Here is a 144179-nt window from a genome sequence, read left to right on the forward strand (position 1 = left end):
ATTAAAAGGTTTGTGGAAAAGACTCAGGAAAAATGGGCTAATATGGGCAAAATGAGGACTATAATGGAACTGGCTGTGAGCTCGGTTTGAATCTGGGGGCTGGCTAAAGTCTACACCCACCTCTGAATAAAGGATGCCCAATATTCCCACTATGCCTCACATCTTCTTTCATGACAGACCCTTGATCCTTGAAACCTTCATCAATCTTCACATGACAGGTTCTTTACAAGCCAGGAAGGGAACACTTATGGTAATCTAATATGCTAGAACCTTGACCTTAAACTTTACAGATTCCAGAATTGTGAGAAATAAATTAGTATTTTTTCAAACCACTCAATTCATGTCATTTTTTGCCATGGCAACTTGATAAGACACATTTATCCTCCCTATCTACAGTTTCAAAAATTTTTGCTCCCATGTTGTCACTTAATATTTCTGAAGGCTTCTAGATTCCTTCAAAAAAGACAAAGCCCTCTATGTACCTTTTCACAGAAGTATAAAATTGATGTGTGCAAAGAATCTCCATGCATCATCTGAACACAAAGGATATTGATATGAAAAAGTAGCCACTCAACTAAATGGATAAAAGCATGATGTAGGGCACACATCTATAGTCCTAGGTGTTAAGGAGACTAGAATAGGGATATCACTGATGCTCAGGAGTCTGATGCCAGGCTGGGAAGTCATGACAAAAATCTGTTTCAGAATTTTGTGGGTGAGCCAAGTGCAATGACACACACTTGTAATGCCAGTGGCTTAGGAGGATGATGCAGGAGAATTATGTGTTCAAACCAAGCCTCAGCAACATAGTGAGGCACTAAAAAACTCAGTGGGACCCTGTTTTTAAATAAAATAAAGAACTTGGGATGTGGCTCAGTGGTTTAGTGTCCCTGGTTTCAATCCCCAGTACCATAAAGGAAAGTAAAACGCATGTATGAAATATCTAGAAAAGGTAAAAATGAATGAAGACCTGCGACAAAATAACAAGGAAGAAATAGCAAATCCAGTGAGAAAATGAGACGATGCCACCACAGGACACATGAATGGCTCATTAAAAACTCAAGGCAGTAATGCACAAGGTACCCCGGAGAAGGAGTAAAAGATAAAAGAAAACTCACTCAGCCCTGTTAGTAGAGAACCACTGGAAGAATGACAGAATATGTGAATGAATTCATGAGGTTATCAGAATTTGAGAACCAAATAAATTGTATGTGGGTGTATTATGGGAAAGGCCAATAACAGGAAAAATCAGCAAAAGTACAAGACATTTAAATTATAAAAGCCTTAGTATGAAATAAAAATAAATTTACTAAAAGCTTCCAGTTGCAGGTACAAATTACTACAAAATGATGTTATTATTGCAAACTATTAATTCCTTAAACAAAAAGAGAAATTTCCTTAAGCTACATGTGGTACTAGATATAGATCCCAGATGGAGCCCAGTTTTGTATTTAGGGAACTGAAGTGGAACATAACCAACTCAGTGTCTCCAATAACCAATGAAATACACCTTAGGGCCCTTGAGTGCAAAAGACTGGGTTTTATTCAATAATAGTTGAAAAACACATGGCTCATGAAAAAGGTGGATGGATCAGTGTGTGGGTCCATGGGTGACAGGCTACTTAAGATTTCCTCTGGTATGTATCTGCCATGCTAAGATTAAGAGGCATTTCTATACAAATGAGGCAATGTGGCAAGAAAACTGGAAAATCCCTCAGCAATATGCTAGCCATGTACACACATAATCCCTTTATAAATATGTAAGTTGATGTTTAAACTCCATCTAGTGTACATCAGTCAGAAAACATAATCAGCATGCAATCATATGAAAATAACAGTGAACATGTAAAGTTCCTGAAACACCTCTTTTCTTACAGAAACCATTCTCCTTTTCAAGAAATGAAATAAAAATTGAAATACCCTGGTATTAAAAGAAAGAAGCCAGTTTTGGCAAAGGATAATTCAAAATCCAGATCCCTTATTCCTATAAAATCAAGTGAAACAGGTAGATGGTTGGGCACACTTGCTCCCTACTGTAACTAGCAGATGTGCTTGATGGCTCACATTGTGCTCATCCACAGATGCCTCAAAACTACTAAATTTTGGATTAGGGGTGGAAATGTAGTTGAATGGTATAGAACTTGTGAACATATGTGAGGCCCTGGGTTCAAATCCCAGCACTCCAATTTTTTTTTTTTTTTTATTTTTTGGATGAGCAAAGTGTAGAAGATATTAGTAGATTAACAAGTGATCTGAGAAAGTCAAACACAGCCCTGTATAGATTTCAAAAAATTTTGAACTGTAAGGAATGATTATGAGTTGTATAAGTATCAAATACCTTTTGGAGCCAGAAAGAAAAGTCATGTGCAAAGGTAAGAAAGGGAGATGGACACAACTGGAATAGGCAAATTCAGAGCCCAACAATACTCAAGGAGGTAAACATGAATATAAAAATGCTCCTGCTCCTAGGTGACAGAGAAAATTGACGGGCACGTGTGGTTAAGGAAATAATTCTATTAATTGGGCCCATTGTGTTGACACCCACCTTCATTTAAAAAGTAATTTACCTTCAGTCCTGCCTGGCTTTAGCCATTAGGATATCTTACATTCTCAACAAACAACCTATTATCTGCAGTAGAAATGCAGGCCCAAAATGCTCATAAGAATATATGTTACCTTGAAAGGGGGGATTTTTGACCCTTAAACAGATTAGAATCCAGAACTCAGGGAAATAGGATAATACCCTTAACCACAATATCTGTAAAAACAAGTTCCAGTTAGGACTGGTCAGCATGGGGCTAAAGTTACCCTGGAGTTGCTTTGGACATTTAGCATGCACAGACAGAATTTCAAAGTCTGATGTCACTTTGCTTACAATCAATTCAACAGGTTGCCTCAGATGGACCTCTAAAAATATCTGTGAGATTCCCAATAAAATGAGAGTAGAGGAGGGGTACACTACCCTTCTCCTTTCTAAGGACTGTCTCCATTGAGAGTGTCCTCTTTCCCTATTTTCTATCCATTTTGGTAAACTTTTCCATTATTTTAGTAAGTGCATTGTCTTGCCTGTAGTCCTCTCAAGCAAGAACAAAGGAATTGGGGATGGTGACCTCCATATCTACCTTGCCTAAGTCTGCCACAGTCAGCTTTCCAAAACAGCCACTCCTGACTCTGACCTTTCACTGTAGTGAGGAAAACACTAGTTGAGGATGGTTTCAGGGCCAATTAATGAGAGGTCAAATCAGACAGTTTCTGAACAATTGTCCAACATCCTGTCACATGCCAAGTCTTCTCTGGCAAGAGTTAAAACAAATGTTAACAGACATTATCCCCACCCATCCACCAGCACTGCAAATATGAATCTAATATTTACTGTAATTTCTCGAGCCCTAGAAATTCCTTATGTGTAACTTTCTTCTATTTGCTGTTGCTCTCATTTACCCTTTGCTAAACTTTTTCCTTCATGTAGGCCAAGATCTTATCAGTTACAACATCCATAGTCATACAAGTAGGAAATTCTCCCACCTTAAAGCACTTACATTATTTCTCCTAAAAGGTGGTAACAAGGAGGCTCCACAACCCCTAGGTTGTAAGACAAAAATGAAAGATTAAGCATGGAACAGTCACTTCAAAAATTACTTGGCACAGCCTTTGCAGGAGGGTAGAAAACAACAATGGAAAGGATATCCCCTCAATTCTGCCACCCATTTAGATGACCCTTAATCCACTAAATCCTGATGTTCCCTACTTCAATTAGGCAATGTGACTGACACTAAGTATGTGCAGAATTAGTGCATCTAAGAAAACTGCAGTAGCAAACCTGGTCCCACAGGGACACCACGTACTTTATTCAGCAATGCCAGAATCTTGGTGTACGCTCCTATAGCGGGGAGGAAAAATCAATGTACCCTTTATTCGAATAAGTAGCTGTAGAACTCAGATCTCACATTCCTTTTACCTCGGGACTGTGTTGAATGTGGGATCCAGGGGACTGGACTTGAGGAAGGATGAAATAGGGATTGGAATCAGTAGAATCTGTGCCACTTCTTGACAACTCAGGGAGAGCTGGCAGATGTGGTGGCCTACAGACTACATTTAGGGGAATGGAATCTTACTTCTTAACTGTCCACAACTCATTGCATTAACATTCTACCACCAATAATCCATGCTCCAGCACCAGTTGCTCCCTCACCTCAAATTCCCTAGCCAGTTACCTATAAGATGGTGACAGGGAAGCCTTGAAAGAAATGGGGATCCAAGGAGACATTGGGCTGTGTAGGAATGTGTTCTACCTCCATCCACCCTGACCCTTTACATATTTCTTTCCATTAGAGTGGCTTCCACATTGCCCTAGGGAGCACTTTCCAAGCATCTACAGCTGCATGCTTGCACAAGACACCAACTTCTGTTTTTACTATCCTTCACTTTGCAGAAATCTCTCCAGCTTCTCAAACATTCTCAATAGAACTTCTCCTGGATACTCAGCTAGAATTCAATGTTAATGATGGAATCTTCCCTGCAGATGCCCTTTCTACCTTGCTAGACCCTGAGCTCTGCCATCACCCCGAACTTTATTAAGCAGTTTATGGTGCACTGGGGCTCAAAAACTGGTGCTTGAAAACGTTTTCACCACTTGTCCAATTAAGCTGTCACATTTCTCAACTCCCTGAAAATATCCTCAGTACATTACATAAACATGGTAATTCTCAGAATTGAATTGCTTGGAGAACAAGTGAGAGGTGGCTTCTAATGTAGTGGATCTGGAGTGTATTCTGGGATTCTACATTTCTAAAATTTGCCCAGATGAGGTACTTTTACCACTACATGAGTTATCCACATGTAAACAATTGGTTCTCAGTCTTTAGCACATAACTGATGGTTCTTGAGGGCTTCATTAAGACACACTGAGTGGACCCCATTACCAATGATTCGCAGGCTGAAATTCAGAGTGAAGGTCCAGAAGTGATACTGATGCTGCCCCACTGGCTTATGAACCACACTTTTGGGCCACTGCTGAAACAATAAGAGAACATGAATAAACAAATAAAATCAGAAATCGAATAATTAAAATACTCCTAAGACTTTTATCTGACAGCTAGTTTACCAACCAAGTGATAATTTGATAGCTGCTTTAGAAACACTTGAGGGCCATAAATAACTGGAATATGTCTGGATGAGATAGGAAATTTGGAAGAGAAAGGAAAAAAATGATTCTTAAAATAGAAAGCCAATAAATCATGGGAACACAGGAATATCCATGAAGTATGCAATTGAAAACAAGCAACTCCAATATCCCAGCATTACTCTTAGACCACCCTTCTTGCCCACAAAATAGTATAACAGAACAAAATGAGCAAACTAAGAAAAACTGGGGTCAAATCATGTAATTCTGCTATGAAGCTACCTTTAATCCACTCCAATCAAATGTCTCTCTCTATATATAGCAACACCACAGACCAAGAATTTGCTGACTTCTAGATCTGGAGATATTCCACATTCTTCCTTGAATGTGTATCTGCATTGTTACATAGACCTGTCCAAATCTCTGGAATGATAAATGATAAAAATCTTTTCTACAATGCACACCACTTTTTCTGAGTTGATGTTTTTATTTCTCCCTAGATTCTCTTCCCATAACATAACCTTACATACCAACAGTTAGACTTTAGCATTGGAATTGTGCTTTTTATATTTTGAGTTCTAGTATCACATTAATCAACAGGGAAAGTAGCCACCAAAAATGAGTATTTTAAAATACTGCACACACACAAAAAATTGGTTTGGTGGCACATGCCTCTATTGGGAGCGGGAGTTCATTCAAGGGAAGCACAAGTTTGAGGCCAGTTTGGCATCTAAGCAAGACACTGTTTAAAATTTAAAAATAAATAATAAAAAATAAAAAGGGACTAGTATTGTTGCTGGTTGTGGCCCCAGGAATTGGATGGCTGCATTGCATTTCTTGGCTCTTTTATTCTTGCAGAAGCGAATTTCAGATAAGACATAAAATTCAGTTAAAAGATGACAAAATTTATTAGTACAGAAAACACTAGAAGAGGAAGAGAAAATGCAATATCTCTAAGAGAGGGACCTCATATCCCCTTTGCTCTCCAGTTGTTTTTTTTTGGGGCGGCATTTGGGGTACAAACTGAGGTTCTTTTATATGCTAAACACATGCTCTTACACTGAGCTACATCCTCAGTCTTAGAGGATAGTATTTTGTTAAAAACACATTGCTTAATGTGTGCATCAATGCTAAGGCTTTCCTATTATCAAATTGATTGCACATACGCATGTAGAAAAAAAAAAATAGTGGTCTGAATTTCCTGACTGCTCATCTAGTTCCTAACTCCCTGCACTTTGTTTTGATGCTTCAGGGTAATACAGGACACATTTAATTTTAACTGCTGTGACATCTGACAAAACAATTTGACAATACAAAAGCAAACTTCCTGCAGGTCCCTTCATGTAACTGAGAAAGTACCTGAGGCAGAGGGGGAAAGCACCATGCACTCAAAACCTCTGTACCTCAGTCTACTGAGGTATCACAACTCACACTCTGTACCTCAGACTACTGAGATATGACATTTATGGGGAAGCTCAGAAGCACACAAATTGATCTGAAATTAATTTTATTTATGTTCATATCACCATTGTTTCAAATAGACCATGCAAAAATGACAGCTCTTTTTGGAAAAATTGTAGCACCGATGTCATCATCAGCAAAGATACCCCAGCACTAACACAATTCGCTGCACCAACAGATAGTTCACAATGCATACAAGTAATACATAGTCCAGGCAAGTTCTACAAGCAGTTCAAAGCAGAGGAATCCATTAATATGTCCATTTCCTCCCAAAGTAAATCAACTCCTTGATTGAGCATTACTTGTTGAGTTATTATTCATTGATGCATCAGTTTATACAGTTTACTGTGATAGAAAAAATCATAATATAAACATTGGATGGAATACCACACAGTACCCCTTGACACACAACCATGATTCCTTCCTTCTTTAAATTTACATTTAATTTATATACCATAACAGTCATCATTTGAAATACACAATTCTGAGCTAGGAAGGTGTTATATTCCTGTAGTCATGAGTATTCATAAGTTGAGAATGGAGGAATACAAGTTGAAGGTCAGCCTCAGAAATTTTGCAAGATACCACTTCAAAAATAAAAGCAAACATAAATCAGTGATACAGTGCTTGCAAATCGTGAACCAGATCAATTCTGAGAGAGAGAGAGAGAGAGAGAGAGAGAGAGAGAGAGAGAGAGAGAGAGAGAGAGAGAGAAGGGGAGGGGAGGGGAGGGGAGGGGAGGGGAGGGATTGAGATTTAACTACAGGGCACTCTAACACAGAATTTCATCTCTATCATTTTTAAAATTATATTATCCATATAAGTCACTCAGGTTGGCCTTGAACTTGAGATGCTCCTGCCTCAGTCTCCTGAGTCACTGGGCATACGCTGCTATGTCTGGTACTCTCCTTTCAGCCATTTCTCTCTTTAAACCGTATTAAGCATAATAAATGGCATTAAGTGCATTCACATAACTGCATATCCATACTAACGAAGTTAAACTTTTTAGTCACCCCAAGTAGAAACCCAATGAGCTCTAAACACTCTCAATCTTTCTCTTCAACCAGTTTCTGATAACCATCACTCTATTTTCAATGAATAAAATTGGTATTCCATATATCTCATTTAATTTGAATGGAGAGTATTTGACTTTTCCCTGACTTATGTCACATAGCAAAATGTCTTCAAGAATCAGCCCCATTTTAGCCAGAATTCCAGGCTCAAATCTGGGAATATGGAGGTAAAAAACACAAAGTGAAAACAGCTGGAAATACTGTTTCATTTATTTATATACTAAGGTTGCACAATTGGCCTGTGGAGTTATACACCAAAGTCTATGAATGTTATCAGAGAGATGTTATGACAGTAGGTCTTGGATACTTTCTTCCTAAAGTATGCAAGGCAAGAAGTAATCTTGATGTATCTGTGAATTTTATTTTGAAAAGGGCTCATTGTTTCAGGTGCCCAAAGGCAGATGATGCCATGCTCCCTCATTATTTCTGAATGGGAAGAAAAATTTTATTGCCTGGTAGGAAGATGTTTCTTATTTTCCACAATGAATAAGCCCTGACTCCTCATGTCATGCTAGTCTTGTATCTCATTGTGTAGCCAGAGATTCATAGTTCTATGAGCTTACCTGATTATTTTGGTTACCAAACTCAGTGGATTCACTTCTTGGGGGGAATTGAATTGGAATAGTTGCCACTAGGCGGAGGGTGTAGTTCAGAAATGGACCACTGGCCTAGCATGTGTGATGTCCTGAATTTCAACCCCATAAGAAAAACAAAGTAATATAAAACCAAAAACCTCCAAAACCAGAAAGAAAAATAATGTTCATATACAGCAAAGCTTATTTGTAGCAAATACGGACACAAGTAATCTTTTTCAAAGAAATGACACCCTAGTTTGAGGAGAGCATGTACATTTTTTATGGTATGATGAATTTTTTAGGAAAGAAAGTAAATGTAAACGTTGAAATTCAAGATTCTGATATATGGGCCTTAACTTTCATGATGATACACCCTGTCCATTTCTCTATGATTAGAAACTAAAAGTATAAAAATCTGGTTTATGCAAATTATATCCTTCCAATGTTAAGGTATAATTAAAGTGTTGAAAATAATTAAAGGAGAGATTACAACACTATGTATCAAATAGTATGTATGTTATCTAGAGCCTTTAATAAAAGGGAATAGAGTAATATCTGTGACATAAATGTGACTCAATACATGACAATGTTAGTCTATTAAAAACCATTGACCTTTATAAACAACTCACATACAAAATATGAATATGTATTAGGGAAGAATACTGTTACCGTAGATTAGGTAGAGGGAAGTGAAGAGACAGGAAGGATAGGGATGTGGGGTTAGGAAAGATAGTAGAATGAAACTGACATTATTAGTATATGTATATATGTGACTACATGACCAACATAATTCTACAGCATGTAGAGACAAATGACAAATTGTATCCATCTATATATGATATATGAAATGCATTCTATTGTCATTTGTAACTAATTAAAACAAAAAAAAATATTAAAAAAAAACAGGAAAATAATAAGAAAAATTGATAATGTTGGGCACCTTAATTCTATAACACTTCACCATCATACATGATAGAGTTTATTGTAGAGGTTCTTAATGACATTCATGAAAGACTCAGTTTATAGAGACTCTAATTAGTAGCATGTGTTGAATTTTATCTATTGTATCTGATATTCACAAAAAGGATCATAAATCCTTTAATTTGCATTGGGATCTACTATCTTAATAGTTTTTTCTACTCTACAGTCCCATGGTCAATCCTATTTGGTTATACATAATTCTATTTCTAATATACTACTAGATTTAATAATTGACATTTTAAGAAATAAACTTATTCAATTTGTTAGTGTTAAAAAAATTGTGAATATATGAAAATGCATTCTAAGGTGGATGTGGTGGCCCACATCCCTGCAATCCTAGTGAATTGGGAAGAGTTTCAGAAATTCAAAGGCAGCCTCAGCAACATAGTGACACCCTAAATTTAAAAAGAAAAAGCAGGTAATGTAGCTCAGTAGTTAAGTGCCCCTGAGTTCAGAGTACAAAAAATAAAAATTTAGGCAAAAAAAAAAAAAAAGAAAAAAGAAAAGAAATTCTGATATAATCAATTATGTGAGTAGTTTTCTGTCATTTTCAAAAGTGGGTATTAAGTAATCATTGTTGAAGTATAAGACATTGATATCCTTTCAGAGATTAGCTATGTGCACTATACTAAAATATTTTTAAAAATTTCATTACTTCTACCATATCAGCTAATGATGTTTAATAAATTGCAATCAAATTGAAGAAATAACCCATTTTATATATTAAAATAATTTTCTTTCTTAAAAATTCTCACATACATCAAGATATGAAGTAAAGATAGAGATTTATTATGCTGTTAAAATATTTGCTAAGTTTTTAAAATTTCTTGTAAATATTTGATTCATATCTAAGGCATATATATAAGTTGAATAAATGTTGCTCCACCTTCACTATTGGGTTTCAAATGCTGAAGAAAGTTGGATATTTGAATGAAGACTTGGACACATTTAAATTTTTGCACTATGAGTTTCCTAGTCTTCCGTAATGTATGAGCAATAGCTATGAACTTATAAGAGTTTCTCCATTTATACCTTTTCAGTTGCTGAGTAAGTTGCCAAAAACTAATATAGACTGTTACTTTTTTTATATTTTATTAACTTTTCTCTGCTGATTCCTCTGCTTGGCACATGTTCTCATTAATAGGGCTTCTCTACAGTACAAATACTTAAATATTCATAAAGCTTAAATATTTGATTAAAAGATTTCCCACATTCTTCACATTAGTTGTTCTTATCGACAATATGTATACTGTGGTAATGAACAAAGTCTGATGTTTTAAAAAGAATTTTGCCACATTGTGCACATTTGTATGGCTTCTATCAATTGTGAACTCTCTGGTGGCAAATAATGTGTGACCTTTGATAAAAAGACTTACCAAATTTTTCACATTTATAGGTCTTTTCTCTAGTGTGAATTCTCTGGTGGCGAATAAAGTTTGATCTCCGATGAAAAGCTTTGCTACATTCTTCACATTTGTAGGGCTTCTCCCCAGTATGAATTCTCTGGTGTTCAATAAGGTGTGGCTTTTGATAAAAAGCTTTTCCACATTCTTCACATTTGTAGGGCTTTTCTCTGGTATGAATTCTCTGATGGCGAATAAGGTGTGATCTTTGATTAAAAGCTTTGCCACATTCTTCACATTTATAGGGCTTCTCTCCAGTATGAATTCTCTGGTGGCGAAAAAGTTCTGATCTATGGGAAAAAGTTTTCATACATTCTTCACATTTGTAGGGCTTCTCTCCAGTATGAATAATCCAGTGGTGGATAAGTTGGGATCTTTTACAAAAAGCTTTGCCACATTCTTCACATTTGTATGACTTCTCTCTAGCATGAATTCTCTGGTGTTGAGTAAGTAATTTTCTTACATAAAAGGCTTTGTTGCATTCTTCAGATGTGTAGGGCTTCTCTTTCATATGAATCATCTGGTGGTGGATAAGGTGTGATTTTTGACGGAAAGCTTGGCTACATACTTCACATTTGAAGGGCTTCTCTCTGGTATGAATTCTCTGGTGGCGAATAAGGTGTGATTTCTGATAAAAAGTTTTCCCACATTCTTCACATTTGTAGGGCTTTTCTCCAGTATGATTTCTCTGGTGGAGAGAAAGTTCTGATCTGCGGGAAAAAGTCTCGATACATCCTTCACATTTGTTGGGCTTCTTTCTAGTATGAGTTCTCTCATGTCGGATAAGGTGTGATTTTTGATAAAAAGCTTTGCCACATTCTTCACATTTGCAGGGTATCTCTCTAGCATGAATTCTCTGGTGTTGTGTTAGTACTTTTCTTACATAAAAAGCTTTGTTGCATTCTTCACATTTGTAGGGCTTCTCTCTGGTATGGATTCTCTGGTGGCGAATAAGGTGCGATTTTCGACAAAAAGTTTTCCCACATTCTTTACATTTGTGGGGCTTTTCTCCAGTATGACTTCTCTGGTGGCGAGAAAGTTCTGATCTGCAGGAAAAAGTTTTGATACATTCTTCACATTTGTAGGGCTTGTCTCTGGTATGAATTGTCTCATGGCGAATAAGGTGAGATTTTCGATAAAAAGTTTTGCCACATTCTTCACATTTGTAGGGCTTCTCTCCAGTATGACTTCTCTGGTGGCTAGAAAGTTCTGATCTGCAGGAAAAAGTTTTGATACATTGTTCACATTTGTAGGGCTTCACTCTGGTATGAATTGTCTCGTGGCGAATAAGGTGAAATTTTCGATAAAAAGTTTTGCCACATTCTTCACATTTGTAGGGTTTCTCTCCAGTATGACTTTTCTGGTGGCAAGAAAGTTCTGATCTGCAGGAAAAAGTTTTGATACATTCTTCACATTTGTAAGGCTTCTCTCTGGTATGAATTGTCTCATGGCGAATAAGGTGAGATTTTCGATAAAAAGTTTTGCCACATTCTTCACATTTGTAGGGCTTCTCTCCAGTATGACTTCTCTGGTGGCGAGAAAGTTCTGATCTGAAGGAAAAAGTTTTGATACATTCTTCACATTTGTAGGGCTTCTCTCTGGTATGAATTGTCTCATGGCGAATAAGGTGAGATTTTCGATAAAAAGTTTTGCCACATTCTTCACATTTGTAGGGCTTCTCTCTGGTATGAATTGTCTCATGGCGAATAAGGTGAGATTTTCGATAAAAAGTTTTGCCACATTCTTCACATTTGTAGGGCTTCTCTCCAGTATGACTTCTCTGGTGGCTAGAAAGTTCTGATCTGCGGGAAAAAGTTTCCATACATTCTTCACATTTGTAGGGCTTCTCTCTGGCATGAATTTTCTCATGGCGAATAAGATGTGATTTTCGATAAAAAGCTTTGCCACATTCTTCACATATGTAAGGCTTCTCTCCAGTATGACTTCTCTGGTGGCGAAAAAGTTCTGATCTGTGGGAAAAAGTTTCCATACATTCTTCACATTTGTAGAGTTTCTCTCTGGTATGAATTCTCTCATGGCGAATAAGGTGTGATTTCCGATAAAAAGCTTTGCCACACTTTTCACATTTGTAGGACTTCTCTCTACCATGAACTCTCTGGTGTTGAATAAGTAATTTTCTTACATAAAAAACTTTGTTGCATTCTTCACATTTGTAGGGCTTCTTTTTAGTATGAATTCTCTGGTGGCGAATAAGGTGTGATTTTTGATAGAAAGCTTTGCCACATTCTTCACATTTGTAGGATTTCTCTCCAGCATGAATTTTTGGGTGTTGAATAAGTAATTTTCTTACATGAAAAGCTTTGTCACAGTCTTTACAATTGTACGGGTTCCCTCCAGTATGAATTCTCTGGTGGCAACCAAGGTGTAATTTTTGATAAAAAGCTTTGCCACATTCTTCCCATTTATAGAGCTTCTCTCTGGTATGATTTCTCAGGTGAAATGTAAGTGAGATTCTTTCATAAAAAGCCTTTCCACATTCTTTACATTTGTATGCTTTCTCTCTGGTATGAATCCTCTGGTGAAGAATAAAGTGTGATTTTTGATAAAAAGCTTTGCCACATTCTTCCCATTTGTAAGGCTTCTCTCCAATATGAAGATTTTGAAATTCAGAAAGTTTTACATAATTATTTAAGGATTTGTCATACTCTCTAAAATTGCAGAATCTCTCTTTGATATGAATTTTTTGCTGTTCAGTATAAAATGAACTTTGAACAAAAGCTTTGTCACATTCTTTATATTTGTAGGTATTGTGACTACTATGCCATCTCAGGTGTTTAGAAAGAAATAATGAGTAAGTGTGGACTTTCTCACAATTGTTAAAATTGCATGTTTTGGCATACGCAGAGATTATTTCTTTATTGCAGAAAAATGGATATTTAGTAGAGAGATTCTCAAAATGATCTCCTTTAGAAATTTGTCCTTCAGTACTAAATTTCTTGTCTATTGAAATGTTTGACTGGAAGTTTAAATCAGTGTTATCTTTGAAATTAGTGAAGTTAAAAGTTGAAACGTGAACTAGATTTCTTTTCACATTTTCCACATTTTCATTAAGAAAATATATATGCTCCAAAAATTGCTGGGCACTTATTTGTAAAGATACATATAACTCCTGAAAAGTGACTGGCCTATGTTGAATTATTTTCTGAGATATTAAATGTCCTTGATGTCCCCCGACAGTGTAATTTTCATTACAAACCTTCACAGCTAATTCATTTTGTCCCGTATTATAAAATTTCTGACTTTCATTCTCACATTCAGTTTTCCATATTTTCCTTATTTGTAAACAGTTAATGTTATGTTCTTCATTCCTTATATCCTCTTCTGTTGAAAATTCATGGGAATTATGAGAAGTCATGGCTGAAATATAAAAAAAATGGTAATTACTTTACCTACTAATCAGGAATAAATGTTTTGTATTATCACATATGAAATCATATCAATGTCTTGACACCAGGAGGGTAGCAGAATACAAAATCCAAACACATTATTATTCCTAATACATTTAAACTAAATAAAAATGTACAGACTAATTACCTTGTAGGAACTGCCCAAACCATCTCAGAGATCACAATATCCAAGATGAGAACATTACTAAGAGAAATATATTAGAGGAAAAGAAACGTGTATTTTTATCAACCACACTATATCCATGTCTATAGCATAGCATTGAGAAGGTATACAAAAAAATTACCATCTCCATTTTCTGAGCAGAAAAAAGAAAATATATTAAAAATGCAAACATTTGTGGTTTTCTTGGGATTGTTTGAAAGCTGGTTTCTTCTACTATTACACAGAGATCTGGAGATAACATGAAAACCAAGTTGAGAGGCATTAAATACCTGGCAGACTATACCCATATTTCCTAAATGAAGCTAACAGATGGCAATCAAGATAAATGAGTAGCATTCAACAAATTGTGCTGGGAAAACTGGAAATCCATATGGAACAAAATGATATCGAATCCCTATTTCTCACCATGCACAAAAGTTAACTCAAAATGGATCAAGGATCTAGGAATCAAACCAGAGACTGTGTCTAATGGAAGAAAAAGTAGGCCCTAATCTCTATCACGTGGGGTTAGGCCCCAAGTTTTTAATAAGACATCTATAGCACAAGAATTAAAACTGAGAATCAACAAGTGGAATGAATTCAAACTAAAAACTTTCTTCTCAGCAAGAGAAAGCACTATGGAGATTCCTTGGAAAGCTGGGAATTGGAACCACCATTTGACCCAGCTATTCCTCTTCTTGGACTATTCTCAAAAGACCTAAAAATGGCATACTACAGGGACACAGCCACATCAATGTTTATAGCAGCACAATTCCCAATAGCTAGACTGTGGAGCCAACCTAGATGCCTTTCAATGGGTGAATGGATAAAAAGAATGTGGCCTTTATACACAATGGAATATTACTCAGCACTAACAAAGAATAAGATCATAGCATTTGCAGGGGAATGGATGGCATTAGAGAAGATTATGCCAAGTGAAGTTAGCCAATCTCCAAAAAACAAATGTCAAATGTTTTCCCTGATATAAGGAGGTTGACTCATAGTTGGGTAGGGAGGGGGAACATGGAAGGATTAGATAAATTCTAGATAGGGAAGAGGGTGCGAGGGAAAAGGAGAGGGTAGGGGATTAGCAAGGGCAGTGGAATGTGATGGAAATCAATATCCAAATAACATGTATTAAGACTTGAATTGGATGTCAACATACTTTATATAAGGGAGATGACTTAAAATGGGGTAGGGAGAAAGAGCATATGAAGAAATTACCTCTAGATAGGAAAGAGAGGTGGGAGGGAAAGGGAGGGAGAATGTGAATTGCATGGGGAGGGAAGGAGACCCCTTCCTTACACAGAATACCTGTATGATGATGTAAGGGGCAAAAAAAGAAGTGGGTCACATTACATTGGGTAGAGAGAATTGATGGAAGGGGAGGGGAGTGGAAGGGGGGAATGGAAAGACAACAGAATAAAATAGACATTATTATTGCTGTGGGTATATATGGGACTGCATGACCAATGTAATTCTGCAACTTGTACATTCAGAAAAATGAGAAATTATATCCCTTCTGATTCAAATGTATGATATGTCAAGATCATTGCACTATGATGTATAACTAATTAAAACAAACAAAAACCAATATATTAGGAATTGAACATTATGATAGTGAGAGACAAAATTGACCAAACAAAAAATAACCATTAGAAAGAAGTTTAATGAGCTAAATGCAGAGAAATACTGTCAATAGAAATAAATAAAAATAGTATTTGTGAAAAATTTCTTAAGGAACAGTGCTTGAGAGAGTCAGGGGTGGTTATGCATAGCTGACTTGAGACAAACAGTTTATAAGTGGAAGGCAGTCTCAGAAACTTAGTGATATCTTGTAAAAAAATATTTGAAAACAGCTAAGGATAGAAAGTAGTAGTAAATCAACTTTACGTTCCACCTGCTGTACCAACATATAGGTGTGGCAAGTTTTAACTAAGAGAAATAAAACAGAAACTACAGTCCAAAATTTCAATAATCTACAAGTGTGAAATACAGACAAACTCAAACCACATTCTAATCAAAGTTTGAAAATTTACAAAAAGGGAATCTTGAGAACACCACTAGAAAAAACAACATAATACCTAGGAAGAAAGTCCTATGTAATCAATCATGAATTCTTTTAAAATACAGAATTTATTTAGGAATATTATCAAAGAAGTGAAAGAATGAGATTACAAACTGCCACAGTCTGGCTGGGCACAAATCACGAACCACTTAAGCAGGAACAAACTTTATTTCTGAACTCCACCAGCACACTCCACACACACTCCCCAGGAATCCTCACGAATGCCACGCGGCTCCTCCAGGAACCAACAACCGGAAAATCCCTCTTCCGGAAATCCCTTCTCCCACACATCCCCAACCAATGGGAACTCTCTGGGAATCCCCACTAGAACTCTAAAGTAGCACGAGAACAACAAAGTAGCAGGCCGAGGTGGAGAGTAAAGGTCTAATATATAACCAAATCAATCCATCATCATTTTAATGGCTTGCCTCTCAACCAATACTATTGGCAAAATGCCAGGGGCCATTCCGACTCAGCTGTGGCTCTCAGTGTCTCCCCGCTACTGTATAATTAAACAACAACCAATGTGGCGTAGGACTGTGCCTGTTAGGTTGTCCAATACACATATGGTCCTTACCCGTCATCGGATGAGCTGACCGCAAGACGTTAGCCTCCTGTCTTAGGTTGGTACCACTGCAATTGGATCTTTACCTGTCACTGACTACCGGTCCAGCACACAGCTATACTTGTGGATAGGCCTTTGCACCAGTGTGGGGTGAGGTTCTTTGCCTCACCTCTGTAGGCCCCCAAATTTACCCTTGGTGCCAGTGGGGGGGTGAGGTTCTTTGCCTCACCTCTGTTGGCCCCCAAATTTTAGAACATCACTAGCAGAAGGGAGGAGGATGCAAAATGCCATGACACCAAGCCAAATGACAGCTCTTTTTGGAAAAATTGTAGCACCGATGTCATCATCAGCAAAGATACCCCAGCACTAACACAATTCGCTGCACCAACAGATAGTTCACAATGCATACAAGTAATACATAGTCCAGGCAAGTTCTACAAGCAGTTCAAAGCAGAGGAATCCATTAATATGTCCATTTCCTCCCAAAGTAAATCAACTCCTTGATTGAGCATTACTTGTTGAGTTATTATTCATTGATGCATCAGTTTATACAGTTTACTGTGATAGCTATCAAAACATTGGTTTTATCTTTGTCTTCACTGGCACTAGGATGAAGATAGGAATTCTGGCAATGATGGGTAAAAAAAAAATATGTAACATTCCAACAGGTACTAAGATAACAATTTTCTGAGCAATTTACATTATCCTGAACAGAATTATTAAATATAATGAAAAGGAAAGGTGAAAGTAAACAAACAGATCTTGTTAACCTCCTTATTTGTTCACATATTAAAACAATCTTCAACAGCTGTTTACCCAATTTAAATTAAAAATTTTAAATCACGTGAATAAAAAAAATAAGGATGCATTTTTTTCATGAGCGCTCCTCAAATATGATATATGGAAATACATACATACATACAACACAAAACACAAGTGTGCACACAAACATACAACACATAAGAAAATAGTAAAGGCCTTGTAGCTTTACACAGGTGAAATCTCCATTGCAATGTTTAAAAACTCCACAGTCAAAAAATAGAGCTCATCAGAAAAACATTAACCTAGGTCTGTATGAGCTCAAAATATAAAATAGAACTTTATGATGTGGGAAAGGGCAATAATAAAATAGATACTGAAAAAAAGCATCCTGGTTACTACCTAGGTTTGACTCTTCTTTTGATATCCCATCCTTTTTTTCTGTAACTTGCATATGGGACTGAAGGTATTCCCACAAGAAAGCCCCAAGGTTTTTTACATTTGAAATAGGCCTTAATGATGTTCATCATTCATTAGCCTCCAGGTGTGGGAGAATCACTGTCGCAGATGTAAGAATAGCCAACCTGGAGCTCTGGATATCAGCTCTTATGGATTTGAGCCAAGTCATCTTCTTTTTGGTCTGTAGATATCGCTTTGGTTAGTCTCTCTGGAATCCAAATCGGCTGCTGTTCTCCCTGGGGAAACACACAAACAGAACCCCGACTCCAAACAATCATTGGGTCAGGACCTTTCCATTGTCCTGTTAGAATATCCTTCCAAAGTACCTAAGGCTTATGTACATTTTTTGGATACATATGCCTTTCTGCAGCACTAAGCCCTGATGAATCCAAATTTAAAAAGTTTAGAGTAAAAAGGGTTATTTTAAGTTTATCTTTGGGGGATATATACCCCTTTCCAATTCCCTCTTTTTGCTTTAATAAGTACATGTTAATAGTTTGATGAGCTCTTTCAACTATGCCTTGTCCCTGTGGATTGTATGAGATTCCTGTTATATGAGTAATGCCAAATGATGAGCAAAATTTTTTAAAAGAGGTAGAAGTATAACCAGGACCATTATCTGTTTTTAACTGTTTTGGAATGCCCACAGTGGCAAACTTTTGTAAGCAATGAGCTATAATATCTATAGTTTTTTTTCTCCGGCATGAAGGGAGCCCATCAAAAATCCAGAAGAAGTATCAACTGTAACATGCAAATATTGTAATTTTCCAAATTCTGGCAAGTGTGTGACGTCCATCTGCCAAATATGGTTAGGTATCAATCCTCTAGGATTGACTCCAAGATTAACTTGTGGTAAAAAGGTCACACAATTTTGACATTGTTTTATTATTTGTCTAGCTTGCTCCTTAGTTATTTTAAAACACTTTTGTAAGGTTTAGCATTGACATGGAAACTTTTATGAAAATTTGTAGCTTCTTCTAGTGTAGAGAAAATATGTTTGTCATGTGTAGTTTTATCTGCTAAATCATTGCCCAAACTAAGGGCTCCAGGCAATCCTGTATGTGCCCTGATATATCCTATAAACAATGGATCTTTTCTGTCCCAGATTAGACTTTGTATAGTGGAAAACAAAGAGAAAACAGTAGAGGAAGGGGAAATCATACCAACATCTTAAAGGGATACTATAGCATTAACTATATACTGACTATCAGAAAATAAATACAGAATCTTTAAACATCAGAAAAGCTTGTAATACTGCATTAAGCTCTACCTTTTGAGCTGATTGTTTAGGTACTAAAAATGTAAAAGTTTGATCAGGGGTAACTACTGCTGCTGTAACATTATTTGACCCATCAGTGAATATATTTGGAGAATTCATGATAGGTGTTTTTCTTGTCATTTTTGGAAAAACTACAGGATGCGAAGACCAAAAATACAATAAAGGATTAGATGGTAAGTGATTATCAAATGGAACATTAGATTTGCACATGATTATTGCCCAAGTATTTAACTCATTAGCTAACTCATCAATTTGATCCATAGTATACGGAGTAATAATTTTATTGGGAGAAATTCCAAACACTCCCTTTGCTGCTTTTATTCCTTTGAGTATTAAGTGTCCTACAGTCTCAGGATACCTAGTAAGAATAGTGTTAGGAGAATAAGATAAATGTATCCACAATAATGGACCTTCTTGCCAAAATACGCCTGTAGGAATATTTTTTGTTGGTAGTACAATAAATAATAAAGGCAAACTTATATCAGTTCTATCCAAATGCATATTTTCCTTATATGTTTCAATGATTTTTAATGTCTTTCATGCATCAGGCATTAACATGCAGGGTGAATTTGGATCTGATAAACCTTTTAGGATATCAAATAAAGGTCCCAACTCTACTGTTGGTATGCCTAGATAAGGCCTTATCCAATTTATGTCTCCTAATAACTTTTGAAAGTCGTTAAGTGATTTGAGTTGATCCACTCGTATTTGAATTTTTGGTGGATGGACCATGGTCTAGGATAATAAAACTCCTAAATAATTAATTGGAAAATTTAATTGTACTTTATCTATTGCTCTCTCTAGATTATAATTTTTTAATAAGTTCCTAAGTGTGGCATAACATTCTAGCAATGTGTTTTTATCCTTGTGTGCTAATAGTACATCACCCATATAATGAAATATTTGTAGTTCAGGATTTTGATTTCTAAGTAGCTGGATTGCTTTGTTAACATAAATTTGACACATAGTTGGGCTGTTAGCCATCCCTTGAGGGAGTACTTTCCATTCATATCACTGATCGGGACCTTCATGATTCAGCACAGGGATAGTAAATGCAAAACGTGGACTATCCTCAGGATGAATTTGAATTGAAAAAAAAAAAAAAAAAACCAATCTTTAATATCTATAGCTAAAACATACCAGGTTTTTGGCAAAGCAGACAATTGGGGAATTCCCGATTGAGCAGGTCCCATAATAACCATCTCATTATTAATGGCTCTTAAATCTTGCTATAATCTCCATTTACCAGACTTCTTTTTAATGACAAAAAATGGGAGTATTATAGGGAGATATGGAAGGTTGTATATGTCCCTCCGCTAATTGTTGTTTGACAGGTCATGGGCTGCTTGTATCTTTTCTTTATTCAGGGGCCACTGAGGAACCCATACTGGTCTTTCTGATTTCCAATAATTTTTATTTTCTCAGTGACCCCTTCTGAAAACCCAATCCATGTCTATTGATTCCTTGATCTATTTGAATTGGTACTGCTATACCTTTTTCTTGTTCTCCTAATCTTTTCTCTTTCCTAAAACCTTGTCTAGCTCTAATAGTGGGTGCATCTGTATTGATGTTATTTGTTAATGTCAAACCTAATTGATCTAGGAATCTCGTCCCCATAAATTTATAGGAAGAAGATCCAATACATACGGCTGTATAGTTGCTTCACAGCCTTCAGGATCCTTCCAATCTAATACCATTGCCCTTCTATGGGGATTAGTTGCCACTCCTAGGCCTCAAAGCATTTGAGTGGCTTGTTGTAATGGCCAATGTTTTGGCCATTCTTGACGAGATATGATGCTAAGGTCTGCACCTGGATCCAGTAGTCCATTAAATTCATGTCATTGAATATTTAGTTTTAGCACGGGGCGATAATCTGAATTTAAAGACAGCATAGCTGAATCTACACCTGTGGAGCCTAATCCCCTGGACCCTCTTTCTATAGTATGACTGGAAAATTTATCATGTAGGCTGGGTATTATTAATAACTGTGCTATTCTCTCTCCTGGTGAAATTACTGATATACCATTTGGAGAACTAGCTATAATTTTTATTTCACCTTCAAAATCGAAATCAATTACCCCAGGACTTATCATAAGTCCTTTTAGAGTAGAAGAACTGCGTCCTAACAATAAGCCTACTGTTCCATGGGGAAGAGGTCCTTTTACTCCTGTGGGAATGATTTGAACTCCCATCTCTGGAGTTAGTACTGCTCTGGCGGAGGCACAGATGTCCAACCCTGCGCTCCCTGTGGTTCGTGTGATGAGAGATCTGATGGATAATGTATCCTGGGCACTACCCTGATGGTGTTGCTGGGTTCCTCCATGGTGTTTCTGGGTTCCTCCAGTGCCCCGTATATTTGTGGTCATGGGCCCCAGAGCATTGGGCCCCCCTGTCCGTTTTTTGGCAATGGAGCCCGATGCCTTTCTCCACGATATCGTGGGTAAACACCTGGTCCTTGTCCTTTTTTTGATAATGGAGTACCCTCTATGGTGGTTAGAGAATGGCATTCATTAGCCCAATGTCTCCCTCTATGGCATTGTGGGCAAATACACAGTATTCTACTCTTTGATACCTAGCTTTGTTAAACCCTCCTCCTATGGGGCAATTTTTTTAAAATGTCCTATTTGTTCACAATTGTAGCATGTTTTCGGCCTGGCATCTAAAGCCTGTTGTACTGCAGCTGCCAAGACTTGCCCTTGTTCATTAATGTCTCTACATAATTTATGTGTTTAAATCTACATGTTTCCATGGTCTAATGACCTCTCTGTACCAACGATTTGCTTGCTCATAAGCCAGTTGTTTTATTAATAGCATTGCTTGTTCTGTATCCCCCAAAACTCCGGTAGCTGTTTGAATAGGCCTATCTACAAATTCAGAGTAAGGTTCATTAGCTCCCTGTATTATCTTAGATAACTGACCTTGTAAATCTCCATGTCCTTGTAAAGTCTTCCATGCCCTAAGTGCATCTGCATCAATTTGTGAATATACAGCAGAATCATATTCAATTTGTTGCCATTGACCCTCATAAGGTCCTTTACCTAACAACATATCTAAATTTCTTTGAGGGTAACCGGTGCTGCATTTCGCCTAGCCGTCTCCATGCAAAATTCCTCATTGGCAACTTCCATAACAAATATTGTCCTCCATTTAGCACAGATTTACACATGCTAGCCCAATCTGCTGGCGTCATGTCCAAGTGGGTAATGGATTCGACCATGCTTACAGTGAAGGGTGCTTGAGGACCATAGGTTGTTACAGCCTCCTTTAACTGCTTCCCTGTTTTGAAATCTAAAGCACAATTAATTCCCTGGCCTCCTGCCTGCTCAAGTACAGGGCATGCTAATCTCTAAGGTCCTGTCTCAGGATCTCATCTATCAACTACAGGGGTTGAGGGCCACTCAGCCTATGTTGTCTCCATAGGTGGAGCTGTTGTTTGAATTACGCCCTCTGGTGATAGAACAGTGTTAGTAGCAGCCTCCTGTTGTAGCTTTTTCCCTAATAGCCCCTTTTCCTTTAAATTTTCTTCCTCTGTCTGACTAGCTCGAGAGACCTTCTCTTTTACTTGATCTAAAATGTCTTTCTCCATTGTCTGAACCAATTTACTTAACACTCTTTCAGTTTGTTTTTTACTAATTTCTAATCTAGTATAAAGATAAAGCAACCCAACAAGATAACACAAAACAAAACCGAAACAGAATGAAACAAAAACGGAACAAAAAATCGTTGTATCAATTTTCCTATTTTCTTGAAATGTGCATTTGTGGTCTATTTCTATCTCTTCCTCAGGGAAGGGGCGAACAACTTCAAACCTTGAGCCGACCATTTTTCCCAGTTTGCCTGAGAAAGTTCTAGGGATAGGCAGCTTGAAACAAAAACAAAACAAATCAAAACAAGAACACATTGTTTTTTGAAATGGTCACACATTCTCTCGCCTTCCCTTAAGGGCGAAAAATTTCACTTACCTCTGAGCTTCAGGCGTTCCCTGTACGGGCCGCCAAATGCCGCAGTCTGGCTGGGCACAAATCACGAGCCACTTAAGCAGGAACAAACTTTATTTCTGAACTCCACCAGCACACTCCACACATGCTCCCCGGGAATTCTCCCGAATGCCACGCGGCTCCTCCAGGAACCAACAACCGGAAAATCCCTCTTCTGGATATCCCTCTTCCCGCACTTCCCCAGCCAATGGGAACTCTCCGGGAATCCCCAAGAGAACTCGAAAGTAGAGTGAAAACTCCAAAGTAGCAGACCGAGGCAAACAGTAAAGGTCTAATATACAACCAAATCAATCCAGTATCATCTTAATGGCTTGCCTGTCAACCAATACTATTGGCAAAATGCCAGGGGCCATTCCGACTCAGCTGTGGCTCTCAGCAAAACCAAGAATATTATATCCAGAAATACTAACTTTCAAAAGTGAAAATAAAAATCAGATATATATGCCCCAATGTTTTTTACCTCTAGAAATGTCCTTTAAAAATACTAAATAAAATTCTTCAAACTGAAAAATAAATTGGCAAGTAATACAACATGAAAATTTTAAAGTTTTCTTGGAAAAGTCACGAAATAAATTCTAAATTATTATAATAGATCATGAAATAATTAATTTCTAATAGATTTTGAGAAAAAAAAAAAAACCATAATGCTTTATCTGAGGTGCATGTGGTAAAGATTTTCTCCCAATCTGTAGGCTCTGTCCTCACTTTATCGTTTCCTTTGAAGACAATAAGCTTTTTAATTTGAATTCATCCCATTTATTAATTCTTGATTTTACTTCTTAAGCTTTAGGAGTCTCATTAAGGAAGTCAGATCCTAGGCCAATGTGCTAAAGATTTGGGCCTATTTCTTCTATTAGGCACAAGGTCTCTATTCTAGTGTGTAAGTCTTTGATCCACTTTGAGTTGTTTTGTGCAGGGTGAGACATAGAGGTTTAATTCCATTTTGCCACATATGTATTTCCAGTCTTGCCAAACAATTAGCTGTATAGGCTATCTTTTCTCCAGTGAGTATTTTTTGCACTTTTGTATAGTATGTCATAACCATATTTATGTGGGTTTGTCTCTGTGTCCTCAAATCCATACCATTGATCTACAAGTTTATTTTGGTGCCAATATCATGCCATTTTTATTACTATTGCTCTGTAGTATAGTTTAAGGTCTGGTATTGTGATGCTTCCTGCTTCAATTTTCTTGCTTATGATTGCTTTAACTATTGTTAGTCTATTATTTTTCCAAATGAATTTCATGATTGCTTTTACTATTTCTATGAAGAATGTCATTGGGATTTTAATCGGAATTGCATTAAATCTGCATAACGCTTTTAGTAGTATGGCCATTTTGACAATGTTAATTCTGCTTATCCAGGAGCATAGAGATCTTTCCATCTCCTAAGGTTGTCTTCAATTTCCTTCTTTAGTGATCCGCAGTTTTCATTGTAGAATTGTAGAGGCCTTTCACCTCATTTGTTAGATTGTTTCCCAGGCATTTTATTTATTCATTTATTTATTTTTGAGGCTATTGTGAAGGGAGTTGTTTTCCTAATTTCTGTTTCAATGGATTCATCAATGATGTTCAGGAATGCATTTGATTTGTGGCTGTTAATTTTACATCCTGCTACTTTGCTGCTAAAAGTTTTCCAGTAGAATTTTTTTGATCTTCTATATATAGAATTATGACATCACCAAATAGTGATACTTCAAGTTCTTCTTTACCTAATTTTATCCCTTTCATTTCTTTCTTTTGTCTAATTGCTCTGGCTAGAGTTTCAAGAATGATGTTGAATAACAGTGGTCAAAGAGGACATCCTTGTCTTATTCCAATTTTTAGTGGAAATGCTTTCATTTTTTTCTCCATTTTGAATGATGCTGGCCTTGGTTTTAGCATATATAGCTTTTACAACGTTGAGTTATATTCCTAGTATCCCTAGTTTTCCTAGTGTTTTGAACATGAAGGTGTGCTGTATTTTGTCAAATCCTTTTTTTTGCATCAATTGAGATGATCATATGATTCTTGTCTATTAATATGATGTATTACGTTTATTGATTTGCATGTTTTGAACCAACCCTGCATGCTGGGGGTGAATCCCACTTGATCATAGTACATTACCTTCTTAATATGCTTTTCTATAAAATTTACCAGAATTTAATTGAAAATTTTTGCATCTATGTTCATCAAGGATATTGGTCTGAAGTTTTTTTCTTTGATGTATCTTTGTCTTATTTTGCTATCAGGGTGATATTAGGCTTAAGTTTGGGAGTATTCCCTCTTTTTCTATTATATGAAATACTTTAAGGAGTGTTGGTGTTAATTCTTATTTGAAAGTCTTGTAGAACTCGGCTGAGAATCCATCTCGTCCTGGGCTTTTCTTGGTTGGTAGGATTTCATTATTTGAAATCAATCTTTTTAAATCATGTATGACCTCCTCATTCAGTTTGGGATGAAATTTGTCGATGTTTTTGATATTTTATTTGAGTATAAATTTTCAAAATAGTTTCTAATTATATTCTGTATTTCAGATGTCTCCATTATGATATTTCTTTTTTCAACTTGTATTTTAGTAATTTGAGTTTTCTCTCTTTTGCTCTTAGAATGGCCAGGGGTTTATCTTTTTTCTTATTGTTTCAAAGAACCAACTTTTTGTTTTGTCAATTTCTCAATTGTTTCTTTTGTTTCAAGTTCATTAATTTCAGTTGTGATTTTAATTATTTCCTGTCTTCTACTGCTTTTGGTGTTGATTTGTTCTTCTTTTTCTAGGGCTTTGAGATGTAGTATTATGTCATTTATTTGTTGACTTTTTATTATTTTAATGAACGCACTCAATGCAATAAACCTTCCTCTTAGTACGGCCTTCATAGTGTCCCAGAGATTTTGATATGTTGTATCCATGTTCTAATACCAAAACCCCCACAAATAATGCAATCAATAAATGGGCTAAGGAACTGAACAGACATTTCACAGAAGAAACACAACTGATCAGCAAATATATGAAAAGGTGTTCAACATCTCTAGCAAATACAGAAATGCAAATCAAAATTACTCTAAGATTTTATCTCACTTCTGTCAAAATGGCAATCATCAAGAATACAGGCAACAATAAATGGTAGCAAGGATGTGATGAAAAATGTACACTCATACATTGCTGGTGGGATTACAAATTGGTGCAACCACTATAGAAAGCAGTATGGAGATTCATCAGAAAATCGGGAATGGAACTACCATTTGACCCAGCTATCCCACACCTTGCTTTAAGTCCTAAAGGACTTAAAATCAGCATACTATAGTGATGCAGCCACATCAATGTTTATAGCAGCTCAATTCAGAATAGCTATACTATGGAACCAATCTAGGTGTCCCTCAATAGATGAATGGATTAAGAAAATGTGGTACATATAAACAATGGACTATTACTTACAGTAATAGAAAAATTATGGCATTCTCCAGTAAACCTTTGGAGTTTGACAATATCATGCTCAGCATAATAAGCCAATCCCACAAAACCAAAGGCTGAATGTTTTCTCTGATATGCAGCTACTAATACACAATTAAGCAGGGGGCAATAGGGGAAAAAAAAGAATTACATTAGATTAAGTAGAGGGAAAGTGATGGGAGGCAAGGGGAGTTGTGGGGATAGGAAAGAGAGTAAGATGAAACAGACTTTATTACCATATTTATATATGTGCCTACAAGACTAACATGATTCTGCAACATGTACACTCAGAAAATGAGAAATTATATCCCATCTATGTATAATATATCAAAGTGCATAAATGCATTCAACTGTCATGTATAACTAATTAAAACAAATAAAATAGTTAATGGAAATTAGATATAAAAGTTATAAATCAATAGAATAATTTAAAAGAATATATAAAAATGCTAAATTTTATAATAAAATTTCAAATTAATATTTCCAGTTTAAAATAGTGCAAAGTTACAGTGGTCTTTATAAAAATCTCAATGTAAATGATAAAGTAAACACTCATAGAATATTATAAAAGCAAGTGGGAGAGGAATCAAAGCAGGTCACTATAAAAACAAATGAATAAGAAATTACAGCATTAAAAAAGTACAAAAACAATTATAAGAAATAATAACAACTTAAAAAGGAGGAGGACTAAATTCTTCACTTTTAAAAATTTATTGGATTAAAAATGAATATTTGACTTTAAATGCATTATTACAAAACAGCAATCAAAGCAAAACACTTGGCTATCACAATGGCATCTAACAAAATGAAATATGTAATCTGCAAGGGACTCTAAATCTAAGGCCACAGTAGGCTGAAAACAAAAAGATATAAGAATGTTACATGAAGTAAAACCAAAAAGATAGGCTGGCAAAATTACAGTATACAAAACACACATTACAACAAAAAGTTATAAGAGATATTGTTTTAAATTAAGAAATACTTCGAAAAGAGTCAAAGGAGAATATTATAAAATGATAAAAAGAAACTTTCAGAGGGTGGGGTTGTGGCTTGGCAGTGGAGTGCTTCCCTTGCACTTGTGAGGCACTGGATTTGATCGTCTGCACCACATCATCAAATATAAAAACTAAGGTTGAGAAAATTGAATAAGAAAATAGAAAGCAACACTATAATACCAGAAAACAAATACCCCCACTTACTCTAAAATAAAGTCAAACAAAATGATAAGTATAAAACAGAAGACTTTGAAAAATATTAGAAACAAATTAGACTTAGTAAATTATTATCTTAGACTTAGTAAATTATTATCTTAGTAAAGATAATAATATATAAAATAATGAAATTAATAAATAAAGATAAAATGGAGAGAAAATAATACACTCCTCAATAATACACTATTGAATGATGAATGGATAGTAGAAGAAATCAAGGATGAAATAAGAAAATTCTTAGATGTAAATGAGAACATTGATTCAACATATCAAAAACTCTGTGACAATATGAAGGCAGACTAAGAGGAAAGTTTATTGCACTGATCTCAATCATTATATGAAAAGTTAACAAGTAAATGATATAACATTATATCTCACAGACCTAGAAAAAGAAAAAGCAATGGATGCCATAAGCAGTAGAAGACAGGAAATAATTAAAATCAGAGCTGAAATCAATGAAATTGAAAAAAATAAAACAAATGAAAAACTGACAGAACAAAAAGTTGTTTCTTTTAAAAAGATAAATAAATTGGATAAACCCTTAGATATTCTAATGAAGAGAAAACTTAAATAACTAAAATATGTGATGAAAAAGGAAATATCAAAATGAACATTTCTGAAATACATGAGTATTTTGAAAATGTATACTTCAATAAAATAGAAAATTTTAAAGACATCAACAAATTTCTAGAGACATATGACCTACCCAAACTGAGTGAGGAGGTCATAAACTATATAAACAGATCAACTTCAAGTAATGAAATAGAAAATGTCATCAAATATCTACCAAGCAAGAAAAGTACAGGACCAGATGAATTCTCGGCTGAGTTTTATGTGATCTTCAAAAAAAGAATTAACACCTATACTCCACAAAGTATTCCATGAAATAGAAAAGGAGGTAAACTTTCTAAACTCATTCTATGAGGCTAATATCACCCTAATACCAAAACCAGTCAAAGTTGCATCATGGAAAGAAAACTTTAAGCCAATAACTCTGATGAATATGAATGCAAAAATACTCAATAAACTGGCAAGTTGCATATAAAAACATATATAAAAGATAGTGCACCTTGATCAAGTGGAGTTCATCCCAGGAATGCAGGGTTTGTTCAACATATGAAAATCAATAAAAATAATTCATCATATCAATAAACTGAAAAACAAGAATCATATAATGATATCAAGAGATGTAGAAAAAGCATGTGAAAAAATACAGTACCTCTGCATGGTCAAAACACAAGAAAAACTAGGGATACTAGGAACATACCTCAACATCATAAAAACTTTTTGCGCTAAACACAAGGGCAGTACAATTTTAAACAGAGAAAAATTGAAAGCTTTCCCTCTAAAAACTGGAAAAAGACAAGGATGCCTTCCTTTACCACTTTTACTCAACATCGTCCTTGAAACTCTAGCCAGAGCAATTAGACAGAAGACAGAAATTAAAAGGATACATACAGGTAAAGAAGATCTCCAACTATCACTATTTACTGATGACACAATTCTATATTTAGAAGATCCAATAAATTCCACCATAAAACTACTAGAACTAATAAGTGAATTCATCAAAGTAGCAGGATATAAAATTAATATCTGTACATAGGGCATGGTGGTGCAAGCCTGTAATCCCAGTGGCTTGAGGAGGCTGATCCAGGAGGATCACAAGTTCAAAGTCAGCCTCAGTAAAAGAGAGGTGCTAAGCAACTCAGTGAGACCCTGTCTCTAAAGAAAACACAAAATAGGGCTGGGGATGTGGCTCAGTGGTTGAGTGCCCTTGAGTTTAATCCAAGGTACACAACCATCCCCCTCCAAAAAAACAAAAAACAAAAAAAAACAAAAAACAAACAAAAAAACAAATTAACACCTGTGAATCAAATGTGTTTGTATACATCAGTGATGAATCCACTGAAAGATAAATTAGAAAAACTAACCCGTTCACAATAGCCTTAAAAATAAAAAGTACTTGGGAGTCAATCTAACAAACCAGGTAAAAGAGATTTACAATGAAGACTAAAGAATACTAAAGAAAGAAAGTGAAGTGGGACATAGATGATGGAAAGATCTCCCATGCTCCTGGATAGACAGAATTAATATTGCAAAAATAGCCTTATTACCCAAAGCATTACACAGATTTAATGCAACTCCAATTAAAATCCCAATGACATTCTTCCTAGATATAGAAAAAGCAATAATGAAATTAATTTGAAAAAATAAGAGACCCATAATAGCCAAAGCTATCCTTAGCAAGAAAAGTGAAGCAGGAGGCATCAAATACCAGAATATATAGTACAGAGTGATAGTAACAAAAACAGCATGGTTTTGACACCAAAACAGACACATAAACCAAAGACACAGAATAGAAGATATAGGAATAAAGCCACACAAATACAATCATCTCATACTAGACAAAGGTGCCAAAAAGTTTCACTGGAGAAAAGATAGCCTTTCCAACATATTGTGCTGGGAAAAATGGAAAGCCACATATAATGATATAAAATTAAAAATATCTCTCTCACACTGCACAAAACTCAACTTAACATGCATCAAAGACTTAGGCAGTACAAGAAAGAGACCCATTGCCTACTAGAAGAAAATGAAGGCCCAAATCTTCACCATGTTGGCCTAGGATCTGACTTTTTTTAACAAGACTCCTAAAGCATAAAGAAGTAATATCAAAAATCAATAAATGGTATTGTACTGAACAAAAATCTTTCTCAGCCAAAGAAACAATAATGTGAAGACAGAGCATTCAGATTGGAAGAAAATATTTACACATGCACCTCAGGTAATTAACTCTAGGATTTATAAAGATTTCAAAAAAAAAAATGAACACAAATAGATAGATAGATAGATAGATAGATAGATAGATAGATAGATAGATAAAACAGCCCAATTAATAAATGGACTAAAAAACTTAACCAACATTTCACGCAAGAAGTATAATCAATCAACAAATATGAAAAAATTCAATATCTCTAGCAATTAGAGAAATGCAAATGAAAACTAATATTTCAACCCACTCCAGTCAGAATGACAATCATCAAGAATACAGATAACAATAAATGTTGAAGAGGATATGGGGGAAAATGTACATTCATACATTGCTGGTGGGATTGCAAATTGGTGCAACTGTTATGAAAAGCAATATGGGTATTCCTCAGAAAACTTGGAGTGGAACCAGTATTTGACCCAGCTATCCCACTTCTAGGTTTCTATACACACACACACTAAAAAAAAAAAAAAAAAAAAACTTTAAAATCAGCATTCTACAGTGACGTGGCCATGTCAATGTTTACAGCAGCTCAATTTACATTAACTAAGCTATGGAACCAACTTAGGTGTCCTTTAATAGATGAATGGATAAAGAAAATGTGATATTTGATGGAATATTACTTAGCTTTAAAGAAGAATAAAATTATGGCATTTGCTAGTAAATGGATGGAGTTGGAGAATATTATGCTAAATGAAATAAGCCAATATAACAAAGACAAAGTCCAAACATTTTCTCTGATATGCAGATGCTAATTCACAATAAGGGGAAAGGGTGTGTTAGGGAAGAATAGAGTTACTTTAGATTAGGTAGAGGGGAGTGATGGGAAGGAGAGGGGATATAGGGATAGTAAGGATAGTAGAGTGAAACAGACATTATTATGTCATGTCCCTATATGACTGCATGAGCAATGTGCTCCTACAACATGTACAATCAGAAAAATAAGAAATTATAACTCATTTATGTAAAATGTATCAAAGTGCATAAATGCATTCTACTATCATGTATAACTAAAACAAGTTAAAAAAAGATTATATGTAAAAAATAATAAAATACCTCAAAATAATTTCTTCCTTGACAGAAAAAGAATGCAAAATATTCTGTGAAAGAAATCACTTATAAATATAGCAAAATGATTCTTCATGTACAAGCCTACATCCTTGTGGGAACTGCTATGGTTTTGATAGTCAGTGTCCACCAGAAGTTCATAATAGAATGTTTAAAAGATGCTTAGAAAATGTTTAGAAAAGAAATGATTGGGTTTTAAGAGTCTTAACCCAATCAATGCATTAATCCCTGATGTGATTAATTGAAGGCTGTAGGGTGTGTCTGAAGGAGATGGATCCCTGGGGGTGTGAATTTGAGGTGTATATTTTTTATCTGGAGAGTGGAGTCTTTTTGTTCTTTCATCATCATAAGAGCTATTTCACTCCACAATGATATTCTACCTCACTATGAGCCCCAAGGAATGGAGCTGGATGTCTATGGACTGAGATCTCTGATACTGTGAGCTCCTAAAAAAAACTTTACTTCCTCTACAAAAAAAAAAAAAAGTGTATGTGTATATGGTAATAATCCCTCACGTATATTGCAAAATAAGAAATATTTGCACACCAATATTTGTTACAATATTATTCAACAAGTCCATCATGTACATTCCAAACCAATATCCTTTGAAATGATTGGATAAGGCAATTTGGAACACTGAAACTAGAAAATTTTTTCCATGTCAAGAAGGAAGAAATTTTGCACAATATATAATAAGGATAAATCTAAAGTACATTATGTTAAATCAGTCACAAACAAAGAGATACATAGTACAGCATTCTGACTATAAAATATCAAAACTAAAAAAAATGATCATAAAAGAATTGAGGATGATAATTATTTTGGAGGAGACAAACATAAGCCCATGTTTCCATGGTAGTAGATTTTTTTTTTTTTTTGCCTTTTCAGGTGCAAACTTTTTTAGATATATTACATAATGATTTGAAATAAGATTACTGGAAGGTACACTTGAAATCCTGAAGATGGCATTTTATTTTATTTATTTTTTTGGTGGGGGGAAAGAGGAGAACTCAGGGGCAAATGACCACTGAGCTACATCCCCAGCCTTATTTTTTATTTTCTTTAGAGACAGTGTCTCACTGAGTTGCTTAGCACCTCTCTGAGGCTGGCTTTGAACTTGTGATCCTTCTGCCTCAGTCTTCCAAGCCACTGGGATTACAAGTGTGTTCCACCAAACCTGGATATTTTATGGTTTTGATCAATCACATTAAAATTTCAAAGAAAACATAAAAGAAACAGAATTGCAAATTTTTTAAAAGCTACATTTAAAGAGCTATGGTCTTTATTCTATAAATAAGTAGAAATTCATCAATGTATAGATGATACTTGCATGTAATCTAGGTTTTAGCAATTCTGAGGCAGGATGATTACAAATTCAAGGCTACTTTCAACAACACTGTGAGAACCATTCTTCCAATATAAATGCAAACATAGTTCATTATTAAACCATCCCTGTATTCAATCTATTACATTTACATATAAAAAATTTCCATGGATATGTACATTGGCAGGACAAAAAACCAATCTAGATGAAATATAAAAGTCATAAACAGTTGTAATATTTATACAAGCAAGTAAAAGCACAGGTAATTTTTGACAACAGAAACAAATATCATGCATATATTAATTTCAACTTATATCATCCTAACTTGTAAAGTCAAGGAAGTTGCCATTTAATCGATGTAAGGAAACATACTCTACAACATGAATCCTACTCTATAAAATGACATAAATAATTTAAAAAAAGAAAGAAATTTTATCCCATACAATTGCAAATATCCACGGATATATTATTTTAAAAACCATTTTATATAATGATGCCTATGACTATTGACCCCAAAACAGCAGCACTGTGAATGTTCACATTCATTATATGGCAGAAAATATTACAGGAATAGCATTAGAAGTATTCACTAAGAGCTTTGACCAATAAACATAAAAAATATCAAAGAAACTACTTTATGAATATTAATAAATTTCAAAGTTTTGACTTAGAGATCTCTAGAAATGTACATACATTTCTTAGAAACCAACAAATACTGGAAAAACCTGTTAGACCATGAAAACTATAATAATAAGCAAAGGAGAGTGTTTTTGTTGTTAATTTGAAAGTACTCAAAGGAAAAGGGAGAGGCTTTAAAGAATTTGAAAGCATGATAAACAAGGGGAGACATTCCATGATAACAAGAGAAACAAACCTAAAATTCTGAATATTTTATGTTTTCTGCTGGATAAATTCTCAATAAACATTTAACTTCCTCCTTGATGTTGGGATTCTCAACTGTGTCTTTGACTATGTGAGGGCCACAATATTTTACATCACTGAATTACTCTAAAGTACCACTTATCTAATATGGAGAATATATATCACACCAAGAAAGGAAAAAGAATAAAGGCTCAGGGAAATATAATTAACATTTTATTTTTTGTATCAAAACATGCCCAATCATTTTTTTTTTTAAAAGCAACAAACTGAATCCATTCATGCAGACCAGAAACTCCCAAGATATATTCTGTGAAGGAAGGAAATTAAATGTTGATAATTAATTGGAAAGTATGAAGATAGGCTTACCCAGGAAGACCAGGTTTCTGTAGTTCTCTAACATCACCTCTCTGTATAAATTATGCTGAGCAGGCTCAAGGCACTTCCATTCCTCCTCAGAGAAATAAATGGCCACATCACTAAATGTTAACCGAATCTGAAATGGAAACAGGCAAATAAATAGCACATTGAGCAAATGATCAGTCACACAGGTTTTAATTTGACTGAAGTTGAAATGAGATTTAATACAAATGGATTGCATGCAGGGAAGTGATTTTAATTATTCAATAACACATTTTTAAACACTGTCATAGTCTATTAGCTAACTCAGTGGAAAGAGAGCAGATTAAAGCCAAGAGTCTATATAATTTTCTTTGATGAAATATAATATAAAATTAAAGCATCAACAAAAGAGTATACATTTAATTGCTTTTTATGTTTTAAATTGTATGATTCTCCGAAGAAGAAATTATGGTGATCAAGGGCAATTCTCAATTTTTAATTGTAGAATGATAAATCAAAAATTTACTAAAATGCAGACTTTGATTCAATGGTTCAGTCATGGGCTTGGATTTATGAATAAGTATCAAGTTCAATAATAATTACAATAACACTGAGACAAGAGAAACTTTTGAATTACAATAAGGGAGATCACTAAGGAAACATTCATTGATACTTGAGTTCAAATATTTAATTGGATTTATGTAAATCATTAAAATAGCAAACAACAAGAAGAATCCACTTAGATCATTCAAATGTATACATATCATTCAAAGAGATTTTCACATTTTATTCTGTAAAACCCAAAATGATGTGACAACAATAATGGTTTCTGTATTTCTTCATAAAACATTTTCAGTAAATTGTAAACCTTGAATAATACCCAAGGTTTTCTTTTTCTTTTTTTTTAAAGAGAGAGATACAGAAGAGAGAATTTTTTAATATTTATTTTTCATTTTTCGGTGAATACACATCTTTATTTTATTTTTAAGAGGTGCTGAGGATTGAACCCAGCGCCCCGCGCATGCCAGGCGAGCATGTTACCACTTGATCCACATCCCCAGCCCACCCAAGGTTTTCTGATCTGTAATTCAGAAGAAAAGGAACATTAATTCATAGGAAACAGTGAATTTTAAAAGAATTTACTGAGCATTACAGTTAAACTGAAATTATTTTTATTTTATGTTCACATACATTAAATATCAATATACTATATAGTAAAACGACAAATTTTCATGTAAAAATAATAGATATATTTTTTGAAAATTTGTAATCATTTTCAGGTTGTGACTTTTTTTTCTTTTAAAGACACTATTTAGATAGACACATTTAAGGATAATAAATGACAATAAAGTAGGCACTACAATTTATGAATCTTGCATATTCTTTGATTTCTCCCTTATTCATGAGTTGTTATGAGCTATAGTTTATAATTTTGTACACTTAGAAAAATATGAGTGTTGTTTCTCTTACTGAACATGCAAGGAGCTTATGAGGTGTACATGTGTGAACAGAAGATACAATAAAATAAAATCCTGTAGGACTGTGGTCTGCTTCAGAACCAACACCTATGGTAAACAAAAGTGACAACCTCCATTCTTCAAAGCAAGGGAAAACAAAAATATGAAGAAAAAACACAGTTTCTGTATCAAATAGGGTTTTTTAAAGATAATTTAGGGAGATCATGCCAAGATTCTTATTTATCAAGACAAACCAACGACTGTTATAGGGAAAAGTCTGGCAGAGAATATCTAAATCAGAAAAAGTTAAATCAGCTATAATAGAGCAGACTAATATAAAATGCCAATTAACACAGAAGGACATATCATCACTTCTGTGATATGAGGAACCCAATTACACAAATTGAAAAAAATACACTAGTTTTATGTAATTTTATAATTGTATGTCTCCCATATCCATACTCAGTAACCTCTAATAGAGTGTTCCAATAGATGTTCTTTAGCATTGCAGAGAATTGAGATCTTCTAATCTTTCTGCTCTTTTAGGACTTACTAAGTTACTAGGAGCATGGATGTGGATTTTATTTACAGTTTATACTTATGAATGGTGGTATCTGAATAGAATATAAAATGCAAGGAAAGGAAAAGGAGACAGTAGCAAGGTGCAGAGTCAAACCAAGAGGTGTTCACGTGAGCCAGCTAGCTTTATTTATATCAGTAGGTTACTTTAGGTCATTGGCATCATTAGTACATATTGTTCATTGTATTACTAGGCAAGTTACAGACTTAGTATGTAACTGAGGAATAAGCTGCATAATGTTGCTAAGTTGCAATGTGCAATGTTAGGAGCTTTGAGAAGCTCTCAAGAAAGTCCATTGTATAAAGTTACCATTATGTGGACAGGTTTAGGAGCAGTAAAATATGTGGTTGTCTAAAAAGAGTTCCTTTATACCCAGTAGCTGAGGGTCTGAGATTAAGTTCAAGGCTGATAAGACTCTGGCACAGAGCTTCCTCATGAAGAACATTACCATAGCAGCAGCTAGGCACTGCATTTGTATTAGTTATCTTAATAGTTCCAAGAAGAAACTGCAGAATATTCCAAGTGTGGAAAACAGTGTTCCTGTAACCCCCTGGGAATTCGCTCGCCAGAGGAACATTACCTTGTACACTTCCAGAACCAGAATCCCTACAGTATACAAAGTATGGTTCTCTTCTTCAGCAATATCTTGTGACTCCAAAACATCCCCAGTGGAAATCAAGGATACCAAGAGTTTGGGATATTTACTTGTCAAAAAATTGTTTTCAATATTGCAGGTCATAAATTCATGACATAATTTAGATGAAAGTGTGAAAATAGAAGAAAGAATATAGGAGATCTGTTTGAAAATATGTTTTAAAGAACTAAAATAGACTATATTTTTTAATCATTTTTTCTTTTTAGTTATACATGATAGATTATATTCTGACATTATACACACAAGGATTATAACTTATTCTAATTAGAATACCATTCCAGTGGTTGTACATGATGTGGAATTTAACTGATCATATATTCATATATGAACAGGGAAGTTATATCTCATTCATTCTATTGTCTTCTCTATTCTCATCCACCCTTCCCTTTATTCCCCTTTGTCTAAACCAATGAACTCCTATTCTTTTCTCCCTATCTTTGTATTGTGTGTTAGCACAATAACATTTGGCCTTTGATTTTGGGGGACTGGCTTATTTCACTTAACATGATTTAGACAGTTCCATACATTCAGCAGAAAATGTCATAATGTGAAACTTTTTAATGGGTGAATAATATTCCACTGTGTATATATACTGCCCTAAAGTTGCATTGATTTAAATTCTCCAGACCAACTGGCATTCAATAAGAACCTTGAGCATAACTAAGCCTAAACCCTGCCTCCAGGAGTTCTATCTATGGGATAACCTCTCTCACTCTAACAATCCCTTGCTTTGTGTTGAATAAGCATCATGCCAGACCACCTCACCAAAAATTGCTGAGAAAGGAAGCTGATAATCTTTTAGTTCCAATGGAAATAGTTCTTATACTTTTCATCAAGATCTGTGTGTCTGTGTATGTTTCTATTTTGGACCCTAATAGTCCATGGGAATTCATACATATTTATGTATTCTATTCTCATATCTAGCATTTTTAAAATTTATATATATATATATATATATATATATATATATATATATATATATATATATATTTACTTTTGTAAGATATCTATGATTTCTTTAATTTTTTTGTATTTGTAGATGAACAGCATGCCTTTATTTTGTTTATTTTTATGTGGTGCTGAAGATCGAACCCAGTGCCCCACATATGCAAGGAAAGCACTCTAATGCTGAGCTACAGCCCCAGCCCAAGGTATCTAGCATTTTTTATGTGAGTTATTTTTAATTGATCAGTTTTTTTTTTTTTCAAAGACTTGCATGTTTGGTTAGTATATATTAGTTTTGTTTTATATTTTTATTTTATTACTTTTTATTTCTAATTTTTAAAATTTTTTTGAGAGAGGGAGGGAGGGAGGGAGGGGGAGAGGGAGAGAGAGAGAGAGAGAGAGAGAGAGAGAGAGAGAATTTTAATATTTACTTTTTAGTTTTTTCAGAGGACACAACATCATTGTTTGTATGTGGTGCTGAGGATCGAACCCAGGCTGCATGCATGCCAAGAGAGCATGCTACCGCTTGAGCCACATCCCCAGCCCTAATTTTTTAAAATTTTTAGTATGATATATATATATATATATATCTTATCAATTTTCCTTGATTCTCTTAATATCTTTTCTTTTGCTAACAGCCAATACTTATTGTTCTCTTTCAATCATCCATTGAATTTTTACTTCTATATTTTCTCCTTCTCCCTTGTAATCATCACATCCTTCATCTCTTTGGTTCTCTCCCTATCCACCAAATTCTAAACCCTTTTGCAAACGTATTGTTTTTAATGTAGAAAATTACTGAGCATACAATTTCTATTTACTGTCACAACACTTCAGCTATCACAGGAGAAACTATTTGTTTAAGTCTGAATATTCTTTGCATTGATTGTTGTAGTAATTTGTCTTCTCCTAAAAGGTGAGTAACTAGAAACATTCCGGGATATTATAAGTCTACAGAGGAGAAACTCTACTGCTTCAGAGCCATGTTAGATGAGTAGACACATAAACAACACGGAAAAGCAAGGGAACAAATTGCCAGAAATACACCAAGGTAATTCAATAACAGAAGCCATTGAAACCTCAGGGGAAGTAATGTCAGAGAATGAGTTTAAAATGTACATAGGTGACCTGATCTGCGAGGTAAAACACAATGTAACGAGTAAAAATCAGAAAGAAAGAAAGAAAAAAAGAACAAGAAGTAAAAGAACGCTTCCATAGAAAGAAATTCTGAAAAAAAAATCAAGCAGAAATCCTGAAAATAGAGAAATCAATAAACCAAATTATAAATTCAATAGAAAGTATCACCAAAAGACTAGACCACTTGCAACAGTTTCAGGCAATTGACACAAATATATACTCTATAAAAATAAAGTTGACCATGGAGAAAAGATATTAGTAGACCATGAACAGAACTTCCAAGAAACAAGGGAAAACATGAAAAGACCAAATTTAAAATTTATCATGATACACAAAGATGCAAATATACAAACCAAAGGAACTTACAAACTTTTCAAAGAAATAATATCAGAAAAGTTCCTCAACCTAAAGAATATAATGGGAAATCAAATATAATAAAATTTTGTTTATTTACAAAATTGTAAGTACACAAAATTACAACAGACCCACATTATTATAAAAATGCCTAATATACAGAACAAGGACATAATTTTGAAGGGTTCCAGAGAAAAACAATAGGGGACACTCAGAGGAAAACCAATTCAGATCTCACCTGATTCACATACACCTCAATGCTCTGAGGTGTAGGAATAATATGTGCCAAGATCTGAAAGAAAGTGGATGCAAACCACGAATACTATATCCAACAAATTATGTTTCAGTTTGATGATAAATTAAAAACTTTCCATGATAAACAAAAGTTAAAAGAATATACAACAAGAAAGTCTGCACTACACAATAAATAAAATATTTCATGAACAAGAAATAAAGAATAAAGCTGAAAACCAGGAAAGGAAGGAACTACACTAGAATAGTAAATCAAAGGGAAAAATATTCCAATAAAAAGTAAATCAAAATGACAGGGGAAAAAATCATTTCTCAACAATATTACTGAATGTAAATAGCCTAAACTCAGTGATCAAAAGATAGCCTAGCAGATGGGATTAAAAAACAAGAACAACAATATGCTATCTCCAAGAGAGTTAGCTCATTGGCAAAGACATGCACAGATGGAAGGTAAAAGGATGGAAACAAAACACATCATTCACAAAGAAGGACATTTCACACTTCTTAAGGGAATTATATATAGATCATGAAGACATAGTAATCATGAATATATATGCCCCAAACAATGGAACATCAATATACATCAAACAAATCCTTCTCAATTTCAAGAATCAAATAAACTACAACACAATAATACTAGGTGAGTTTAACACACCTCTCATCACTGGATAGACCCTCCAAATAAAAACCAAATAAAAAAGTCATAAACAAGACAGGGATGCCCTTTCTCACCACTTCTATTCAACATAGTTCTTGAAACACTGGCCAGAGCAATTAGGAAAAGAAGAACTTAAACTAGCACTATTTGCTGGTGACATGATTCTTTAACTAGAAAACCCAAAAAACTCTACCAAGAAACTTCTAGAACTAGTAAATTAATTCAGCAAGTGGCTGGATATAATATCAACACCCATAAATCAAAGGTATTTCTGTATATCAGTGACAAATACTCTGAAAAGGAAATGAGGAAAACTACCCCATTCACAATATCCTCAAAAATAAATAAGTAAATAAATAAAATACTTGGGAATCAACCTAACAAAAAGAGGTGAAAGATCTTTACAATGGAAACTATAGAACCCTAAAGAGAGAAATAGAAAAAGACCTTAGAAGATGGAAAGATCTACCTTGCTCATGGATAGGCAGAATTAATATTATTAAAATGACTGTACTACCAAAAGCACCATAGAGGTTCAATGCAATTCCGATCAAAATCCCAATGGCATTCCTCATAGAAATAGAAAAAGCAATCATGAAATTCATCTGGAAAAATAAAAGACGCAGAATAGCTAAAGCAATTTTAAGCAGGAAGAGTGAAACAGGTGGTATCGCTATACCAGACGTTAAACTATACCACAGAGCAACAGTTACAAAAACAGCATGGTACTGGCACCAAAACAAGCTAGTAGACCAATGGTACAGAATAGAGGACACAGAGCCTAACCCACAAAATTACAACTACCTTATATTAGACAAAGGTGCCAAAACTATGCACTGGAGAAAGGATAGCATCTTCAACAAATGGTGCTGGGAAAACTGGAAATCCATATGCAACAAAATGAAATTGAATCCCTATCTCTCACCATGCACAAAAGTTAACTCAAAATGGATCAAGGATCTAGGGATTAAACCAGAGACTCTGCATCTAACAGAAGAAAAAGTAGGCCTTAATCTCCAGCACATGGGGCTAGGCTGCAACTTCCTTAATAAGACGCCTATAGCACAAGAATTAAAACCAAGAATCAACACATGGGATGGATTCAAACTACAAAGTTTTTTCTCAGCAAAAGAAATAATATGTGAGATGAATAGGGAACTTACATCCTGGGAACAAATTTTTACCCCTCACATATCAGATAGAGCTCTAATCTCTAGAGTATATAAAGAGCTGAACAAGATAAGCACCAAAAAAATAAGAACCAAATAATCCAATCAATAAATGGGCCAAGGAGCTGAACTGACACTTCTCAGAAGAGGATATACAATCAATAAACAAATATACAAAAAAATGCTCATCATCGCTAGCAATCAGAGAAATGCAAATTAAAACTACTCTAAGATACCATCTCACTCCAGTCAGAATGGCAGCCAGTATGAAGACAAACAACAAGAAGTGCTGGTGAGGATTCGGGGAAAAGGTACACTCATACACTGCTGGTGGGACTGCAAATTGGTGCAGCCAATTTAGAAAGCACTATGGAGATTCCTTGGAAAACTGGGAATGGAACCACCATTTGACCCAGCTATTATTTCCTCTTCCCGGACCATACCCAAAGGACCTAAAAACAGCATATTACAGGGACACAACCACATCAATGTTTAGGCAGCACAATTCACAATAGCTAAACTGTGGAGCTAACCTAGATGTCCTTCAGTGGATGAATGGATAAAAAAAAAAAAAATGTGTTATTTATAAACAATGGAATCAGCACTAAAAAATAATAAGATCATGGCATTTGCAGAAATGGATGGCATTAGAGAAGATTATGCTAAGTGAAGGTAGCCAATCCCAAAAAAACAAATGCCGAATGTCTTCTCTGATATAAGGAGGGTGACTCAAAATGGGGTTCGGAGGGAGAACAAAGGAGGAAGATTACCTCTAGATAGGGAATAGGGGTGGGAGGGAGAAGGGGAATTTAAAAAAAGAACATGTATAAAGATTTAAATTGGGTGTCAACATACTTTCTATAGAAACAGAGATATGAAAATTTGCAGTATATATGTGTATTAAGAATTGTAATGCAAAAAAACCTACAAGGTACATTTATAAAAGCATAAATTTGGTGAACATACATCATATACAGAGATTTGAAAAATTGTACTCTATATGCGTAATAAGAATTGCAATACATTACACTGCTGTCGTGTATTTAAAATAAATAAAATCAATAAAAGATTTTTTTTTAAAATTTCAATTTTTGTGCTGGGGTTATGGCTCAGCGGTAGAGAGCTTGCCTCGAATGTGCAAGGCCCTGGGTTCGACCCTCAGCACCACATAAAAATAAATAAAAGTTACTGTGTACAACTACAAAAAAAAATTTTTAAAAAGAGGTTCTATAAAAAAATACAAGTTTTTAACATATACTCATAAAACACATATAGAATATTTCATCCGTCATGAAATAAATACACTGTCTTCTCAGCCACACATGGATTCTTCTCTAAAATATTCCTTATCTTAGGACACAAAAAAACTCTTAGCAAATACAAAAAAAAAAAAAAAAAAGTTTATATTGCATTCTATCAGACCATAATGGATTGAAATTAAAAATCAATTATAATATAAAGGCTACTTTATTTCCTGGAGACTAAGTTATATGCACTTTATAAAAATACGTTCTCATAAGTTATACATGATAATATAGTGCATTTTGACATGATATACATAAATGGAGTATAACTTCTCCTTTTTCTGGTTGTAAATGATGTATATGTACATAGGGTAATAATGTCCTATTCATTTTGTCCTTCCAAACCCACACTTTGCTCCCTCTGTGAAATCCAATATCCCTCTATTCTTCCCTAGCAGCCTTACTCTATTGCAAGTGAGCATCTGCAAATCAGAGAAAACATTTGACCTTTAGTTTTTTGGGACTGACTTGCTTCACTTAGCATGATATTCTCCAGCTCCATCCATTTACCAACAAATGTCATCATTTCATTCTTCTTTTAGGCTGAATAATATTCCATTATGTATACATTTTACATTTTCTATATCCACTCATCTGTGGAAGGGCACCTACATTAGTTCCACAGTTTATATATTGTGAGTTAAGCTGTTATAAACATTAACAGGACTGCATCAGTGTAGTATGCAGATTTTAAATTTAGCAGGTATAAAACAAGGAAGGAGATAACAAGGTCAATGGCTGTTGCATTCCAAGTTTTCTGAGGAATCTCCATACTGCTTTCTATATTGGTTGCACCAATTTGTAGTCCCATCATTAACGTATTAATGTACTGCCGCAGTCTGGCTGGGCACAAATGCTGCAGTCTGGCTGGGCACACAATCACGAGCCACCACACAGCTTGTAGATTCAAACAGCAACTCTTTATTCCCGAACTCACACCAGCCGTCTACAATCACGTTCTGGGGAAATCCACGTTCTCTTCCCAAATCCACCTCCACTGGGCTTCTATCTCCAAAATATATTGTCTGAATCCCGTGAGAACTCAAGGGGAACTCAGGCAGCAGGATACGCCCTATTCCCAGCAGGAATAATCTTAAACCTTAAACCTGGAACCTAAACCTGGAACGCCCTAAACACGATTATCTTAAAACCGGGAACACCCTAATCTGCCTTGGTCCTTGAGCAAGGTCACTTACATTCAATGTCACTGCAACATGTCAGCAACATGGGGTACGCTGGCAAGGAAACTGTCATACCTACTTGGCTAATGGCTCCCAGCAATGTACCATTTTCCTGAAATCCTCATATACATTTATTTTTGTTTGTATTATTGATAATTGCCATTCTGAATTCAGTGAGATGAAATCTCAATGTAATTTTAATTTGCATTTCCCTAATTCCTAGAGATGTTGAAAATTGTTTCATACATTTGTTCTTCTTACACAAAGTGACTGCTATGCTCCTTAGTTCATTTATTAATTGGGTTCTTTAACTTTTTGGTGTTAATTTTTTTGAGTTCTTATATATCCTGGAGATTAATGCTCTTAAATGACCAATGGATAGTAGCAACCAGGCTTGAAATTAAAAATATACTTAGAAATACATGAGGTGACAAGATTTCTCGTGTTTTAGGGTAGGTGGAATTAATATTGCCAAAATGCACATACTACCAAAAATGCTATACAGATTAACACAATTCCTATTAAGGTTCTGATGATGTTCTTCACAGAAATTAAAAAAAAAAAAAAAGCCATCATGACTTTCATTTGGAAAAATAAGAGGACAAAAATAACTAAAGCAAACCTCAGCAAGAAAAGGGAAGCAGGAGACTAGATGTTCAATTATATTACACAACTATAGTAAGAAAAAAAGTATGGTATTGGCACCAAAACAGGCACGAAGGCCAATGGTATGGAATAGAAGACACAGAGACAAACCCACAGAAATACAATTATCCCATGCTAGACAAAGGTGCCATGGACATACACTGGAGAAAAGATAGCCTCTTCAAAAAATATGGTGCTGGGCAAACTGGAAATCCATATGTAGCAAAATAAAACTAAACCCCTATCTCATCCTGCACAAAACCCAACTCAATGTGGATCATGGACTTAGGCATTAGACAAGAGATCCTGCACTTGCTAAAAGAAAATTAGGACCAACTCTCCATGATGTCAACTTAACAACTTTCTCAACAAGACTCATAAAGTACAAGAACTAAAATCAAGAGTCAATGAATGTGTGCACCTTAATATTTTACAAGTTACAGAGATAACATTGTTTAAACTTAGTAATTTAAATATATAAAAACTTTACCTCACTGGTTATGTTCTTTACTTCTTTGTACAACAATTAAGTTTTGTATTCACACATTTTAAATCCCATAATACGTCATTTCAATTTTTCCCTAAATAATCACAGGTTTTTCAAAGAAATTAAGAGAAAATTGTATTAATAAATGTATAAAATGATTCATATAAGTTGGTCAATGTAATTTTCTCATTTGGTTAACCCACAAGTTTTTTATTCATCAATGAATATTGTTAGACTAGCTATTATTTTGTTAACCTACTCATTACTTTCTACTTTGTATGATCTCAATATTTAGAATTTTTTCATAAGGAGGATTTGTCCCCACTTTGCTTTTTTTCTACTTTCATTATATATTTTCTCATTTTAGATAAATACTAGCTCAATGATATTTGCTTTTTGGGGTGGTAGTAAAACAATGCTATCATTATTTTACATTATTATTTAATTATCATTACATTATTACATTATTATGATGATTTACATTATTATCATTTTAAATTATTTTACATTATTATTATTTATATTATTATTATTTCAAATTATTTTACATTGGGCCACCGGGAGTATCTTTAGATTTACTTTTTTATATGTACCAAAATTTCAGTCTTCTTATTTTAAAAAGAACTATGGTATTTTCTAGCAAAAGTATTCTAGGCTTGTGTTGTTCATTGAATTTCCACAATTTTACACTAGAACAAAATGGAAAATATTTCACAAAAGGAAGGCTGATTCAAAATTCAACTATCAATAAAATTCATCACATTAACTAGTTACAAATAAAGTCATAGCTCATATCAACAGTTACAGAAAAGTACACAAGAAAAGAAAAAAGGAGAAAGAGGCAGTTAATGAGAAATAAAAGCCAAACTTTTTTTTCACTGATGACTTAATCATGTAGGTAGAATACCAAAAATAGAAAAAAAAAAAAAAAAAAAAAAAAAAAGCTGGACCATGATTATACCAAATGTGTAGAATAAAGATTAATATTCATGTCAGTTGTGTTTCTATAGGATCAGTAATGAGTTTGGATTTAAACTTGCATTTAAAATGCAAAACACAATACTACTTATATAGAACCAAGAAATAAAAGACAGAAAAATATGAATCTGACAAAAACCAGTATAACAACATATGCAAATTTCAGAAAAAATAAAGAACATACCATATTTATATTAAGAATGTAAATAAATGGTAAAGTAACCAATCTATGGTTATTAATAAGAAGCTCCCATACCATGAATATGTCAGTTATCTCCATTTACAAAACCATATTAAACACAATCATGATTATAATCCTAATAAGTAACTTCACAAATACAAAAACAAATCATTCTAAAGTTCTTCAAACTACATAAACCACTGAAATTCCCATATACTTGGATATTAAACATTTTATGAGATATATGCTTAGCAGATATTTTCTGCAATCCATTGTCTATTTTTATATTTCACTGATTGATTCCTTTGTTATATGAAAATATTTTTGCTTTATATATTCTCACTTGTTTTTTATTTATTTATTTTTTTTGTACATTGATTGGATGTCCTATCCAAAACCCCTGCCAACACCAATGTCAAAGGATTTTTTCCCATTTTCTTTCAGAAGTTTTATAATTTCAGGACATATCACAATAGTACATGATTACAACTGGTATTATCAAAATGATTGTAGGAAACCCACATACTGCAGAGAATGTGCAGAAAAGGAAATTCATGGACACTCTTGCAGGAATATAAACTGGTACAAACATCATAAAAGACACTATGGGAATTTCTCTAAAACTAGAAATAACATATGACCCAGATATTTTCCTCAGTACATATTTGCATAACTCATGATCCTTTAGAAAAACAGAATCATTTAAACATACAAATGTATATGTACAATAAAGGGAATTTAAGAGATTGATTCTCATGATGATGAGATGAATAGTCCCAAAATTGTTGCCTGCAGACTGGTAAAACCGGGAAACTGGTCACAGATCAGTTCAAGAAGCTGGAAGCCTCAAAATTTGAGGCGGTCAATAAAGCAGCTATAGTTTAAGACTGAGGGCTGAAAAGATCCCTGTAGAGGAAGAGGTGCAAGTTCACTTTAAAAGGCCAAGTAGCTAAAGTCAGATGTCTACAGATAACACCATCATAAAAAGTGCCCATTCAAAAAGCTCTGTGCATAAGCCATGGCAGCTTCTCTTTGTTCTTTCTTTCAAATTAAAACTATTGGATGGTACTCTATTTATTCAAATTAAAATTGTAATCCTCCTGTCTCAAGCTCCTGAGTCCATGGGCATACAGTTATGTAACACCACAACCTCTCATTGAACTTTGTAAAGAAAAATGTTGTAGATGGCAGTCATGGCAAAACTACAAGGCCAGCCTTAAGCAATTTATCAAGGTGTTGTCATAAAAGTGAAAAATAAAAATTTAAAAAGTTGGGAATATATTTCAATAGCAAAGCAACACTGGATTCAAGTCGTAATAAAATGATATTTTTCATTTGTTTTAACATAGATAAAGCAGGAGGACCTTATGTCAGTGGAATGATCTGGACACATAAATACATTGCATACTCTATGGGGTGGATTATGATTAAAAAAAAGTTGAATGTATAGAAACAGAAATGTGGTTGTTTTAGGATTATAATAGTTTGCATCATATGAGAAATTCCAAAGAAAGTACAATTGTAGATGTTCTGACTATAGATTCAAATAGGAGATGTTGGATTTTATTAACACATTCTGTAGCCCCAGCTCTTAACACATTCTGATTGTACATATTAATGACAGCTAGTATAATATTTTCATATATGCATCGCATACATTGATAATATCCAACCACCCCTCTTTAACCCCTAACATCCTAGTATGTTTTTCAGACTTATTAATTAAAATTTATTTTAGTTTTCATATATAAAAGATAATATATGAGCTACTATTATTTGTTCATCTGTCTTTTTTTCCTTAGCATTACATCACACACTTTCCTGTTTTGCTAAAACTTAGAGGATTTTTACTTTGGTTTATGCCTGAATAGTACTCCATTGTGAATACATAACATTTTCTCATGGATATGTTAAATCGCTTACCTACATCACTAATTTTTCTTCTTAGAATTATTGTTAAACATACTGTTTTACAAAATGAATTTAAATAACAAAGAAACAAAAATAATAAAAGTAAATTAGTAAACTATGCTCCTTGTACATGAAAAAATGCTCAACATCTCTAGCTGTCAGAGAAATGCAAATCAAAACCACCCTAAGATACCATCTCACTCCAGTAAGATTGGCAGCCATTATGAAGTCAAACAACAAGTGCTGGCGAGGATGTGGGGAAAAGGGTACACTTGTACATTGCTGGTGGGACTGCAAATTGGTGCAGCCAATTTGGAAAGCAGTATGGAGATTTCTTGGAAAGCTGGGAATGGAGCCACCATTTGACCCAGCTATTCCCCTTCTCGGTCTATTCCCTAAAGACCTAAAAAGAGCATGCTACAGGGACACTGCTACATCGATGTTCATAGCAGCACAGTTCACAATAGCAAGACTGTGGAACCAACCTAGATGCCCTTCAATAGATGAATGGATAAAAAAAATGTGGCATTTATACACAATGGAGTATTACTCTGCATTAAAAAATGACAAAATCATAGAATTTACAGGGAAATGGATGGCATTAGAGCAGATTATGCTAAGTGAAGCTAGCCAATCCCTAAAAAACAAATGCCAAATGTCTTCTTTGATATAAGGAGAGTAACTAAGATCAGAGTAGGGACGAAGAGCAGGAGAAGAAGATTAACATTTAACAGGGATGAGAGGTGGGAGGGAAAGGGAGAGAGAACGGAAATTGCATGGTAATGGAAGGAGACCCTCAGGGTTATACAGTGGAGGGGGTAGAGAGAGAGGAGGGGAGGGGAGGGGAGGGGAGAGGTGGGGAGGGGGGAGGGTGGAGGATGGGAAAGGCAGCGGAGCACAACAGACACTAGTATGGCAATATGTAAATCAATGGATGTGTAACTGATGTGATTCTGCAATCTGTGTATGGGGTGAAGGTGGGAGTTCATAACCCACTTGAATCAAAGTGTGGAATATGATATGTCAAGAAATTTGTAATGTTTTGAACAACCCACAATACAAAATTAAAAAAAAAATTATATGAACATTAATATCTAGTAAGGAACAAAATATGTCCATGGAAAAATGATTTGGAGGGATTACTAAAACTTTGTAAGAGGATATATTTTAGCATGGTAAAATTATGATTTTTCTTGCTTATATGTTTCTGCATTTTCTATATTTCTGATAATGAGCATTTGTTACTTTTAAAATAAGAAAACTACAACACATGTTAATTTTTGTTAAATTCCTTTTTTATTTTGTCCAATAGCCACTGTCAGTATTTAGGGCAGGGGAAGTTAGCCCATTTAAAAAAAAAAAAAAAGTAAATTAGTAAACTATGCTCCTTGATCTGATTTGACCATATTGAAAACAAACAAAAAAAAAAAAAAAAAAAAAAATCATGTCTCTTTTACTTTAAATTCATTAATAATATGTTAATTCTCTTTGAATTGTTACTCAATAAAAAAAATTGGGGTGTCTTCAGTAGACTACTTAGAAAACTGCTCTCATGTAAATAATGAAATACAACTTTAGGGTTATAGGAGGCAAGTGATTCATAATATTTCAGCACATTTATAATTTCAGTGTTTCACTTATTTGGCCCAAAAGTCCCAAGTTTCTTAATCCATCAATTTATCTAAGAATGACATATTTAATTATTGTTGTTGGGGGGCAAAGAGTCAGAGACAAAGATGGTCCGATTTTTACCATTTCTTTGCTGGTTTCTGTCACAAGCTAGGCAAGGAGTTCTGCCTTGTTGATCCCCAGAGTACTACTGACACTGACATTTCTCTGTTTTTTATTTTTTTTAATTATTTTTTTAATTTGTTTTAATTAGTTACACATGACAGTACAATGACTTTGACATATCACACATTTAAATCAGATGGGATGTAATTTCTCATTTTTCTGAGTGTAGAGGTCGCAGAATCATATTGGTCATGCAGTCATATATATACACACAGTAATAATAATGTCTGTTTCATTCTACTATCCTTCCTATCCCCCCAACCCCTTCTCTCCCTTCCCATCATTTCTCTCTACCTAATCTAAGGTAATGCTATTCTTTTTTTTTTTTTTTCTCACATGTTCATACATGTGTTTTGTACAACGATGGGGGTCTCCTTCCACTATCCATGCAATGACATTTATCTTTAACAAAAGCGCATATTGAGGAATCACAGTTGATGTGTTATTGAGTGGCAGAATAAGCACAAGGTGAAAGTGCAATGGTGTTTTGGGGAATGTGGATGGGTTGTGTTAGTTATGAATTTTGACTAAGTCTTAGCCAAAATCTTTTTAAAAACATAGCCATTGCATTAAATACATTCTTATATCTTCCATGATCGTACAATTAAATCTCGGGGACTATATTTTTCATAACTAGGTAACTCAGCATTGATTTCTCAAACTCTTCTTCCTCACATTTGAAATACCTAATCTCCCCTCCTCAGTATCATTGTTCATGTTCCTCTCAAACAATTATTTATATATCTGAGGAAACTTTTAATATTGAATAATTGGCAGGTGAATCAGTACTTGGTTGTCACAAACCATCTACGGGCTGTGTTTGGCTTGTGTTGCACATTGCAGCCTCCTGAGGGGATAGGTATGGCACTGTGAATACCCTGTCAGGGATTGACTGCATGATGCAGGTGAACCTCCCACTCCAACTCTGCCTAAGATCCCACACAGCACCTGAGATGGGTATGAGCTGCCAAAATGTCAATCTGCTCACTACAAGACATCAGGAACCAAGACTCCATCCTTGAACCCTATACCTGCCTTTGATATCCCCATTATAAAATAAACCACATGTGGGTGCACTCTCTTTCGAGCATGGAAGGTTGACTCATAAGGTCAAAGAGCCATCTTCCCCTGCTTCATGGATACTACTTTCTGTGTTGTGTGATTTTTTTGCAACCGCCTTCTTAACTTCATGTGGCAGCCAGCCCATTTAAACCCAGTTTATCTCATCTGTGCAGGATGCAGTCAAGACTTGGTGGATATTCCTTCTCTCTGTGGCCTTTCTCTTGTAAACACAAAAATGAAGACACTAATACACATTTGCAAGTCTAGACCTCATCTTGAGGCGACCTGTAATAATATGAAAGTCAATAATGCAATATCTATCAGGGGTGGTATCACAAACATGTAATGCCAACTGCTTGGGAGGCTGAGTCTAGAGGATCAAAACTTTTGACTCTAGTCTCCGTAAATCAGCAAGATTCTGTCTTGAAATGAAATAAAAATGTTGATGATATAGCTCACCAGTAAAACAAGTATGTTCTACCCTCAGTACTATTGGAAAAATGCAATTTTTTTCCTCATTTCTCTGAAGTTAAAAATCCTCACAAACAAGGAGGAAGCATAGGGTGATGCTAGGCTCAAGATGCCACTGCACACTCACCATTTCATGGCTTTGAGGATCCAGGCCTGCTCTCAAAGGATCTTCAGAACCTTCTCAACATAACAACCTCTGACTCCTGAGCATAAGAGAAAAGTCTGGAGCCCCATCACAACAATGGCATGCTCTGAAGAAAATAACCTTGCTAGATTGCAGAACCCTGCCCTCTCCTCACTGGCTGTGCATGGGTTTGGACCATTCTCATCAAGTACTTTTGACTGGAGAGGACTTCAGAGCCTGCCCCAAATCTGAGCCCAATGAGCCTTCTTTATGAGTCACAGATGATTCCATTTCAGCAATAAATGAGGCCAAAATGACAAGTTCCTGTCTTTTTATTTTATGTCTGGAAATTGAAGCCCAGAACCTCAGGCTGCACCTATTTTACAGTAAATTTTTCTCACAGAAGGGGTAGTTGCCCAGCCATCAGGACATTTACAGTTAATCCTATATATGGGGTAATATCAATTTATGCGTTATTTATGCTTATTTATTATTTATAGATAAAAACATAATGACAAGGTAAAATTTTACTTAAAATTTTTGTTCTCCAAGCTTGTGATAGACAGTTTATACTGGGAAGCAACCACCTAAGTCAGTAATGTCTAATTAAAACAACAGACACGGCAAAAGGATAAATTAAAATTTTCTAATGTTCACATTAAAAAATTAAAAAAAATAAAATTGTTAAGACAATATAAGCAAATGTATCCAGAGTATTATCATTATGTGACCAATGTAATATTACTAATGAAATATATACATTTGGAATTACATCCTAAAAGTCACTATATTTAAAGCCTCAAGTGTGTCTCAATTCAGGGTAGCCGCATTCCAGAGTTGAGAGCTATGACTCCCCTGACCTAAAGGAGGTATAGAGCCTGATCCCACACTTTTTATGCTAGAGGTGTGGGATATAGTTTCTTTCTAAAATTTCTCCTCAGGCCCAAATAGCAGGAGAAGCAATGCCCTAAGTGACAACATGTACTTTTAACCACAAACTGTCCAAAACTAGATCAATCTTTCCCACTCGATGCTGGTCAAAGTCCATTCCCTTTGCAGCTATTAGATAGCAAACAATGGAATTTGGGATCCCAGATGTTGGGGAATATGTATCTTCAGATTTTTCCAGAGCATAGACTCTATTGTTGAAATATATGAAATAAAAACTCCTTATTTGGCAATTTGACCTTGGAACCAATGGGAAGGCTTATAATATCTGTTTCCACCTGTGATCAAAGCCCCACAACTAACAATCAGCTTGGCTAGAACTCAAAATAAACTGTCTCCTCCCAAATCCAAAACACCTCCACCAGCACACAAGACTAATGCAAAATTTATTATCATCATCAGACTTGGAATGTAACAATTATTAAAGAAAGCAGGAATTGTGATATATGTATATATAATACAGTACTATATATTACATATTTTAAAATGTGATCTTGGGACTCCAATTCCAGAATCCAGGGATCCGGGTTTAGCATACACCAAGAACAAACACCATCTAGAACCCCCAATTTATCAAAATGTAGGCTGATACTGAAAATTTAGTAAGTTTAATCAAAGTTTATCATTTATAAAGCAGGCTGCTCTAGAGGGATATAAAGGACCACAAAGGCCTAAGTTTTAAAAACACAGATGGGCATGCTTTATAAAGGCATGCAGTACAAAACTTCTTTATTAAGAGTATATGGTACATGGTAGTCAAGGAAGGACATACGATTATTAGCAGTACCAGCAATCATCAGAGAATTGGAATATGGAGGTCAGACAAGGAAGTTCTATATTTTATATTTAAGCATATGATTGACATGAGTGCCCATGATGACAAGATTATAAACTTTCTGAAAGAACATTAATGTCGGCATCAGATAATGGTTAACCAGTATATACAAAGTAAATTCAAGTTTGTTTGTGAGCTGTGAAGCCACAACATCTACTTGTCTCAATAGCCACCATGTAGCCATTATCCAACTGAGTCCTGTAAAAACCCCAATTATAAGGATGAGAAAATAAGGCTTCTAGATATCAAATGGCTTCTAAGGAGCTATGTCAGATCTGAGGTCTGCCCACACAACAGAACTGGATGAAATTCCTTCTAAGCTCCTGAAAGTATATTTTTTTCTTCTGATGTTCAAGACAAAGAAAAATAAGCTTAAGAGGAAGGAAAAACTGAGTCCCCTAAAGAAAACAGCTCCTTTCCTTCAAAAAACAATACCTGGGATCGTGATTCTGATCATCATGGTAGTCATAAATCACCACAATCTGGGAAGATGCTGGGCTGTTGGCACATCTATGCTCAGATAAGACTGTCTATAGAAGCTTAAGACACATTTCAGAGATAGGACTGAATTACCAGGGTCTCCAATGCTGACAGAGACCCTATTTGGCCAATAAGGACTGACCTGCCCCAAAGAAGGACTTATGCCTGCAGGCTGGAGAAATGCCATCAGAGTTTCCAGTCCACAACTGCTAGGTCCCACTATAGGCAATGCAGCCTGTTTCAAGCAGCTTCACCCCTCCAATCTCAAGGTGTCACTGCACACTCACCATTTTCTGGCTCTCAAGGTTCCCAGTATTCACCCTATACATCTACAGCAGGTGCTAAAAAAAGAGCAAACCATGCCTTCTGAATACAGGAGAGGAAGCCTAGAGATGAATACTAAGAATGGGAGGCTCCAGAGACAAAAGTCACACTGGACTATCAAAGCCTGCTCCTCCTCACTGGCTCTGTGGTAGAATGGACAGTGATTACATAAGGGCTCCTCACTGAACCCTCATTAAGTCATTACCAACTCAGACTGAGCCTAGCGAGTGTTCTGAGTGACAGATGACATCAAATGTAGGAACAAATGAGGTCAGAATAATAGGTCCTTAGTGGTAGCTTTTTCTTTTTCTGTCTTTTGAGGTGAGGGTAAATGAAATCCCAAGTCTAGACTGCAGCTAATATAAGGCAATTTTTTCTTGTAGTAGTGGGGTCCAGCCCAGTATGGTAAATATTAGCATTTAACATTGAATATAAGCTCACTTTAAATTCACATGGATGATAAATGTTCATATATTATTCATGAATGAAAATATTGTAATTACAATTACTATAAAATTTTATTTAACTTTTCTACTCTCTGTTCTTATAAGAAGACAGATTAAAGTTTGAATGGGGAAAAAATCCCCCAAAGCAGCACTGTCCAATGAAAATAGTATGTGAAACACATGGGTAATTTAAAATTTTCTAGTATTTCAATTAAAAATAAAAAAAAAAAACAGTTGAAATAGATTTTAATACCATAGCCCAATGTATCCAGAATATTACCACTATGTGAGTAATAAAATATTTCTACTGCAGTATATGTATTTTTGGAACTATACCCTCAAAACTCTCTATTTCAAGCCTTTAGCATATCTCAGCTTATAGAACTGCATCCTAAATTTGACAGCTCTCTCTCCCCTAACCTCAGGGAAATGAAGACCCTGACCCCTCCTTTTCATACTAGAAGTGAGGGATAAAATTCCTTGCCAATATTTCTCCTCAGGTCCAAAGAACAAGAGAGGCTCTCCTGTGAGAGCAAGAAACTCCAACCAGAAGTTTCCAGAATTAGACACTTTCTCACCTAATGCTGGCTATTGTCCATTCCATTCCAGATATCTGACAGAATCAAAGACGAAGTTCCAGGATATAGTACTCGACATCTTCAGATCTAGCCATAGCTTTTATTCTATTTTTTAAATGCATTAAAGGCAAACTTCTTAATTTACAGTTTGACCTTTGAACTAATGACCAGGCCATATTATTTTTTCTCCTTGACCAAAGCTGCACAATTAATAAGTAAATGGGCTGGGAATTAAGATTAACTGTTTCTCATTTGAAAGCCCAAACACCTCTACTAGACCATATGACATGCAGAACTTATTATTTTAAGATTTTGTGGGGCTGTGGTTGTGGCTCAGAGGCAGAGCGTTTGCCTACCATGCATGAGGCACTGGGTTTGATCCTCAGTACCACACAAAAATAAAGATATTGTATCCAACTATAACTAAAAAATAAATATTAAAAAAAAGATTTTGTTAAAATTATTTTCAAAATGAAAGATTTGTGTCTTTGTAATAAATATTTCATATTATAACACAAAGAAAATCTTTTTCATATATCTGAGTTGTCATGGAGCTCCCATTTCAGGATCCAGGGAGGTTCTTTTTCAGTTTATAACAAGAACAAAAAACAGTCAATAAGGATGTTAGAGAGAGAGAGAGAGAGAGAGAGAGAGAGAGAGAGAGAGAGAGAGAGAAGGAGAAGAGGAGATAAGGAGGAGGAGGAGGAGGAGGAGGAGGAGAAAGGAGAAAGGAGAAGAAGAAAAGTTGCTAATAGGACATGCAGAGAAATCTCTGCAAAGATATATATATTTTGACCCAAATTGGTTTTTAAATACAATAAAACATCATACACCCAATGATCATATAACCACCTCAAAAGAAAATCATACAATGAAAAATAAATTAGAAAATAAGCAAACACAAATACTTTTATCTACTATACCACATTATAGCATATATGATATATAACTTTACAAATGTTTCACAAATAATGTTATCAGCTATTATTTAAGTATGAAATAATTTCCAAGTTTTAAAATTAAAAGTAATATCGAATTTGGGCTGGTGTTGTGGCTCAGATGTAGAGTGCTTGCCTAGCATACACTGAGGCACTGGGTTTGATCCTCAGCACCACATGAAAACAAAATATAGTGTCTACCTATAACTAGAAAATTTTAAAAAAATGTTAACAAAAAAAAAAAAAAAAAAGAAGTAGTAACCTTAACCTTCATTTACAAATAAGAAAATGATCCAGATTTCTGCACAGTTTTACAAATATAGGTGGATATAATCTGTAGAAGCATGGAACATAGAATTTCTTTATTGGGGACACAGTAAAAGGAGAGAAATGAGAAGAATGTAATTATTTGCAGAACCTTGAATCATCAGAGAATTAGAATCTGAAATTCAAACAAGAATGACTCAGCCTTTTGAGTTTGGGCATGTAGATGACCTGAGTTCCTATGGTGAAAATGTACATAAGATTATAAAATTGATATGAGTGGGAGGTAATGGTTAAAAATTGTCCTCAAAGTGTCTTCCAGTTGTTTTGTTAACTGTAAAGCCACAGCACCTACTTGTCTTAATGATCATCATGAAGAGAGCATTATCCAACTGGGTTCTCTGAAATTATCTTCTTTGTAAGGATGAGAAAAAAAAAAAAAAGTTTGTGGATGTCACATGGCAACCCCACAATATGCAGAGAACTACCAAAGTTACAACTATATGAAATTCCTTCTAAGCTCCTGAAGAATAGTTTGCTCCTAATGTAGACACTGTCAGTCTAGAGAAATATTATTTCTTCACCATGATGAACACAGTGCCTGAAGAATACATCTGACAAGGAGCCTTTGACTTAAGCAGCATAAATATTTTTTCCTCCTTTCATGTTAAGGGGAGTTTTTTGAAATAGAACTCTGTCAACTCAGATTCTTTAGAGGGGCAAGTGCTTACAGAATACAAGGTGCACAAAAGCACATCACTAGGTGCAGCATCTGAGTATGACTCAGAGAAGGAAAAAAACTAAGTCACAGAGAAGAAATTGAAAAGAAAAATTATGCATAAGAAAAATTATGTAATTATTTCAGAAAATAAATATGTCATTTTGCTTTTATCTCCAGAACATATTACTCAGTAAGCAATAAGTCATATGTAACTATTTCTAAGATTTACTAAATTGTATTTTATATTATTAAGAACTCAATTCCCAAGTCCAGAAATAGGATGCATGATAAACTATAAAAATCTTAAAAGGAACAAATGTTTTAGTAAATATATTATTTACCAATATATTTGTCAAATAATTTTGAGAAAATATATCCATTTTTCTGAAGCCATAAAGAAAACAAGAACTTATTTATTTTTCTGTTAGAATTTTGGAGGATAAGTCCTAGAAGTCCATTTAAAATAGTCTTCAAAACTACCAAAAAAAAAAAAAAAAAAAATCTACAATACACTCAGGGACAAAAAAAAAAAAAGCAAATAAAATATTTTAATAATTAAATGTAAGACCATTTTTCCCCTGAAATATAACTCTTTCCTGCCTTTTTAATTTATTTGTTTGTTTTTTGAAGCCAGAAAGCACAAAACAAAAGCAGGCAAGAGACCTGAACTGTCAACTTATATGAGAGTTATCTAAGTGTTTAATAAATAAATAAATGAAAACCTTAAGAATATTAGAGAAATGAAAAGTAAAATTCTATCATTGACAAAATTAAATAGTATTTAGAAACGTATGAAACAATAGAATACTGATGAACTGAAAAAGGAGTTTGTTATTATCTATTTGTGGAAACTGTTTTCCTATTGTAGATATACAATATTCTCCCACCACAAACACAGACTTACAAAAATTGTAGCACATGCGACCAAAATAACATGCTAAAAATATAACAGTATTTATCCAAACACTTGAAACCCACGGGGATGATTTAAGAGGATGTACATTTTGAAAGACATAATAAAACGTAAATGGTGGGGGAAATGTTGCTAGGGGCCAGTCACATTTTTGGTTATATTATATCCAGTCTAAGAAATAGTATAAAACACCATGAAAGTACATACACACACACACACACACACATATATATATATATAAATAAACTGCTATAGATACACATATAAATTTCATATGTGTGTCAGTATATAACCATATATACATTTATGGGGTATTTCACATGTATACATGTCAATCACCACACAGTCTGGAAAGACCCTGCCTGGGTTGCCATCACACATCAGCCAGACAGGACTTGAGGCTGGATCTGAGGATGCCCTGAGGGGATAAGGATGGCTGCATAGAGTCTCTACTGATGGCATTCTCCCCATTTGGCTGGCCAGTGGGACAGAGGGGTTCACTGCCATAAGGCCAGCAGACTGCAGAGACTATGTGGTATTCCCATCAGTTTCTGTTCCTGCCACAGCCAGTCACCTTGGTTCCAAAAACCTCTCTCCTCAGGTTCAAGATGTCACTTCACAGAGATATTTTAGTAAATTTCCTACCACTGGGGAGCCAGGCCTGCTCCCTAAGTTTCTTTAGCACCTGCACAGCACAACAACCTGGGGTTCCTGATACTTCAAGAAAAGCCTAAAGCTGGATGAATTAAATGGAGGCCAAGGCAGAGAAGGCCAAGGCCAAATTGCAAAAGCCCACCCCCTTCCTCACTGACTATGCAGTGGATTGGAAAGTTTTCACCTTGTGTGTTAAAGCATATGAGTTATCAAAATATAAATTTACACAAAGCTGTTTTCATTGTTGTATTTTCTAAATATAAAGAAAAGTTTCTATTTGGTATTCACTTCCTTCTCACAATCAATACCAGGCATTTCTTGCCTTTCTATGTGGCAAAACTATGACAGTTCAGGAGAGAGAGAGAGACTATTTACATTACTTTCATCTAAAGAACCAATGAATAAAATACTGTCAGCCTCTTTAAACATAATGGTTTACCCAGAGATCAGGTTGATAACATCTCTGCTGACTCAGATTTGGAAATTTGAAAATGATTAAAATTTCATACTCAGATGTAATCCACTGGTCTTAGGATTTAAAGTTCTTGGGGGGAAAAAAGTAGAAGAATGTGAAAAAGTGAAAGATAAGGGTTTTTTGTTGTTGTTCTTATTCTTGTTTAGGATAAAAAATTTTAGTAAATGTCCATGCTGGCCTTTTATATGTTTTGAGTTCTTTTTCATGAAATAAGACATTATCACTAATATCTGGAAATTAGCCATGATCTTCCCCTTTTTTTAGTTAAGAGAAAAATTCATACTCACACATTGGATATTCACTTCATTTCTGCATAGTATTTAATTTTACTATTGTTACTAATTGAGAATTTTAAAGAGCAAATAGAATGATTTTAACAAAATATATAATTGTAACTTTAGGACATCTCTTAGATCAATAAGTGAGAATAACTTCTGGAGGTGGGAGTTCATAACCCACTTGAATCAAAGTGTGGAATATGATATGTCAAGAAATTTGTAATGTTTTGAACAACCAACAATAAAAAATTAAAAAAAAAAAAAAGAGAGAATAACTTCTGGAAACTTGGAAAAATTTGTTCTATTTGAGATATTTTAACTTCTCCCTGCTTCAAACTAGGAAAAAAAAAAAAAAAAGAAAGAAAAAGAAAAAGAAGTCTTCTTTCCAGAAAAATCTTTTTTTTTTTTTTTTTTTTTTTTTACAGATAATTTTGAAAGAATAAGGAGGAAAATTGTATCACTAGGATTCATTTGATGAATTCCTCTGAATTATTTAGGAATGCTGTCCAAAATATAAAGGTTTGGCACTTTTCCCTGGATTCAAAAATCAAAAGCATGGGTGGTAAGATAATTAGTATTTTGAAACCCAGAGAGGAAAAAGAGGAAATGGGAAATAAGATTTCACCTAAAGTGAGGGGAGTGGAACCTCAGACTCCCACTGGGAAAAAACTTATGCTTTGCTGAATGCTTTGTGGACAGACACTTCTTTTATTAGATTGAATACATACTATTTTGACCAAGTTAACTTGTCTTTTTAATGTGCACCAGGACACTAATTGCCTTTTGAGAATGACTGTAAAAATAAAAATTAATTTCAAGGCTTTCATTGTGTGTGTGTGATTTTGTCTTGGTATCAAACATGTTGAATACTATCTTCAAATATGTTCTCATAGTTAATGTTGTTTATAAACTGTGTAGGTTGTCTTTCTATATTGCATGTTTTCTCCACTTAAAGTCTTTTAGTAGACTTTCATTGTATTCTTCTGCTATGGCTGTAACTAAACCAGGTACTTCCAAAGCAACAAACTGAATTTTAAGTGGAGAGAAGATCTACACTGAGTACTGAGCAACTAGTTGTGTTCTGCATTTTGTGGTTTCTAAGAACAGTCCTATGCACTTATAGAGTCTAGATTTTCATTTATTTTTGATCATCCTTTTAAAGTTTTGTTTGGAGCATGTTTTAAATGAATAGTTAGGCAGGAATTGTGGTGTATCACTGTAATCTCAGTGCCACTGGAAGTATAGTCAGGAGAATAATAAATTTGGGGCTGACCTTGGCCAATTAGTGAGACCATGACTCAAAACAAAAAGTAGAATGGAGGGTGGGGAATGTGGCTCAGTGGTAAAGCACTGTGCAGCATGTGTTCGTCATGGGTTCAATCCCTGCCTCTACAAAAATATAAATTAAAAATAAAATAAAATGGAATCTGTGGTTGATTGCCCATGGGTGTGAGCACCAGTACTGTCAAATAATAATAGTAATAATAATAATAATAATAATAATAATAATAATAATAATAAAGTGGTGGTGGTTCATGTCTGTAATCCCAGCAACTCAAGAGGCTGAGGCAGAAGGATTACAAATTTAAAGCCAGACTGAGCAACTGAGTGTGGCCCTAAGCTACTTAATGAGACCCTATCTCAAAATAAACAAATAAAAAGCGATGGTGGTACAGCTTAGTGATTAAAAAATCCCTGAGTTCATTCCCTAGCACAATAAAATATAATAAAATAAAAATAACACATGCAATTCACTAGGGTAGTATATTTACACACACACAAACATATATATAAACATGTATATTAATATATATTAATATTCTCCTATATATATAATATGTCCTGTCATATATACTATATACTATATGTTATACTATATAATATAAATATATTGTATAGAATCTATTAGTACATTAGAGTATAGTGTACAATATATATATAGTATATACACTATATTGTGCTACATGTGTATATTATGGCCTTCTCTGCCTTGGCCTCCATTTAATTCATCCAGCTCTAGGCTTTTCTTGCAGGAATCCAAGGTTGCTGGGCTGTGCTTGTGCTGAAGATCCTTAGGGAGCAGGCCTGGCTCCCCAGTGCCAGGAAATAATGAGTGTGAAGTGATATCTTGAGCCTGAGGAGGGAGGTTTGTGGAACCAAGGTGACTGGCTGTGGCAGGAACAGAGTTTCTGTTCTGTAGAGACTGTGTGGGAATACCACACAGTCTCTACAGTCTGTTGGCTTCTTGGCAGTGAACCCCTCAGTCCCAAGGCCAGCCAAATTGGGAGAATGTCAGCAGTGGAGACCCTGTGCAGCCATCCTTATCCCCTCAGGGCATCCTCAGCTCCAGCCTCAAGTCCTGTCTGGCTGATGTGTGATGGCAGCCCAAGGGCATTGAAGACTGTGGTAATTGACAAGTAAGATAAAGCTTGAAATCACCTCTCCCTGGGCAGTTTTCCTTCAGAAGAGCTGTAGTATATGTATATATACAAATACATATATATGTGTGAGTATACACACACACACACACACACACACAACATATATATATAAAATAGTAGCATGTATATCTAAGTCACTTTATTTATTTATTTATTTACTTACTTACTTACTTATAGGCATGTTTAAACAATAAATTTCATGGATCTATGGGTGCAGTTAAATTCCCTGGAATTTTCAAGGCCCCGTGGTTTTGGTTTTCTTTTTTTTTAATTGTGATGGAATTCAGAAAGAAAGTTTAGAGATAAATGACACAATTTATTATTATTTCATGGTTTACAAGAGATAAACAATTATAATAAAGACACAATTCTTTCTAGTTAAGATTATGAAAACTGTACTAATGTACTACAAATACTTGATGAACTTACTCTCAATCACTTTTTGTAAAAACAAAAAAAAAATATAAAGGATTACTATTTTTCACTATATGCAATAGAAAGCATTATTTTAAAAATAAGAAAAATCTATTTGGATTCTTTTTATTATTTAAGCCCATTTCTTTCTAATACTATTAACCCCAAACTATCAGTTATAACCTATTGTATACTTACTGATCTTAGCACATATTATCACATTAAACATATTTATATGAACAGTAAGTGTGTAAAAGAATAATACCTACAAAGTGATTGGGAGAAGATAACAGAGATTTGAAAAATAAACTACAAAAGTCTGATCAATCTAGTTTCGACATGGTCTTCAGATTAATTTACTAGAGAAAAATTTTTTTTTTCTGTAAGTAACAATGAGATAATTGCATAGTCACATGGAAAAAAGTGTTATTACATTCTAAAAGAGATTATATACAATCATTAACTCAAAAGGAATTGCAGAATTGTACATAAAACATAAAAATTCAGAAGTAGAATTAAACCTTTGTAACTTTAGATTTTGCAGTAGTCTTAGATATGCTACAAGAGTATATGCAAGAAAAACATAAGCTTTACTTTTTATTAAATTAAAAACTGTGCAACAAATAACATTATGAGAAAATGGAACAAGCAATTTTAACAAAATTTTATTTATCTTTTAAGAACTTTCAAGCTGTGCATGGTGGCACATGCCAGTAATCCCAGTGCCTCCAGAGGCTGAGGCATCAGGATTGCAAGTTCAAAGCTAGCCTTAGAATTTAGCTAGGCCCTAAGCAACCTACATGATGCTATCTCAAAATAAAACATAAAAAAAGGACTGGGGATGTAGCTTAGTAGTTAAGTACCCCTGGGCTCAATCCCTGTACCAAAACAAAAAAGGAACTTTCATGATCCAGTATTTTAGTCCTAACTAGATACGCATCAGTTTCCCTGTTTGAGAAGTTAATAAGTCCACACCCCAGTGTCTTGTATTTTTAGGGTGTCACACTCCACTGCCACTATGTACCACCCAAAATTACCAGGAAAAGAGTACACACCACAGAGAAAAATGTATACAACCCCCATTTCCCTCCCAAATTATTCAAATTTTGAGTACAAGTTTAGTTGATCTCATACCATTTAACATGTATACATTACCCCCTGTAGCTATAATTTCTTTTTATCCTACCTCTGGGTAAACCACCCCCCAATATAGTTCTATATAGCAGTACTCTATTGTTCACAGTCATAAGCAACAAATAATTAGGGGTTTTATCTATCCAAATGTTATTGTGTTTTGTCTGATAAATTTTTTAAAATGTCAAAATTCATTTTGAAATCCCTAAAAATGGGATAAAAGAGGAAAAAAAATAAATGTCAAGGCTATTAAAAATCTATGAAAAATCTATACATTCTTGGTAAGAATGTAAAATGATTCAATCACTATGGATTGCACTTTGGTGTTTTCTCAAAAAAATAAACAAAAATTTAGTAATTAAACCAGCACTCATTCTGTGCCAAAATTAACTGAAAACACTGAGACAATACTTTTTTACACAAATATTTACAACTGAAGTATTTATAAGAACTAAAAGATAAAAATACCTCAATGTCCATCTGTAGATCAATGGATAATCAAAATTTGCTGTGCAGTGGAATATTATTTAGCAACATGTTTCATGAAAGTACTAAGTCACATTGCAATAAAGATGCATCTTGAAAACACTGTGCTAAGGTTAAAAAAAAAAGAGGGAGAACATGCCTCATGTTGTATGGTTCAAATTCAATGTACTTTCTAAAACAAGCAAATGCATAAATCATAAAAAATTATTAGTCATTGCCAGGAGCTGAGGGAAGAATAAATAACCAAGAACTATGGTTGTTTTCTATGTCAAAAAATTTTTGGAAATACATAGTGGTAATGATTTCACACAGTAAACACACTGAATTCTACTAAATTACACCCTTGAAAATGGTAAAAAGTAAATTTACTTTTTAATAATAAAAAGATACGTTTTACAGGATACATAAAGCCAAGTTAAAGATCTAGCCAACAAAATAGTACAAATAAAAAGTGAAACTGATGAGAAATAAGAAATATAATATCTCATAATGAGAAAATTATATTTACATAAATTTGTTCTGGCTGAAAGTGTTTTCCTCATTGCTTCTTTACACTTGGATACTTATGTCAGAAAATAGATGTCTATTTAGCTATTAACATTGGAAATTAAATATACATTTCTTTCCTTTCATTTTTTTCTTCTGTTTTGGAAAGGCTGGAACCAAACACAGAACCTTGCTCAAGCAAGGCAAGTGGTCTATCACCGACTCAAATCCCCAGCACATATGTACATTTCTAAATTTTGGTGGTAAAGCATTTGCCTAGTATTCATGAAGCCCTGGGTGAGATCCACAATAGCCAAAACAAGGTTTAATAAATAATGACTTTAACTCACTTCAGAGTATTTTTTCCTCACTCACCTTCACAGCAAGGTCAACACAAGGTGCATGCTATTCCAAGGAATCTAGAAGAGTTAGGCTATTGGTGGTGCCAATAGCCTAACTATTGAGGGTTGCTGGTCCCAGCCTCCAGTGTGTGGATCCCCAGTGACTCATGTGAACAATATATGGGGTATTCAAGGGAATGGAGTTTAGCTTTTTAGTGGAGAAGTACCGAGAGAGCTGTACTGATATTGATTAAATAAAGTTCTGAATGAAGGGATTAGAAAGTTTATGCTACCGGGTGGAGACAATTTTTGTTTTTAATCTAAATTGTCCATAGTTGTTATTTTATTATCAAGTGCCTGAGTTTCTGTCAGCACCTCATTGTTAATTCTGTAAAAGTCTTAAGATTTAAAAGTAAAAGATAATTTTGGAGACAATCTTCATAACTTTTTCATTAAAAATATTTCTTAACATCAGTTATTTAGTGTCATAAAATCAAAGAATAATTGTTATAAAATTTTATCAGCATTAGAAACCCTACATGTCAATATTGATAAAATTGTATAAAGGTAAGATGTGGAATGGCAGAAGATGTTTACAGCAATTATTTTTAGTAAAGTACTCATAGCACTGAATATCTGAGGTAGTATATATTTCTAAGGGAAAAAAAAAAAAAGATCTCAACAAAGAAAACATGCCAAGAAATTTCAAAAAGGATGAATTTTTAAAGTGACAAATAACAATATGAAAATTCATCAAAAACCAATAAATTTAGCAATGTTAACATTCAAGCTGCAGAGACTACTGTATACTTACTTGACAATGACAACAAAGGAAAATAAACAAGTAAGTCAATGATAAACAACAGATGAAAGGTTACAAATACGTTAGTTAAGAAATTAGAGTTGATAAACACTGTTTGTGGTCATATAGACTGATAAAACCACTTAGGAAAATGCTATGTTACTCTTGACTCAGGCATACTCTATGAACCATCCATCTATTCCTAAGTAGAAATGAAAAGTAACAAAAGTTTCTATAAGAATGCTATTAAAAGGCTGCTGCCACGGGTTCTTTCTGTCTCTAAGATTCTGTGTCCTCATAAGCTCTGGCCAGGCCAAACACCATAACAGATGAAATTTTGGAGAAAATGGCTGAGTTGAGCATCAAGGACCTGAAAAAGGAGGTGGACAAGGAGAAAGCCAGAAAGAGTGAAATACAGTGAAGGAAGAGTCAAGAGTTGAGAAAGAACAAGAGAAAACTTCCAGGGGTGATGGAAGAGAAGAGGATAAAGGGCATGAAGAAGATGAGGAGCGAAGAGTTTGACAAATGGCCCACTGAAGAGAGCTGACAAAGAAGATGATGAGCTGGATTTCAACTTGAAGACAGAAAATAATGTGACAGCATGAGCTATCTGACAATTAGGTGGGAATGTCAGGTCCATCAGGGCCTGGAAGTGAGGGTGGCAACACCCAAAAGGGGAAACCCTTCACTTCTCCCTATTCAGGGAACTGCACCAGAGATTCCACCTTCTTCTATCTCCCTGACCTTATGATTTCCACCTCTCCCTACACAGCCCCTCTATCCTGACTACCATTATTCCACCTTCAAATCTGCTGTAATTGAACTCCTTATTTCCAGGTTGCCCCTCTTGTTTTCTTTTCGCTTCCTCTATACCCCCACCTATTTCCCCAACCATAAACACTGTTTGTCATCATGTAAATTGGTAAAACCACTTAGGAAAATGCTATGTTACTCTTGACTCAGGCATACTCTATGAACCATCCATCTATTCCTAAGTAGAAATGAAAAGTAACTTATCATTGTGTTTACCTTCTTAGTAAGTATACAGCAGTCTCTGCAGCTTGAATGTTAACATTGCTAAATATTATTGGTTTTTGGTGAATATTCATATTGTTATGTCACTTTAAAACTTCTTCCTTTTTGAAATTTCTTGGTCTGTTTTCTTTTTTGGGATCTTTTTTTTCCCTCCTAGTTCCCAGTTGCCCTCAACCCTCCCTTTGTTCTCTTCCTCTCTCTACCCACTTACACCCCTAGTTATGTTCTTGCATAGTCTCATCTTCCTGCACCCTTCTGGGGTACAGCATAATGTGGGGGTACAGCTTCACATTCTGCCTGATAACTGCATTTCACTTAGGTATTCCCCTCTGACATCACAAATCAAAACTGAGGTCATACTTAGCACCTGTTAGCATAATTGCAGCCATCTTTTTTCCCCACCCCCACTTTATGAATACTGTTTTATTCCCAAGAAAGAGAAAGTAGTAGCCTGAGATTAAAAACCTACCAGCCTGGGGCTGGCGATGTGGCTCAAGCAGTAGCACGCTCGCCTGGCATGCGAGGGGCGCTGGGTTCAATCCTCAGCACCATTAAAAATAAAAATAAAGATGTTGTGTCCACCAAAAACTAAAAAAATAAATATTAAAAAAAATCTTTCTCTCAATCTCTCTCTCTTTAAAAAAAAAAGTACAGCCTGGACATGTGCTGGTCTCTCCCTTTTTCTCATTAAGAGGCAACTTACCAGCCCCTGAGATAGGGACATATTAGTTTCCCTGTTCTCTCCTTGAGAAGATAAAGGGACATGTTGGTTTCCCTGTTCCCATTCTGAGACATAGAAAAACTTTCTGTCTCTGTTCCCAAGAAATGAACTTGTCTTCCACAAGATCAGGGGATTCTTATTATGTCACTCAAGACTAAACCCACCCGTAGGGCACGGCTATGATTCTAGCCTATAAAAGGAAACACTCAGCGGGAGTTGCTCTGCTGTTCCTCTCCTTGTGCAGAGAAGCCTTGTCAGGCTCCTGACAATAAACTTGCTTCTTATCCCAGGTTTGTGTGTAATCAGTCCTGCACCACTTTTCTTTCAGCACCTAATCCTAGCTGCCAGGTTTTCCCCCACTTTGGTACATTTGGTAAAGAAAACTGGCACATTTCTCATCTTTTTTAAAAGAAAACTCAACAGCACTACATGAACCAAAATTATTTACCAAGTTACTGTTGTGGAAAATATAGAGAGAAAGATGGCATAGAGTGGTTGTTTGGGGAATCATTAATACTCTACATATTTTTAAATGTTTTTTTAGTTGTCAATGGACCTTTATTTTATTTACTTATATATGGTGCTGAGAATTGAACCCAGTGCCTCACACATGCTAGGCAAGTGCTCTACCACTGAGCCACAACCTCAGTTCAATATTCTATATCTTGATGCAGGTAGTAGTTACATTGTGTGTCACCTTACTAAAAATTCATTGATCCACTTAACTTTGATGCTTGTCCTGTTTTGATTTTGCTCAGTAAGATTACATCTATTAAATAAACGGTGTTGAGAAGAAACGGAAGAGGCACTTTAAAAGGGTTTTGGCAAAAACTTTGGGATAAAAGACATGCAATTATATTTATGGAGTGCATATTTGTCAAAATATTTTTAAAAGTTTATAAATATTTTATATATAAATTATATCTTAATAAAAAATCTGTAAAAAATGGGGTGAATCTAAAGTTGGTGTTAAAAATAAAGAGAATGTTATTTAGGTAATATTATTTAGGTAATAATAATAGGCAAACTAAGAACTCGTTAAATAATCATCAGTCTCAGTAGTTTGAAAGAGACAAATTTTATAAAAGGAGAATAGAGGAAATACAATCCTAAGCAATAGAGAAAAATTAAATATATTGAAAATGAACACACCAGAGTAGCAGTAATTTCAGATTTTGGTGCTTTTAAAAGAAAAATTAAGCCAAGCACAGTGGCACATGCCTGTAATCCCAGCAGCTCAGGAGGCTGAGGCAGGAGGATCGAGAGTTCAAAGCCAACCTCAGCAAAAGTGAGGCACTAAACAACTCAGTGAGACTCTGTCTCTAATTAAAATTAAAAATAGGGATAGGGAAGTGTCTTAGCGGTTGAGTTTCCTTGAGTTCAATATCTAGTACCCCCTAATAACAAAGACAAATTAAATAAAAACAGTCTGATAAATTTGATATGTAAAAATCATATATCAATTAAATACCATACAATTCCAATACACATTTGTCTATATAGTGATTCTTCAAAGATTAGGATAAATTTTGGGAAATACACCACAAGGTGAATCTGCCATTTTGCAAACCTCCTATACTATTCCAACACCTAGATAGTATAGATTACAACACACCTAAATTGCTTGCCGTAGTCATTTTCTATAGGCAATTTATCAATGACTAAAATATCATTAAGCCACAAATGGCTGCATATAATAAAATTATAGCAATCAGTGTAGACCTCATAATGTGATGAACAAAAAAACAAAAACAGAAAACAGGAATCAAAGGGGGACAATTAAAAAAAAAAAAAAAACACTTATCATTTAAAAGACCCTTATAATGTAGACAATGATAAAGAGAGAGAATACACTGTAGGGTAGTATAAATATAACACTATTTTTAAAAATCTACTAGGACAATGTGGTGACTCTGTAAAAAACAAATGTTAGTATACCTTTTCTCATACCATGTAAAAAAATACTTTAAGAGCAAAATTATATAAGGTAAAACAGGATTTGTTAAACTTGGTCCCTTGGACCCTGGTGGAATCTCAAGGCTGGAGAATTGCTGACACTTAGCCCCATCTTTGTAGTGGGTCATACAGTGCTGGCCATCAACAGAATTGATGGGAATGCCAAGTACATAGCCAATGAAAAGAGAGGATGGAGAAGCATCTTCATAAATCTGGTAATTACCTGGCGTCCATTTCATGTGGCAGCCCCATATTACCTCCAATGAGAAGTTTATGCTAGCTTCATGTTTCATTTAAATCAAATTTGTGGTGCTGGTACATCCTAAGCAATATTCAATAGATATTATTCTTAAAAAATGTAGGAGACTTACCCAGACTTTATCCTGAATAATTTATTCTACTCCCTGGAAATGCCTTCGGAATCTTATTACATAAGAGTGCCAAACCAGTCCTTGTACCAGGCCAGTAAGGACCAGAACAGAGCAAAGACACTATGGAGACTCAAGGAAAGACTAAATTGACTGGAGCAACCAGGAATAGTCCAGAAGAGAAAAGCAAGTGAGTATTCATCTGAGCAGACAATACCCTTTTCCAAATCTTGCTGATTACAGAGGTCACAGACTTGCTGTGGCTTATGAGCACTTAAGTGGAAGAGAGTAAGGAGAAGGTATGATACCTGGGGGGTTCGGTGCAAAGCAGAGGCAAGGAGGGATAGAGGAAATCATAACATTAGGTGGGTAGAGGGGCCAAGGAGGGTAGATTGGTTCCTTTCCAGAGGAACAGGAAAAACCTGAATTGCAATCTTGACACTCTCATGGGGGCAGCTTGCCTCTGCCATCTCTTGCCTGCCCCATCAGCATAAATGGTCAAGAGTCTTGACTCAAATCCCAGCATTTAAGAGAGTTCCAGCTGCAGCTGTCAGAACACAAGAAAAAAGCAGATCTTCTTCCTTGGTTGTTCTATGCCTAATTATTTACCACTCTCTGGACCTTAACACGAGGCATCTAACTGTTCAGTTACCCCCCCCCCCCCACCTTTCAAACCTGGGTGACTCAGAATTAGAATCAAGTTGCTTAATCCTCACAGAGGGTGGCAGGCCCTGCCAAATGAAATCACTGTGCAACTCCCCAGTGTTAGATGACAGTAACAGAACTCACATTACAGCCTCAGCATGCACCTACACAGTGTGCAAACCGTGCTTAGGTAGCACCCTCAAACCTACTCACTATAAAGAGTATCTCTAAAGGAACATGGAAGTCACAGGCACACACATATCAGGTGAGCAGCCTTCATCTATCCTTTATCCACCCCCATGCACATACACCTAAAACCTACTTATTTGGTTCATGCTGACTGACCATAGCCCTGCTGTGCAGACTCCTCATGCACACCCCATGCTTACACACACTGCACTGCCAAAAAACACTAAATATTTCCTCCTGATTTTGTGTCCACAGTCCAGCACCCTGCCTTTCCAGTGTTTACCCAAATCATTCTTGTTCAGAGAGATCTCGTCCACCAACAACAGCATGATAAAGAAGAAATTTTGAGTACACACTGTAGGCCCCAAACATGGCTGAAAAGATCATAATGTGATAATAGCTACAGCCTTGAATTACCATGATAAAAAACAGCAGACTTATCTCTAGGACACAGAGACTCTGACTTGCAGCTATCTTATTGGCCAGATTTCCTGGGTGATTTTTTTTTCTGCTTCTTCTATACCAGGCCTTTTTCATAGCTTCACTGGACAGTCATTAAGTCTGGGGCAGCTCCTAGTGAACCCAGTGTCTTGAGGGAGGCAGAAAACAGGAGATTACTGAGTTCAAATTTGGGGATATCTTGAGGGTGGCACACCTCTGAGCCAAGCCAGCAACCTGTGTTCTCAGAATTTCTGCATTGCTCACCTTTTACATGTCAACCTACTTATGCAACAATTGATTAAAGACAACCTAATTACTTTTGTCTGCATGGAGTCAGGGTAGCAAGAACATATCTGCCCTTCATGAAGCCCAGTTCCCTCAGTCATGAAACCTGTCCACTCTGTCATGAAAGGTTCATTAAGACTTTATTTGTTGCTAGGCACTAGAGTAGCACTAAAATCTCTCTCTCTTTCAATAAGATATATTCCCAAAAACCTGACTCAAGCCTTCTGGAGCTTACCTCACCCAAAGCTTAGCAGACAATTGGCTGCACTCATGTCCTTATATATTAGACCTACCTTATTCTCAGGGGACACATTACAAGATAAATGCCCTTGAATAGTACTGAAATTTAATATATAGTTATACAGCTATGATAACATTTACTTTACAAATTAGGCATAGTAAGAGATTCAAAACTGTAATACAATAAAATAATTCTAATCCTATAATAAAATTACATAAAATAAAAAAACTCAGAGGTAATAAATACTTAGATATTAAAACAAAATATGAAACATTTGCACGTTACTATAAGGGAGGGAGTTACAGGGTGGATATGGTGGTGCACACCAGTGGTGCCAGATCCTTAAGAGGCTGAGGAAAGAGGAACTCAAGTTTGAAGTCAATCTGTGAAATTTAGTGAAAACTTTAATATTTAAAAAGGGCTGGGGTTATGGTTCAGTAGTAGAGCACTCACCTAGCATATGCAAGTCCCTGGGTTCGATCCTCGGCACCATATAAAATTAAATTCAAAAAAATAAAAGTATTGTGTTCAACTACTATTAAAAAATATTAAAATAAATAAATAAATAAAATTTAAAAGGGATGAGATGTACTTCTAGGTTTAATCCCCCGAACTGCTAAAGGAAAAAAAACGTGAAAGGATGATACAACCCATTCTAAAGGCTGATGTTGAGGGTGAGGCACAATTCACTGATAAAATATCTGTGCAGAACATGCAAGGCAATAGGTTCAAACCCCAACAGCACAACCCAAGGAAAACGTTAAGCGGGATTTATATTGCAGTTACAGAATAGGAAGCTCCTGAATCTCCCTGCATCCACAAATACACTGAAAAAATATCTACTTATATTTCAAGTCCTTTCCAGATAAAGTCATTAATGAAAGATACATGCATCGGACAACTGAGAAATTATAAAATTACTAAGAAACCTGGGGTAACTTAGACATTAATACTACTTAGGAAAATGTACCATAAAACAGGAACAGAATCCCCAACATTTAATGTCACCCTAAGGAGAGTAAGACTGTATGTGTGTGTGTGTGTGTGTGTGTGTCTGTATCCCCATCTCTAAAGTCTCCTGTTGTTTGCATATTAATTTTTTGTATTACTGAAGAAGACTCAAGATATACAGATATCAAACCACAGAAAATAGTGGGGGTTTTCTATGGTATTAAATCTATACCTCTTGATTTCTCTATTAGGATTTTTTTCAGAATATTCTTTGAAATGCTACTGATGAACTTTTATGTATCCTGCATTGTGGATTTAATAAGGGAAATAAAGCAGATTTCTGGCAGTCTGAGTGAAAGTTCAATATTTCAGGTCTCTCCACTATCTTTTGCCTGTAAATAACTCCACTCCTACCAATTACTGCAGGATTTTTTTTCATGTCTCAATTTTCACATCTTCCATTCAAGGAAATACTTCTAAATCCCCAAGCTCTGGGAGCATATGGATATGACTGAGCATAGGAAAATCTCCTGGATGACAAACAAGTGGTTTTACACTGGTGTGCAAGCACTTCCAAGGGCTACAGTCAGTAGTGCAGGAAGGGTTAAAAATAACAGATCACTGTTCCCAAAACTCTTTTATATATCACTCTTCCAGTGGCTACTTGATAGCCTGAAATCTAACAAACTTGAATCAGGGATTGATACAGCAAAGAACATACACTGCAGCCTGTGTACAACTGTTACAGCAGCCTGTGTACAACTGTTACAATGACTACTGTCAAAAAAACTCAAAGAAAACTAATTGCTTAGTGTCAGGTCAGTGGTGGTGACAAAGCAGCCCCTGCAGGAAAGAAACATCAATCAGGGGCGGACAGAAACACTGGGATCTCCCGGTTAATGCCTGTCAATCAGCAGGGTCTCCTGACCAATCCTAGATTTCAGCCAGTTCCCCCTGACCAACTCCAGCAGGACAAGAGACTCTAAAACACCTTTTCCTGTCCCAAGAACCTTTCCTTCCTGCCATAAGCCCCAGAAAATTCCAGTCCAGTCGAGTTCCCATGCAGTTTCTACTCAGACCCTTCTCAAATAAAGCCCCGTTCATCGACCTTTTTAAATCTGCCTCCTTTGGTTGCTGCCTACTTTGCCTGATCTCACACTTGGGAGTATATGAATATGGAAAAAAAAAGAAACTCTTGTACACTTGGAAAAATATAAATTTAGTACAGTCACTTTAAAAATAGTATAAAGGTTATAACAACAACAACAAAAACAATTTACAAAACGAAACAAAACTACCATATAATCCAGTATAAGTAATTTTGGGCCTACATCCAAATAAACTGAAATCAGCAGATCAAAGAAATGGCTGCATTTCCACTTTCAACATAGCACTATTTATGACAGCCCAAATAGGAAGCAAACTGATAGGGGACAGAGAGACTTCTGTAGTGGGAACAAGAGGTTAAGGGAATAATTCTATTAAATTAACCAACTGTGCTAATCCCCACATGCCTTAATGTTTAAAAAAGGAATTTACCTGCAATTCTACCTAGTTAAAGACAACAGTGTAATCACACCCCCTGTCTCCACAGAAAAGCCTTAACTGGGCTTCTCCAGAAATCTTCACCATATATGATTTTGGGACTGTCAGCAAAAGATTCTCTGCAAAAGAGTTCAATGTAGATAAACTTCCTATTTTTGTGTTGTCCTATCTTACTTGGCCACTGGCCATCAAGAAATCAGCACTCCATAGTTTTTCACAAACATATCCAGTATAGGAGTTTGTAGAAATGTGCAAACATGGCCTCTGGCCTTGAGCTGGGCTTCACAGAGATGTCTACATTTTTAAGATAAGTTACAAAATGGGCTCCATGGTAACAGCTGGCAGGGGGAGGGTAAAAAGGGAGAAGCCAGCTCTTCCCTTCTCAGGTGTTGTCCTTGAAGGGATAACTTGCCCAAAACAGTGGGGGCGGGGGAAAGCTACTTTTAGGTGAACTTCTGCAGACTGTGAACTTCTGAGCTCCTCCCCTTACATGCTGGGTATAAAGTTCTGAAACTACCTGAACTCGGGGTTCAGGGGATACATTTGGCTGCAGCCAAATAAAACTGTTTCCTGCTATTGGTGTCTTGCCTCATTTGTCCCTGCAACAACAGGATAGGTTACATTACTCACAAACTAGCTATTATCTGCAGAAGATATGCAGGCCCAAAATGCAGATAAGAAAAACAAGTTACTCTGAAGGGGAAGAGACTTTGGTAACTCCCTCACAGACCAAATCCCTGAACTCAGGGGAAAAGGATTATTTCCCTAATCACAAAATCTGTAAAACCAAATTCCTAATAGAACCAGCCAGCATGGGTCAAAGTAACCTAGACATATTATGCTTACATCTTTTTAAGTACCTTTATTTTATTTATTTTTATGTGGTGCTTAGGATCGAACCCAGGGCCTCGCATGTGCTAGGTGAGTGTTTTACCGCTGAGCCACAGCCCCAAACCTATAACTTAGACTTTTTTTTAATATTTATTTTTAGGTATAGATGGACACAATACAATGCCTTTATTTTTATGTGGTGCTGAGGATGGAACCCAGTCTTGCCTGTGCTAGGTGAGCGCTCCACTGCTGAGCCACAATCCCAGCCCTAACCTAGACTTCTTATGGCAGTAGGGAGTGGAAAATTATTATCTTGCTGCCAGTCAAAATTCAAGAAGTGGGGCTGAGCACAGTGACACACATGCCTGTCATTCCTGAGGTTTGAGAGGCTGAAACAGGAGAATTAAAAGTGCAAAGGCAGCCTCAGAAGCTTAGTGAGGCACTAAACAACGCAGTGAAACCCTGTGTCTAAATAAAACATTTTTTAAAAAGGGTTGGAAATGTGACTCAAGGGTGAAGTGCCCCGGGGTTCAATCGCCAGTAAACACATCAATAACTCCACCACCCACTACACACACAAAAACAAACAAAAAACAGTCAAGTGGTGGGCCTGGAGGAGACTGAAAAATTCCCTGATATGCCCAATAAAACTGGAATGCAGAATAAACACACCAAAATCCTCTTTTCTCTGAGAGGACAGTCTCCACTCTTTTCTACCCCTTCTAAAAAGTATGCCTGTAACTTTTAAGTAACAATGTCTAAAATCTTTCTGACTCCATTTCAAGAATCAGGATTTAAAGGTGGGCTTCATGCTGCCTAGCTCTCCCAGAAGTCTTCATCCAAAGTCCAGGGTGAGCCAGAAGGTCAGGGGATCCCGGCAGTAAGATAAAAGCCCTGGAGGTATCAATTAACAACTCTTAAAACTCCTCGCAGGGAGGAATCATACCTGAAGCAGGTTACCTTTCGCAACAGGTTGGAGGTGGGTGGGAGTTTCGGGAGCATGACGAAGGAAAAAACGCCGCATTGCATTTCCTTTAATTTCCTATCAGCCCACGCCGTCCCCGATCGAACCCAATTATTTATTATCTATACTAACTGTCTTTTTGCCTCGCTTCTCCCAGAAAGTCCCAGCCCTGTAACAAAAGGGAGAAACTTTTAAACTGCCCCAGAAGACGACTCAGGCCCGCAGGCACTAGAGAATACGGTAAAGAGCGCCCATTTGTACCTTAGCGGGTCCCGCCAGTTAAAACAGCCTGCCTTGCTCATCCCGCCAGGTAAAACAGCCTGCCTTACTCGTCGCAAGATGCCTGCTGCACACTCACCATTTGCTGGTTTTCAGGATGCCCGCTGTACTCCACAGGGATCTTTCCGCCCTTGAACGGCTGAACAACCTTGGGACTCTTGCGAACAGGAAAGCGAGTCTCCCGGCGAATCCCAAGATGGTGGATTTCAAAAACGGAAGCCCGCCCCCTCTTCAATAACAGTGTCGTCATTGGACAGTTCTCACCCAGGCGCTCCTGATTGGATCCTGCTTCAGACTCTGACCCCTGAATCTGAACCTAGGGAGCCTGCAGGTGAGTGACAGTAAAAAGGAATTCAACCCAGAAATGAATGAGGTCAATGACAGGTTGATGACTGCAACATATTTTTCCTTTGAGTTGCTGGGAACTTAGGTTAAAGCTGTTTTAAGGCTGGGTTCCCTTGCAATACTCGGATCTAACACAGAGAGGAGAACACTTGAATTGGATTTTGCATACATGGTCACATCAATTTACGAATTATACATGTGTTTACATTATTCATGAAGAGAATTTCATGAATTCTCATAAGTTAGAAAAGTTAGATAAAATTTCTAAAATTTAATTTGAAATTTTATCTAACTTTTCTACCGTCAGACCTTATGAGAATGCATCTTAAGGTTTGAACTGGGAAACAATTTCCAAAGACAGCAAAGTCCAATACATACAAATTGTGAGGCACAGGGGTAAATTTAAATTTTCTAATAATCAGATTAAAATTAAAGAATAAAAGTAAAATTAATAACAAATGTATCCAAAATATTATCATTGTGTGACAAATATAAAATTACTAATGAAATATATACATATATAACTGCACTCTCGATTTAAGATTCCAGCGCATCTGTGTTCACAGCAGCCACATTCAAAATTTCAGAGCTCTGCCTTCCTTGACTGTATGGAGGTGAAAGTTCTGGCACCCTTGTTTTTATGCTAGAGGTGAGCAAATTTACTTTAAATTAATATATCTCCTCAGGAACAAAGAGAAGGAACTTTCAACCAGGACATCTCAAAAAATAAACCACTCTTTTTGCATGGATGCTGGAAACAGATCCATTGCAATTCCAGATGTCAGGCAGCAAATGAAGAAATATAGAGTCCCAGGAGGTAGAGGCTCCCTGACTTCAGATCTGTCAAAAGTCTATATCTTAGAGTTTAAATAGATTCAAGGCAAACTTCTTATTTTTTAGTTTGGCCTTGGGCCCAAGGGTCAGGTTGTGATGTCTATTTTCTCCTGATGTATGGAGTATTATCAGGATTAGCACCAATCATATGCATAGATGTCTACATGCATTTCTATATTTCAGTGCCATCTAAGAGATCAAATCTTCCATTGAAATTAGAAGAGAAAATCAGCACCTGTAGAGTATCTGCTCTTCTTTTGATAATTCTAAATAACTTGGGATTGAATCCTGGAATCCTGCTTTTATGAAGGGTATATTAGTTAACTATCATGGGGTAATAAGCCACTCTAAAGCTTATTTGCTCATTATTGAGTGGTTATTAGTTTAGGCTGGCTCAGCTCGGGTGCTCCCGCTGCATGTAGTTAGCTGATGATTGATGTGGTTGCTGTGCTTCAGAGGATGAGCTCTTAACTGGGGTACCTTTATTCTACACAGAATATGTCACCCTCCAGTAGTCTAATATGGGTTTGTTTTCATGGTAATAGTAAGGTTCTGAAAGCAAAGCAAAAGCATTGAAGAGCTTATGTGTGTGTGTTTCTAGGGATTGAACTCAGTGATGTTTTACCAGTGATCTATATCCCAGAATTTATTATTATTATTCTTATTATTTTGAGACAGAATCTCCATAAGCTGATGAGTTTGGCCTCAAGCTTCCTGTCTTCCAGCCTTAGTTTTCAGAACCAATGGGACTGCAGACATGCACTTTTGCACTTAGTCCAGTTAAAGGTTTTTTTTTTTGCAGTACTAGTTATTGAAGAACCCAGAGGCACTTTACCATTGAGCTACATCAGCAGACACTTTTTTTTTTAATTTTGAGAGAGTGTCTCAACAAGTTGCTAAAGGCCTCATTACATTTCAAGATTGGCTTTTAACTTGGAGTCCTCCTGCCTCAGTCTCTCCAGCCACTGGCATTAGAGGTGTGCACAATAGTGCCTGGCCTTAGTCACAGTTGTATAGGAGCCATAATAAGGAGACTCCAAATCCAAGGACTGGTAAACACATTTGGCATTCTTGATATTTTGGCATTCATTATTACTTGGCCTTTTTTTATTGATGAGTTTTATACAAATCTGTGCAGTGTTTAAAAAAAAATAAATGTTCAAAGCCTCAGAACTACTAAGCCACTTGTCTGGGTTTCAGGATCAACTCAGTCTGACACTTCCATTAGACCACATGGCTCCTTGAAAAGTTTTTATTCCTTTAGGTTTAAAAAATAGGATTTCTGTCCATTTAATGATCATCTCCAATGGGTGTTATATTCTCGAAATAATGTTTTTGAAGCCTCTAGGAAGGACTTGGAATAATTTTGAGAAATGTCTGAGGAATGATTTGAGGAATTAATGTACCAACAATGTATTTCTAATTTCTCTTCACAGGAGAAATTTGAAAATATGCACAATGCACCCACGGGCATGGTAATAAACATTGTGCTTATGGAAAGTACAGTAAAAAGAAGCCTGCACTGTGCCCAAAAGAAAGCACAGGAGAGCAGAGAGTAAGTAAAAAATTTTAAACAAATTTAAAATGATCTACTAACTCTCCTTTACATGATATCATCAGAGAATATCTCTCAAAAGAAAATGAAGATCCATGCTACTTTATTTAATACAGAAGTATTCATAACACCTTAAACTATAAAGGGATTTTATGAGTGCAGGATATATTCACTGATAGAATACATTCTCAAAATTGATACAAGTTTGTTAATAATTATCTCCATTTATGAGTTATAGTGGAAAAATTACAAAGAATGAAAAACCATGTATGTAAGACACACCTGTGATTATTTGAACAAAAATGAACACTAACTGGGATTATATTATGTAGAAATGATGGATAAAATGATTTAAAAAAGCATAGAAAGGGATTATAAGAAAACATAATTATCCTAAATCTCTCTGATTTGGGAGATCCTGTGCCCCTGCTGGCTCTGGAAATTAATTGTCTCTGAGATTTAATGGTCTATTATTTGTAGGCCTGAGTGTTTACTGGTCTGCTGGAATCGGGGATCCAATAGGCAGGACAGGTTGTAACTGAAAGACAGTGAGGCAGCTATGAGTCTTCCTAGAACCACATCTCAGGTGTCTTGACTAATGCCTGCCCAGCAGTTGATATCCTGGTGCCTGAGCATTCACCCATGCATAAGCATCTGTGGGTAACAACTCATGCACTCTAATCTCAAGCAGGGAGAACCACTCACACCTTGGGCTTTCACACAAGCCTTACTTGGCCCTCATCTTTTATTTTCTCACTATGCTGCTCCGTGGAATACAATCACACCTAAAATTGATACTCAATGTGAAAATTATACTTACCCAGTGCGACCAGTAGCATATAGATTAAAACAATGACTTGCAAAATATGATAGTTTAAAAAGCAAGATAATGTGATTTAACTCCAGTTAATGGCTTATTTGTTTAATTTTGATATTATTGTACCATATTTTTTTTTCACCAAGGAGAGATTGATTTTGCCATATCAGGCTATGATGGTGATTTTATTTTCTCCAATAGTAATTCTCAAAGTCAGGTTTACTATCTTCCTGTTTGGTACTATATGCTGCTGGTGGAAATGGCTCTAGAGTACTATTTTATTTTTACTTTTGTTTTTGGTACTAGGGATTAACCAGGGATGGTTAATCACTGAGCCATGGCCAAGATCTTTTTAATATTTTATTTAGAGACAGGGTCTCCCTAATTTGCTTACAGCCTTTCAAAGTTGCTGAGGGTGGCTTTGAACTTGTAGTTCTCCTGTTTCAGCCTCTTGAGCCACATGGATTTCAGGAGTATGCTACTGCACACACCATTAATTTAATTTTTCTATAGGGGATGAGAGAGAGAGAGACAGAGATAGATAGATAGATAGATAGATAGATAGATAGATAGATAGATAATACATACATATATAGAAATATTCCAGAATGACTATTCATCTCTGTTAACTTGAATATCTGGAATAAATTTTGGATTGTGAAATTTGGGCTCTAGGAGCCTTAGATATACAGATGCCTGGACTACAGAAAAACCTATAGTTAATGAAAAGGGAAGAGTATGTGAACTGCACCTGGGCTCTATGTCTTTTGGGTTGGGGCAAAATAAAAAAAAAATAATGAAAGTGGTTGGGGTGTTGATAAAGAATTTCATAAATACCACAGTTTTAAATAAAAGAAGGAATAATGACATTTTTCTATTTTTATGTGAAGTATGATAGTGCAAGGTCATCTTAAATGTAGAGACAAGTTCTGAGAGAAGACAGAGATGCATTCAAGTGTTTGTGTCCTTTGGAGTGGTATTTGAAAAGAAATTGAGGAGATCATCATATTTTTCAGTTAAACCTGATATATTAGATCTATAAGGAGGCTGAATAATTTGTTGAATAATTTTTAATAGTCAAATTATGTATGATAAGATGTGAAAGGTGTTTTAGTTAATATCACTCATTTTATTTAACTTTCTTTTCCTTTAATCTTTTTCTTTCTTCAAGTACAGAGGATTGAACTCACGACCATTCTACCACTAAGCCACACTCTTAGGTTCTTTAATCTTTCTTTCTTTCTTTCTTTCTTTATTTCTTTCTTTCTTTCTTTCTTTCTTTCTTCTTTCTTCTTTCTTCTCTCTCTCTCTCTCTCTCTCTCTCTCTCTCTCTCTCTCTCTCTTTCTTTCACAGAATGCCACTAAACTTCACAGTAAGGCCTAAAATTAAAATCAACCTGTGTCAGTTTCCTGAGTTTCTGGGATAGCAAGCATGTGCTACCATGCACAGCAAAATTTTAGACTAGCATGTTCTTGATGAATGTTACAAAATTATTTGCTTAGAGGAAGATATCATCAGTTTAATGTAATATTTGTACTTCTGATAAAATATAGATGCAAAGATCATGTGTGATGGCAAAGCAATTTAGACTACCTCATATGTATCCTCCAAGAGTTATATTATATCATTTTGAAGTAAAGGCAAACTGAGATGTGGTTGTTGAAATAGACAGTGAACAAAGCACTTTAAGAATATCTATGACAGGGCTGAGGTTTTGAAAAGAAATTGAGGAGATCATCCGTGGTAGAGTGCTTGCCTAGCATATGTGATGCACTGTGTTCGATTCTCAAAACCACATATAAATTAATAAATAAATAAAGGTCCAACACAACTAAAAAAAAAAACAGAATATCTATGACAAAGATATCAAAAGGATCACCAGTGTTTATATTGTGTATGAGGGGATGTAAAAATGAGAAACAGTATTACAATGGTCATAATCTGCCATGATGTGCCATTTTTATTCACAGAATTGGAAACAGCAAACATTAGGATTTCAAGGAATGACATTTTTAAAAATTGAGTCCTTTACACTAAGATTTGGTCCTTGAAGGTATGATTTTGATTTATATTAAAAGCCCTATTATTTATTTTAGCTGAGTGTCTAGGGATTTCGACTGTGGATTTCTGTTATATCTACCCAATTTATAAATGCCAAAACTTGATTTAATTAATATTCATAATGTTAGAGAGCATCAGTGCCTCCTATCCCTCTTTCAGAATGATGGGTATAATATTTATGTAAAATTAAGATGAGATTATAGCTGAATGAAAGTCTATATAATAAATGAAATGTTAGTATTTTTTTCTGGTTTATATTTAGTAAGGCTTAATTTTTTTAACACTGGCATTTGAACACAAACACTTCCTATCACTAAGCTACATCCCCAGTATGTGTGTGGAAATATATATATATATATATATATATATATATATATATATATATATATATATAAATATTTTGTATGAGGGGTTGAACCCAGGGGCACTTATCCTCTGAGCTACATCCTCAGCCATCTTTATATTTTTATTTTGAGACAAGGTTTACCTCAGTTGCTAAGGCTGGCCTCAAACTTTAAATCCTCTTCTCTTAGCATTCCATGACACTGAAATTACAAGCATGTCTCCACAGATATTTAGTAACTTTTTTTTTTTAACATTGAGGTTTATATGTTTAAGTTTGATGGGCCACCCAGATATAATTGTTGCTTGACCCTAAGAACAGAGTTCCCAGAAGGGCATAAAGACATTCTGGCTCTAATATCTGAAATCTCATTTTCATGGTACATATTAAATAATGAAAGTTCTTTTATTACCAAACTAGAAGTAAACACTTTTAATGTGGTGTTGTAGAAATAGCTACTTAGTGCAAAAGCACAGCTCACTTAAGATTTCTTTTGAAATTGCTAAAATAGTGTGATGAAGAGAGGATTTTTAAAGTTATTCTTTGTTCTTGGATAAAACTCAGAATATCTAGATGAGCAAGCATGTTTATACCTATGATCCCAGTAACTTGGGTGACTGTCGAAGGAGGATCAAATGTTTGAAGCCTGCCTCTGCAACATAGTGAGGTTCTAAGTAACATAGTGAAACCCTTTCTCAAAATAAAATATACAAAAGGGGTGGGAAAGTAGGCCCTAATATTTATCATGTGTGACTAGGCCCCAACTTCCTTAATAAGATGCCTATAGCACAAGAATTAAAACCAAGAATCAACAAATGGGATGGATTAAAACTAAAAAGTTTTTTTCTCAGCAAAAGAAATAATCTGTGAGGTGAACAGGGAGCCTACATCCTAGGAGAAAATTTTTACCCCTCACACATCAGATAAAAACACTAATCTCTAGGGTATATAAAGAACTCAACAAGCTAAGCAACAAAAAAAAGAAAAGAAAAGAAAAAGAAAGAAAAAAAAAAAACACCCAAATAATCCAGTCAATACATGGGCCAAGGACCTGAACAGCCACTTCTCAGAAGAAGATATACAGTCAATCAAAAAATATATTAAAAAAATGCTCATCATCTCTAGCAATCAGATGCATGTAAATCAAAACTACTCTAAGATACCATCTCACTCCAGTAAGAATGTCAGCTATTATGAAAACAAACAACAACAAGTATTGGCGAGGATGTGGGGAAAAAGGTACATTCATACATTGCTGGTGGGACTGCAAATTGGTACAGCCAATTTGGAAAGCAGTATGGAGATTCTTGGAAATCTGGGAATGGAACCACCATTTGACCCAGCTATTCCTCGGACTATAACCAAAGGACCTAAAAACAGCATACTACAGGGACACAGCCACATCAGTGTTTATAGCAGCACAATTCACAATAGCAAAACTGTGGAGCCAACCTAGATGTCCTTCAGTGGATGAATGGATTAAAAAATGTGGCATTTATACACAATGGAATATTATTCAGCACTAAAAAAGAACAAAATCATGGCAATTGCTGGCAAATGGATGGCGTTAGAGAAGATTATGCTAAGTGAAGTTATCCAATCCCCCAAAAAACAAATGCCAAATGTTTTTTCTGATATAAGCAGGGATGACTCAAAGTGGGGTAGGGAGGGAGAGCACAGGAGGAAGATAAATTCTAGATAGGGAAGAGGGGTAGGAGGGAAAGGGACGGGGAAGAGGAATAGTAAGGATGGGGGAATGTGATGGTCATCATTATACAAAATTATTACAAAATTTAAGAAGATTTGAAGTTGGTGTCAAAACACCTTACATACAACAGAGATATGAAAAATTGTGGTATATATGTGTATTAAGAATTGTAATGCAAAAAAAGGAGTACATGTATAATGGCATAATTTGGCGTGAACATACTTTATACACAGAGTTAAGAAAACTTGTGCTGTAAATGGGTAATAATGAATGTAATACATTCCACTATTGTTGTGTATATAAAAAATAAAGAAAAGAAAAGAAAAGGAAGGAAGGAAGGGAGGGAGGAAGGAAGGAAGGAAGGAAGGAAGGAAGGAAGGAAGGAAGGAAGGAAGGAGATTAAATTTTGAAATAAAATTAAAAAGGTGGGGTGGGGATGTAGTTCATTAGGAAGACCCTGGGTCCAATCACTGCTACAAAACAAAATTACCATTCAAAGTAATGTTTTATACTGCTTATTTGCACTTTAATCCATTCAATTATTTTCTAAGTTCCTTTCTTTTAAAGTTCATCAATGTTCTCCACCTATTTCTTGCTTATACCAACTAAGGTATCCATTAGCCTCCTTTTAATTGTTCTGTAACTTTTATTTTTGTGTATGTGGTACTGGGGTTTAACCCAGCCTTCCTATTCTAAGTAAGTACTCTAGCAGAAATCTACAGCACCTGTCCTACTTTGGCTTTTAGATAGAAGGGATTTTGTTTACTGTTCTTTATTTCTTTCAAAAGTGTATGCTTTTCTGTGTACTGATTAGTCATTTGACCAAAGCTAACTCCAAACACTCTCTGGGAAATGCCCTTCTTACTTTAGCTTCCTTTTTTTCTCCAAGTTACTTTGAAAAAACATGCCTTCAAAGTAATGTTGTTTACCAGGCACTCTTAATGTATTCATGGTTGATTTCTGAACATATTATCTCATCGCCTTCCTCACTGCAAAGTTCTGCTGAGATACCTTCTGATAATCTTATGGACACTCTCTTATAGTGACTAACTGTTTTCAAAATCAGTTGGTTGTATCTCAAGTCCCTTTATTTCTTTTGTAAAAATTGATTTTGAGACAGTGACTCACAAATTTTGCTGAGGGTCTTTCTAAATTGCTGGTGTTGGCCTCAAACATGTGATTCTACTGACCCATGATCCTGAGGCATTGGGATTGCAGTTTTGTGCAACCATCAACAGCTTACAAGAGGAATTTCTCTAGATTCTTTCCACTGCTGCATTCCTGCACTATGCCCACATTCACTCATTTGTAGAAACAGATGGACTCTTAAGCAAATACATAGGGATATTTGATTATTGATTTCAGTCACCTTATGATCCTTGAAAAGAGTTCTAATGAGCATTAAAATATCCCTCAATTTCCCATAGAAATTTTCATATTGCAAGTCCATTCATTGACACTTTTCACAGTTCAAATTGCAATTGCCTTCCTGCCTCAGCATGAGATTGGCCCATAGAGCATTGCCCATTTTTTTGGTAGACACTGAAACATTATAGCAAATAGCATGAAGCTCAACACACCCAGCTGATTTGCTTTTTTGTTGTTCTGTAAGAGGAGTAGCAATCTAAAATCCTTTTAGAGTATAATGTTATCCATTCATTAATACAATTTAATTTTATCTGTGATGGAATTTTACTTCACTGAGGAATAGATTGTGGCAATAACAACATAATGGCACTTGTTTTCTAAAACAGCTACAACAATTTTTGTTTTTAGCCATTTAGATTTTTGTCTTCCCTAAGTCATACTCAGATTCTGGGTCCTGCAATGTGCTTTTCATGTCCTATAGTCTCTAAGCATTTACCCCTCTGAGGAATCTGGGTTGACATTGCTGTTGTAGAGTGCTTCCTTTAATATAAAGGATGGAAAAACATTTGTATTACTTAAATCACAGGGTCTTCCTGGGATGTCTTCTCTAGGCACTTTCTTCATAATGGTTGAAAATAATATCTCAGACTTACATCACCTATCAGGAACAAATTTAACTTCAGGAGTATAGAAAAAAAGTTTATATAATTCTGTTTTTCATTAGTTCTCAGTATGATGCTGAGTTACCATTTGACATCCAGAAACCTATGTTTTCTCATCTCTACAAAGGGGATAATTTTAGAGGACAAAGCTAGATAATATTTTTCATGGTGACTATTAATAGAAGTTATGTGCGTGGCTCTATAGCTGATAAAACACCTGGAAGACAGAGTATAGCTATTGATTGTTTAACCATTATCTGCCTTTCACATTAATTTTATTTACAAAGCTTGTAATAACATTTTCACCATAGTCACACATGTCATCGACATGGAATTCCAGATTCCAATTCTCTGGTAATTTAAGGTGATGCAACTAGTTATATGCTTCTCATTTTTTTCTACTTACTCTATGTCTCCAATAAAGAAATTTTCTGTTACATGCCTTTATAACCATGTTCACCTGCTTTTAAAAAACTATGTAGAAACCTGATGTTCTCAAACTATCATTATGATTTGTAATAAAGGCTTAAATTTACTTCATTTAAAAAATTAATATTTATTTTTTAGTTATAGGTGGACACAATATATTTATTTTATTTTTATATCATCCAAAGGATTGAACCCAGTGCCTCACCCATACAAGGCAAGTGCTCTTCCTCTGAGCCACAACCCCAGCCCTTAAATTTACTTCTGACTGATATTTTCGTTCTCATTACAAACTGAATTAAGATTTCCCTGGGTCATGAAGTGGGATCCCCACTACCACTGAGATACAAAAGAAAGTTTTCTTTTTGTTAATATATATATACACACACACACACACACACACACACATACACACACACAAACTATACTATTTTGAATAAGTGTCACTAACCAAGTCTTAAAATAATAAGAAAAGCTGCATGAGTCATGTGGTCTAGTAAAGTTGTTAGTCTTTCCAATGAGACACAATTAAACACAATTCCCAGCTCATCTCCTTCTTAATCATGGAACTTTGGTCATATGAGAAAAATATCAATGGCCTTGTCATTAGGTCTAAAGTCAAATTATAAATTAAGAAATTTGTCTTTAATGAATTTAAACAATAGAATCAAATCTGTGGATAGATCTGAAAACATGGTACCCTATATCCTTGGATTAATCTTCTTTTGCTTCTTGTCTGAAGCCTGGAATGTAAATGGACCTGTGGCCAACATTAGGTGGAAAAGACTGGTCTACTTCTGGATACTTTCTGGTTGGAGCTTCCTACTCTTACAAAAGGCAGTATCGTTAGTGTTTGTTGGACCTGAGGGGAAATATTGGTAAGATACTCTATCATTGATCTTGAGCATAAAAATTAGGGTTTGAAAGCTTCATCTTCCTGAGGTTAGTAGAATTAAAGCTGAAATTTGGAATGTAGGTGCTGTGAATTGAGATATGCTGGAAAATTGACATAGAGAGTCAGTTTTTCTGTTGGTCCAAAAATATCTATACCTCATTAGTTATACTATTGGCCAATTAATGATAATATTTTGGATATACTGTGCTTTGTCATTATAATCTCTTTCAACTATGTTTTTTACTTTTGAATCTAAATTCTAGAATATTTTAAATTATTCTCATGCTTCAAGTTGTATTTTCAATGGTGATTGCTGCCTTAGGTTTTCCCTTTACAGTTCAAAGCACAATCTGTTTCCTTAGAAGACCATAGGGCACAAAAGTTAAATGCAATTTTACAGTAATTGTCATTATATTATTACCATTCATGGATAATATACAGACATATATATTCCATAAATTGCAATAAACTTGCAATTGCAATGGTAAATGATAAATGGGAAACTTGCATATGCAATGGTAAATGCAAATGACCTCCTGCATGGGCTGGATCCCAATATTACAAGAAAAACCTGTCTTAAATTAGCTGCAGCCTGAGAATCTGCATTTTAACTCCCATCACCACAAATACAAAAAACTCCCATCACCAGCAAATACTTGTTTTTCTGATTTCATTCTTTCATTTCATTCTTTCCTGCCTTTCATATTATCTGTCACTCAGAAAACTCACCAGGCTCAGTCTGAGGGGGTGAAGACTTAACTCCTCTCAGAAGCACTTAGGTAAGTATTGTCAATCCTACACACAGCTAGTAAAGAGGGGCAGGCTTTCACAGTCCCACGAAGCTCTTGTCTCTGGAGCCTCCCACTCTTAGTATCCATCTCTAGATTCCCCTCCTATGGTCAGGAGGCTTAGTTTGCTCTGTTTTCCAGGTGCTGAAAGACCTGTAGGGAATACACTTGGCACATCAAAAGAGAGCAAATTGTGAGAGCACTGTGACATCTGGAGATTAGGAAGCAAGTCTCTTTGAAACTAGCTGCACCCACCTGGCAGACCAAGGTGGTCTCTGGAGACTGCAGGACTGAATTCTCTTCTGGAGCAGGTCAGCCCTAAGTCCCTCTACTGGCCAAATGGAGCGTATGTCAGCAGTGGAAAGCTTAGGGATCCTGTCCTATCCGTGCAGTTTATCAGTTTATCTGAAGTAATATCTGAGCACTTATGTGCCAGCAGCCCAGAATCTTCTCCGATTGTGGATATTTATGTCTAGGGTGAATCAGAATCACAATTTTATGTATTGTTTTTCTGAATGAGGGGAGCCGTTTTCTGCTGGGGCCTCAGTTCCTCCTTTCACCTGAGGTTGTTTTTCTTCATTCTTTTTTCCCTTTATTATTCAGCAGTAGGGAGGTGGTTACTGGGGATTGAACTAAGAGGTACTTTACCATTGAACTACATTCTCAGTTTTTTAAAGTTTTGTATTTTTAGAAAGTGTCTCATTAATTTGGTAAGGCAGTCCTTGAACTTGTACCTCACTCTCCTGAGTTGCCACCTTCCCTGAATAATCCTGAAGTTTCTAAATGTAAGGGATGCAAAACATCAAATCCAGAACACTCTCTTCCAGACTAAGTCTTTATACATTTGTCACCTAATTTTTAAAATTCCAGGTTCTTTTCCATAATGCCAATGAGAACCTCCTCTCTCCATAATATTATCAGTTAGTTGTTCCTCATGTTACATTTCAAATGGGAACAGTACTTTCACCAAAAACTGGATAGAAATTTTAAATAGTTTATTTTTTATCTAGGTGCAATAATGGCACATGCCTGCAATCCCAGAGACTCAGGAGGCTAAGGCAGGAAAATTGTAATTTCATGGTCAACCCAAAGTACTTATTTATGTACACGTTCAGCAATTTAGCAACTGTCTGAAATAAAAAATAAATAAATAAAGGATCACTTCGTATGTAACTCTGGCTTAACATTCTTCTGTGTAAATTCTCCACCACCACGGGAAATAATTAAAATAGAAGCTTTGTTTTCTACTTATTAGCCATTCTCATAAGAGAAAAATCACTTGACTTTAAAGAATTATTAGTGCTTTTATCCTCCCTTTGTCTTTCTGAGGCCAGACACTTTGTGGGACTGTCTTTGGACTGAGAATTACCCCCTGTAGAGTGTATGTTGTGTTTTCATTCCTTACTCTGATATTTTCCTGGTCCTGTGTTTTACAACTGTCTGACATTGGGATCCCACAGATGGCATATTTAAGGTCTCTTGGAGTGTCTAGTGGATATTAGTACCTGGGTCTTATCCTGTTAGAGAGCAGTTTAAATTTAGGGAAATGGATTAGTGTCCTGTAGCTGGGTCGAATCTCCTGGTGTAGGCTTCTTCCAAAAGGCACTTCAATTATTTATCTTGCCTACTGTGAATACTGCTACAGTGAAGATGATGATGCACAATTTAGTTAATAAACTGACTCCAATTTATTTGAACATTTACTCAGCATTATTATTACTTTGTCATATGGTAGTTTTACAATTAGCTTTTAAAGAGCTTTCATGCTATTTCAAAGAATAGGTGTACTAAAGTTATATTCTAGCATAGTGTGAAAGTGCTTCTTTCTCCCAAACCTATATAATTGGAGTGCTAGTTATTCTTCACTTTTTGATAGTAAACATTCTAAAAGCTGTGCTTAGGCTGCCAGTCTTATATTTGATTGTGGCCATAAATTTCTGATGCAATTTTTTTAGAATTCAGGCTGCCAAGTAGTCACTAGAAGAAGGTTTTCTAAACTGTTTTAGAAATAAACAGGGAATGAACAGGGATCTGCACTTTATAACCCATAATCTTACCTTCTGATGGGAATTGTATCCCATTGAATTGCTTGCACACCACTGTGAAACCACTTTGTGACCTAGGGAGACTGATACATGCATAATTGCCATTTTTCAACTTCTGTACGTCCTTATTAACACTTCTTATATGGAGAAAAAGGTTATTGGTTAGACTTCATTCCAGTTTACTACATCAACCTTAATCATTTCTTTAGGAACCAAGAATTCAAATAGAACTAGAGTCTAAGGATCTGAGTATTTAGAACATCAAAATATGGTGAAGAAACACAAATCAACTGGTAGCATAAATTAGTCACCTTCTAAAGAAAGGCTTCCAGCAAAATGGACACAGAATGAAAGGATATTCACATGTACAATTTTAACAACTACAACCAGATTTCATCACATAAAAATGGCACATGTTATATTATCACCAGGATCTTTGACAGTAGTTGGTTTTTGCAGCCAACATTTCTTGGGTGTTGGCATTTAAAAAATGGCTAATCTCTTGGGTATGTTTCAAGTAAAATTACACTTTTCATTTCCAATTTTCCAACTGATAAGCTTGAGTTACCTTTCAAATGATTATCAGCTATTTAGACTTTTTACATCTGGGTCATACTCATATTTGGGGTCCTGTGGTGTGCTTTCTTTCACCCTGTAACCTCCAAGCATTTGCCCCTATGATGAATCTGGGTTGACATAGTTGTTTCTGAAGATTTCCCTTAACATAAAAAAGTGAAAGCTGGGCACCCACTGTGGTGCATGCCTGCAATCCCTGCTCCTCCAGAGGCTGATACAGGAGGATAGCAAGTTCAAAACCAACCTCAGCAAAAGCAAGGCAGTAAGCAAGTCAGTGGGACCCTGATGCATAGTAGGGCTGGGGATGTGGCTCAGTGGTTGAGGGCCCCTGAGTTCAATCCCTCGTACAGGGGGGAAAAAAGTGAAAACTTTTGTGCCTCTAAAGTCAAAAAATTCACCTTGGATATCTTGTCTTCATGATACTGTCCTCACAATGTGGTGGAAGAATATTTTCTCCTGATTGACATCACTTATACTAGAAGCCGACAGGACTTCAGGTAGCTAAGAAGCAATTTGGTACAGATATGTCCATAGGTCATTCTTATTTCTCTGCATGACATGGAGAAGCTTTTTGTTACCTAGAATCCTGTGTTCTCTCATTTCTAAGTTTTCAGATTACTCAGTGGCTTTAGGGAGACTATTGATACCAGTAGGTGCTGTGACCACACAGCTGACAAAACACCTTTACTTACTTTGTAGATACTGCTTAACAATTATCTGACACGCACATCAATTTTGTTCCAGAACCTTATAACCTTGTCTTCATGGACACTTGTGTCATGCACTTACCCAAACACAACATATTGAATCACCTTTGTTCGAGCTCCAGATTCCATTTCTGTGATTATTCATGGTACTGTCAGTAAACATATGTCCCTCCTTCACTGTTTTTTTTTTACTCCAAACCCCTAAAAAAGAAGTTTTCCTCTGCGTGCCTCTTTAGCCCATGTATATCTGTTTTGAAAACATAAGACTTTGAGTGCACACCTGGAAGCGGGAGTTCGGTGGCCAAATTCGTCGTTTCTCTTCAGGAAGAAGACGTCAATGGACCTCTTTTTTTTTTCTTTTAGTCAACCAAACTCGCAGAATGAAGGAGGTGAAGAGTGAGGGAGAGGGGAAGCCGGCGAAGGCACCGGGATGGGGACGTGGTGGCCGGCGGGTATGGCAGTGGTGAAGCAGGAGCGCCTCAGCTGTTTGGACTTCTCTGGCAGCAGCCCTTCTCCGCTGTCCAGGGAGCCTGGCCACCGTGGAACCGAGCCCAGAGGAGTTATCCGGGTTCCCTGCCCAAAAGAGAAGCCTTCAAGGAGAAGAAGCAAGTCTCTGTGGAATAAGAGAAGCCGAAGTCCTCACCACCCAACAGTCAAAGTGAAGCAGGCGTGGCAGGATGGGCAGCACCAATCAGAACAGGAACACAGCAGAGCTGGGAACGGTGACCAAGACAGACACCGGGGTCATCAGGAGAAGTTCTGATGAGAAGGCTAGATCGGACAGCCCAAACCTGCAGGCTGAGGAAGAGCCAGGTTTTATATAGCCAGGCATCAGAAGAATGAAGTCAGTGGCAGTGCTAATGAGGCTCAGGAGGTGATTCCTCCACCTGGTGGCAATAAAGACAAAGAGGTGCCTGCTAAGGAAAAAACAAGCTTGGAACTTTCTGGTGCACTTCTTGGACACCAACACCTTCAGGGGTGTAGTCATTAAATACAGTAAGTCCCCAGAAGCTCATATTCCCCCCCCCCCCAAAAAAAAAAAAAAAAAAAAAAACAACGATGGCATCTCCACATCCTTAAAAATGATGAGGGTATTTCCAGTCATGTACATGGACTAAGCGCTTACCTTTTGGGTCAGCACTGCAGCATTCCAGACATTCCAACTGATCATCCCTCTTGTTCAAAGCAGCATGCAGTCTTACAATATCAGCTTGTGGAATACACCCATGCTGATCCCACAATTGTCTGAAGGGTGAAGCCCTACATCATTGACCTTGGCTCAGGCAATGGAACCTTCTTGAACAAGCGCATTGAGCCACAGGTACTATGAACTGAAAGAAAAAGATGTGCTTAAATTTGGATTCAGCAGCAGAGAGAATGTCTTGCTTCATGAGTCATCAGATACCTCTGAACTAGACAGAAAGGAAGAGGAAGATGACACATGAGGAGGAGGAAGAAGTAGTATCTGACAGCTAGCAAACTTAGGAACGCAAACCATTGACATTCTTCCTCCTTGGAAGACTTCAGGATTGCCTCAAAGAGCACTGTGGTGATCTCTGTAATGCCTCTTATTGCCTTAATTCTTTCCTGTGTTGCTGACCAGCTTTATTTTACAGTTTATGAACACTGACTCACCGCATCATTTTAGAATTTATTTTCAACGGGGAATAGTATTCACGTGGGCTTTCCCTCCCTCCTCATTCTTTGAAAATCTGCTTAATATTCAATCCATTGTGAAGAACCTGATTTGCACTCTGTAGTGTTTGAAAAAACAAAGAAACTCTAATATTGACTCTCTTAAACTTAGTGTATGTAAACAGCTTACAATATGTATTGTCTAAATGCATTTAAATCTTTTATTCAAAAAAAAGCTAAAGCAAAAAGACTGGTATGTGACCATATCACGCAAGACTGTCAAGGCCAACAAAGACAACACTAATCAGCATATCCTACATTGGATTGCAGTGCTCTCCAAATTATTTGAAGAATGCATACAGACAACTTGCCTGATTTTTAAAATGAGCATAAAGGCCCTTTAACCTTTGCAGGTTTCCCCATTATGCATATAGAAAATGCTAGTGTGTTTTGTTCACTTCATATGTAACAGGTGCCCTTACGTTGTGCTGTATCCTGTGCTTTTTCTGTGGGACCATTCCATTTAGGAACAAAGCACCATGATTCCAATCTTGTGTGTATTTACTAACCCTTCCCCTGAGGTTTGTGTATGTTGGATATTGTGGTGTTTTAGATCACTGAGTGTACAGAAGAGAGAATTCAAACAAAATATTGCTGTTCTTCAGTTTTGTTTGTGCAATTTGAAATTACTCCAATTTAAAATAAATTACTGGACTGTGGAAATAAAAAAAAAAAACCCCACTGACTTAGGTTTTGAAATTTTTTCCTGTGGCACATCAGCCCCATGTTTGTGGGACTTGTGTTTGTTTTCAGAAGAGTCTCACCAATTACAACAGTATGTTTTAGTAGCATTTTGGCCTTAGTTGCTTTCTTAACTGCTGCCTAGGAAACTCTTATTTGAAGGTGAATCATGGCTTGTTCTCTTTGTAGTTTTTATTTATTTAAGCTTTGTGGACCAGAGTTTTTGTTTGGGGGCAAACCCCTAAACAGAATCTTTAGCTTTGGTTGTCACCAAAACAGCCTCCAAAACTTTGACCTGGTTGAGATCTTGTCATAGAAGTTGATTTTGCACTTGGCTTTTTGTGGGGTGGAAAAGGAGGGGGATTTACCACATGACCTCATTAGCAACTGTTTAACTTAAACAGGTGCCATAAAGCATCTTTTTAAGTTCATGACTGCACAGGAAGATCATGGCTACTACCAATGGATGCTGATTTAATATCATGAGAGGCTGAAATGCATTGTGGATCTGTTAAGAGAAAATTACTTTCTTTAAGAACATGTATATAAATTTTTTTGATCATCCTGTCCTAAAGTTTTGCATCTTTATTCAAATGTTATCTCCTTTTTTCCTTTGAGTAACACTGTTAATGTGGTAGGATTCTTACTTTATTCTAACATATATCTAACATGTATATCTAAAAGAGATTGTGTAGAATGTTTCTACACATTTCATCCTTTAAAAATTGTTCAAAGGTTGTATTTACATCCAAGGCTGGAAATCAAGGGGGACTGTCCAGTTTCCAGATTTTCTACCAGAGGACTATGTAAAGTAGGAAAAAAGTCTCCTTAATTTGTATGTGTATACACATATGCACAAATTGTGTTAAAGAGCTGTGTACTGACTTTCATAAGACAATGTTTTGTGACGTAAATGTAATACCACATGATGTACAAAGGCCTCCTGGCATCTGAAGAGGTTTCTGTTTATGTATTTTTGGGATTAAAAAATAAAAACCCTAGTAAACATTAAAAAAGAAAGAAAGAAAGAAAGAAAAGAAAACATAAGACTTGGTGATCCTTTCCCTCCTTCTAGAGCAACCTGTTTTATAATTGATAAACTCTAATGAAATTGACCACATTTTAAATTTCAGTCTATCCTTTGATTTGTAAAGGGTGTATTTGCCCTTGATGTAAACTAAACTAGGATTTTCTGTATCCTGGAATGAGAGTCCAAAGATCATTTAGATATATGAAAAGATTCTGTTTGTATTAAAATATGTAATATATAGTACTATATTCTATGTACATATATCACAATTCCTGCTGAATAATTGTCCTTTCCAAGTCAGAAGAGAATAAGAAATGTTGCATTAGTGTTTTACTCTGGTGGGGATGTTTTGGCTTTAGAATGGGTTACAGTTCATCCTGCTTCCAGCTCCTTATTAGGTGTGGGACTTGGATCATGGGAGGAAATAGATATTATAGCCTGACCTAAATTATCCCTAAGGCAAAATTGCCAAATAAGGTGTTTGCATTTCATGTATTTAAACAATAGAGACAGGGCTGTGGAGACCCTGGACAATCTTCTTCAGCATCCATCTCAGCATCTATTTGGCAGGAGTGTGCAGGCAGCTCAGGATCTTCCCAGATTATGTGATGATTGACAACTACATTATATGTAATCAACATATTTTTCAGTTGTTAAATTTACAAAAGCTATTTTAATTTCATTTGCTTTTTAAAAACTCTACTATTTGGGCTGGCATTGTGGCTCAGTGGTAGAGTACTTGCCTAGCATTCATGAGGCACTGTATTTGATTCTCAGTGCCGCAGTCTGGCTGGGCACAAATAACCAGAAGGTCAGGAGCCACTTGTAGGTTCAAACAAGAACTACTTTATTGCCCAAACCCAACGGGAACTCCACCTGAACTCAACTGAAACTCCGCGAGAACCAACGGAAACTCAACGGGAACTCTGCGAGAACTCAACAGTAGCAGGCACCGAGGTAGAAGGAGCCGCCTTATTGACAGACAGCAGAGGTTTATATACATAACTGAATACACAGCTTGTTTCAATTTAGCATCATCTAGTTACAGCAATCAGTCATTATCTTAATAATTATACACAGCTTAACTTAATTATCATCATCTTGAGGGCTCGCTGGCGTTACTTCTCAACCACTCTTTCTGGTAAAATGCCAAGCGCCATATTGACTTGGTTGTGGCTCTCAACATCTCAGCCCCACATAAAATTAAAATAAAGGTATTGTGTTCACTTACAATTAAACAAAAAAGAAAAGGAAAGGAAAAAAAAGAAAGCTCCAACATTTGTGATTCTATAGCATGTACATTCTCAATACATTTAATTATGCTTTTAATTTCTTTTTTTTCCTTCTACTCTTATTTTTTTAATTTACCTTTTCTAAACTATTGAGACTAATGTTAAGCTAAAAAATTTGTAGTTCTCTTTTTAGTTTACTGATTTAGGCCCTTTGTTTTCTTTTTAATCTTAGCATTAATGAATTCTAGTTTTTACAAGTTTGTAGAGGATTGCTTTCTCTCTCTCTCTCTCTCTCTCTCTCTCTCTCTATATATATATATATATATATATATATATATATATATATAAGGTATACACTTTTTTGACATATATACAACTATCTGAAACCAGCACCACAAACAACAATATTAAGATATCTGTTATTATTGTGTTCCTAGTGCTATTTTTGGAATTCCTCACAACTTTTTGAGTAAAATAAAGACATAGTAAACATTCAAGTTATATTAATTATTAATCCTGAATTACCCTCAACAACTCCTTTATGTCCTTTTCCTTTTACTATCCCCTCTATTTTCCCAAGTGGTAGGTAACTACAATTTTTCTTTTTCAACTAGTCCGTTTAAAGTCATATTAGATTATTATTTTAAAACTTTATTAAAATGTGTCTGTTATATATAACTAAAATTAAACAATAAAAATTTGAGTTATTTTTATAATTAAACAAGCAAACTTTTGACTTTGTCTTTACTAATTAATACAAAAAGGATGAGAGAACAGGGCAGGTGTGGGGTTTGGCTCCAACCCTCACTCCATCCCAGCCTGGTTCTCTGTGATAAAAGGGGATGTGAAGTAAATCCAGAGATGAAGAAGGAGACAGCTGGTGCACAAACTGAGGCTGGGGGTTGCTAGGAGAGTCTAACAGACTGCAAGTAGGAGGAGGGAGAGAAGGAGCAGTTAAGTGGGATGGGGCAATTATGTAATAGTTGGAGGATCAGATGGAGCAGGCCAGAAGATGTAGCAATGGCAGAGCAAAGGTGGAGTGTCAGCATCCTGACAGGGGGAAATAAGAAGGCTAGGGTATAAATAGAGTGTGGCATCTCTGGTGCAGTTCCCAGAACTAAAAGTATATGAAGTATTCACACCCAAGTTTTTCCCATTCTCACTTCCTAAGTGGTCTCGTATCCTAAGCCCATTGGAAAGGTTCTCCTATTGTCACCCCAATTTCTGTCTTCTCCAAATTAGAATTCAGTTTATTGTCTTTGTCCTCTTCTTCCTTATCTTCTGCATCCCATTCATTCTCCTCATCATCCCTCAGTGGGTTCTTTTTCCTCCTGATCTTTTTTTCTCATTATTCTCTATCACTTCTTTATTTTGGTCTTTACAGGTTGTCTTATCCTCCACTTTCTTTTTCTTATCCTTCAGGTACATGGCATTAAAGTTGACCTTTGCCTCATGCTCTTCTCTGACATAGTACTGTGACAGGGTTGGAACTTGTGTGTAGATTTGGTTTCAGGCTCCGTACTGAAGGGCCCTGAACTGCAGAGTTTGTGACGGCTACAAACTTGCACAGTGGCAAAGGCAGCAATTGTGGAGACTAGAGCATTCTCATAGAATCTTCTGTTGCACTTCTTTTTTGTCTAGTGTAGAATTAAATGTACATAGTGTATGCCTCTATAGATAGCACCACACTGTATTCCATAGAAGCTCTACAATTTTACCTTGCAACAAGCAGATTTGGAATTCCAATCACAAAACATCTCTGTGATTGTTGGTCTGCGTTTTTATTTTGGCCTTTACCCCCTTCCTTCCTGTGAGTATAAAACAGTTTCTACTAACTTGATCATTGGGGAATCTGCCACTTTGTGTGCTAGGGGGCTTAGCCTGTGTTATGAGTAGCTGTTGGTGCACCATAATCTTCTAGATGGTAGGGGGGCTATTATTCTATTGTCAACATACTTAAAACTTTCATAACTATAAAAGAATAAATTCCTATTATTTTAAGTAATTGCATTTATGATGATTTCTTTTTTAAATATCTATTTTTTTTACTTATAGATGGACACAATGCCTTTTTAAAAAAATTTTTATGTGGGGCTGAGAATTGAACCCAGGGCGTCACATATGCTAGGCAAATGCTACACTTTACCTCTGGACTATAACCACAGACCTTAAGATGATTTCTTTCAGCAGCAAAAGGAAAAGTTTGACTTTTTTTTCCCCCTGAAATTTACCTTAACCATGTGGCCAAATGCTAATGTGGTAGATGTCACACACAGCAAGAAAATCATAAAACAACAGTACTGTTGGCTGAATATACTAAGCCGTTTTGTTAATAGTGGGAAAACCAGCCTCTACCTCAGAGCAAAGCCTGTCCAAGGAAGGGGCATGTCCTTTGTCCTTGGAAAGACCCACAGAGCACTCCTAGGCACATTCCCACCCTGCTAAGTTGTTTATCTACAAATAACAGGAGAGATCTGCTGCACCAGGTGTCCCTGACTCAGTCAGGCTAGGTGGGGACCCATAGCAACCCCCTAGCAGCCGCCAATCAACATGAGACAGGGAAATACCTGGGATGCCAGATGACCCTCCCAGTAGTTTATGGTGGTCGATAATATGTTGGGAAACCATGTAGTTCAGCATGAACACCCCTCTTGGCTTAAACCAATCAGTTCAAAGGAATCCCCCTCCTGTAGTAACCAATCATCCCTACCCAACTTGTTCCCACCAGTGAATGTGCTAATCATGTTTTAGAGTTGTTGTTTGATTTTCCCGTGATGTGTGATGATTTGCTAAGAGATGCTATGATGTATGTGGGGGTCCCTACCTTCCCCAAAGAGTGTATAAAACTGTTGCAAACCCTGGGCTCGGGGCTTCTCAGCATCACCAGTTGCTGTGTGCACATGGAGGATGGAGCTAGCTCTCAATATACATCTCTTTGCTGCTTACATCAATCTTGGTCTCTGGTGGTCTTTTGGGGGTCCCGAATTTGAGCATAACAACAGCTCTCACTCAGGTCTCACACCAATTAGTATTCATCAGTGTGAAGTTCTGTTTTTGTTTTTGTTTTAATCAGGCAGAACTAGATTATTGTAGGAAATTTGGTAAATCCAACTCAATCCATGTTTTAAGAGCTTGGCTGCAAATATCTGGATCCATATCAATATCTATCTATCTATCTATCTATCTATGTATCTCTCCATGAATTGTTTTCTGGAATACTTAATCACTGAGCCAAATCACAGGCATTTTCATTCTTTACTTTTTAAGATGGGTTCCCCAGATTTGCTTAGAACCTCACTAAATGTTTTTGCTTCTCCTGATTCACCTTCCCAAGTTCCTGGGATTACAGGCTAGTCCATACATTTTTAGGGCCCTGCTTTTTTGAAAAGCTCCAGGTTAAGAAGCACGTTCCTGATAATTGGAAACTCCAGGAGGCCATTTTACCCTGCTCAGCTCTGTGGAAAAAGTTAGGGCTATCTCCAGAAGTGTCTGCTGGCAGACAAAAGCTCTGAGGTTCAGAACACAGAAGATGGGGGTGGAGTTTCACTGGATGCCTTGCATCTACTCTACCTTGTCCTCTGGTTAGAGCCAGGGCCTGGGGGTTTAATCTGGGTTCTGAGGCCAGAAAGATGATTCTATTTATCTTTACATGGGTATCACTAGTTCTGTTTGTGGTGCAGTTGTTTTATATCCTGGGTAGTCTTGGTACTTTAGGGTTTAAAATCAAAATATAGGACCCTGTACTTTCTCAGATAATTTTGCATAGCTGCTGCTTTTGTCCAGAGCTGAAGGGTTGCATTTTTTCTCTAATCTAGCTATCTCATTTTGATCCACAGATTTTTTTTCCTTTGCTGAATTTAGTTTTTTAATCCTGCCATTTCCCCCTTGTGCATTAAGATTGATGCCATATGGTTATAAGAAAAACTTTTCTGGCCAAGTGCTGAGGGTCCTGTGACCAATTTGGGTGTCTTGTCAAATCTTAAAATGAAAGACTATCAAAACTATCCCTGTCCCCAAGTCTTAATTTAGTATTTCCACCACTTATTGCCATGTCCTTTTGTTACGGAATCCTTGCTTCCACAATGTTGAAGTATAACACCAGAGAAGCATGCTGAGGCAAGTTTAGAGTTGAAAGCAGAAGCTTTATTAAGGACAGCAGAAAAGACTTCTCCTGGAGGAAGAAGGGGACCCAAGAGGTGAAATCCATGGAAGGGAGATGTCTTCCCCTTTTTATAGCTAAGGTCTTCATTCAGCTTTCCTGCATTCCTGTCATATTCCTGTCCTTAGTTATCTTTCAATGATGGAATGTAGGTGGGAAGGCCCAAAGAGTGGGGCACAAGTAGGCCAAAGGAGTAATCTGGACATGAAGGACTTTTGGATTAGCATCTCCATTTTGCTGAGAGCTGTTTCATGAACATTTCTTTGGGATGGGCTCTGGGCCTTAACATTCCAAGTGCTGTTTTGCTTTCCTGGACTCCATTCTCAACACGGCCTTCATTTTCGATTTTGCTTGATATTAGCCCCGATTTACCTAACTACACTAACTACTTAACTTTAAATCTGGCTTCAGTGTCATGATATTACTGCATTCATTTCCCTTTTTCTCAAAGTATACCAATGGTGGTCCAACCCTTGTCATAAAAGGAGAGAAGGCAAGCATCTTTTGAGGCAAAAGCAGCCTTTGAGCTGTAGAAAGGTCCACCATTCCTTACAAGAACAGTTCCTCCAGGACAACCTGAGACAAACCCACCCCATCTGCTAATTCTCCAGTGGTCAGCATTCAATAAGCCCTTCAGCCAACTTGCATACTCAGCATGGAATCAGGGTTTGTCAGAGCACCAGACCTCTTACTCTAGCAGAAGCAGGTTCACTCCAAGATACCTTTATTATCATTTTTTTTCCTTACAAAAACTGCTCTTAGTCCTTAATGCTAATCCAATAGTAAAAACAAAATTTTGAGAAAAAGAAATTAGTGGTTTTATTGCTTTGCTACCCATGGATAACAGGAGATTTTTGTCCCAGAGAGAGTGTTTCTGACTGCCAGGGGAACAGTGGGCCACTAAAGAGGTAATTCAATGGCTACACTCCAGATGGTCCCAGCAGGGGTCATAATTCACTTGTGGCCTGAGCTTTTAGCTCTTATAGAACTTTTAATTCTTAGTTGTTCTGTTGCCAGCCCTGAAATTAGGATATTCATTTCTACAGTTCAGGTCTGAAGGATAAATAACTTGGCTTGTTATGCTCAAATTCGGGACCCCCAGAAGACCACCAGAGACCAAGATTGATGTAAACAGCAAAGAAGTGTTTATTGCGAGCTATCTCAGTCCTCTGCACACACACACAGCAACTGGTGACACTGAGAGGCCCCGAGCCCAGGGTTTGCAGCAGTTTTATACATTCTTTGGAGAAGGCAGGGACCCCCACATGCATCATAGCATCTCTTAGCAAATCATCACACACTGTGGGAAAATCAAATAACAACTCTAAAACATGATTAGCACATTCACTGGTGGGAACAAGTTGGGTAGGGATGATTGGTTACTACAAGAGAGGGATTCCTTTGAACTGATTGGTTTAAGCCAAGAGGGGTGTTCATGCTGAACTATATGGTTTCCCAACACCACAAACTCCTGGCATCCCAGGTATTTCCCTGTCTCATGTTGATTGGTGGCTCCTATGGGTCCCCACCTAGCCTGACTGAGTCAGGGACACCTGGTGCAGCAGATCTCTCCTGTTATTTGTAGATAAACAACTTAGCAGGGTGGGAATGTGCCTAGGAGTGCTCTGTGGGTCTTTCCAAGGACAAAGGTCATGTCCCTTCCTTGGACAGGCTTTGCTCTGAGGTAGAGGCTGGTTTTTCATGTGTCTAATAGAAGAAAAAGTAGGACCTAATCTTCATCATGTGGGATTAGGCCCCAACTTCCTTAATAAGACTCCTATAATGCAAGAATTAAAACCAAGAATCAATACATGAGATGAATTTAAACTGAAAAGGTTTTTTTCTCAGCAAAAGAATCAATATGTGAACTGAACAGAGAACCTACATCCTGGGAGCAAATTTTTACCCCTCACACATCAGATAGAGCACTATCTCTAGGGTATATAAAGAACTCAAAAAGCTAAGCACCAAAAAAAAAAAAAAAGAAAAAACCCAACAACAACAACAAAACCCAAAACAACAAATAACCCATCAATAAATCAATAAATCAATAAATGGGCCAGGGACCTGAACAGACACTTCTCAAGAAGAGTATATACAATCAATCAACAAATATATTTTTAAAAGTTCATCATCTCTAGCAATTATAGAATTACAAATCAAAACTACTCTAATATATCATCTCACTCCAGTCAGAATGGCAGCTGTTATGAAGACAAACAACAATAAGTGTTGGCGAGGATGTGGGGAAAAGGGTACACTCATACATTACTGATGGGACTGCAAATAGGTGTACTCATTATGGAAAGCAGTATGGAGATTCCTTGGAATCTGGAAATGGAACCACCATTTGACCCAGCTATCCGTCTCCTTGGTCTATACCCAAAGGACTTAAAATCAGCCTACTACAGAGACATAGCCACATCAATGTTTATAGCAGCACAATTCACAACAGCTACACTGTGGAGCCAACCTAGAAGCCCTTCAGTAGATGAACTGATAAAAAAATGTAACATATATACACGGTGAAATTTTACTCAGCTATAAAAGAGAATAAAATTATGGTATTTGCAGGTAAATGGATGGCATTGGAGAAGATAATGCTAAGTGAAGTTCGCCAATCCCCCCCCAAAAAAGAAAAAAAAACACACACAAAAAAATGCAGAATGTTTTCTCTGATGTAAGAAGGCTGATTCATAGTGGAGTAGGGAGGGGAGCATGGAAGGAATAGAGGAACTCTAGATAAAGCAGAAGGGTGGGAGGGAAATGGAGGAGGCAGGGGGTTTTCAAGGATGGTGGAATGTGATGGACATCATTATCCAAAGTACATGTATGAAGACACGAATTGATGTCAACATACTTTATATACAACCAGAGATATGAAAAATTGGTGTATATGTATAATAAGAATTGTAATGCACTTCACTGTCATTTTTTTTAATTAAAAAATAAAAATAAAAATAAAATAATACACAGTGACAGAGAATCAAGGGTTATGATCAAAGTAAGTAGTAGACCCGTGTTTTATACATAAGGAGGAACAAATAGAACACTATGAATGTGGGAGTGGGGGGGCAATGAAGGGTAAAAATTCAGATGGAGATGAGCAGAGTGGCATATCCCGGTAATACCAAGTGGGGTATTAAATACTCAAAGTGGGGGCAAGAATGTCAAAATTTCAAGGTCAGCCTGTGGAAATGAGTGAAACCTGTAAAGAAAAAAAAATAAATAGAAAGACCTGTGGAAGTAGCTTAGTGGTGAAATGTGCCTGGGTTCAATCCTCAGTCCTTCGGTGACACTGGAAGAGGGACATTTCAACATCAAGAAAAATGGATATAGGTTGGACCTCACAGAATTTTTTCCTGAGCTACTTATGATTTACTCATTTCTTATATATGAACCATGTAGGGTTATATCTTTACAGTGAAAGTGCTCCTGAAATTTTGGAATATGTTAATATTTTTGATTATTGACAAGGGTGTCAAAAACTTTTAGAAATTGTCTTGACATTTGTACAATCATGGAGTATATCTGAGAATATATTCATTCTACTGTGTCAATTTCCTTGTGAATTGTGAGTACAACAAACTATTTACATTATTTGTTTTTTCTGTTGTGCCCTTTATAAATTCTTGGTGCTGTATAATTATAGTTTTCACCAGTATTTTAAATGTTTATTTTAACATTTAAGTTTTTTAAATTTATTGCTTGAAAATCAGTGTGGATTGGTTGATATGCTCTGAAGAAGCAAAGTTAATTCTTTCAATAAAACAAAGGTATGTATAAGTAATGACAATCTAAACATCCATGGAATCCTCGTTTATATAAATATATGGCTTATTGGGAGTGCTGTTGTGTCTCACTGATCTCATCTCCCATCTGTACACAGAAATGATGAGTCTTGTGATTCTTGTTACTACTCATAATATCACCATGTATTTAGTTGTGCTTCTTTTTACTTTTTAGTAACTCATTCTTACCATTCTTTTCTCATGGGGATTATGGTAAATACTCTCTCTCTCTCTCTCTCTCTCTCTCTCTCTCTCTCTCTCTCTCTCTCTCTCTTTCTCTATTTTTGTAATGATTTCTTTGCCTCAATCTGTTGAACATCTGCTGCTGTGTTGCTGTCAGGGGCTTTACTATATCCAATCATTACACTGCTTATGGAAATGAATTCTTTCAAGTTTGTCTTCTGTTGATGTAGAGTGTCATTTTTGTCCCCAAATATTAATATTTTATGAATACTTTACACATTGTTACAAAATAGTGGGTTGTGTAAAATGGATTAATATTAGTAACTGTCAGAAAAATGTATCAGCCATCCTACCATTCATGTATGTCTCTTTATTCCTTATTAACATTTATCCTTACTTACACTCATGTTATTGTATGTTACTTTTTATTGATAATTCACAGCATTTAGCATTTTCCTATTGAAAGACCTAAGCAATCTCATTCTACTTGGGACCTCATTTTGCTCTGAAATTTAACCCCTGACATACTGCCGTCCTAAAGTCAGGAAAATACCACAGAAAAGCTCTGTAGAAACAGTTCTCGGAAAAGCTGCAGATGGTGATCGCCTAAGATAGGCCAAGATATTGAAATATCTGAAATTCCAGATGGCCCCCACTAGGTGTGGTGACCAATATCTAAACTAGAAGCCCTGCAGCTTGGCACATACCCCCTTGCGACATCTTCATGGTTTAGACCAATCAATTTTAAGTGTGTCAACCCCTTGAACTAACCAATAATTCTTTCCAGATTCTTTCCCACCACTTGATATGCTAATCATGTTTTAGAGTTGTTATTTGATTTTCCCGCTGTGTGTGATGATTTGCTAAGAGATGCTACAATGTATGTGGGGGTCCTTGCCTTCTCCAAAGAATGTATAAAACTGCTGCAAACTCTGGGCTCAGGGCCTCTCAGTGTCACCAGTTGATGTGTGCATGCAGAGGACCAAGCTAGCTCACAATAAACACTTCTTTGCTGCTTACATCGATCTTGGTCTCTGGTAGTCTTTTGTGGGTCCCGAATTCGAGCATAACACCTATGTGATCTTACAACTCTTCAAAAAAGTTTTCTATTTTTCTACACTTAGTTAATTTATGTTTATTAATTTTTCCTCTTTTAAATTTTTTACTGACAATTAATTTCTATTGATATTATTTTCATACTCATATTTATGCTCAGGTATCATTATATTTTTTCACTCCCTTCTACTTTTTACAGATTTTTCTAAATTTTAATGGAATAGGATTTGTCAATCTATTCTTTGGGCTTGCTTTATTTCTGACATATAAAAGATTTTATGGGACAGGAGGGGATGTTGGGCTTCCAGAGTTAAGTCCTTAATATTATATGCCTCATTTACAGAGACTAATTTGTTTGAACTATATTTCATCAGAGTCTGGTTTCAAAGCTTGTGAGTATGTTTATTCTTCTGCAGCCAGATTATCTTTTTGATACAGGGATCAAGCAGACTCCTTCCCTGTGTGAGATAATTTTTTTCCCTCTTATAACTCCTTTAAAAATATTTCTGCTGTATAACTCCCATTTCTATATGTGTTTAATAATTGTTTTCCTCTTGTGGAATCTTTTATTTTTCTTTGGTGGAAATAAATTTAATGAGAGAAAAAGTTGTAGAAGCCTTGGCCATGGACCCACCAGCCACAATGGGCTCCTTCCTATCCAGTATAGACAGGCCTAGTTTATGCAATTCTGGTTGAGGCTAGAGTTACCTTGCTTACACACTGCATCCATATCTAAGGTGACATACGCACAATTGTGATTCTATGTCTAGAATGAAAATAGAAGAGTAGCCTACTAAAGAAAGGGGAAGGAAAACTTTGTTAGCTCTTGAAAGCCAAGTGAAGATTTGCCAAAATCCAAAGCCCCCTTGTAAGCAAGAAACTGGCTGACAAGAGCTGCATCTAAGAATATATCTTATTCTGATATCATTGAGCCAGAGTTTGCATGGAATCTTCTATTACTCTCTCCCTATGTGAGGCCTGGAACTCTGTCCAGTCATGAAATCTGGGCAGTAATTGCTCAATCACACCTGTAGTCAGAAATGAGGTACTGTCCTTCTGCAATCTCAAAGCATATTGTCTGGCTTGCCCTTAGAACTCTAAAGTCTCCTCTGCTTGTGAGACCTAGCTTTCTCTACTTGGGCCTCTGTCACCCTGTGAAGTGCAGGTCATGGGAGTACTCTAGAAAGCATGCTGGAATACCAAGAATGCCAGGAAATGAAGAATATACTGGACTGGGTTTCCTGAGATTGTGAGAACTCTTGTAGGAAAATGAGAGAATCAGCTGTGGAGACTGTATCTTGCCTAAAATTAGCTCCAGATTCAGCTAATCTGACCACATGTACTTTGAAACCTCTGGAACATGAGTGTTATAGTTTGAATGTGAAGTGTACCCCAAAACTCATGTATTAAACAATGCAAGATGGTTTAGAGGAAAAATGATTTGGTTATGAAAGCCCTAACCAATTCAGTCGAGTGGGAACTGAATGCATGTAGTGTGTGGCTAGAGGAGGTGGGTTATTGGGGTGTGCCTTTGGGGTACATATTTTGCATGTGACAAGTGTGTTTCTCTTCTTTCTGATCATCATGTGAGCCACTTTTCTCCATCATGCTCTTTCACCATGATGCTGTATCTCACCTTAAGTCCCAAGGAATGGAGCCTGCTGTGTATGGATTAAAACCTCTAAAAGTGTGAGTCCCCAATAAAATTTACTTTTCTACAGTTGTTGTGGTCAGGTATTTTAGTCACAGCAGCAAAGAAGCTGACTAAAACAACAAATATTACTGAAAATTTATGTCTTCAGAGTTTGTGTAGAGTATATAAAAACTCAGCTTGGTAGAAGCCAACTTAATATATATGGTTTCTCTCTAGGAGTTACTTTGTTGACAGAGTAGATCAGTTTTTCCTATCTCCCCTAGGTTCATTCATTTCCTCTAACTTTTTCACAATGTGAAAAGCATGATATCTAACCTTAAGACCCTGTTCCCTCAATCTAGCTACTCACAACAACAATAACTTCACTTTTGAGTTTGCTCTATAGATCCCCAAATTTCTGTTTTCCTTTCCATTTCATAGGATTACTAACAGTTTTCCACAAGCAATATTTGAAATTGATAGGATTTAATTTTCATCTCCCTCCAATTAATGAATGATCCTTTTGATGATATTTGTATTCTGTAGATTAATATATCTCATGGGTAGAAAACAAAGAATAATCACTGGTCTGTGCTTCTAAAAAAATATATATATATATATATATATATATATATATATATTTTTTTTTTTTTTTTTTTTTTTTTTTTTTTTGCATCGTCTCCTTTTGTTTTCTTGGGCACAGTCACCATGTCGGAATATATTTGAAAATTCTTAGGCTTTGTTTCTTGAATGTCCCCCTGATGGAATAGTTTAAGTTTGAGATCTGTGGAAGTTCTGCAACTGTCTAAGTGTTAATGTCCTCCAAGCGCTTGGCACACTGGAGTGAATAAGAACAGCACACTGTTCTCAGGACACACTTCGCTGACATAGTCAGACTTGCCACAAGTTCCTCTTGAGCCTGACACTTGCTTCACGTTCCTCGTGGTAAAATTGTTTTGGAAATATTTTTGTTAATTTGTTCCCCTTTAATTGTGCTTAATTATTGGGCTTAGATCTGAGACAGAGATTAAGGAAGTGGCTTATGAACATTGCATTATTTTAATGTTATTCTTGGTATCTTACTTTTGTTAACCTCAAAGAAATTGCTGAACTATAAGATTAACACAAGGAATATATAATTGCTGGGCTGCTTAAAATAAACATCCATAGCATTCCACAACTTTGGATCACCTGCATCTTGTTTCTTGTCTTGCTCAGCTCCTGGGCACTGATCTTCAAAATCCTCCCAAATTGAAAATTTTGAAATCATGGTATTCAGTTGCAGCAAAATTGAGAGATGAGCTTTTGCACAATGACAGAATCTTGAGGGCTCTGACTTATGCAGTGAATTAGTCCATTAACAACTGAATGAGGGGCTGAGGTTGTGGCTTAGCCATAGAGCACTAGACTGACATGGGCAAGGCCCTGGGTTCAATCCCCAGCACCACATAAAAATAAATTTTAAAAGATATTGTGTCCAACTACAACTAAAATATAATTTTTTTTTTAAAAAAACAACAACTGAATGAACCTCTCCAAGGGGTGAATTAGTGGGAGAAAGTAAATCACTAGGGTAGCCTTGAACTTACTTGTTTTCTCTCAGCAAGTTCTTTCTGTGCTGTCTGTCTCCCATGAGCTGACCAGCTTTTCTCCATACCCGTCTTCCATGGTATTTGTGCCTTGGAGTGAGTCCACCGTAGACTGAATTCTCTGAAACTGTGAACTAAAATAAATGTTTTCACTTTCACATTGTTATTTTTAGCTATTTAGGTCACAGAAATAAAAACTCACTAAAGGAGAACCTTATATTAAGTGCAATGTCCTTGTCCACTGTCCTCTCTATTTTCCTGATGTTGGATTTGGGAACTGCCTAGCAATGAGCCTTGGTACCCCCAGGGACCATTTCACTTGTATTGTCTCTAGACCATTAGCTTCCTATTTATCTCTTCCTAGAGGGCATAAGAGATATTACTAAATATCTATCTCATGCTTGAGTATTTAACCCACAACCTCTATTTCATGGAGATAGGTATCTAGTAACCCACAAATTTGATACTGGTGTTAAGAGGGAAATACAAAATCCATCTCCTTGGATTTTCTCTGAGTTGTGAATGCAAGGAGGTTATTCCAAAATTCAAGGAAAACCCACCACCACTAAGTTGTACAAGAATCCAGGATGTACTTCAGTGAATAAAAATAAGAATGGAAGAATGTCCAAGGAGTCAGGATGTGTTGACTTTAAACTTGAACTTCTGTATCTTTTTAGTCACCATGGCTCTAACCTGGGCTTCTCACATTAAAAAGATTTAGTTATTTCAGGTTTAATTTTAACTGAAAAATGTATTTTTGTAGTAAAGTTTTAAATGTAAGAAAATATATTTAAAGCAACAGGATAGAGTTCAATTTCAGAAAATAAGTTGGCCTTACATTATTTAAATATCTGATTTGCCTTTCTAATTCCCCTGAATGTTTATTGTGGTTTTTTATGTGTGTTGTATTTTGGGAGTTGATTTCATGTGGAATCCCATTACTAAGCTTTGGAAATTTTACCAGGAAAGTAAAGAGAGAAAAATCTCTCTCCCATTGTGGCTGCAAAAAGAGGAAGTATGTGGTTTTTTTAGAAGAGTGTGGTGGGATGGGGAGACAGCTCAGTTGGTACATTGTTTGCCTCAAATGCACAGGCCCTGGTTTTAATCCCCAGCACTGCCAAAAAAAATTTGCATTTTAAGTGAATTTGAATGATTTGATAAATATGAAATTTGCCAGCTACTCAGAAACATAATGCAGAAGAAATCCAAGTTTGAGATCTGTCTTGGAAGCTTAGGAGGTCCCTGTCTCAAAATAAAATATAAAAAGGCTTTGAAAGTTATTCAGTGTTAAATCTGTAAACGGTCACTGGATTTAATCCCTAGTAGAAAACAAAACAAAACAAAACTCCACTGAATGTGTATATTTGTTACTTATTTAATTGTGGTCAATTTCTCATTTAAAATTCTATGAATAGAGAATCACAGCCTTTGGGACAGGAGTCCCCTGTGTTTCTCTTTTGCTTGCAAATCAATGAACCTTCTTTTTCCTTTTTCTCAAAACCATGTCCTCATTGGCTTGGCATCAGGAATAAAGACTGGGTTTTCAGCAAGAAATCTGGCCAGCCAGATGGCACCTGAAAGCAGCCTCTACTCCAGCTTTCTTTGGCAGGCATGGCTCTCCAAGGAACTCCATTTTCATGCTGAGGATTCATGGTGTTGGTACACTGTTGAGAGCCAACTGCAAGAGAGTTAGGAGATGGGTAAGTTTGCCTCAAGTTGAACCCAAGGAGCTGTAAGTAAAAGGAGGAACCTGAAAAACCATACCAGCAGCTGCTGAAGCTTCTTTAGCTTCAGACAACTCTTACCTTCCCTCCCTGAACAATTGAGACTACTCCATCATTATTCACTTTGAGAAAAAGAAAACTAAACTCAGGAAAGTTGCAACAATTTAGGGCATTTGTTAAGTCCCCCAGTGTGCATGCCTAGAGCCTTGATTTCACATATATGACTCCTCTTTGTGGAAACATGGTCCCTCTTTCTTTGTACATCTGTGGCACCATTGGTGTAGGAGTCATGGTTAATTAGGACTGGAGAACCTAGAAGTATGTATTCCCTTCTGATCTGTTTTAGGTTCTCATCTGGTTTTTGGCTCTGGGCTTGGGAATTCCCTCTGGTTGTCTGTTTTTTTTTTGTATCTGCTACTGGCCCTTTTAAGATATGACCAACACTGCATTGATCCTATAGGTAGTCTCTTGGGAAAAATCTTGGTTGGTTAATTTAAAGGTTACCTTTTGTCAGCAATGGTTTGGGGGCTCCTCTTTGTCTCTCTGTGTGTTTCTTTGTTGTACAGTCTTGTGATTGGAGTTGGTCTGTCAGAGATAAAGTAAGTTGAAGAAAGGGCCATCTATAAGTCAGTTTCAGATAATGTTTTACTGTAATGATCTGGCTTTGAAATAACTTTCTAGATTATCATAAAATCTTACAGTTGGAGTTGATCTGTCAAATGTAAAGTAGGTGGAAAAAATTATATGTACAAGTCTGTCTGTTTTAAATGTTGTCATCTCTCAGGCCTGGCATTTGTGATCCTTTTTTGTCATTTTCAGCCATTACTGACCTTTTAAAACATGGGCCATACTGCTTTGATCTTGCTAGTTGCCTCTTGAGCAGAGAGATATCTTGACTTAATGGGATACTTATAGGTATAAACCTATCTTAGAGAAAGAGGGTTCATTGCAACACAATCTGGACTTTCATCCTCTACTGTCTTTTCTTGTTTTTTTTTCTCCTGTTACTGGCCCTTTACAATTTGAGCCATGCTTAATTGATCTTACTGGTTGTCTCCTAAGCAGAGAGATCTTGGCTGCATGGGCCACCTATAGGGATAAGCCTGTCTAAGAGAAAGAAGGTTTAATGTAACACAATATGGCCTTTTAATGTTTTTTCTAGAATATTTCATAACCTCAACCTTAAAGTTGGTCTCTCAGGGGTAAAGTATGTGAAAGAGATTCTGTATGTATAGTCATTTATGCAGTTGCATGATAAGGGTTTTGAACTTTGAGGAACAAAGTTGAAGGCACCAAAAGGCACTATCTCTGGTATACAAGGATAGCAGAACATGTGAATAAAGGGTTTAAATAATTTAAATCTTTTAAATGCTGTGCTGGCACTTTCAGCCTGGCCCCAGGCATGTGCAGATCATGACACTGTGGTCAAGAACTCTAGCCCTAAACTTCAGGGAAAAAATCCCAGAAAATATGCCTGGGCTGTAGAAAAATGGCCAAAGAGAACATAACTACTTCCCTGGATTCCATCCCCTTTTGCCCATGGAGGGTGGAGGCTACTGGCCAAAAAAGATGTGGCAGTAGTTTCCAGTACCATTGGTTCATTACCTGTAAATAGAAATAGTCTCCCTTTTTAAGATCTGACAGGAGACCTCATTTGGCCAGAAAATATTCATTATTGGGGCAAAGCCATTCTTGTTATAATAGCATCTAGTTAAACTAAATGCCTGTGAGACTGGCAGAATACATAACTGCACTCAGAAAAGAAAAAGGCAGAAACTAAGGCCCACATATATTCTGTAGGCAGCCTCTGCAAAGGGATCTTCAAGCAAGTCTAAAGAAAAGTATGGAAAGGACCTCCTCCATTGCATATCAATACCAAGTATAAGAAAAAGGACTAAAAGGAGACTCTGGGTAAAATTGACAGTGGGGAACTCACTTAAAGTTGGTGGCATTTGATAATAATAATGTATAAATGTCAGTGTCAAAAATATTCTGTGCTCTAAGCTCTTAAATGCAACTTGGGTCAAAAAAATTAAGGCACAGTTGTTTTGTTTTGTTTGGTTTGGTTTCTGTATATGCTGCTTTGTCCAACAGTCTCCTGGGATAAAATTTGTTGTATAAATCAAATTCACAGATAACATTCATAAAGACTGTTTTAGAATATGAATACGAAAGGGTCCAAAGTAGAAAAGATAAAATAAAGTTATAGGTATGGAAATATATTTAAGTATGGAAAATTAGAAGGTAAAAGAAATGTTTCTGGATGAGAAAGTATTTTGTCTGGTAAAGTAATATTCTTGGCCTAAAATCCCAGATGAAAGTGCACAAAACTAAGAATTTTAAGAAGTTATGAATGTTTAAGTAAGTTGTAGGTTTGCCAAAGGTAAATCTCAAAAAGTTTCTGTTTGATTAAATTGGCTATAATTAGCACAGTCAGTTAAAGTTATTTGAACTTTAATGTACTGATATGAGGCAAAATCTGAAACATTGATCTACTCTTATCTATGTGCAATTTTCTTGTATGTGTTAGGGTTTATTACTTGGGGAAACAAAGTCTTAAGTGAATTATGGTTTTTCCACACACACAAAAATATTTATGTTCTTAAATAATTTCTTTGTAACTGATTAAAAATAAATGTTATTTAGATTATAACTGTTAAGGTGAGATTTCAATAAATCACTGAGTAGATCATAAAGCAAGAGATGGAAACTTTATTTACCAGCTGGCAGTCCAGAAACACCAGCTGGTGGGCCAAGGGACAGGCTGCAAGTCTATATCCTTCTACTCCCTCTTGGGGTTTGAGTACACCTTTTATAGTCCAAAACCATATTAAAGCATAAGTGGTTATTGCTCTGATTCAAAACCATATACAAACTTCATAAGATTTAAAATAATAAGCACAAAAGGGAGTAGGCCAAAACGTTCCTATTTGTGTACAAGTTAAAGAATGGTTACTAACATCTAGACAATCAATCTCTGAAAGGGTACATTGTCCAAGAAAAATGGGAACCAAGAGAGAACACTTTTACATTATATAAGAATTGCCATTTTGTGTTGCCAAACATGCTATGCTAAGCAACTCTTGATGGGCACAGAGGCAGGGCTTTCCATAGAAGAAGCATTTCTTACATAACATGGGGTCTCAGAACAAAATGTCTGTTTGTCCCTTGCTCATATTGTCTGGCCCATACCCTAACAATATTGCCGACACCCAAAATATAAGTGACAAGGTGTATGTATGCATCTGTAAACTATTTGTCTAAGCCTTTTTGAAGTATTATGTAAATATTTATAAAATAAAACTTCATGTAGGATTGCTGTAAAGATAAGCGATGTTTTGTATACATTGTATCTGACATAGCCCACTCCATCATTTGAAGACCTGTTTTATATCTGGTTTGACTAAGTCAATTTCTGATGATTAACACTGTTTGCTAAATGTATAAGAGATTTAAGGCTATCATTTGATTTTCGTTAATTCATGCAGACTTGTGATTATTGTTACCATAACTCTGGATTCTAAATTGTGCTTTAAAAGTTAAACTTAGCTAAGTGTAAAGCTTAGAAAAGTATTTGCCAAGTTGTTTTCTTCCAAATTAAATTATGTGTAGCACAGCTGGGGTTGTGGCTCAGTGGTAGAATGCTGGCCTAACACATGCAAGGCACTGGGTTCCATCTTCCACACCACATATAAATAAATAAAATAAAGGTACTGTATCCACCTACAACTAAAAAATGAAAAAAAAATTAAAAAATGGGCAGCAAAATTCTTGAATTTATATAAAAATAAGAATTTGTTTGGCATTTATTTATGTCATTTGATGTTTTACAACTGGATAAAATAACCTATTGTCAATCAATTATATATACAATTTTTTGTTCCTCTTCACACTGGAATTGGAAGTAGTTTTGGAAGATAATAAAGACAGCCTAGTTTGTTTAAAGGTGACATTGAAAAAACATGGAAACATTCTACAACTTTTTCCACACAAAAAAAGTTAAAAGCTCTCTTAGCCTATCTTTGATTCATGTTTTAAATGTAATGTTGTATTGTGTTAGTTGTGAAGAACCCTTTCTTACCTGAGATAAGACTCTTTTCCCCACCTCACTCCATGTGAGAATGGCTCCAAAATAGGATACACCTCAGTTCATTTATAGTTGTATTTAATTTTTTAGGTGAAAAAAAAAAATATATATATATATATATATATAATAACATTGTATATAAGTGCTTTATTTTATTTTTTAAAATACATGACAGTGAAATGTATTACAATTCTTATTACACATATAGAGTATAATTTTTTTATATCTTTGTTTATAGAGTATGTTCCCATCAATTCATGCCTTTATACATGTACTTTTTTTTTTTGCATTACAATTCTTATTACACATATATACCACAATTTTTCATATCTCTGTTTATATATAAAGTATGTTGACACTAAATTGAGTCTTCATACATGTACTTTGGATAATAATGTCCATCTCATTCCTCTGCTCTTGCTAATCACCTGTCCCCTCCTTTTCCCTCCCATCCTTCTTCCCTATCTAGAATTCAAAGCTAATGATCATTTATTGGTCTCAGGTTTAGGTTACTCTGATGTTTCTTCAAAATTTATGTTTGTTTGTTGCAAGGAATGCTATAGTGGTAATGCTGTATATTTTGTATTTCATCTCATTGGGGCACACAATTTTTCTCATTATTGATGATGTTTCCATTTGTCACTTGGTAAATGTGATATTTGCTATTTTTTCACTATAAAATTAATTAACAAGTACTTTGTGTTCAATGATTAATAAATAACTAAATAAATAAATATCAGGTAAAAAATAAAGTTGTATTTAAAAGATTGATTCTGTTGTTAAGATGACTGTGATCTCAGAAAGGAAATATAATGTATAACTAAGTAAATGTTCAAGATTGTAAAAATCATTTTTCTTGGATCATAGCTATTTCCCAAAGTGAATATGTTTTTGCTCTCTTGATTTTATTTTGTATTTTCCTTATAAACTTTATAATTCTTGCCTGTTAGTGTCTCGCAGATGTATTGCTTCAAAGCAAATAAACAAACATCAAATTTTGCTTTAAAAGTTAAATTTAGTTAAGTGTAAAGCTTAGAAGAATACTTTGTCAAGTACTTTGGTTCAGATAATAATCCATAAGCTACAGGGCATATAGTATATAATCTTGAATTCCAGTAGTAATACTGATCCCAATTAAATAAAATTATAGATATTCAAATTATAAAATGTTACTCCTTCTTTAAGACTAGCAAATCTTACTTGTTGCTTGTTTAAAAAAAAAAAAAAAACTTGGAGACCAAAGTGAAGGAAGTAAAAGGGTTAAGATAAAAAAGATTTTTGTCCTTACACTCTAAGGTCAGCTAGAACCTGGAGAAGAATGGGATGCCTCTCTGGGTCCTGTAACTCTGGTGAGAAGACTCTAGAGAACAAAAATACCACCAATGAACATTCTATAAAGTGCAGGGTCATTGGAGATGGAAATGTCCCTGATGCTTCCAAGAGAAGCCATGTATAGTCAGACCCCAGACCTCACCCATCATGGCAGGTCACACCATTGGTAGAGGGTATCTAAAGGAGGGCAGAGTCTTTGCACATGTCTCCAAGAGTGATCTCTGAGGAATATCAACTGATACTTCAGTGTAGATAGGAATAAGGTCAATTTTGACAAACTTGGTCTTAAACACCATAAAGGAGAGTATAGACTAATTACAGTCCTACATGGACATTAAAAAAGGGAAAACTAATGATAGATTTTAAAAATATAAATTAAGACCCTATCAAAAGTAAGTAAAGACCCTACCCGACTTGTGTCGACCCTACCAAAAATAAGTAGAGCTGGAGGCAATAAATGAAGAGTTCCTTTGTAGGAATGATCACAAATTACTCTAGAGTCCCAAGTTTGTCCTGAGTCAATTTGAGCCTGATCTCACAGACCAATACATCTTTCTAATATCCTATATTGAGAAACTCTTTTTCTCTTTTTCATTTTTAAGATTGAGTTACTGTCCTCATGGTTTTCTGAGACTGGATGAAACACTAATTGTTTTTGTGCTAATTGTTTGCAAAAACTTTATGCTTTTCTGTCTTGGTTTTGATTAAGCATGATTCCTGTTCTATGTTTGCCTTGTCCAGTCACCTGCTGACAGCCACTGTGCATCCCTGGACTGCTCTGATGCTGAATGCTCTCAACTTTCCAAGCATCACCTGATAGAGAACAAGGATTTTGGATTACTTTCCCCAACATCACTTACCTTCAGTAGGAAGAAATTTGAAGATGTCATTGCTCATTTTCCCATAGAAATTGAATGTACACATTGAGAGTGGGAATTGTAACAGTGGTCCACTTTATGCTTTGAATATCACCCTTGCTTTTCGGCCACAGCAACTCATTTTTAAAATGGACATGTTTCTTTCTCATCCTCTCTCCCTGCTCCTCCATAATCTCTTCCCCATCCTAATCTCAGGTGAATAGGATTACCTTTCTTTCCCAGGATAGGCAGTGTTATCTCTCTTTGAGTATACACCCACCATAAAAACAAAGTAATACAGACAATGGGGATGGTACCAGAAGATCTCAGAAATGACTATCTCCCAAATTAACAAGTGAATTACAACTCCAATTTAGAATGTATGGAATGTAGTCTTTGAGTCCCCTCTTTAAATGCTGCCTATTTCTGCTGAGGGCAGAATCACACACAGCTTTTGGAACCAAAGTCCCTGTATTTCTCCTTTGCTTTCAAAGCAATACATTTTCTTTTTCCTTTTTCAAAAGAAAGAAAGAAAGAAAGAAAGAAAGAAAGAAAGAAAGAAAGAAAGAACGAACTATGGATAAAATTTGGAAGCAGAGCTCAATGACTTTTAGTTAAATTAATTTTGAAATTACAAAATAAGGTCTGTGAAGACCATGTATTTTGTTTATTCAGAGACATATTTTCAAGATGTGGGTTTGAATTTTACACCACTACTCCTGAGAAAGAAGCCTAGAGAATAAGAAGAAAGAAGATGTATTTGGTTTTCAGGTGTGTGGCCCAAGTCTGGGGATTCACTGGATTTTCCTTCTAAAGTACTTTATACTTATAACTTTCAGACATTACCTCTCTATCTTTCACATATGTGTTTACATATTTTAACAATTTCCTTTACTTCTCACAATAGTCAATTTTAACTCTTTAAATATATACGCACATACATATCCCCTACATTGGAAAACTTCCTTCAATTATTACACTTTTGTCAAATTCATGCCATGAATTCATGACCTGCCTGATTGAATAAGATATTGTTTTGACAAATAAACATTAGAAATTCTTGATATCATAGATTTCCACTGGGGACACTTTTGGGACATTATATATGTTATGCTCGAATTCGGGACCCCCAAAAGACCACCAGAGACCAAGATCGATGGAAACAGCAAAGAGGTGTTCATTGTGAGCTAGCTCAGTCCTCCGTGTGCACACAGCAACAGGTGACACTGAGAGGCCTCAAGCCCAGGGTTTGCAGTAGTTTTATACATTCTTTGGAGAAGGCAAGGACCCCCACATACATCATAGCATCTCTTAGCAAATCATCACACACAGCAGGGAAATCAAATAACGACTCTAAAACATGATTAGCACATTCACTCGTGGGAACAAGTTGGGAAGGGGTGATTGGTTACTACAAGAGGGGGATTCATTTGAACTGATTGGTTTAAGCCAAGAGGGGTGTTAGTGCTGCATTACATGGTTTCTCAATATGTTATCAACCACCATAAACTACTGGGAGGGTCATCTGGCATCCCAGGTATTTCCCTGTCTCATGCTGATTGGTGGCTGCTAGGGGGTTGCTATGGGTCCCCACCTAGCCTGACTGAGTCAGGGACACCTGGTGCAGCAGATCTCTCCTGTTATTTGTGGATAAACAATTAGCAGGGTGGAAATGTGCCTAAGAGTGCTCTGTGGGTCTTTCCAAGGACAAAGGTCATGTCCCTTCCTTGGACAGGCTTTGCTCTGAGGTAGAGGCTGGTTTTTCATTCCCTCCTTTGCTGGAAACTTGGGAACCAATCATGGTTCCCTCAGTTGGGGGCCTATTTGGTCAGGCTCTACATCTTGGTAAACAGTAATCCTCAGGGGACAGTCTTTAACTTCCCAGACTCACTCAAAATTGGCTTCTTAGATCCAACCTGACTTGATTTACCTATCTACACTGTCTATCTATTTCTGGCTTCATTCCCCCCTAATTTTAGGAACTCTTTATTGCTGTAAGGAGAAGGGGCAACGGCTCATTCTGGCTGCTTCAGAGCTGAAAAGGGGTATCGAACATGAGGGGGCTCGACGACATGGGAGACGACGTGGGGGATGATGTGGGGGACGTGAGTTCCCTTTTTAGAAGTCAGTTTTATTTGAAGTCTGGGTGGGGAAAAACAGGTTGTCATCTGGGGATGGGTGCTTCTATGAGAGAAACAAAAACCATGAGTACTGAATAAATGTTGCAGCAGCTGGAACATGTGACTGTACAGAAGTTCCCTCACTAGGCTTTAACATTTCCAGTTATCAGGACTGTAAACATAACATTTAACTCTTAGGGTTACAGATGTCCTTCCCCTTAAGATACAGTTTAATAATTTAATGTCATCTGATCTTGCAAAATCTTTTTACTAGTATAACCTCTATGTCTAATAGAGAAACCTTTATTTCTGTTACTTAGGGCTGGATAACCATACTAGCAAACACCAAGCCTACCTGTGTAGGTTAGAAATAGCTGTAGGCTTTAAACTAAAAACTACTCTGGCAGTTCCTTTTGATAGTTATCAGGCATCCCTGCCTAAGAATCTCTTTTGTAGCCTCCAGTTTACTTATTCTTGGAAGTTACATTTAAGTATTATTATTATTTAAAATGCCCAGGAATAGCTGTGTTTTTATTTAATTGTCTTTGCTAAGTGTTTAAGATGAAGTAGTCAAACTGACTTTTGTTTCTATCTATTGTTAACAGCTGAGTTTCCATGGGAGTCCTGTGGGAACTTTACAACAGCTTCTCTGTTCTGCTAGTGCCATTTGCACTAGGATGGGTCCAGGCCTTGCTTGACCATGTGGCTTCCCTTGGAAGCATCAGGGATGTCTCCCTTCTCTGATGTCCCTCCTCTTCATAGCAAATGCACTGATTGGGTTTCTGTTCTTCAGTGGTCTCATTAATCTCCCTGATCGGGAGATTATGTGGCCCAGAGTTGTAAATCTCTTTAGAGATGTCCCCTGTTCCCTGGATTCAGACTGACTCAGAGGGCAAGAGCCAAACATTGGTTTTCTTAGCCCTTTTAATTTAATTTTAATTTTAAAACTTAATCTTAAACATCCAGCAAATAAATTTCAACAGCCTCATATTAAGAGTACTCATCTTCAATGCCTATCTCTCTATCCTGTAGGTGATAACTCATTATCTTAAATCAACCCAGGTTGTGTGTTCTTAAGTCAGTACCTCTGCAAAACATTAACAGGCAATATTTAGACCATTTATAAGAAAGCTACAAAATAAAATTAACAAGAGTAAAAACATATTTAGTTCATGTAATAGCTACCTTGAATTTTGGCAGAGTTATACATTATAATCCCCTGTTTGAGATCCTAGTAATCTTGACAAAAACCAACTTTTGGACACAACTTTAAATGTACTGAAATCTGGCCTACTTCTTTCATAGTCATTTTTACATGTTGTGAGATGGGACACAGAGCCTTATCTCAGGTAAGGCGGGGCTCTTCATAAATCTTAAGTACTGTAGTTCTGAAGCTGATCTTTGCTTTTTAAACATCATTTTATAAAGCCTACATAAATTGTTGTTCAAGTTTCACATGAATATTAGCTAACACAATATAATATCACATCTAAAACATGAATTAAAGAAAGGCTGAAAGCTTTTAACATTTTGTAGAAAAGTAGCAAAGTAATTTTGTGTTTTACAATATCAACCTTCACACAGATTAGGCTCTCATTAACTTAAAAATACATTTAAATTGTATCTCAGTGTAAAAAGTAACATAGAACTTTACATATCTTATTGATAACAAGTCCAGTTATAGAACACAAATGATATAAATAAATCTCCAACATGTTTTTCTTTTAAGCCTAAAATTACCACAAAACTTTAGAACACCAGCTTGATATAATGTTCTTTCAAAGCTTCTACCTTACAGACTTGTATACTTGGAAGATATGAACACATTAATAGTACCACAATTACATTGATGTTTTTATATTAACCAAATTTAGTTCTTAAAGAAATAACATATTACAATATTGCAAAATAACAGTTGTTGTTTAACCATAGTTGTATAATTTTTAATTTCTTTAAGATTACTTGCTCAAAAAACTTACATATATAATCAACTTACACAGACCTTATTTATCACTTACTTAAACCCTCTTATTTACTTAATCACATAGACTCTCTTATCCAGAAACACATTTTTTCCCTCTGTTAAATCCATACCTAGAACCTTTTAATTTCTCTTTTCCATTTGTTAACCTCCTTTTCTGTTCACATTTTGAAACAATCCTTGTAAATTTCTGAATTTAGGCAGATTATTTCATAGACATCAGCATTTTATTAGGTTTTTATCACCTAGGAAACTTATAAGCTTAATTTTAAGACATCTTTACTTTCATCTGTTTACCCAATTTAAATTGAACCATTTAAATCACATGAATCAAAGATATTTGGATCCTTTTTTTTTAAATTTGTGAGGCTCCTCATATATCTGCCAATTGTCATATAATTGCATGATATATGGACATACACACAGAGAGACATACAACACATAACACAAGTGGGCACACATAACACAATAGTAAAGGCCTTGTAGCTTTTCTCTGGTGAAATCTCCATTGCAATGTTTAAAAAAACTCCACAGTTGATCAAAAATAGAACTGATCAGGAAAACATTAACCTAGGTCTGTAGGATCAAAATCATGAGCTCAAAAAATATAGAATCTAAGAAAAAGCAAGAGTCCTAGAAAAAATGACTGGCCAGTAATTAGTAAATACCATACAATTTACTTTTTTTTTGGTTTAGTCTAGCTTGAGTTCAGGTAGAAAGACACTTTTACTCTCTTTTTTTCCCTTGGGCCTCAGCTCAGTCTCCTACTGAGCTTGCAGGCTTCTTCTATTTGCCTTTCAACTTAAGTCCTGGCTGAGGTCTGGAAGGAGCAGGAAAAAAAAAACTGGATTTCTGAGCAGAAGCCTCATGCTTAAGGCATTTTAACCTTAAGTCATAATTTTCAGGTTTGGATGTTGAAAATTATGATACAAGTTTAAAATAGAATTCACAAAATTTCATACCTTTATATCTTCCTACACTAGAAAAACTTGCTCACACAAAACTGAAAATAGGATCTTACTTGATAATATAAAAGCTATCATCAGAAGAAATTCCTTTAGGATCATTAAGCTACTTTCTTTGTTCTGAAGTTCCTAATGTAGTATTAAGTTACATTAAATCACCTGAAAAAAAATTCCAAAAGAGAACCCACATACTACCATGTATATCCAAAATTAAGCTTTAAAAATTCCCAAGACTGTTGCTATTCAATGTCATTTCAATAAGCCAGACCAACGTCCCAATCCAACACTTTCCTTTCCTAAATCCTACACAATGAGGGGGACAGATACCATATCATAATTTACTATCCTTACCCAAATTAATGCTCTGGTACACCTAGTGAAATCTTCCCAGCCTACCCAGTTAAAAAATTGATGCAAAAATAAAACTAAATGATTGGGAGTTACTTGCCAATTTGGAAGTAGAGTTATTTAATTTCCATCTTAAGTATTTAAGTTCTCTGGCATGAATTATCTGAAATCATAAACTAAACACTAACCTAAACCCAACTTTTAACTGCAAGATTGTGCAATGCTTCAAAAACCCATTCAGACATCAGATTGTTACAATAAAAAAATCATCTTTTAGACACACATTCAGCCAAGATCATCCCCAAGAAACAATCTATAATAACCATTAAAACAGACCAGATAAGAGAAAAATCTCCTCAGGTTTCTAACTCCCATTATGACTCCTACATCAGTGGCACCATAGATTTCCCCATGAGTGGACCAGATGTTCTCACATAGGGGCAACCAGAAGTGTAAAATCAAGGATCTCAGTGTGGCAACTTTACTGCATTCAGTGTCCCCTATGGAGCAATCCTTACAGTGCAGGGAAGAAATGAGGGAGGTTTCCCAAAGAAAAAGGGGCTTCAGCAGCTGCTGGGAGTCCCTCAGTCCCTCCTTTTACTTACAGGATTACCTCCTTTGATTTGGTCTGATCCCAGTCATGCTGGCATATCTCCTAACTTTCCGGTAGTCAGCTCTCAAAAAGTTAATCCTCTGCTTACAGTTGTGCTAGGCTTCCTCAAGAAAGAGAGTGGAGGCTCCTCTAAAGTCCCCTCTGGGGTGCCAAAATGTGTGACTGAAAATTTCGGTTCCTGTCCTCAAAGCCAATTAATGCCAATTTAATAATGAGGACAGGGTTTTGAGAAAAAGAAAAAGCGAGGTATCAAAGTTCTTAGGTCCCCAGCAGGCATTTCCCTCTGCAGTGGGTGCACTCAAACCAACTACGGGAAGAAAAGAAAACATTGCTGCCCTAATCCCATTTAACAAAGGGGAGTAAAGTTTATCAAAGTTTTTTTTTTTTAAAAACACAGCTAAGAGGGGTATGAAAGTTAAGAACAGAAAAGCTGGCAGTTCTGTTGACTTTTGGTCCCTTACAGGAGAAGCATACTAGGGACATTCTTAGGCTAAAATTTAGCTAAAGTTACCTCCACACAACTAAGGCAGATTGGAACTTGGGACTCTGCATCTGTCCAAAGTAAAACAATGCCATCACACTTAACAGAGACACAGACAAAAAGACACACAAAGACACACAAAGACACAGATTCCCTTTTCAGATTGTCAAAAAAAACCGAAAGAGGGTGCTGGTCTCAAGCCAACTGGGGCCTTCTTTAAGGTCAGTTTTCCTCAGAGAAGAGGATCTAGCTCAGAAAGAAGGACATTTGTATTTAACCCTGTATATAAGGTCAAATCAATGTGTGGATTTTACACATCTATAGATTATTCCTGGATGGAAATAATGTAATGATAATCAATGTAAAATTTCACTTAAATTTTCTGCTCTCTTTTCTTGAGAGAAGAGAGTTTTTACTGGAAATCAAACCTCTAAATAAGCAATGCACAATTAAAATAATATTTGAGGCACAAGAGTAATTTAGATTTTTCTAGTATTCATGTTAAAAATTAAAAGAGGTGAAATTGGTTGCAATGATAATAAGCCAATATATTAAAAATATTATCATTATACATATATTTATGTATTTCAATAGTAATATATCTTACTAATGAAATACATATATTTATATTTTATATATATATATATATATATATATATATATATATATATATATATATATACACACATCCCCAAACTCACTGTATTTAAAGCTTCCAGTATATCTTAGTTCACAACAGCCACATTCCAGATTTGAGAGCTATGGTTCCTCTTACCTCAGGCAGGTACAGTCCTGATTTCTTCATTTTTATGCTAGAGGTAAGGGATAAAGTTTCTTATAAATATTTCTCCTTAGGCCCAAAGACTAGAAGAGACACAGCCATGAGTGAGAGCAGGAACCTTCAACCAGGAAGTATCCAAAAGTAGATCAGTCTTCCCGATTGATGTTGGTAACAGTTCCACTTCCATTGCACATGTAATTCAGGAGAAAAAAAGAAGATGAGATTTCAGATGGGGGATATATAACTTCAGATCTGTCCAGAATCCCTGACTCAATTGTTTAAATACATGAAATGCAAACATCTTATTTGGCAATTTGTCCTTAGAGCTAACAGTCAGGTTATAATATCTATTTCCTCCCATGGTCAAAGTCTCACACCTAATAAGCAGCTGGACACAGGATGAACTTGATCTCATCCCAAAGCCAAAACATCCCCACCAGAATAAAAGACAAATGCAACATTTCTTATTCTCTTCTGACTTGATATGGATAATTATTGAAAAACCAGGAATTCTGATGTATGTATATAGAATATAGTACTATATATTATATATTTTAACAGAAACAGAATCTTTTCATATATCTGAATTACCTTTAGATTCTTATTCCAGGATACAGAAAATCTTAATTCAGTTTACATCAAGGGCAAACACCAGCTAGAATTCATCTCAAACCCCCTTTACAAATTAAAGGATAGACTGATATTTAAAATGTGGTCGGTTTAAAAAAAACAAATAAATGGGCCAATAAATAAATGTGCCAAGCACCTGAACAGACATTTCTCAGAAGTGGATATAAAATCAATCAACAAATATATAAAAAATGCTCATCATCTCTAGCAATCAGAGAAATGCAAATCAAAACTACTCTAATATATCATCTCACTTCAGTCAGGATGGCAGCTATTATGAAGAGAAACAACATAATATAATGGTGAGGGTATGGGGAAAAAGGTATACTCATATATTGCTGGTGGTACTGCAAATTGGTGCATCCAATTTGGAAAGCAGTATGGAGATTTCTTGGAAATCTGAATAGCATTTGACCCAGCTATTCCTCTTCTCGGACTATACCCAAAGGACTTAAAAACAGTATACTACAGGGACACAGCCACATCAATTTATAGCAGCACAATTCACAATAGCTAAACTGTGGAGCCAACCTAAATGTCCTTTAGTGGATGAATGGATAAAAAAATGGGCATTTATACACAATGGAATATTACTCATCATTAAAAAAGAACAAAATCATGGCATTTGCAGTAAATGGATGGCATTGGAGAAGATAATGCTAAGTGAAGTCAGCCAATCCCCAAAAAACAAATGCGGAATGTTTTCTCTGATACAAGAGGAGTGACTCATAGTGGGGTAGGGAGGAAGAGCATGGGAAGATCAGATTAATTCTAGATAGGAAAGAAGGGTGAGAGGAAAAGGGAGGAAGGGAATTAGCAAGGATTGTTGAATGTGATGGTCATCATTACACAAAATACCTGTATGAAGATTTGAATTGAGTGTCAACACACCTTATGTACAAACAGAGATATGAAAAATTGTGGTATAAAGGTGTGTATTAAGAATTGTAATACAGCTGCTCCAAGATGAACCTGAATATCTCCTTTCCAGCCACTGGCTGTCAGAAACTCATTGAAGTGGATGATGAATACAAATTTCATACTTTTTATGAGAAGCATATGGCCACAGAAGTTGCTGTGGATGCTCTAGGTGAAGAAAAGAAGGGTCATGTGGTCTGAATCAGTGGCGGGAACAAGAAACAACATTTCCCCATGAAGCAGGGTATCTTGACCCATGGCCGTGTTTGCTTACTACTGAGTAAGGGGCACTCCTGTTATAGACCCAGGCGAACTGGAGAGAGAAAGTGTAAATCTGTTTAAGGTTGCATTGTGGATGCCAATCTGAGCATTCTCAACTTGGTTATTGTAAAAAAAGGGGAGAAGGATAATCCTGGACTTACTGATACTACTGTACATCGTAGACAGGGACCCAAAAGAGCTAGTAGAATCCGCAAACTTTTCAATCTCTCTAAGGAAGATGATGTTCACCAATATGTTGTCAGAAAACCCTTAAACAAGGAAGGTAAAAAACCCAGGACCAAAGCACGAAAGATTTAACGTCTTTTTACTCAACACAAGCGCTGGTGTATTGCTCTGCAGAAACAGCATACTAAGAAGAATAAGGAAGAGACTGCAGAATATGCCAAACTTTGGGCCAAGAGAATGAAAGAAACCAAAGAATAACGCCAGGAAAGGATTGCCAAGAGACACAGGCTGTCTTCTATGAGAGCTTCTACTTCTAAGTCTGAGTCCAGTCAAAAATAAGAATTTTTATCAGTAACAAATAAGATCAGACCCTCAAAAAAAAAAGAATTGTAATACAAGAAAAAGTACATATATAATGGCAGAAATTTACATGGATATACTTTATATACAGAGATATAAAAAATTGTGCTCTATATGTGTAATAAGGATTGTAATACATTCCACTGTTGTCATGTATTTAAAAAATAATAAAATAAGTTAAAAAATAAAATAAAATGTGGTCAGTTTAATCAGAGTTTGTCAATTATAAGACATGTTGCTCTAGAAAGAGGTAAAAGATCACCTAGTCTTATGTTTTCAAAACACAAATGTACATGGGCTATAGAAGCATGCAGAAAAAATTTCTTTATTAGGAGTTTAGAGTAAAAGAAGGTCAAAGAGGGACTTATGCTTATTGACAATACCATGAATTATCACAGAATTGGAATCTGGATCTCAAACAAGAAAGATTCAAAATTTTGTATTTGGGCATGTGCATGACATGAATGCCCATGATGACAAGGTTATAAGGTTCTGAGTGTCAGATAATTGTTCAACAGTCTCTACAAGTAACTTCAAGGTGTTTTGTCAGCTGTATGGTCATAGTACCTACTGGTATCAATGGTCTCCATGAAGCTACTATACAACTGAGTAATCTAAAAACATCCCTTCAGTAGAAATGAGATAACACAGGATACTAGGTATGAAAAAGTTTCTCAGCAGCATGCACAGAAATGAGAATTGCTTGTGGACATACCTGTATAAAATTGCTTCTAAGCTACCTGAAGTCTTGGTTGATCCTGGTATAAGGGATGTCAGTCAGGAGAAAATATTATTCCACCACATTGTGAGGACAGTACCATGAGGACAAAATATCCAAGGTGAATTCTTTGACTTAAGAGACACAAAAGATTTCACTTCTTTTTTCTGGTACTGGGAATTGAACACAGGGGCACTCAAACACTGAGCCACATTCCCAGCCCTATTTTGTATTTTAGAGACAGGGTCCCACTGAGTTGCTTACTGCCTCACTTTTGCTGAGTCTGGCTTTGAATTTGTGATCCTCCTGTCTCAGCCTCCTGAGATGTAGCAGTTACAGTCATGCACCATAGTGCCCAGATTTTACTTTTTTATGTTAAGGGAAATCTTCAAAAACAACTATGTCAACTCCGCTTCATCATAGGAGCAAATGCTTGGAGGCTACAGGGTGAAAAAAAGGCACAACACAGGATCCAGAATATGAGTGTGACCCACATGTCCAAGAGATTAGAAATTTTTAAAATGCCAATACCAAGAAATTTTGGCTGCAAAAAGAAACTACAGTCAGAGATTCCTGGTGAAAATATAACTTATTCTTATGTGATGTAATCTGATTGTAGTTGTTAAAATGGTAATTGTGCATATTCTTTCTTTCTGAATTTTTTTCCTGGGTGCCTGTCTTTAGAAGGTGACTAATTTATGTTACTAGTTAAATTGTGTTTCATAAACATATTTTGATGTTCTAAATACTCAGTGCCTCAGACTCTAGCTCTATTTGAATTTATGGTTCCTAAAGACATGATTAAGTTTGATCCAGTAAATTGGAATGAAGTCTAATCAATAACCTTTTTCTCCATATAAGAAGTGGTATTAAGGACATACAGAAGCATTGGAAAATGGCAACTATGCATATAACAATATTCCTAGGTCACAAGCATTTCAATGGGATACAATTCCCACCAGAAGTGAGGATTATGGGTTAAAAAGCACAGATCCCTATTTATTCCCTATTTATTTCTAAAAAAGCTTAGAATACCTCCCTCCAGTGACTAATAGGCAGCCTGAATTCTAAAAAAAAGAAAACCAACCCCCCCAAAAACAAAACAAAACAAAACAAAACAAAAAAACCTTGCATCAGATAATTATGACAAATATAAGACCTGCAGCCTAAGCACAGCTATTAGGACAGTTATTATCAAAAAGTGAAAAATAATTAGTACTCCAATCATATAGATATGGAAGAAAGGAACACTTTCATACTATACTAGAATATAAATTTAGTACACCCACTCTTTAAAATAGCATGAAATCTCTTTAAAAACGAATTGTAAAACTACCATATGACACAGTAATAACAATGGTGGGTACATGTTCAAATAAGTTGGAATCAGTATGTAACTAAATTGTGCATTGTCATCTTGATTATCAGTATTCATAGTAGGTAAGATAAACAATTATAGCACCTTTTGGAAGAAGAATACAGCAGGAGATTCATCACAACTAGAGGGCACTCATCCACTTCCCTAACATACTACACCCTAATTTAAGGATAGGTTTTCTTGAGATATTGGGATCCAGCACATGCAGGAGGACATTTGCATTTACTATTGCATATAAGTTTATTGAAGTTTATGAAATATATATGTCTGTATATTATACATGAATGGGGATAATAAAATGACACTTACTGTAAAGTTGTCAGCTCTCTGTCTTGTAAGGAGATTGATTGTGTTTGTACTGTGAAAAAAAAAAAAAGAACAGAAAAGAAAACTTAAAGCAGCAGTCTCCAGTGAATGTACTACTTGAAACATGAGAGTAATTTAAAATATTCTAGAATTTAAATTAAAAAATAAAAACACAGTTGAAAGAGATTTTAATGGCACAGCACAATATATCCAAAATATTATCATTAATTGGCAAATAGTGCATTACTAATGAGGTGTAGATATTTTTCAGCAACACAAAAAAACTGAGTCTCTCTTTCAATTCTCCACCATCTCTCAATTCACAGCATCCACATTCCAGATTTGAGAGCTTTAGCTCTACTAACCTTGGGAAGATGAACTTTCAAATCCCCATTTTTATGGTAGAGAACAAAGAGTATGTTACCAATATTTCCCCCCTCAAACACTAGAGATATTGCCTTGAATGAGATCAGAGAACTCCAACCAGAAAGTATTCAGAAGTAGACCAGTCTTTTCTACCTAATGCTGGCCACAGCATTATTTCAATTCCAGGTTTCAGACAGGAAGCAAAAGAAGATTAAGTCCCAAGATATAGGGTACCATGTTTTCAGATCTAGCCACAGATTTGATTTTATTGTTTAAATTAATTAAAGGCAAACTTCTTAATTTGTAATTTGACTTTAGACCTAATGACATGGCCATGATATTTTTTCTTCTGTGACCAAAGCCTCATGTTTAATAAGGAGCTGAGCTGGGAATTATGTCCAATTGTTTCTCACTGGAAAGACCAACAATTCTACCAGACCACATGACTCAAGCAATTTTTCTTATTATTTTAAGACTTGGTTAGTGACACTTACTTAAAATAGAGCAGTTTGTGTGTGTATATATATGTGTATATATATATATATATATATATATATATATATATATATATATATTATAACACAAAGAAAACATTCTTATATATCTTAGGGGTAATGTGGCTCCCACTTCATGACCCAGGGATGTCCTTATACAGTTTATAACAAGGACCAAAATACCACTCAGAAGTAAATTTAAGCCTTCATTACAAATCATATTGATAGGTTGAGAACATCAGGTTTCTACATAATTTTTTAAAGCAGGTGAACAAGGGTTATGGAGGCATGGAACAGAGCATTTCTCTATTGGGGACATAGAGTAAGCAGAGAGAAATGAGAAGCATATAATCAGTTGCATCACCTTAAATCACCAAAGAATTGGAATCTGGAATTCCAATGTGGCTGACATGTGTGACTGTCGTAAAAATGTTATTACAAGATTTTTAAATAAAATTAATGTGAATGACAGATAATAATTAAACAATTAATATCTATACTGTGTCTTTCAGGTGTTTTATCAGATATAGAGCCACATCACATGCTTCTATTAATAGTAACCATGAAATATATTATCCAATTTTGTCCTCTAAAATCATCCCCTTTGTAGATGAGAAAACACAGGTTCTGGATGTCAAATGGCCACTCAACATCATACTGAAAATTAACAAAAAAAATCTAAATTTTCATATAAACTCCTGAAGTCAAGTTTGCTTTTGATATAGGAAATGAAAATCTGACATAATATTATTTCCCATCATTATTAAGAAAATGCCCAGAGAAGACATCACAGAAAGACCCTGTGATTCAAGTAACACAACTGTTTTTCCATCCTTTTTGTTAAAGGAAGCATTCTACAATAGCTGTGTCAACCCAGATTCCTCAGAGGGGTAAATACTTAGAGAATACAGTGTGTGAAAAGCACATCACAGACCTAGAACCTGAGTATAACTTAGGGAAGACAAAAATCTAAATGGCTGAAAAGAAAATTGATGTATCTATTTTAGAAAGTAAGTGTCATTATGTTGCTATCTCTGCAACTTATTACTCAGTGTAATAAAATTCCATCATAGATAAAATTAAACTGCACTGATGAATGAATAACATTATATTCTAGGATTTTAGACAGCTACTCAGCTACTTCTCTTACAGAACAACAACAAAAAAGCAAATCAGCTTGGTGTGTTGAGCTTCATGCTATTTTCTATAATGTTTCAGTGTCTACTAAAAACTGTGAAATATCTTATGGCCCAATTTCATGCTGAGACAAGAGGGCAATTACAATTTGAACTGTGAGAAGTGAGAACAAATGGACTTGCAATATAAAAATCTCTATGGGAAATTGAGGGATATATTAATGTTCATCAGAACTCTTTTCAAGGATCATAAGGTGACTTAAATCAACAATCAGGTATCCCTATTGTATTTGCTTAAGAGTCCATCTGCTTCTATGAAAGAGTGAATGTGGGCATACTACAGAAATGCAACAATGGAAAGAATCTAGAGAAATTTCTCTTGCCAGTTGTTGATGGTAGCACAAAACTGCAATCCTAATGCCTCAGGATCATGGGTCAGTAGAATCATATGCCAACACCAGCAATTTAGAAAGAGCCTTAATAAATTTGTGAGTCCCTGACTCAAAATTAATTTTTATGAAAATTTTGGAAACTCTTCCTAGGATCAAGTAACAAATATGTATATATATATATATTTGATTTGTTCATATATATACATATACATATTAAAGAGAGAATTTTGAAAACAGTTACTGGAAAGTGACATAAAAGGGAGTTTTCATAAAATTATCAGAAGGTATCTCAAAAGAATTTTTCAGTAAAAAAGGCTATGAGATAATATATTCAGAAATCCACCATGAATACACAAACAGATCATGGTAAACAACACAGCTTTGAAGGCATTTTTTCAAAGTACGTTGGAGAAAAGAGGAGGCTAAAGTAAAACCTGTATTTCCCAGAGAGTGTTTGGAGTTAGCTTTGGTCAAATGACTATCAGAACATATAAAACATACAATTTAAAAGAAATAAGTACAGTTAAATAAGTTCCTTGATCTAACAGTCAAAGTAGGACAGGAGCTGTAGATTTCTGATAGAGTACTTACCTAGAATAGGAAGGCTGATTTCAATCCCCAGTACCACACACACAAAAATAAGTTATAAAACAATTAAAAGAATTACAGTAGATGGGGTAGAGAGAGAAGATGGGAGGGGAGGGGAGGGGAGGGGAGGGGAGGGAGGATAGTAGAGGATAGGAAAGGCAGCAGAATACAACAGACACTAGTATGGCAGTATGTAAAAAAGTGGATGTGGAACCGATGTGAATCTGCAATATGTATATGGGGCAAAAATGGGAGTTCATAATCTGCTTGAATCAAATGTATGAAATATGATATGTCAAGAACTTTGTAATGTTTTGAACAACTAACAATAATTTTAAAAAAGGAGGCCAATGGATACCTAAGTTGGTATAAGCAGAAAATAGTTGAAGAACATTGATGAACTTTAAAAAAAAAGGAACTGAGAAAATAATTGAATGGATTAAAGTGCAATTAAGCAGTGGAAAACATAACTTTGAATAGTGGCCTTCATAACCTTCATGTAGAGATAAACAGAAAAATACATTTGGAGTTCTTTATAGAATTGTGGTTAGATCAATAAGACATTCTAAGTTGTTTTGTTGGTTTGTTTTCTTTCCTCCTCCTCCTCCTCCTCCTCCTCCTCCTCCTCCTCCTCCTCCTTCTTCTTCTTCTTCTTCTTCTTCTTCTTCTTCTTCTTCTTTTGTAGCAGTGATTGGACCCAGGAGCTTCCCACTGAGTTACATCTCGACCCTTTTTTTTATATTTTATTTTGAGACAGGGTTTCACTAAGTTGCTTAGGATCTCACTAATTTGCAGAGACGAGCTTCAAATGTGTGATCCTCCTTTGTCAGACTCCCAAGTTAATGGAACCATATGCATGAACACCCGTGCTCATTCCGTCATTCTGAGTTTTATCCAAGAACAAAAGATAACTTTAAAAATATTCTCTTCATCATATTAGTTTAGCAAATTCAGAAGAAAACTGAAGTGAACTGTGTTTTTGCACTAAGTAACTATTTCTAACACACAACACTAAAAGTGTTTACTTCTAGTTTGGTTATGAAAAACTTTCCTTTATTTCATATGTCCCATGAAAATGAGGTTTCAGACACTACAGCCAGAATATATTTATGCCCTATGAAAATTTTGGAAATTCTCTTCCTAGGATCAGGTAACAAATATATCTGGGTGGCCCATCAAACTTAAACATAAACCTCAATGTTTAAAAAAAGTTTCTAAATATTTGATTGTGGAGCCATATATTTGTAATTTCAGTGACTTGGAATGCTGAGAGAAGAGGATTTAAAGTTTGAGGCCAGGCCTAGCAACTGAGTTAGACTCTATCTCAGTCAATAAAAACAGAAAGATGGCTGAGGATGTAGCTCAGTGGTTAAGTGTCCCAGGGTTCAATCCCCAGTACCAAATACAAATACACACACACACACACACACACACACACACACACACACACACATATATCTCCACGTACACACTGGGGAATGTAACTTAGTGATAGAAAATGTTTGTGTTCAAACTCCTGTGATGAAAAAAAATAAACCTTACTGAATGTACAATAGAAACAAAATGCTAATATTGGATTTATTATGTAGACTTTTATTCAGCTATAATTTCACCTTAATTTTGCATAAATTTATACCCATAATCCTGAAAGATGTATAGAAGGCACTGATGCTCTAACATTATGAGTAGAAAGTTTTAATTAAATCAAGTTTTGGCATTTACAAATTGTGTGGGTATAATAGAAATTCACAGTAGAAATCCCTAGATACTCAGCTAAAATAGATTATAAAGCTTTTAATATAAATCAAAACCATATCTTCAAGGATCAAATCTTAGTATAAAAGAGTCAGTTTTTAAAAATGTGATTCTTTGAAATACCAATGTTTTCTGTTTGTAATTCTGTGAATAATAATGGCACATCATAAGTAGATTATGACCATAATAATACTATATCTCATTTATTATATCCCCTCATACAAAACACCCAGTATAATAAACACAAGTAATCTTTTTGATGAAAAAATTACTACACATTTTTTTGTCATAGATATTCTTAATATGCTTTGCTCACTGCCTATTTCAAAAATAACATCTCAGTTTGACTTTACTTTAAAAACATATAGTATACCTCTTAGAGGATACATATGGGGTAGTTTAAATAGCTTTGCTGTCGCAAATAAAATGAGAGATATTAACTAAGACATGTTTCACATCTCAACATACATAATTTGACTATTAAAAATGATTCAATAAATCCATCAGCCTCCTTATAGATCCAAAATATCAGTTTTAACTGAAAGACATGATGATCTCCTCAATTTCTTTTCAATTACTACTCCAAAGAACATAAACACTTGAATGCATCCCTGTCTTCTCCCAGAATTTGTCTCTAAGTTTAAGGTGACTTTGCACTATCATGCCTCACATCAAATAGAAAAAAAAAAAAAAAACCTTTTGCTATTCCTTCTTTTATTTAAAATTGTAGTATTTATGAAGTTCTTTATCAATACCACACCCACCTTCATAACTTTTTTATTTTGCCCCAACCCAAAAGACATAGAGCCCCGGTGCAGTTCACATACTCTCCCCTGACTCATTAACTATAGATATTTCTTTAGTCCAGGTATCTATATATCTAAGGCCTCCTAGAGCCTAATTTCACAATCCAAAATTCATTCCAGATATTTAAGTTAACAGAGATGAATAATCATTCTGGAATCTCTCTCTCTCTCTCTCTCTCTCTCTCTCTCTCTCTCTCTCTCTCTCTTTCCTCTGATTCCCTATAAGGAAATAAAATAAAATTAATGATGGGTGCAGTAGCATACTCCTGTAATCCACGTGGCTCAAGAGGCTGAGGTAAGAAGACTACAGGTTCAAAGCCACCTTCAGCATGTTTGCAAGGCAGTAAGCAAATTATGGAGACCCTGTCTCCAAATAAAATATTAAAAAGGTCTGTGACTGGTGCTCAATGATCAATCACCTCTGGTTAGTCCCTGACACCAAAAATAAAAAAAAATAAAAAATAAAATAAGTACTCTAGGGCCATTTCCACCATCAGCATGTACTACCAAATAGGGAAATAGTAAACCTCACTTTGAGAATAACTATAAGAGATAATAAAATCAACATCAAGGCCTGTTATGACAAAATCAATTTCTCATAGGTGAAAAAACATTGTACAGTAATTAAACAAATATGCCATCAACTGCAGTTAAATATTGCACTTATAATTATCACATTTTGCAAGTCATTGTTTTCATCTATGTGCTACTATTTGCATGAAGGAAATATAATTTTCACGTTGAGTATCGATTTTAGCTTTGATTGTATTCCAAGGAACAGTATAGTGAGAAAATGAGAGATGAGGGACAAGTAAGGCTTGTGTGAAAGTCCCAAGGTGTGGGTGACTCTCTCTGGTTGAGATTAGAGGGCATGAGTTGTTGCCCCACAGATCCTTATGCATGGGTGAATGCTCCAGCACCACGACATCAACTGCTGGGCAGGCATTGGTTGAGACACCTGAGTCTCCTAGGAAAACTCATATTTGCCACACTGTTTTTCAGTTACAACGTCTCCTGCCTATTGGAACCTCCATTCCAGCAGATCAGCAAACCTTCAGGGTGACAAATAAGAGACCACTTAAATCTCAGAGACAATTGATTTCCAAAGCCAACAGGGGCACAGGATCTCCCAAATCAGTGACATTTATGATAATTGTGTTGCCTTACAATCAATTTCTATTTTTTATATTTTTTATCCATAATTTCTATATATTATAAACTCTTTTAGTGTTTATTTTTGATCAAATTATTATAGGTGTGTCTTACATTTTCATTTTTCTTTGTAATTTTTTTCACTACAGATCATAAATGGAGATAATTATCAATTAACAAACTTGTATTAATTTTGAGAATGTATTCTATCAGTGAATATATGCTGTAGTCATAAAATCCATTTTCAGTTTGAGGTATTATGAAAACTTCTGTATTAAGGAAAGTAGCATGGATCTTCCTTTTCTTTTGAGAGATATTCCCTGATGATATTCTGTGAAGGAGAGTTAGTGCATCATTTCATATCTCCTTTAAAATTTTTCACTTAACTCTCTGCTCCCCTACACTTTCTTTAATGGGCTTATTTTTATTTTATTCTTAGTTTTGGCACAGTGCAGACTTCTTTTTACCACACTTTTCATAAGCACAATGTTTATAACCATGCCAATGGGTGCATTACGCATATTTTCAAATTTCTACAGTGAAAAGAAATTAGAAATACATTGTTGTTCATTATTTCCTCAAAACATTTCTCAGACATTTCTCAAAATTATTCCAGGTCCTTCCTAGAGGCTTCAGAAGATTATTTCAAGGATACAACAACCATTAGAGAAGATCACTAAATGGACAAAAATCCTATTTTTTTTAAAGTGTCCCTGTTGAAAACCTAAAAGAATTAGGAATAAGAACTTTTCAAGGAGCCATGTGGACTAGTAGAGTAGTGAAAGTGTTTTGGCTTTGGAGTCAGACTGAGTTGATCTTCAATCCCAGGCAAGCTGCTTAGTAGTTGTGAGGCTTTGAACATGTTTTTTTTTTCTTTTTTAACACTAAACTGATTTGTGTAAAATTTACCAATAAACACCTGAGGGTAGCACTCTTATCTTCCTTTCATTTTGTGGGATACAAGGAGCCTAACTTTCAAAAGCAGTGGTTAATTATAAAGTTTCTACTCACCTTCACTTTTGTCCATTTTCTCTCACTATGATATCTCTCTCTCTCTCTCTCTCTCTCTCTCTCTCTCTCTCTCTCTCTCTCTCTCTCTCATGTTCATTCTCGCTCTCACTCTTGCTTTCATTCTTTCTCTCTCTTTAACCAGGGATTGAACCCAGGTGTGTTTAACCACTGAGCAACATCCCCAATCCCTTTTACTAATTTTAAATCTTTGAGACATGGTCTTGCTAAGTTGTTCATGGCTTCCCTAAGTTGTTTGAACTCACAGACCTCCTGCCTCTACCTCCTGAGCCACTGAGATTACAGGTGTGCACCACCATGCCCAGCTGTATTTTTCTGGTTTGATCTTTACAATAACTAGTCACCTTTCAACCTTTCCAGAAGCCTGGGGGTGGTAAGGGCAATAGAAATGCCAAGGGAGTGATAGCATGTGAGCCAGTCCCTGAGTTACCTGTGAGGTGAATTCTGGGCCATTGTCTCATTGGATAGAAGTGGACATCCCAAAACAGGGGATTATGTGAGTCAACTACCATGGAGGCTTGCTTGTTAGAAGTGGGAAAGGCTTGTTTTTTACTTGGGGCATGTTGGTGAAATCAATCTGCCAGTCTGCAGCTGGGATATGACAGTGTGCCTGATGAGAAGGGAAAGGTTTAGGTTTTAATGGAGTATTGATTCTCTGGCAGATCTGACAAGTGGAAGGGATCTGTTGTAGGAGGATCTTTTCACGTGGGGGAAGGATGAAAAAGGAGTGAAGGAAAGGAGGGTTTTTCCCTCCGATAGCTTGCATGCTCTTGTGGCAGCTATGAGTTTAGCTTGTTGATTGGTGTTATTGGGTGGGAGAGGTTTTGCCTCTATGATGGATGAGAGGGAAATTACAGCATACCCTGCTACTTTAACCCCTTTGTATATAAAGGAGCTACCATCTGAGAACCAGACGAGGTCCAAAGAGGGCGGAGGTCCCTCAGAAATGGTGGTAGGGCAGGGTAAAATTGTCATGGGCCACTGCTAGGGCTCTGAGGCATGGGGGTCAGCCCTTGACCGTGGGGTCGAGCTGTTTGGATAGGTAGGCCACTGGTGCAAATGTGGGGCCATATTCCTGACCCAAAATGCCCAGACTTTGTCCCTGTTTTTCATGTACATGGAGAGTGAAGGGTCGGGGGAGGTTGGGGAGATGCAGGGCAGGTGCCTGGAGGAAGGCCTTTTTAAAGGGCTTCCCTACCACTGAGAGTAGGGGTTCATCTTGGGGGCCCTTGGCCAGATTATATAGCCAAACCTAAGAAGGAGAGTATGTCATCTTTGGTCTTTGGTGTATAGACACAATAAGCTGTTTTCTGTCTACTGTAATGGCCTTTTTCCCTTGAGAGATATTGACCTCTTTACATGCTATTTGGGCCTTTTGTGGAGAAGCCTGATATCCCTTTAAGGCCAAAAAAGTAGGAGAACTGTGTCATCTGTTGAGCACCCTTTGGACAGGCTAGAAGAATTTATAGAGGTTTGCAAGAGGTGCAGAGAGTAGGATTGGATTGGAGCAAGAAGAAAGCCTGGAAATTGTAGAGATCCCATAGCATGGAGAGATCCAGGGACCCAGAAAGGGGCCATCTGCTTTGGTTGTCTAAGGGATAAGTGGGGCAGGCCTGGGTGTTATATTTGATCCAAGAGGCATTGTAGGGGAGAGTCGAGCGGCAGAGAGGACACATTACCCATGTAAGGAGGAGGGAAGAGGACGCAGAGAAGGAGGAAACTGATTTATTGGCAAAAGGGGCCAGCTAGAGCCAAAAATTGGTCCCAGCTAGAGCCCAAAATTCAGGAGTGACTAAATGGCAGGTTCAAAATGCAGAGAGTGGTCGTCACTGAATCCTGACAGTTGAAGCTCTCATCCTGGACAGAGCCGGAGCCATGGGAGACCTTGGCCAAGGCTTTTCAGGACCCCTCCTGGGGAGGCTGGGTACTCCCAGGGCCGGAAAGAGGAGAGAGGAAGGAGAGGGTAAGTGTCTCTCTAGCGGCTGAGTCTTAAGGTGAGAGGACTAGGACTTTCGAATCTGCCCAAGGAAGGAGTCCCTGAGGGCTACCATAGCCTTAAAGGTTGTGGTGGGGTGCTTTCCTCCCTGCAGGTGGGCACAGAGATTTGCCAGATGATAATCAACATACTGCAAGAGGGAGGATTCGGGACACTGGGGGTGAAAAGATTGGAAGTCAGAGGCCAAGGTTTATCCAAAGAAGTGTGGACTGTCTCGAAATCCTTGAGGAAGGACAGTCCAGGTTAAAGGCAAAAAGATATCCTTTAAATCTATGACCAAGAAGTGGGTGGCAGTGTGGGGATCTGAGACAGAGGGTGTATGGGTTGGGAACCAAAGGGTGTATGGGCCTAACAGAGGTGTTGATGAGTCCTGAACTAAGCGATAGGTCCCGTTGGGCTTTTCTACCAGTAGTATGGTAGTATTGTAAGGGGAATGAGCAGGATGGAGGTACCCCTTGCCAAGAAGGTCCTGATTAATAGGTTGTAGGCCCAGAAGAGCTTTTGTGGACAGGGGGTATTGAGCCTGATTTGGGAAGGTGTTAGGATCTTTGAGATGAATGTTAACTGGTGGGCAGGAAATGGTGGAAGGGGTGTGGGTATCCCATACAATTGGATCAGCCAGGTTAGTATGGTATTTCATATCAGCCTCACAAGTGGAGCAGAATGGCCAGTCTTCTACCAAAAGGGCCAGAAAATATGAACAGGCTGATTCTGGGGCCTGACTGATGCCAGGAGCCTGTATGTTGATTGTTGTATTGAATTTAGAGAGAATACCTCGGTTGAGCAAAGAAACAGGACATTGGGGCTTAAATAGGAATGTCTGAGAGAATGGGAAGTTGTCTATGAAACAGAGTAATAGGGGAGTCTTTTTTGGATAGATGGTCTTTTCTCCTACCCGACAATAGGAGAGGTGGATGGCACTGTTTGCCCCCAGAATTCTGTCAGGACTGAGAAGGTAGCCCCAGTGTAAAGGAGAAAGTCAACCTTGCACCTATCTACCTGAATCCGCACCCTGGGTTCCTGTCTATTGATTGTTACAGCTGGGGACAAGGACCCAAGGCACCATCAATGGATTGCCATGCCCAGAAGGTCGAAGGGTTCCCTGGCCATAGGCCTCCTACGGGATCTAGGACAATCAGAGCCCCAATGACCTTGTTGTTGACATTTAGAGCATGGGGTACGCAGAGTCCATAGTGCGGGGAATGCTCTATAAATATGCAGAGCTGTTCCTTAATAAACAGGCATTTTCTCCAATGGCAAGTTTTGATGGTTCTTTCATTGGTGCCGAAACCCGGATTGGGGAATGCCTTGCTGCTCAAGGGCCCCCTCTCTCAAGGCTTGCCTTCCTCATCCACTCTTTCGATTGCTGCTGCTACTCACACAACAGTGACTCTTCAGTAGGTGAGTTCCCCTATTGGGTATCCAACTTCAGACAGGCTATACACAGGGGCTTTGACCATGATCATCCGGCAAACCTCTGATGTCCAATCTGGAGGAGAGAATGCACCCCACCACGACCTTCACAGTCATGGTGGACTCTCTGGAGCCCGGTTCATGAGCAGGAGGTCCTGAGGGGTGGAAGAACAGGCACTTCCCTCTCCCCCCCCCAACCACCCTTGTCCCTCTCCTGAACTATGGAGGCCTCTTCTTCCCTCCCTGCAGACTCCACCTTATTAAATTCTGCACACAAGATTGGCCTTACTATCAATTAGACAATCAAAGTCAATGGCCCCCAGGAGGATCCCTAGATCCCACAATTCTCAGAGATCTGTCTAACTTCTGCAAGTGCTCAAAAAAGTGGAAGGAGATCCCTATGTTGAGGCTTTTTCTCCTTGTTCTCACCGCAACCTATCCAGCAGATGAACCCCCTCCGTACTGACCTCCTCCATCAGCTCCATCCAGCCCCTCAGGTGCTCCCCCTGACTCAGCCAACACCTTTAGTTCCCCCCAAACTAGGTCCCACCCCTAGTCCCACAAACCATGGCCCCTTTAAGAGAGGTTGCTGGACCTGAGGGCATTATCCGGATACATGTCCCATTCTCTTTGAATGACCTCACGCAACTAGAGCGAAGGTTGGGCTCATTCACCAAAGAAAAGAGTTTCAATGGGTTCTCCAGGCTTATAGCCTCACTTATATGTTATTGGCTAATATTCTCCTTCTTGAGGAACGTACCAGAGTCTGGGAACTTGCCAGAGCCCATGCAGATGAAACTCACTGAGTTAATCCCAATCACCCTCTGGGGCCACTTGCTGCCCCAGAAACTCCCAATTGGGATTATACACAAGCTGGCATACAGAGTAGGGACCGATTTTCTGCATGTATTATTGCTGGGCTCAATAAAGTGGCTCATAAGGCTGTCAATTTCCAAAAATTACAAGAGACCCCATCAGAATTTCTGGATCAGCTTACGAAAGCCCTTCAGCAGTAACCTAGATCCCGAAACTCCAGATGGCGTCACGTTCTTATGACATATTTACTCTTGCAGAGCTACCCTGACATCCAGGCCAAACTAAAAAAGCTCAAACAAAGCCCTGCCACCCCCCAGACTGAGAAATTTCAGATGCTCACCCAGGCCCTGCAGGGTGCTTCCTCAGATCACCGCCCATCACCAAAAACCCCCCTGGGTGCCTGCTTCAAGTGTGGCAAGGAGGGACATTGGGCCAGGGCATGCCCCACACCATGCACTCTGTTGGGAGTCACGCCGGCTTCAAAGACTAACTTCCCCATCCCCCAAGAAGAGCCATCCAATGGCTCACATAATCCTTACCCACCAATCAGATTAGCCCTGCTGGCTCACTTGATCCTTACCCACCAATCAGATTAGCCCTGCTGGCTCACCTGATCCTTACTCACCAATCAAAAAGCACCCCATGCCAACTGTCAGACCACCCCTGGCTCTATAAATATGCAGAGCTGTTCCTCAATAAACAGGCATTTTCTCCGATGGCAAGCCTTGATGGTTCTTTCAGAGAGTAGTACCAGGGATTGAACTCAGGGGCACTTGACCACTGAGCCACATCCCCAGCCCTATTTTGTATTTTATTTAGAGATGGGTCTCACTGAGTTGCTTAGTGCCTTGCTTTTGCTAGGGCTGGCTTTGAACTCACAATCCTCCTGCCTCAGCCTCCCAAGCCACCGTGACGGGCCAGACAAGTGAACTAAAAGAAGTATTTTCTGGTCTAAAGATAATGCAGTCCCTTGGTTACTTAAAAGATGCATTATCTTTCTGTAATTCACATTTCGTTATCACCTTAAAATATACACTAGAATCGACAGTAAAAGTATGTGTAGTTCACATTTTTATAAATAAGGGCCTTGGGTTGATTTTGTAACTGAAAAGTGAATGAGATCTTAATTTAATAATTTTGTGTAATCCCATTGTATTTGGAATGATTATTCTGTCAAATTAAAGATGTTGGAATTTTTTTAATCTTTATTTTTTGAGTACTGGGGATTGATCACCAGCTGCCTTCGAATGTGAGTTCTGTGGTATTACTTAGCCACTTAGCCACTGATCCATATCCCCATCTTTTAAACATTTTATTTAGATACACAGGATATTACTAAGCATCTTAGAGCCTTGCTACATTGTTGAGGCTAGCTTTGAACCCATGATTATCTTGCCTCAGCCTCCCAAGTCACTGGGATCATAGGCATCTACTATCAAGCCCAGTGAAGATGCTGGATTTTAAGAGAGCAGAATTGGCAACAAAATGGCAAATATAAAGTGAATGTCCAAATTGGACCTTTGTGGTAGGTATATTTAGGTAATACTCATAAAGTCAATGTGTAAGTGATATGTCAGGGGTCTTTGTCTCAGTTTTTTTTTTTTTATTTCTCAGTCTCTCACCTCTGTGTTTAGCGAATGTCATGTAACTTTATATACTGTCCCTTTACACAGTTGCTTCTGTATGAAAAAGTGTATTTAAGACTGCCTTTTTGTCATCACAACACTATCTTTCTAGAATGTTGTGCACTTGTTCAGATAAGATAGATTATCAACCCTGATCTGGAGCAAAATCAGGTGTGAGATGGTGAGCCAACCAGAGAACTGAGAACCTGGTAAGATTAAGAACACCAGTAAGTAGGGAAAACAATTTAAATTCTGGACAAAATACAAAAGAAACACTACATATCACATGTGTAAACTAGGACAAGATTGTGTTTGACCCTGTGCAATTTTTATTCACTCAAGAAATAATAATAACATAAAATTACTTAAAATATGAGAAAATTAACTTTAATAATAACAAATAGCATGCAAAAAAGGGAGGGTTGGCATTAGATTACTCTCATAAAAGAGATAACTAAGTAAGTTTAGAAATGTACATTTGTGCTGGGCATATAACTCAGTGGTAGACAATTTGTCTTGCCTGTGCAAGAGTCTGTGTGTGGTTCCAGCACTGCCAAAAGAGTGTAAAAAAAATAAACAAAAGAAATGTATACTTAATTTCTGAAGTTGATAGCTAAATAGACATATTTTCTGATACAAATATCAAGGTGTAAATAAGCAACGAGGAAAAGAACAATTAACTGATGATCACACATGTTCAGCCAGAGCAAATTTATATACATGTTATTTTTTTATTATGAGAAATTATATTTCTTATTTCTCATCAGTTTCATTTTTATTTGTACTATTTAATTGGCTGAATCTTTAACTTGGTTTTACGCATTCTGTAAAGCATCTTTTTTATTTTGAAAAAGTACATGTAGAAAAGTAAGTTTACTTTTATAACCATTTTCAAGAGTATGATTCAGTAGAATTGAGTGTACTTACTGAATTTTTTACCATGGAAAACAACCAAAGCACACTAATAGCTATTTCCTATTTATCCTTCCCTCAACCTCTGCCAATGACTAACCATTTGTTATGATTTATTTATTTACTTGTTCTGGAAAATACATCTAATTTGAACCATAGAACATGAGGCATGTTCTTCCCTTTGTTTTTTATGTTAGCACAATGTTTTCAAGATACATTTCCATTGCAACTTAATTTAGTACTCTCATGAAACATATTGCTAAATAATATTGCACTATACAGCAGAGCAAATTTTGATTTTTTATTGATCTGTTGATAAAGTTGAGTTATTTTTAACTTTTAGTTTTTGTAAATAGTTCAGCTATAAGTATTTATGTGAAAATTATTGTCTTAGTGTTTTCAGTTACTTTGAGTACATTTCTAAGGGCAATCGTGGGTTCAGTTACTATTTTTGTTGCTGTTGTTGATTTTATTGAAAAAAAATAAGGTGCTATCCACCTAGTAAGGCCCCAAACAACTTAGTGAGACCATATCTCAAAAAAAAAATAAATAAAATAAAAAAGGGCTGGGGTAGGGCAACCCTGAAGTAAATCCCCAGTTAAAAAAATTTTAAAAAGTTACTTCTCTGTATAAAATTCAAAACTGATGCAACAGAACATCATATTAGAGCACAAATCCACCATGAAGCCAGAGTCCCAAGCTGTCACCCACCCAGAATCCTCACATTCTCCATGATGACAGCGGTGGAAGTGTAATAAAGTAAAAGCAGAGGCATGTACCCTGGGCGAGGAGAGAGTAGGTTGTGTCTGGAAAGGGTACAGTGATGTTCACAGGTTGAAGTCAACAGAATGGAAGTCACCACCTCTTTCCAAGGAAACATGGCAGTGACTAAAGGAAAAGTGCAAAGGCACTCTTCTCCTGGAGCCAGAGCAGTTGTGCCCCTTCTGCTCACACCAACACAACCTGGAAGAGGTTAAAGGAGGTTATGCATGAAAAAAGTGACCTTCAGAGAAGTCCATGCAAGGAGGGGAGCAGGGCTCACAGGAACTGCAAACTAGGTGGAAAGGGGGTTCCTTCTACAGGAAGCACTGACTGCAGGGAGTCAGACCCTCCTGAGACTCACTTTCCCACTTGAAGAGGGTTGTCAGCTGAGGTGCCCACTGCTACAGAGAAAGAGATCACTTGGAAACCCTTAGAGACTGCCTGCCCATCCTAGCACTCTCATTACCAACTCCCACTCTTTCTGAGGCCACAATCCCCACACACATATCTGGTCTCTGAACACAGCTGCTGCTGACAAGGACTGTGCCAAGAACCAGTAGTGATGCGCCAGGTAGGCCTGGATGGCATAGAGGGGCACCTGGGGGATGAGGTGGACTTTGTGC

At 36.3% G+C, this 144179-nt stretch overlaps 1 protein-coding gene and 2 pseudogenes across 1 annotated transcript; 2 read left to right on the plus strand and 1 right to left on the minus strand.

The window, feature by feature from the left end:
• Positions 1 to 6612: 6612 nt before the first annotated feature.
• LOC124076929 (zinc finger protein 11-like) lies at positions 6613 to 76284 on the minus strand. The gene is made up of 3 exons (XM_046421026.2): positions 76168 to 76284; positions 34362 to 34488; positions 6613 to 13993 (listed from the first exon to the last, which is right to left on the minus strand). Exons 1-3 carry the CDS (start codon positions 76168 to 76170, stop codon positions 10533 to 10535), a joined length of 3591 nt encoding a protein of 1196 aa, XP_046276982.1. The 5' UTR covers positions 76171 to 76284; the 3' UTR covers positions 6613 to 10532.
• Positions 76285 to 91599: 15315 nt separating this feature from the next.
• Positions 91600 to 93713, plus strand: LOC124076933 (smad nuclear-interacting protein 1-like; annotated as a pseudogene).
• A 31440-nt stretch (positions 93714 to 125153) lies between these two features.
• Positions 125154 to 125891, plus strand: LOC124076943 (small ribosomal subunit protein eS6-like; annotated as a pseudogene).
• The last annotated feature ends 18288 nt before the right edge of the window (positions 125892 to 144179 follow it).

Source organism: Marmota monax, unplaced genomic scaffold (assembly GCF_021218885.2).
Source record: "Marmota monax isolate L192 unplaced genomic scaffold, Marmota_monax_Labrador192_F-V1.1 WCK01_AAM20220418_F8-fsc00266, whole genome shotgun sequence".
NCBI classification, from domain to species: Eukaryota; Metazoa; Chordata; class Mammalia; order Rodentia; family Sciuridae; genus Marmota; species Marmota monax.

Coding starts and splice junctions, on each gene's coding strand:
- LOC124076929 (XM_046421026.2), bottom strand. Junction 13,994..34,361: donor CAGAAACCTGGTCTTCCTGG/GTAAGCCTATCT, acceptor TTTATATTTCAG/CCATGACTTCTCATAATTCC.